General features: G+C 33.3%; 10 protein-coding genes across 14 annotated transcripts; 5 read left to right on the forward strand and 5 right to left on the reverse strand.

Moving 5' to 3' along the window:
• The first annotated feature begins 10385 nt into the window (after positions 1–10385).
• LOC133304761 (two-component response regulator ARR5-like) lies at positions 10386–11687 on the forward strand. Its single transcript, XM_061504819.1, has 5 exons — positions 10386–10520; positions 10629–10714; positions 10821–10898; positions 10991–11061; positions 11214–11687. Exons 1-5 carry the CDS (start codon positions 10388–10390, stop codon positions 11491–11493), a joined length of 648 nt encoding a protein of 215 aa, XP_061360803.1. The 5' UTR covers positions 10386–10387; the 3' UTR covers positions 11494–11687.
• A 12692-nt stretch (positions 11688–24379) lies between these two features.
• On the forward strand, positions 24380–27309 carry LOC133304764 (formin-like protein 8). Its single transcript, XM_061504822.1, has 2 exons — positions 24380–25704; positions 25794–27309. Exons 1-2 carry the CDS (start codon positions 24491–24493, stop codon positions 27016–27018), a joined length of 2439 nt encoding a protein of 812 aa, XP_061360806.1. The 5' UTR covers positions 24380–24490; the 3' UTR covers positions 27019–27309.
• Positions 27310–27976: 667 nt separating this feature from the next.
• On the reverse strand, positions 27977–32681 carry LOC133304765 (protein WVD2-like 7). 3 transcript variants are annotated; one of them, XM_061504824.1, is made up of 10 exons: positions 32344–32681; positions 32080–32190; positions 31834–31935; positions 30946–31608; positions 30401–30811; positions 30195–30259; positions 29314–29410; positions 29115–29186; positions 28768–28872; positions 27977–28346 (listed from the first exon to the last, which is right to left on the reverse strand). In XM_061504824.1, exons 4-10 carry the CDS (start codon positions 31606–31608, stop codon positions 28317–28319), a joined length of 1443 nt encoding a protein of 480 aa, XP_061360808.1. In that variant the 5' UTR covers positions 31834–31935; positions 32080–32190; positions 32344–32681; the 3' UTR covers positions 27977–28316. The 3 variants fall into 3 exon arrangements, with proteins under 3 accessions (XP_061360808.1, XP_061360807.1, XP_061360809.1); XM_061504823.1 differs by having other exon boundaries at positions 31834–32190; XM_061504825.1 differs by having other exon boundaries at positions 32106–32681.
• Positions 32682–33346: 665 nt separating this feature from the next.
• On the forward strand, positions 33347–37062 carry LOC133304775 (germin-like protein subfamily 1 member 1). The gene is made up of 2 exons (XM_061504838.1): positions 33347–34025; positions 37002–37062. The coding sequence occupies exon 1, from the start codon at positions 33347–33349 to the stop codon at positions 34004–34006; it is 660 nt and encodes a 219-aa protein (XP_061360822.1). The 3' UTR covers positions 34007–34025; positions 37002–37062.
• On the reverse strand, positions 34788–36811 carry LOC133304762 (probable galacturonosyltransferase-like 9). Its single transcript, XM_061504820.1, has one exon. It carries the CDS (start codon positions 36527–36529, stop codon positions 35381–35383), a length of 1149 nt encoding a protein of 382 aa, XP_061360804.1. The 5' UTR covers positions 36530–36811; the 3' UTR covers positions 34788–35380.
• A 13843-nt stretch (positions 37063–50905) lies between the features above and the next one.
• On the reverse strand, positions 50906–60757 carry LOC133304760 (pyruvate dehydrogenase E1 component subunit alpha, mitochondrial). The gene is made up of 8 exons (XM_061504818.1): positions 59875–60757; positions 59711–59790; positions 58630–58707; positions 52775–52870; positions 52619–52690; positions 52050–52103; positions 51853–51918; positions 50906–51400 (listed from the first exon to the last, which is right to left on the reverse strand). The coding sequence occupies exons 1-8, from the start codon at positions 60563–60565 to the stop codon at positions 51356–51358; spliced, it is 1182 nt and encodes a 393-aa protein (XP_061360802.1). The 5' UTR covers positions 60566–60757; the 3' UTR covers positions 50906–51355.
• Positions 60758–64193: 3436 nt separating this feature from the next.
• Positions 64194–79895, reverse strand: LOC133304755 (DExH-box ATP-dependent RNA helicase DExH15 chloroplastic). Its single transcript, XM_061504811.1, has 8 exons — positions 79437–79895; positions 79138–79313; positions 78901–79014; positions 78316–78424; positions 78146–78232; positions 71101–71219; positions 66743–66923; positions 64194–66558 (listed from the first exon to the last, which is right to left on the reverse strand). Exons 1-8 carry the CDS (start codon positions 79893–79895, stop codon positions 64306–64308), a joined length of 3498 nt encoding a protein of 1165 aa, XP_061360795.1. The 3' UTR covers positions 64194–64305.
• Positions 79896–81460: 1565 nt separating this feature from the next.
• Positions 81461–95488, reverse strand: LOC133304758 (paired amphipathic helix protein Sin3-like 4). Of its 3 annotated transcripts, XM_061504816.1 has the most exons (24): positions 95198–95488; positions 94594–94746; positions 94265–94451; positions 94065–94163; positions 93753–93917; positions 92914–93241; positions 92318–92454; positions 91491–91566; positions 91382–91414; positions 90977–91242; positions 90707–90861; positions 90384–90511; positions 90018–90272; positions 88893–89588; positions 88681–88751; positions 87995–88006; positions 86804–87436; positions 86101–86201; positions 85871–86009; positions 85635–85787; positions 85358–85521; positions 82623–82728; positions 82256–82431; positions 81461–81971 (listed from the first exon to the last, which is right to left on the reverse strand). In XM_061504816.1, exons 1-23 carry the CDS (start codon positions 95275–95277, stop codon positions 82276–82278), a joined length of 4293 nt encoding a protein of 1430 aa, XP_061360800.1. In that variant the 5' UTR covers positions 95278–95488; the 3' UTR covers positions 81461–81971; positions 82256–82275. The 3 variants fall into 3 exon arrangements, with proteins under 3 accessions (XP_061360800.1, XP_061360799.1, XP_061360798.1); XM_061504815.1 differs by lacking the exon at positions 87995–88006 and having other exon boundaries at positions 81461–81968; XM_061504814.1 differs by lacking the exon at positions 87995–88006.
• A 21030-nt stretch (positions 95489–116518) lies between these two features.
• Positions 116519–120805, forward strand: LOC133304774 (TORTIFOLIA1-like protein 4). Its single transcript, XM_061504837.1, has 5 exons — positions 116519–117385; positions 117532–117640; positions 118148–118722; positions 119268–119776; positions 120325–120805. Exons 1-5 carry the CDS (start codon positions 116549–116551, stop codon positions 120335–120337), a joined length of 2043 nt encoding a protein of 680 aa, XP_061360821.1. The 5' UTR covers positions 116519–116548; the 3' UTR covers positions 120338–120805.
• A 20383-nt stretch (positions 120806–141188) lies between these two features.
• LOC133304763 (glycosyltransferase family 92 protein RCOM_0530710) lies at positions 141189–143520 on the forward strand. The gene has a single exon (XM_061504821.1). It carries the CDS (start codon positions 141475–141477, stop codon positions 143296–143298), a length of 1824 nt encoding a protein of 607 aa, XP_061360805.1. The 5' UTR covers positions 141189–141474; the 3' UTR covers positions 143299–143520.
• Positions 143521–144179: the final 659 nt, after the last annotated feature.

The following is a 144179-nucleotide window of genomic DNA, read 5'->3' on the forward strand; positions in this document are numbered from 1 at the left end:
TACCAACCCCTCTAATCTTGGGATATACTAACTAAAATGTTACTGTTCACCAACTTTTTTACTTAAATACCACGCGAACAGTATTATTTTTCAAGCTGCCACGGGAGCAAGTTCGCTTCTGACACAAGCGACCTTGATTTGCTGACGCGTCACATTTTTAGTGAATAACAAGTATTAAATTTTCAAAAAAAAATTCAAAAAAAATGATGTAGGCGAACTTGATTAAAATATTGTTGGAACCGAGGTCACCTGTGTCAGAAACGAACTCTGACACCACCAGGAAGCTGACACATCAGCAAACCGAGGTCGTTTGTGTCAGAAGCGAACTTGCCCCGTGACAGATTGAAAAATAACACTGTTGGCGTGGCATTTAGATAAAAAAGTTGGTGAACAGTGACACAATAGTCACTGTTCCTCTAATCTTCTTCTCTCCCATTCACGTGTACCTCTGGTCTTTGTATTAAATTGCTCTCTCTATTTAAAAAAAAAAAAAAATACTGACCGAAAGTTCATTTATTTTTCACCCAACTCGTTAATCTGACACGATCATAGATTTAAATTATACTTCACATGAATATTCAGCTTTGTGAAAAATTGAAATGTGCTGTTGGTATCAATATTTAGTAAATTAATTATATTAGGTAGGTAACCTATTTACTTCAATTTTGTTTTTTCAATTTCATTCCAAAGATTTCAATAATGACATGACAAATTTGGAAAGATATTTCAACCGAGTAATACTACCAGTTGAAGGTATAGATATGTAAAATAGAAAAGTAATTAAAACGATGAAAATAAAATAGATTTCCTAAGGAATTAGCCCATTAAAAGAAAAGTCTTGCTAGATTCTTAATAAGTTAGAATATCAGATGATGTTTATTAATTTCTTGAACGCGGATCTGATTATATAGTTATACAATTCAAATGAAAAGACCCTTACACAATTCAAATGAAAAGACAAAAATTATCATTAATGCTACAATTATAACAATCATTAATGCTACAATCTTAATATTCATCCATACTACCATTTTAACTATTATCAATTCTACTATGGTAACCATCATCAATGCCATCATTGTAATCATCATCTTCAATACTGCAATGGTAACAACCATGGTAGTTAAAATCCCGATTTAAATCTGCGATTTTACGATTTTACTATTTTTTTTTAATCATAACGATTTCATCAAAATTCCAAATGCTTTTACGCTTTTATGATTTTTTACGATTTTTTTACGTTAAGATTTTACGATTTACGATTTTTTATCCTCCTTCCGATTTTAAGTAGAATCCCGATTTTAACTACCATGGTAACAATCATCAGTGCTATAATCGTAACATTCTCTTTCAAGTTGGAGTATAGACAGACAAGATACCCAACTTGTCAAGTAGAAAATGAAACCCATTTTGCCCTAATGCCTTGGTGAGGATGTTCACATGCTGCATTATAGAATGGATATACATAGTAGAGATGGTGTTGGCCATTAAACGATCTCGGATGAAGTGACAATTCAACTCTACATATTTCGCAAGCTCATGAAAGACAAGGTTACCAACAATATGTAATGATCCTTGTATGCAAAATATAGGCTTCATGTGAGAAATGCCAAAAGATTATAAGAAAGACTTTATCAATAGTAACTCGAAAGTGGTAGTCGCCATGGACCTGCACACCGCTTCGAGTGAGATATCGTGATATACTTATTGGCCTTCCATGAAATCGGAGACGAACTTAGAGTAATAAAATAATCAATACGAGAGTGATGAGTAATAAGATAACTTGACTAATCTGAATCACGATAAGTATATAATTGTAAGACAAAATCAAACCTTGATCGCGGTTTGGTTTTAAATAGCAAAAAACTCACATAATTGCATTAAAATGCTCCTATTTTGGTGCTTGCATAAACGGGGACAACGCGTGAACTGTGTAACACAATTCTGGTGTGTAATTGTCAAATACAAACAGTGACCAATGAGATGATGGTAGTAAGTAGATTCGTGAAAGTCATCCTCATTGGCAAGAGCTAACCGATGATGTTGTTCCATAGGAAAATCAGTTGGTTTACAACCCAACATGCCTAATTCATCAAGAATATCTAAAGTATATTTTCGCTGACAAAAAAACAAGCCCGCAGGACTGCATGCAATATTTATTCCAAGAATATATTTTAATGCTCCCAAGTCCTTGATCTGAAAATAAAAATTGAGATAGGCTTTTACCAAAGACGCACATGGAAGAATCCTTGATGAACACATTCCCCTGGGTAAAGTCGAACAAAGAGTAATATGCTCTGGATTGTATGAAATCAAAATGCAACAGAGAATTTTGCAGCTTAGCGAACCAATTATGTGGTGACTGACGAAGTCTGTATAGAGATTTTCGAAGTCAGCACACATGAGATGGAGAACCAATAAAGTATCCTAGTGGATGACTCGTGTACACCTCCTCAAGTAAGTCGCCATGGAGGAATGCAATATTAACATCTAACTGATGAAGCTCCCAGCGCTTAGCAACTACAATGGCCAAGAAAGTATGCATACTCATAATCTTAGCAACATGAGCAATGTCCCGGAAAAACCCTACCTTCAATTTGCTGGTTCCCATTTATTACCAGTCTTGCTTTAGAACATTGAATAGATCCATCAGAGTAATATTTTATCCAAAATACCCACTGACACATAATTGCTCGTTTTCCACTAGGCAGTTCTATGACATCCCAAGTGTGATTGGCTTCCAATGTTGTAATCTCTTTTTGCATGGCCTCTCACAAACGGGGATCAGACGTAGCATTCGTGAAATTGTGGCTTAACACTTGTGCTAATAGCATCCAAGAAAACCCTATTTTATGTGAAAATTTCGAGCAAGAAATAAAGAGAGGGTATAAACTACCTAAGGGCAGTGGCGGAGCCGGGCTTCAATTTGAGCTCGGGCCAAAAATTATATGCGCATTTATTTTTTTTAATTTTATTTAGTGTATATTATAATATATTTAAATTATGTTAAATACAAAGCACCTGAGCAGATAGCACTAAGAAAAATTATAATTTTATTAAATATATTTTAATTTCTTTTTATATAAGTGAGAATTGAACACATAATCTAATACAACTTAACCAAATCTCTTACTAAATAGATTTTAATTTTTAAATAGGGCGAAATACAAATTTTAGCCCGAGCCAAATTATAATTTGAACTCGGGCCAAATTATAATTAATTATATAATTATATATAATAAGTACAATTTATTAAAATTTAGCCTGAGCAGAGGTCACCCCCAACTACTAAGTGGCTCCGCCACTGCTTGAGGGGATGTTGGATTGGCGAATTAAAGAATAAGGGTGTGTATGATTATAATCAACATGATCATTGTAACACCCCGTATATATCCGGTAATGTTATCATACTATCGTATTAAGCTGCGCTTCATTAAAAATGCGGAATATCTTTTTCTTTTCAATTATGAAGTCATTATCATTACCAACTTGCTTATTAATCAATTAATAAAACAACGCCTGTATGCAATTGCAATAAAACAGCTAACTGAAATACCTCATTAATTAAAATAACATAAGTATGTCTCTAGTCACGGAGCTACAACACGTAGGCCGGACCAACTAGCAGTTTATACAAATCAACTCAAAAGTACTAATAACATGGTGGCATGGACAACTCTCATGCTCACCCCAAATAAGGCAACAAAGCCCAACATAAGTCTCAACTTAACAGCAAGATAAAGATAAAGGCGGAAAACATAAACAACATCCAATCCAGTCATGCCAGCATAATATGAACAGCACAAAACATCAACTAAGCTCTGGCCTCCTGCCACCAGAGACATCAGTCCCCATACTACCTGAACCTGAAATAAGCATTCCCCAAACGTGGGGTGAGATCTCTAAACAAGAAATCTCAGTAAGGCAATGGGTTCTCAAGGATCTTCCACCCCAAGCTCACTTACATGTGCAATATAAGTTCAAAAAGCAGTTTATCATCATCAGTTCTAAAATAGTGCAATGCAGCAGATAATAATGTCATGTGTGTCAATTCTATTCTACTGGCCAGAGAAATGCAGGATTTATATACGTCTAATACCCACACATAGTGCAAGACACCACTTACATCCACCCCGGATCACCGTCTTGTATGACGCCACATACTCAGGCTTACCGTCAAGATTGAACAACACATGCATATTAAAAGTCATTACACATAAAGCTTAACAGCATTTCAAATATTCAAAGCATGTAACACAGCATGCATATAACCATACCTCCATGGGACATGGTGGAACCACAACATGGCTAAACCGAGGACACAAAAGCTTACCTTGCAAGCTAACTATCCAAGCCAAGAGTCCGTACAAGCTCAGGACCCACAAACAACAATATCACAATCTGTTTATATGAGAAATATCATCAATAACCATACTTTAAAGGTTCGTTTCTTTATGACAACATTTCCTTATTCGATTACGTCTTTTCTAGATCATAATTATCAAGCACTAAGTCCCTTAATTATAGGTATCACCGTTTCCCAACAGTAACACGAACTTCCTAGGTCATCAAGCCCACATAGGAACTGTCCCACGCATAACAAACTGATTTCTGGTCATTTTCACAGATGGTAATCGATTACTGCACATGGTAATCGATTACCATTAGCTAGGTAATCGATTACCAAGGGCTGGTAATCGATTACTGCACATGGTAATCGATTACCACCAGCAAGGTAATCGATTACCACCAGCAAGGTAATCGATTACCACACATGGTAACCGATTACCAATCAAAAGTAATCGATTACCATGCAGGCAGAACAGCATTATGCAGATTTTTTCTGCATAATCCGAAGCCAAATTTCCACCCCATGACCCAAGGTCCGGTTTTGACCCAAAACAGAAGTTCAATACCACATTTTAGACTTAGATTAACAACCTTAAGCTTTAATGATTAAAGTTAACTCATTTCATAACCAAAAACAAGCCATTATCAAGGAAATTCGCAGGAAAGTTCAAGGTATACCAATGGAGGTTCAAACTCAGCAAAAAGAAGGTTCTTGGAGCTCTCCAACAAGGCTCAAAGATTCTGACTTTGCAATAGCACGAAAATAAAACACAAGGTTGGACCTTTCTCTTCAACGATGGCTCCTTGAAGCTCACAATGCCACTACAATGGCTCAACAACCCCCAACCTCCAAAGTCAGCAACAAACACTCCCCAAACAGAGGTCACAAACTCTCAGAATGATACTCTCCACACCCCTCCAAAGCCAACTCTCACAAGCTACAAGTGTTTAGGAGAAGAATTTGTGAAGGAAATGGCCCCAAAGGTCAAGAACAAGATGAAGAAGCCGTGGAATAATGTTTAAGAAAACTGGTCAGCCACCCTCCACGTAGAGAATTCTGAATGCCTAGGGTTTTGTGCCTTAACAAGCCTATATATGGTCAACCAATTAACACACAGATATAACATTAATTGCTATGCTTAGCATTTTAATCCCAAACTCAGGATTATTAACCTACTCAATTTTACAAGAATTATCATATTTTTCTTATATTTTTTGGAACATCTTTCCGGTACGCGCTTTTCATAGCCAATACCAGTTTCTGGCACCAGTTCTCATTGTTTTAACTTGAAACTCGTTTTACAAGTCCTACATGTTATTCTAGTAATTATCATGCACTTATTATAATTTTCCGGGATACTTTTTCGGTACGCATTTATACCGACTAGCAGAACCGGTATCTGCACTTTTCGTCAAAAAAGCGACTTTCAACATTATTACTCACTTACTATAATTATTAGAGCCTCATAATAATTATTATGGTCAATTATCTCATTAAACTCATAATTAACTGATTAATTTTCTTAATTAACGGTGCAGATTCTTACAATCATTCTTCTTAAGGGTATTCATACACGAAGTTTAATGTATTATATAGTGTTCTTAAAACAATTGAGGCATTTTCTTATTCACAAATTCAGCTCCATTATCAATTCATATTTGTTTCACTTAAGTGCCAAATTGTGTACGTACTATAGTGACAAACTTGCACAAAGCCAGCAGAGTCTCATTTTTTTTTTTGTCATGAAATAAATCCATATACTTTTACTGTGATTGTCATCATTGGTCAAGAAATAATGCACGTCACTAAAAGAGCACAAGGAATAAGGAGCCCCACAAACCAAAGATAACTACCCTTAAAAAAATGTTAAGAAATAACCTAAACAATTCAAATGTGACAAAAAAAGGGATAAAATACTTTCAATTCTTGGAGATCAAACCTGAGTCATGATAATTTATGCATTCAACTTTGACCGTTAGATCAACTTTCTATGTCTATAATAATAATTTTATATGTAATAATTAGAATTAATTAGTATTACTATCAATATTATTACCAATCAATTTTATCATTAGATCGATTATGTTGATTCAACAATTATAATTATTTCCATCTCTGTATGATTATGATTCTTTATATTTGATATTTTATATTTATTTTCACTTTTGTGTGGTTATGATTTTTCAAATTTAATGTTTTCACATTAAATATGGGAAATTATAATCATACAAAGATGGAAATAAATATAACTGATAGATCAACATAATCGATCCAACGGTGAAAGTGATTGGTAGTAACACTAATTGGTTGTTATAATATCCTACCCCGTTTTATATTTATTATATATTATTATGGGAAATTATTCTCTCATATAATAGGAGAGAGTTTGTAGATACATCGACAAACGTGTCTTTTATTTATTTATTTTTTATTTTTTAACACATGATGGGACCCATCATGTGTTGGATCTATGACATGAGAGGAGTATCTCCTACAACATGAGATTAAATGCTCCCCATTATTATATAAATTCAATTTAATCGATTCAACCTGTAATTAGGGGTGTTAACGGGCCGAGCTGAGCCGAGCTTTGGTCTTAAAAGGCTAAGCCTAAATGTGTCGGCCTTACTAAGCATGTTACCTGTTATGAATATAATTATCAGCCTGTGGCCTGCCTTATTTACAAAAAATAAAAGCTTGATTTAACCTGTTAAAAAAAAATAAGACAACAAAAATTTATCCAAACAGAATATACAATCAACAACACTAGTAATTCCATAAATATTCATAAATTCAATGTATATTCAAACAATATAATATAAAACAAAATCATTCAAAAAGTCTGTTTAACTAATAAAATAGGGATGAAATAGATTGAGAGGAGAGAGAAGGCTACTACAAATAGTATAAAAAATATAAATAAAAATAAAAATTAATATACTAGGTCAGTCTGAGAGGCTTCAAGGCCGAGCTTTTGAATTGGAGCCTGAGGCTTTTTTACTAAACGAGCTTTTATACAAGTCCAAGACTGGTTCTAATAACTAATATTAAGCATATAATCTCAGATCTTCACGAGCCGAGCTAAAGACCCCTGACTCGTTTATCATCCCTACCTGTAATATTCCAACTGAGTTGATTGGAGCAAACTTTATATTACTGTTAGTTAGTTATATATAGTCAAAATACAACTAAGGTCTCGAATTAGTTAATTAATGAATTACAAAATTAAAGTCCTTACTTAATTACCGCAGTAAAAATAAGGCCTTTCGGCAACACTTTTTTCTTCTATAATTGAGTATATATGTTGAATAAATATAAAAGGAATATATAAAACACTATAACAATTTATGATCCCAGCATTCCGTCAAGGAAATATTTCCTATTAGCATAATAGCATGTTTCCTAAAAATTCGAAAAGTGGCTCATCGTGAACCTGAAGCCAAATTGATTTCCCATATAGTATATAGGTGTGCACATGCAAGTTGGGATTAGATTAATTTAGGCAAGTTGGAATTTGCGTTATATTGATTTTTGATATTCTTTATGAAATTGAAATCATTCCATGTCCTCCGACCGTACAAGTTATGATCTTAATTTGCGTTATATATTGAGCTGGCAGTGTATCGAGTCTTGACCTATCTTCATCCATTATTCTCCATACAAGAAATCTATTTAAAGTATGAAAATGGATATTCTAACTATCAAAATTTTCTACTACTAATTTATTACCTATCTAATCACTATTAAATTAACATTTTTTCTCTCTTTAATTTTTTTTTTACATTCTCTTTCTTCAAAAAAATTTTTAACATTCTTTGTGATCCAATAATGATGTGATGAGTAGTAAGTTAGAAGTAAGAGTTTTTGGTAATTAAAATATCCTCACTCTTAAAATATTACCTCAATGGACATAGGCTTAAAATAAAAAATTAGGAACGAAGTACCATGCAAATCTCACTAGTCACTACCTTAATCTACTTTCCAGCACCAGAATATCTTCTACATTATAAACAGTAACCTTAACCACAAAAGACACATAAGCATAAACATCAAAACAAAAGAAGTAAAAAAAAGTACACGCATAAAAACACAAAACGAAAGCACAGGAGCTAGCACGTGAATGATATCGCTTCCAACAAGATTAGCATAGATACTCTACTCCCATAAAAATCTTTTATTACAACCTCACAGAATAAAGCTATGGACACACAATCTTTAGTATTTTACAAGTTCTTGCTTTTGACGAATTACCAAACAAGGAATAGTGGAAAAGGACGCCGTGAAAAAGTGGTTCTTTTTTATGCCACCGGTTCAGGGAGCCGACTCGGGGATTTGACGGCGCGGCACGGTTCAGCATTGACCCCAGTCAACCCTACCCGTTCTCTGACCAATGACGGTGAAACATCACTCACAAACTTCGAAGATTGAATAAAATCTCATGAACCACCCGCGAAATATCGTGCTTGGGGTATATCTCTAGTACTTTAATTAGTAACGTATTTTAGGGATCCGAAAAAGTCTTTTTTAAAGATTACACACCTAAGTGGATTTCAGAATCTCAGCGCCATCTCCAACACCATCTCGCAAAAATATAAATAAAAAAGAGAGAAGATTTTCGGATTTATTAGTGAGAGAAAGATTTGATTTTCCAAAAGAGACTTTATTGATTATTATGTTATCCTAAAAGAGAAAAAAAGAGAGAGTTCCTCTGTTACATCTTGTGAGGAAATTATAACTATATATAAAAAGAGTTCGTTTTTTGTGTGACATTAAACCCAAAATAATATTATTTTTGAGACAAAAATTATGGTATTTTTATAATTACAATTTATTTTAAATTTTTAATAATTTTTTATTATAATTTTTTAATTTTTCAATTCAAAATAATATTATTTTGAAAATAAATGTAAATAACTTATCAAATTCACCGTAGAAATATTAAAATCATATAAAAAATGTTTACCGAAAAAAATCATACAAAAAATGAATTAATGATAACAATTTTATGAATAAAGAATTTCTCCAGTTCACTATAAATAAATGATCTCAAAATTACGTCATTTTAAATTAACAAAGGTTATTTTTATAATTTTTTTTACCGGAACATGTTATTTTATCTATCTCACTTAATATCGTTGTATTACAATTTCATCTTATTCTTTTTCTCTGCTCTCAACCCCTTGAATGTCTCCACTTGAAACAAGTACTTGAGGAATATTGTCGAATACTTATCTACATCAGGCCAGATGACGAGCGCGCAAGAATCTTCTAACCATGAAATCATCTACATCCCACAAAGGGTCAACTCAAATTTCAACTACTTGCTTCCTAATCAGTGATGTGGTGAACAAACAATTTGGGCATCATAAATTTTGCATTTTAATCATAAGAGTTAAGAAAAGGTCAAATTTTGGGTATTGCATTATGTTTAATCCAATGATCTGTATCATGTTTCCCAAATCATCCCACCTTTATTTTATCCAACGATAATGATGGTGGTCGGAGCAGAGAGAAAGAATAGGAGGTGGTGGGAGAGAAAAAATGGTAGAAGGATTTGTTTTATTTTGTAAATTTTTATAATTGGATGAGATTGTAACTAACTGTTAAAAGAGCTAAGCAAAGTTAAGTAGGACAGGAAAAATAACATTCCTTTTTTATCATATGAATCTTATCGAAATATTTTTTATTAATTTGTTTAAAATTATAAAAACACTCCTTATTAATTCAAAATGATATAATTTCGAGGATAACCGGAGGGTGACGGATAAATACTTTGTCCTAATTTTATAATTTCCCTATACCAATATTTTTTTTTATCAGTATTAATTCACTTATAATTATTTCACATAATACGATGGTGTTAAATAACAGCTATGCATGTATATAGCAACAACACAATATGCCACATTACATTAACATGTTACAACGTATTTATTGCCTACTCACGTCAGGGAATCCCGCTTTCTCTTTCTCTCTTTATTATTTTTCCTTTTCTCTTTCCCTCTTTCTCTTTGGCTCTCCTTGGTCAAGCGAGTGATGGAGACGGATGGTGTCGTTTCTTTTAATATCTCACCGGAAGATTCCGAAGAGGTTCATGTTTTGGCTGTCGATGACAGCCTTGTTGATCGAAAGGTCATTGAACGCTTGCTCAAAATATCAGCTTGTAAAGGTGAGTGTGCTTTGATAAACAAAAATAAAAATGGGGTTCTTATTTTTTTTATTGGTGTTTGGAATTTGTTGGGGTTGAGGATTGTTTGTGGGCTTTGGAAAATTGCAGTTACTGCTGTGGATAGTGGAATCAGAGCCCTGCAATTCCTGGGGCTAGACGAGCAGAGAAGGAACTCTGAATCTGATGGTTTTATTGTATGTATCAGAGGAAATTTCATTTTCTAGGATTTTTTTTCTTTTCCATATGAGTTAGACCTTAATTTTCTGATTTGTGTTTTTTTCTTCTTCTTTTCCGTAACAGAGTTTAAAGGTGGATCTAATAATCACCGATTACTGCATGCCCGGAATGACTGGTTACGAGTTGCTCAAGAAAATCAAGGTTAAAAGTTAGAAACAAAAATCCTTCATTTTTTTTCTAGAAGTTATGGATAATGTTAGTGAAAACTGATTAAGATTGTTGATTTGAAACAGGAATCATCCACTTTCAGAGAAATTCCTGTAGTGATTATGTCTTCTGAAAACATTTTGCCCCGCATAGACAGGTATTATAATTATTACACTGCTACATTTTTAATATGAAGTTAATGAACATATATTAAAAACTTTCACGACATGAAAAATTCATAGGAACTATGATTTTTTTATTTATTTATTTAGAAAATTGAAATGATCTTGAAATTTTGAAAATATGTAGATGCTTGGAGGAAGGTGCAGAGGATTTCATAGTGAAGCCAGTGAAGTTATCTGATGTGAAAAGATTGAAGGATTATATGACGACGAGAGAGGTCAGAGGAGGTAACGGTGGTGTGGAGATCAATAATAAAAGGAAGCTGCAAGAAACCTCTGACCTGTCATCATCACCACCGTCCGTTTTCTCATCAACACTTTCACCATCACCATCACCATCTCCTTCGTCTTCACCCGGCGTGCCTGATTCTCCAATCAGACGGCTTAAATTGACCACCGTCGATTAACTTTTTCTTATATCATCCACATTTTCCTTCTCTCCAGTGGGCACTGCTGCAGTATCTTCATTTCTGTCTCTTTTCTTTATTTTAATTTTTTTTAAAAGATTTATTGCTTTCCTCTTTTGCGGGTTCAAACTGCAATTACCCGTTGTTTTTAACGGTTTTTGTTGCATTACCCTGTTCTTATAATTTGATAATTGTTTTTTGTTTGTTTGTTTGGATGAAGGTGGGTTAAAGTTGTTGAAGTATATTACTATTGATGTTTTCCTTTTTTCCTTTTTTATTTTTGAAGAAAAAGTAAAGATGAATTGAAAAGTTATGCACTTTTATATGAACGGGGTAATCAAGATCACGAAGAAGGAAATAAAATAATATATGGGCAAGAAGGGGTGTAGAGAAGGGGAATCACTGAAACAATGAATTTGGGTTTGGAAATGATGTGAAACAGATGGAATATAAGTTTTGCAAGATCTTGTCTGCTATAAAGAATAAGAAAAGATGGAGATGTGAATATTGGACATGTTTGAGGTGTCCCCCTGAGGAAGAGGGTGGGAAGGAGTGGTGGAGCCTTTGGAACAGATGTACTTGTGTAATTATCTCTAATGGAGGAGGTTGTGTTGAATATGGTTCCTATTTTTCATCTAGTTTTACCACTTAATGTGCCCGTGATGCAGATAAAAGCCGATAATGTAAGTTAGGTGAACAGAATAAATGAGGGTAAATAGTGTGTGCAACTTCTCTCTTCCTATTTTTTTTTTCAAGTTGTCATTGTATGTGTGTGATTGAATTGATCCTTACAAATTGGCTTCAATAAATCTTCTTTTGGATCATAAAACATTGCCTTATGTCAAATGGAAGTGGAACCTAGAATATTTGGTTGTTGCAACTGGACCAGAGTGATCTAAACAGAGTTTTTTCTTTTCTTTTTCTTTTTCCTTTTCCTTTTTCCTTTTTGTTTTAATACAATCTGTTGTAGGTTTGGTTGTTTTAATCTTTTTTAACTGCTCGGCCCTCTTCCGCAAAACATTGGAAAGCAGAAATGGATTATGTTATTTAATATCATTATATCATGTGAAAGTATTTTAACCATTAATAATAAAATTATCAATAATGATTTTGTAACTTCTTATTCTTATTTTTTTTTTTTCTATCTCCTCTATTCATATTTGTATGATTAAAATTCTTTTACATGACATATTCATGTTAATGAACACATGAGAGAATCTATTCCCTTCAAAAAGCACATGCTTCATTTTTATGTAAATTAGAGTAGAGGTAACCATACCAATCAAAATTGTAAAAATTCCAACTTTTTGCGCTAGAAAACATTCAAGCTAAAATAGAAGTTGCTGAACTAAATGTGGCACCGCATATAAACAGTTGTTAGTTTGACTGACTCAAACCACTTTTCCTTGTGTGTTGTAACGCGCAACAGGAGGCAACTCTTAAGTCAAGCTTCATATATCTACCGATTACTCTCGTGACATTCTCCAATCTTGATTATAATGATGGTACCCATCACTAATCCTCAACATCTAACGTGATGTTGCCCTAATGCAATATTAAAATTGATGAAGTTTGAGAAGTTTTTGCTTATACAAAATTCGCCACAACGAGATAGATGAAATGCTTTTGAATTTGGGCTAGTAGCTTTAGTAAGTAAGTACCCTATCCCAGCTTCGAAGAGTTTTCTCTTTGGATCTCCTTCACCGTGTTATATGGTAATAAATCATAATAAAAGATATGTAGAACAATTGGAAATCTTTTATTATATTAAAGAGTATCTTTAATATTTAAAAATCGTAATCTTGAAGGCTGTAAAATTATATTATAAAAATCATAACTTTTTTATTTATTATCTTTTTCCTTAATTAGAATTTTAAAACATCAAATGAAACATTAAGTTATGGGATTTTCTTTTGGTATAGAGATGAAGTATTTTTTTATGCTCTTTTTTAATTATTTATATAATAAAATTATATTTGAAATTTATGAAATGTTATAAGATGTAAATTCATCATAAAAGTACATATTTTAGTACCTAAAATAACAAAAATAAAGTAGTATTAAGTGATATGGAATTATTATATTTTTTAAAAATTAAGATGACCAATTTTTTAATTAAGGAACTATTCTAATTAACTAGTTAAGTAAGAGTCACAGACTCACAATGTAACATATTGTAATTTATACTCTTATTAAAGGAAAAAGATAGAGGGAGGAACATAGGAGGTGACTATAATCCATTTTAGGACATAGGTTGGGCCTATCTAACTAACAGTGGATGGTTATATTGGGGTCCCATAAAACCCAAATTGCAAGGCATAAGCAGACGAATTTTCTACTAGGCATCAATGTTGTATCTGCTAGCTGGCTCCATAATCCAGTGCCCTTTAAAATATCATGGTGCAAAGTTTGGTTTTAATTATGTCGCTAATGTTTGGCAAAATTGTGATACGTAAAATCTGCTTTGTTTTGTTTGATTCTGTCCCCATGTGATATCTTATATCTGGGCCTTATGATATTTGTTGTTATCATTGTAGACAAAAGTTCATTATGCATGACATATTGACTCATTTCCTAAAGCATTTCTTGTTGCCTAATTGAGCTAAATTTATATGCTAAAACAGGAATCATCATGAGCCAGTTGCCTAATAAAGAAATTCCATGATATGCACTCACTATTCACCAATTATTCAACATGACAAATAGATATTTCTGGTGGAATTATATTAGATAACTACGTCAAAAGTTGTCATAGATTTTATATTATTACAATTTTTTGAATTTATTCAAATTTAATTGATTTTTATATAAATATATATTTTAATGACTTTGCATAAACAACGTTTTTATTCGTATAATTTAATAATACCCTTTATCTATGCTTAAGGTTATTAAAACTATTTTTTTTTTTTTGATAACATATTAAAACTAATTTTAACCTGCAGTGTTTCAAGTAAAAAGTTAGTTTAAGTTTAAGCCTTTTCTGTCATATTTTTTGTTTATCATTTAGCTTTTTTTAATTAGGGTTTGTTTTTTCTGATGTTACTTTAGATAACTTTATCTAATGTTCATCAAAACGACGTCGTTTTGAGACGGAAATCATGGTATTTTTGTAATTTTAATTTATTTCAGGGTTATAATAGTCTTTATCACTCTAATTTTTTAATTCTTCAACCCCAAAACGACGTCGTTTCGATGAACATTAGATAAAGTTATCTAAAGTAACATCGGAAACATTTTTCCCTTTTAAATTATACACCCTTATATATTAAAGGGAAAACTTTATTTTTACCCATAGTGGTTTTGTGATTTATCATTTGACCCCTTGTGATTTCAAACTTATCACTTAGACCCATTGTGCTTAAAAAATTTATCATTTAACCTCTCGTGGTTTCAAACTTTCACTTAGATACCTTGTGGTTAGAAAAAATTTCACTTAAATTCCTTGTGGTTACGAAAATAAAAAATTTTAAAAATAAAATTTAAAATAAATATTTTTTTTTATTTTATATACTCACCTAATGCATTTAGGGTTTAAAAAATAGTTTTTTTTTTTAAAAAAAATCACTTATTTTTATCAAGAAAATAAATTCAAATCAAATATTATTTTATTTTATCTATTTTTTACCCGATATCGCTATAAAATTATCTAAAGAAAATAAATATCTTATTTTGATAATACACATATTTAATTTGTCTTAAATAATATTTTTGAATTTCAAAAATATTTTAAAAAATTAAGATAATTTATAAATTAATTTCAGAATAAATAACATGAAATATTTTTTAAACCACAAATGCATTCATTACATAAGGATATAAAATAAAAAAGGGAGAAAATTTATTTTAAATATTTATTTTTTAAAATATTTATATTTTAAACTACAAGGTGTCTAAGTGAAATTTTTTGTAATCAGAAGGGGTGTAAGTGAAAATTTGAAACCATACGGGGTTGAATGACAAAATATCTCAGCACAGTGAGTCTAATTGATAAGTTTAAAATCACAGGTGGTCAAATGATAAATCACAAAATCACATTAGGTGAAAATGAAGTTTTCCTTATATTAAATTAGGTTATATTTTCTTGAGATGGACTTAATTGTTTTATCTTTTTTAGTTGACGGACTTATTTTCTTACTTCATGACATATTCATTACTTTTTTTAATGTTAAATTCAAATAAATTTAAATTTATCATGCATGTATTTTTATAATTTTAAATATGTTTATCTTTTAATATATATTTTTATATTCTACTTAAATTAATCATACATACCTCATTCTTAATTTTAAACATTTTTTTGAATGTTCTTTAAATTTATATTTTTGAATTTGAAAATATTCAAGCAATACATAGGATCAGTGTTTTAAAACCCGGATCGACCCGGGACTCAGTAACTCGGTGGGTTCCCCGGTCCGAGCAGGTAGTTGGACCGCTTCTGCAGTCAACCCGGATTGAACCGGTTGACTCGGCCGAAACCCGACGACCGGTTGACCCGAGTTAGACCGGTTATTCCTTTTTTTATTTTTGGTAATTTTTTTTTGTTGATAAGAACTCTTGAATCAAATCATATTCATATTTTATGATGAATATGATTAAAAGTAAGGTGAAAATAATAAAGTATTTTAGATTAGTGCAGTTCGTTTATGTAATTTAGTTGCATCTTATAATGATCTCATGAAGTTAAGTGGTGATAAACACTGATGGTCTCATGATCTTATCTCAACGATGGACATTTTTTCTTAGTGTATATGTCATGCATACTATTTGTTATCATGATAACGATGACACTTTTTCTTAGTGTATATTTCATGCATACTATTTGTTAACACGATTTAATTTATCCGTATCATGTCAAGCACAAAAGGTGCATTTAACTTATATTGCAATTTTAATCCAATATTAAGATATGGTCTAGAGCTAGACGCTTAGAAGTACATAATATTTGCTATCATTAAAAATCAATTTATTTTTTGAAGCTCATTGATAGTTTTCTTATGTGAATTTTTATTAATATAAGTAATATTTTTATATTTTTAATATGTGAACAATAAATCCGGTTGAACTCGGTTGAACCAGTGACCCAGTACCTCAACCGGTTCGATGACCGGTCCGAGTTTTAAAACACTGCATGGGATATTTATAGTTATAGTGTTTTATTTGAAAATAGATATTCTCTTGTGTTATTAATTTGGGTTCATTTTTTCTACGGTCAATGTAGATAACTTATCTACATTGAGCCCAAAACGACGTCGTTTTAAGACGAAAATCAAGGTATTTTTGTAATAATAATTTATTTCAGGATTATAATAGTCTATTTTATTATATATATTTTTATTTTTCAACCCAAAACGATGTCGTTTTGGGAACGAATGTAGATAACTTATCTACATTCACTGTAGAAACATTAAAGCCTATTAATTTTGTGCGTGGATATATTCCAATCAGTTCATCTCTTCGTGATTAGTCCGATTCGAGACGGGTCCAAGATTAAGCCGTAAACCCCTTCCAAAGGTTGTATGGAGGAGGATCGAACACATGCTCTCATTTTCATCTGCTTAGCTTCCATGTGTCAACTGAGCTATCACCATTTGATTTATCTTATGTGTTATTTATTATAAACATAATTTTGATCATTAATGAACAAATTCAATGGTGATTTTTGTAAATTTCTATGCCAATATTTTTTCTCTCTTCCGTTTATTACAATTGATTTTGATTTGGATTATCTTATATGAAAATGTGGTCATGTGATCATGTTATTTTATCACAATCACTCATTGATGATGATATAAGAGAAAGAAAATTGTATGATTTTTAAATGAGTGGTTATGATCAAATAACATAATCACATAATCATCTTTGTATGATTAGGACCTTCCACATAGGATTCACTGTATATAGATCTATCGGATTTTTTCTTCCAGATTAGTGTTTTTTTTTTTTTTTTTTAAGTTTTTAAGGACTCGTGATTTTAATTTAATTTACCAAAATTGATTACAATTTGCTCATTTCCTAGGTTCTTTCAGACTAAGTCAATGGAATATAAGAGATGGTGCCGGGCCGAATTATCTGTCAACAAACTGCATGGAACTCGATTTGACTATAGCAATTTTTTTTAATATTGAATTGTATAATAATTTATTTATTTGTGTAATTTAAGATACTCAAATATTCTTCTTTTAATCAAGGATCTTTTAATTGTTTCATTTTGCATTCTGAGCCAATACCGCCTATGGGTTTTAATTTTTAATTTCTATATATTTATAAGAAAATCAAAGTCTTATTTGATGAAGTAAGTCTTCTTATATAGAATCTTTAAAATAAAATTAGAGCATATTAAGATGGATTGAAAAACAAAACAAAATTATGAATTACTGATATTTTTATTATTTTCTTGTGCTTTCCACTAGGGAGCATCAATATAGAATTATAGATCTCTTAAGTGGTATCAAATAGTGGACACAGCACAAATGTATAAGGAGTATGCAACTATTTAGTTAGTCTTTGGTGAAAATGAAGCTTAACCAGACCCTAACAAATCTGGAAGAAAATATCTTGGTAACGTGATTGAAAATCATGACAGAGAAAAATTAAAAATTATAAAAAAGAAAAAGGATGCATCAATGATCATGGCTATTAATTATGCACATGAATGTTTTGTAATTTAAAAAAATTAAAAACTATTTATTTTTCATTTAAAAATAAAATAAAATTCTGCCTTATATGAGTTTAAAATGCTAGTAATATTACATGTGATACAATACAACGCATACATAATTAAATAATAACTTTTTATTTAAGGTATAATTAATAATGAAATGTGGGAAAAGTTATATGTGCTTCAAGATTGACATTTGGAATAATATTGGTATATAAAATATAATTTAATTTTTATTTGAATTATAAATTTACTTGAAATAATATAGAATTTATTTGAATTAAAAAATATTCATCTATATCTGTGTATTAAATTAGCAATACTTTTTTTTTTTAAACAAATTGACTCTTTTTTCAAAAAAGTAACATCATATTCTTAACTTCATATTTTAAAAATTTTAAATTCAGAATTTTTTAAGTTAATTATTCATATCTTATAATTTTAAATATATTTATTAATTTTTATATTTTACTTAAATTAAATATATATTTTCCACACCAAAAAAAAAATTAAATACATATTTTTGTAATTTAAAAGTTTTCCTCTTAAGTATTTTTTATTAATTTATATTAAATGATTTTATCTAAATTAAAAAAACGCAAGTATTATATGAGATGCTTGTTAATTAATATTTAAAACACATAATTACTCATGTAGGGAGAATTTTTGGATATCAAATTAACATCTTTTGGTGGGAAATAAATGTCAAAAGTCAAACCTAGTTAAAATCTGCAATCAAAATATTTAAAAGTAAAAACCCTTAAATTATTCTACATCTAAAGTTGAGATCCTTTTGCAATTTTTTTCTATCAATGGTAATATACTGTATTAACTGGGTGAGTGGCAAGATTAACGGGTAGGCGAACAAAAAGGCGAAATTGACGCAAGTTTTGAGAAGGTCTTGATGATTAAATGAAATTGTATTCTATAATTGAAATTAGCTTCAATTATAGAATACAAATCCAACTTCAATTGATTTCTGGTCTAAACTTGAGAAATTGAACAAAAACTCATTTCAGTGTGTTAAATTACCAAACCCATTTTCTGACTACAGGAGATTTAGTTAGGCGTACCTTAACTTTCTTATTGTTTTGTCCAAACTTTTAGGTCACGTCCCAAAGTTAAATATTCATCATTTTAAGACATTCTTTTTTCCTCTTTCAAAGACCAAATAAAAGCTTTTTCAGGGTTGAACTTGAAGCTATGGCCATACATAATGAGGGAAGTTATTCTGCTTTTTCACCATTTTGGGTTTCCAATCTCTGGGAGACCTTGTCTGAATTTGGTCGCGGTCATACTTATGGGCCTCGTTATTTGAAGTTGTATTGCACTTTGACCCAACTACTCGATTTGTAGAAAAATAAATGATTTGTTGTAAATAGTAATCAATGCAAACCTAAAAGAGTGGTTGTGGGAAATCCAAATCCCCCCCCCCCCCCCCACATAACCTTATCAAAAAACGTCTTGCTTCATTCACAAGCCAAATGATACACATTGCTAAAAATTACGATTTGAGTGAAAATGAAGGTTTTGATTAATCTGATAACATTTGTTGAAAATTCCAACATAACCTTCATGTATGTTAACATTGAAACTTATTTATTTCTCCTAATATTATGTTATCAAATGAAGAATTATGATCAGTTATGAAGACATTTTTTTTTTAATCAAAATTTTCATTTTTAAAGCTAAAATACTTAAGATAATACTTTCAATTCATTATATTAGTAATTTATATATATATATATAGGTACAGGATATTCTTACACCAGTGTAAGAGTTAGAAGTCTTACACTCAATCTTGACCAATGATCCACTTGTATCCAATGGCTCACATTACTAAAATTAGAACCCTTAGATATAAGTGAGATCAACGGATAAGATTGAGAGTGTAACTTACACTGGTGTAAAATGATCCTAACCCATATATATATATATATATATAGGGAATGTTATATTTACAAACATTTTGTTTACAAACTCTTACAAACAACACTATGTCTGACCGATCATACTTCAATCGAGAGTGTATGACCGGTCATACTTAGTGTAATTTGTAAAAAAAGTTTGTAAACGGATCATTTCCCTATATATATATATATGGGTTAGGATCATTTGACACCGGTGTCAAATTTAAAGTTTGACACCTCAGAGCCGTTAGATCAAAAAAGATCAATGACGTCACATGCTTGCAAATTAGAGTCGTTGATCTTTTTTGATCTAATGACTCTCAGATAAAGTGTCAAATTTTAAATTTGACACTGGTGTCAAAGGATCCTAACTCTATATATATATATATATATATATATATTTAAATGTTAGACTTTGTAATTATTAGAAAATGACAAATAAAATATAAGTATTAAGTGGGAATGTTAAAAAAAGCACGTGGAACGCAAACTAATAAGGGGGGAAGAATTTGGAAGGTAATAAAGCACTATTAAATTTTCAAAAGATTAGTTTATATGTTTAAATAAAAAAAATTAGAATCTAAATTGTTCGTGAAAATGTTCTTTTTTTATTGGAAATAAGATAAAAAAGCGTGTGGAACGCAAACTAACTAACGAGCGCGAAAGGTCTTGGAAGGTACTGAAACATTAGATTGATACATTTGACCAAATTAATCCTTAGGGTATGTTTGGTACAAGAGAAAATTTTTGGTGACCGGGAATCATGATTAATGGGAATTCAGTAGAAATTGAGTTTACTTGGAATCTTACGAAAGATGTGTTTGGTTCGCCAAAATATTACTGGGAATATTGGGTAAAAATTACTTATTCCATATTTGGTTTAGAACGAAATATGACTTGGAATATGAGGTTATTTTACAAAAATAACCCCAAACAATTTTTATTTTTGTAATTGATAGATTGGGTCTAGATTTTTATGTGTATTGGAGTATTTTTGTCTCAAAATTTATTGTTGTGTTTTCCCTTTACTTGGTATTCTGATTGGTATTCCGAATTACCATATTATTTTTGGTAATCTGAATAGTGACTTTTCTTTATAAATCAAATTACCGATAATCCTTGGATATCCGGGAATCATAATTTATTCCTTCTACCAAACGTGGTAATTACATTTACCAAAGAAGGATTACTGGTAATCCTCTCCAAAAACTTGAACCAAACACCCCCTAAGGTCTTTGTTGTTTGTACACAAAAGACTAGAGTATATAAATAACGAAGAATGATAAGAAAGTATATAAATAACGAAGAACGATAACGAATATTCTAATAGAAAATCGAATTCCTCACATCATCAGACTTCACATTAATTTTAAAACTATAATTGTTACTAACTGAAGTTAAAAGAAATTAATCTAACTGAACTATAAATGATATAATTGGAAAAAAAAAAAAAATTATTTGTTTGACCACCAATTTCTTTGATCCATGATAGTATAATGTTCTCTTATTTATTTTATTATTTAATACTTGGAATAAATTTTGATACTAACCAAGAAAATGGATAATGGATAAATATAGATAACTCTATTAATAATGGATAAAAAATAGTTAAAGTAATAAACTAGTTTTTAGCATGCACCTAACATGTTAATTTTTTTTGTAGAGTTCGTAAACATAGTAATGAAACTTCAGTAATTTAGTTGTGCAAATTTCAATCTTCATTGCCTCATACTTCATATCTAATTCAAGTCAAGGTTTGAGTAAATTATTCTTTTCCTATGCTCCAAATCCAAAAGACTTTCATGTCAAAAGTTGTCATTGTTGAACTTACATGTAATAATTTAAATTTTTGTGAGGATTAATTGTTAAAAATATCACATAGTTGTGAATTAGACCAAAATAACAAATTTAGATATAATATTTTGGGACTTTGATATATTGTATACGTTAAGACATAATATGATGTTAATGCATAGATAGCACATTGATAGTAGCAAAAATAGTTTGCACAATTCAATGTATTTGTGGAATCTTGATTCTTAATTCTCCCTCATACGTCCACAGAATACAGCTAGTAAACATAAATAATTAAAAGCATTACCAGAAAAAGCTCAGATGGGGACCATGAAGGATACCACCATATTTACATTTTCCAACCTCTGCACCATAAAAATAATTTGGTGAGCCACTCTCTTAAATACTGAATACTGAATACTGAATCCTTCCTTGGGTTGGCACTAGCAAGACCATTAAGTCAACCAAATCCTTCAGCTAAAAGTTCTACAATGGAATTGGTTCCAATTCTTCTTATTTTAAGCCTCCAAAATCATTAGTTTAATAGGTTCTACTAGCTTCTCATTATCATAACTGTTGACCGAAACTAAGTCAGAATTTGGATAACTGTACGACAAGTTTTATGGCATTTGAAAAAGCCTTTGAGTCATGATAGTGTGCCTCTTCAAACCTTAACCTCAATTTATATGTTTGACATAGTACACCAGTCTCTTTCAACCAAGTTGCATGTCCATTTGGAATTTTCAACGAATGACCAAATCATATTATGAAAATACTATTGCATCCCTGATCCCTCCCTCAACTGCATAATTTACTCAATTCAAGGATAAGGGCCATGTTGGTCATTGCATCAGAATTTGGGAATGCACCGGGAATACTAACTGAAAGCACATCGAAAAAAAGAAAATTAGGATTTAATAAAAGAGTAATTCTAGTATTCTCAATTTTTAATTATTAATATAATAAAATTTAATTCTTAAAATAAAGGTAATAAGTATATTTTTTATAAACTAATTACAAATTGATTCAAAATTCAAAAATTTAAAATCCTAAAAATAAAGAAAATTCCTAACATAAATATAACAGTAATAACTTCTAAAAATAAATAAATAATTATAATTAAATAATTCAAAACACATATCAAATCTTAGATCTCGAATCATGTCAAATGTGTTTTCCTTTTCTTGTCAAACAAATCCTAATTATATCAGCTCTATTGAGATTTGAATTTGATCATAATTTGTTATATTTCAAATCATTACTTTTTTTAATAATCGGGCCATACTTATTGGGTCACAATTTTGATTCACTCCGATTTTTTTCTAAATATTCACCAATTGTAATTGCATCAAATATTTAATTGCATAATTTACTCAATTCAAGGATAAGGGTCATGTTGGTCATTGCATGAGAATTTGGGAATGCACCTGGAATGCTAACCGAAAGCACATCGAAAAAAAGAAAATTAGGATTTAATAAAAGAGTAATTCGAGTATTCTCAATTTTTAATTATTAAGATAACAAAATTTAATTCCTAAAATAAAGGTAATAAGTATCTTTTTTATAGACTAATTACAAATTGATTCAAAATTCAAAAATTTAAAATCCTAAAAATAAAGAAAATTCCTAACATAAATATAACAGTAATAACTTCTAAAAGTAAATAATTAATTATGATTAAATAATTCAAAACACATATCAAATCATAGATCTCGAATCATGTCAAATGTGTTTTTTCTTTTCTTGCCAAACAAATCATAATTATCTCTGCTCTATTGAGATTTGAATTTGATCGTAATTTGTTATATTTCAAATCATTGTTTTTTTTAATAATCGGGCCATACTTATTGGGTCACAATTTTGATTCACTCCGATTTTTTTCTAAATATTCACCAATTGTAATTGCATCAAATATTTAATTGCATAATTTACTCAATTCAAGGATAAGGGTCACGTTGGTCATTGCATGAGAATTTGGGAATGCACCTGGAATGCTAACCGAAAGCACATCGAAAAAAAGAAAATTAGGATTTAATAAAAGAGTAATTCTAGTATTCTCAATTTTTAATTATTAAGATAACAAAATTTAATTCCTAAAATAAAGGTAATAAGTATCTTTTTTATAGACTAATTACAAATTGATTCAAAATTCAAAAATTTAAAATCCTAAAAATAAAAAAAATTCCTAACATAAATATAACAGTAATAACTTCTAAAAATAATTAATTAATTATGATTAAATAATTCAAAACACATATCAAATCTTAGATCTCGAATAATGTCAAATGTGTTTTTTTTTTTCTTGCCAAACAAATCATAATTATATCTACTCTATTGAGATTTGAATTTGATCGTAATTTGCTATATTTTAAATCATTGCTTTTTTTAATAATTGGGCCATACTTATTGGGTTACAATTTTGATTCACTTCGATTTTTTTCTAAATATTCACCAATTGTAATTGCATCAAATATTTAATTGCATGCTTATTTTGAAACTGTCAGCTAGCAAAGCCAATAGCACAAGACAACTAAAGACAACAGCTGCAATGATCAACGAACAAAAAAAAGCACAATAGCATATCTGGTTTTAGAAACCTCGTTGTAATTGTAATCTTTGTTCCTCTACTTTCATGGCTTTGAAGGTGATGCTTCTTCTTACCCTTGTTCTTGTTTTGCACAGTTTTGTGATACCAACCTGCCATGGCCAGACTAGTTCTCCTCAGAATATTGAAACTTTCTATCCAATCGAATTTCCAGAACCAGTCCCCATAACACAACCTCCTACGCCACAAGCATCACCACCATCACCAGGGCTGAGACCAGTGGCAGCATCCACAACAAGCTCTTCATCAAACAGTAAGATAGTGCTGACTGTAGCTGCAACAGCAGCAAGTACTCTAGCTGTTTTTGGCTTGATTTTCTTTTTATTTCAAAGATGCTTCAGAGCAAAGAGGAGAAAGGAGATCCCCAACACTGTTGTGCCTCAGATAAACGTGTTTGAGAGAATGGAGGGAAACGTCAAGGGACTGATTGTTGATGAGGATGGTTTGGATGTGGTGTACTGGAGAAAGCTTGAATGCAAAACCTCAGACAAGGGTTTCCAAAAGGAGGTCTTGCCTAGTTCCAAAAACAAAGAAGAAGATGATCATGAAGGAAATCAAGGGAAAAGATATGGGCCCATTCAAGAAATTCCTCTGCTTAGAGGGAAATCTTCAACTTCCCATATGAGTATATTTCCAGAAGAGTCATATACAATTATGAGAATTCCACCTCCTTCTCCTCTTCATGTTTTTTCTGAATCAGTTGGAGTTGCTACCAAGGGTCTTCAGAAACCACCAGACTCTCCTACTCAAATATTTGCTCCACCCCCTCCCTTTTCATCACCCAAACCACCCTCCATCTCTTTATCATCAATTCCAAAAATGACAAGTCCTGCACCACCACCACCCCCTCCAACAATACTTGATAGAAAGAGTCAAGCACCACCACCACCACCTCCCCCTCCACCAATCCCAGATAGAAAGAGCCCAGCACCACCACCTCCGCCTCCACCAATCCCAAGTAGAAAGAGCCCAGCACCACCACCTCCTCCTCCACCAATCCCACATAGAAATACCCCTGCACCACCACCAATCCCTGCTAAAAAGAGTCCAGCACCACCTCCTCCTCCTCCATCAAAAGCAGGTGGCTTGAAGTCATCATCAAAACCACCACCTACCCCTATTGAAAAGTCAATTACCACAGGCAATGATCAAGTAAAACTGAAGCCTTTGCACTGGGACAAGGTGAATACTAATCTTGATCACTCTATGGTGTGGGACAAAATTGACCGTGGTTCTTTCAGGTAATCCTAATATACTAAATTTTCTGAACTTAACATGTAAAACTTGATCCCTCCATTTTAGTGTTCACTAATGATTTCTAAAATTTCAGGGTTGATGGTGATCTTATGGAAGCTCTTTTCGGGTACGCTGTCACCAACCGAAATAATAATACCCCAAAAGGAAATGACGCAACAAGTCCAAGCAGGGATGCCTCAGCTCCATCAACAAATGTTTTCCTTCTTGACCCCAGAAAATCACAAAACATTGCTATTGTTTTGAAATCTCTGGCAGTATCACGAAAAGAAATTATTGATGCACTCGCTGATGGTCAAGGTCTTAATACAGACGCCATTGAAAAGCTTGGCAGAATAGTCCCAACAGAAGAAGAGCAATCCCTTATACTTGAATATGAAGGACATCCAGCAAGACTTGCTGTTGCTGAATATTTCCTTTATCACATCCTCAAAGCTGTTCCTTCAGCATTTAAGCGCTTGAATGCAATGCTCTTCAGGTTGAACTATGACTCCGAGATTCTAGAAATCAAGGAGTTTCTACAGACCCTTGAGCTGGGGTGTAAGGAGCTTAGAAACCAAGGGGTATTTGTGAAGCTTCTTGAAGCAGTGCTCAAAGCTGGAAATCGTATGAATGCAGGTACTCAAAGAGGTAATGCTCAAGCTTTCAACTTGGCTTCTCTAAGAAAGCTCTCTGACGTAAAAAGCACTGATGGAAAAACCACATTGCTTCACTTTGTGGTTGAAGAAGTAGTTCGTTCTGAAGGAAAACGTGCTGTTCTTAACCGCAATCACAGTTTGAGTCGTAGTAACAGTAGGAGCAGCAGCAGCAGCAACAGCAGTGGACACTCTGAGAACTCTGATACTTCAAATGAGCAAAGACAAAGGGAATGTATAACGCTGGGGTTACCAATTGTAGGAGGGATCAGTTCTGAGTTTTCCAACGTCAAAAAAGCAGCGCTTATAGATTACAAAAGTTTTGTTGGTTCAATCTCAGCACTCGCAGCAAAAATAGTTGAAATTCGAGAACTTGTTCTCCAGTGTGGAAATGATGAAAGAGGAGGCTTTGTGAAAGAAATGAACCATTTTCTAGAAAATGCTAAGGTGGAATTGAAATTAGTGAGAGAAGAGCAGACAAGGGTAATGCAGCTTGTGAAGAGAACAACAGATTATTATCAAGGAGCTTCTTCAAAGGACAGTGCAGAACACCCTCTTCATCTATTTGTCATAGTCAAGGATTTTCTGGATATGGTTGATCAAACTTGTATTGAGATTGCACGTAACATGCAAAGGAGGAAGACAACTAGGGCAAATTTAGGGTAGTAGTCAGTAGAGACACCAGCATAAGGACTTCTGAGGTTTCAAACTGAATGTTGGCCAAACTGGTTCAACTTTTTTCTATTGGACCATTACATAAGGGAGCTGAAGCTGAAGTCCTAAAAGTCAAGAGTTCAGAATGATAGGATTGCGTTGTTTCATTGAGAGTGTGAATGAGACAGGTCCCAAATTATAGTGACTCGGAAGAGAGTAACTTAGAGGAGCGTGGACCCAACCTAGCGCAGCTGAATATTGGAGGTTATGAAATACTGTGAAAGCAGGGTATGCTTTTGCAAATTCAGAAGTTAAAACCATCCTTGTGATGTTGTCATTTTTCCACATTTCAACATCTAAATTAACATTTCACTTGTGTAGAGAACTGTTGTTCCTGAGCATTTTTTAAGTCTCACGTATATAGATGTTGGATTCTTTTTGCATCAACCAGAACGTGCTCCGTTTCTTCTCATTTTCTATTTAATTTGTAAGTTTGATAAATGGATTTTTATTTATTTATCAGATGAGACGCGATATAGCTGACTTCGCATACATAGCCCACAAAGGAAACAACTCTAATCAATTGAACTCATAGAACAGAGCTGACTGAATTGACAAAAGGAACTTATGTCATCAAAGATTTTAATTTTAAACTCACCATGACAATACATGAGATTCGCTTTTGCAAAATACACAGCAAATTTGACGTTCACATTACTATCTTAACTGCAATACTCTCAATTCTTGACACCAAACTTAATCTGCATTAGCCCACTTAACTAATCTTGGTTTTCCTGATTCTGAAAATTCTTCAATTATGTTTCCCAATGTGCAGTCTTGCATCATCGCATGTGAATGGGGGATTGATGAGTTGAATTCTATAGACCGACATGGTATATATCAACTTAGCTTCTTAGATATATATATGGTCTACAACAAGTTAGAAAATAGAAACCATATCAATCACCCCATGGAATGGATAGAGAAGAAGAACTAATGATGCAACCAATTACAAGAAATATATGCATTTTTTACATTACAGAAATTATACAATATTATTTTCTAACATATATATTGCCTAGGAGGGGTATGAGGAAGAAATTTATTATCCATAAATGATGCCTACTCCTCCCTCCTACTCCTCACAATGTTCATAAGCTCCTATATAACTAGAAGATTGCTCCCCTGTTACTAACTAAACGAGAATATCATAGCGTTGAGTTGTTTCCATAAACATTTCCCCTGAACATACAAATCTACCTGACACACTGGTGTATCCTCCTCTCGCTTTACCTTCACAACTTTTGGGGCTACCGAGGGTTCTCAGGCTTAGCATCACCCTGCATGAGTAGACACAACACAATGATGATTAAATATAGGAACTGGACATGGTTAGCAGCAATCCAAATTGATGAATAGCTTCTAAATCAAGGCTTCAATTGTGTAACAATCACCAGACTCCAGTTGTGTAACACAAGTTTTAGCTGACTTCAAGTAAAAGTTATATTTTATTATTTAAGTAATTTGCACGTGTCCCCAGAATGCAATCAGTAACATTTTTTTATCAGATTGCTTTGTAACATTAAGCATAAAGAAAAGAAATAGTCAGCCGTTACTCCAAAAAAAAAAGAAAATTAAATAAGGAAAGAATTAGTCAGCCAATAAATATTAACTGCAATTTATGTAGGGAAAGATCTGCTATACTCAGTCTTCACCCTGCTGTTGACATGGTAAAGATCAGATGAGGTGTATAACGCTTACCTTTTCAGGACGACTTTTTGATACTTTTTGACCACGGTAAAAAGCTGGTAGGGGCGTGGCCTTGAAATTATGTTTTAGTTTTTTCATCTCTGCCTCTTTTTCCTCCTGTTTTAGGAATACAGAGTTCAGACATGCCATGTATGCATATAATATAGATGAAAATAGCAATGTCCAACTTATAACCAAAGATCATCCATTCTATAAAATTAAGCATCATAGTGCCGGCTATCTTCTAAACAATTACTTCTGACACATTATAAATATATGCACACACTCTTAAGGCATGGGCAGGAATATAGGAAATGCCAGTCATTTCTAGAGAAACATTGTAGAACATGAAAGAGTACCTTCAACTTTGATTGAAGACGCATTCTCTCTACCTCTTTTGCATTAGATTTTTCCTCTATTTTTCTTGAAAACTGAATAAGAAACAAAAGGTAAAAGAGTATAATTTGATCAGTAGAAGCTAGAAAAAAGCAGTACTTTCAAAACCTAATATATCACATGCATGGAAATGTATAGGCAAACATTAAGAGCCAGTCCTACCTCTTTCCCTTTCTCTGCTCTAATGTCACTTTTTGGGCCCAGAGTAGTTGGTGCAGCATTTCCACTTCTTTTATCCATATTCTCAACCTTAGTTGACCTATTCAAATATAACTTCAAGAGGGTCATGTACAGAAAATTGAATTCCTTACACTTTCATCAAAATAGAGCTTATTAGATTTGTTTCATAGAAATTTTGTCAAGAAAAGCGGTTTGACCCATATTTTCTCTAAATTATCCACATTTTACTTCAATGCTATAAAGGTGAAAAGGCCTGTGGACTGCAACCGGGAAATCTAGAAGGTTTCTATGATTGGGGTAGAAATGGAAACCCTGTATGCAAATTAGATGCAGCTAATAATAAAAAATATATCTGGGTATAAGTTGACAGTTGATAGTTTTGGATACCTGAACAACCTTGGGTTAAAAATTGAGAAAGATAATGACAAGCAGAGGTAGGTTACATCAAATCCAAAACTAGCATGCAGTTCCAAATCAATACAGAACAACGGTGGTTTTCACAGTATTGCTTTAAGGAGTAAGTTTCAATAAAAGAAGAAATTTCAATTAAAATCGCAAGAGATATTGTTGGGCAAAATCAAGTTATTACTAAAACTACTTTGTATAACAATAACTTCCTATGCTTCCTCATTTATTCAGCATTTATCTACAGTTTCGTTGGTTGGAATTCTCCCAAAGAAAACCGCCAATAAAAACATGATGTCATCAGATGGCAGTCTTAATTGCGTAAACTAATTCACAATACTGGTGAGATGCATTAATAGTATGAAAGAGATAAACAAAAAAAAGGCTGTGCAAAACACATCAAGGAAATGAAACTTGTGCAAAAGAAAACACATTATCAGTGCTGATAAAAAATTTACCGTCCATTTTCTTTCCTCAAAGCTGTAGTTGTTGCAACCTTTGGCACTGTCCCCCTTGAAGGAACCTGCCCAAGAAATATTTAGAAAAACATTTTCAAATCAATGTGATCTTCTACAGGTAAATATTACCGTTTATATTGTAACAAAAAAAATATGACTGTGTATCAACAATAAACAACAGTTGTCCATAAAGATTTTCCAATTACCTGCTTTTTTACCAAAGATCTGTCTTCATCAGAAGTTTTTGGCTGGTTGAAATTGTTCTGGAATGTCTTAAATGCTCGTTTGACTATATCCTTATCCCCCATATTCTCCATAATGAAAGATTTCCTCATTGTAGCATGAGGAGCTGGATCAGGATTACATGGACCCAAGCTCAGGGACATATGCAAAGATTTGTTAACAACTTTTCTGCTCTCCCCACTGGAAATAATTTGCCTCCTAGATAAAGAGGGAGAATTTCCCTTTTTAGTTGAAGAGGCAGATGCAAATGTCTTGGTTGGAGTTGATGTAGGCTTTGAACTTCTTGGTGTGGAAATTTTGGATGCCTTAGATGTAGGTTGCATTGATTTCTTCTTTGTCTTAGCTGCATTGCTATCCCTATTCACGGAGGTAACCTATCCAAAATAGATGGTGAGAAATAGGAAAGAGGGTAGCCAAATAGCCATCCTTTAAGCTATAGAAATTATGATTTCACCAGTCCAATTTTCCAATGAACACAAATTTAAAGGATATATGAATTAAAGCAAACCTTAGATTCGTTTGGATGATCCAATTCGACATCTTTTGCTTCAACTTCTGAAGCCTTTCCTGTCTCCTTGTACACAACGTGTGAAATTTCCTTCACATCTTCAGCTTCAATTTTGAGACTTTCTTCTTGTTTTATGTAGACATCTTCTTCACGTTCATCTATCTGATGGGAACTATGTGATCTGCTTTCCAGTTCCGTGTTCTCTACCTCAACTGATGGACTTTGGTAATCTCTTGAAACTGCAACTTTCTCCTTAAAATTATCCACAGGGGTCTCACTGATCTCACCAACAGAACTTATTATTTCTTGCTTAACCCCTTCAATGGAACCTTGATTGTTGCTCATATCAAATTCTGCAGCAGTCCCACAAGTGCCACCACTCAGATCTATACCATTTTGATCTTCTGATCCGAAAGAATCTTTCTCCGTTTGCTTCTCTTGAGCCAGCAATTCAGCTTTTCGGGCAGCAACCCTCTTGTAATGAGCTTCAAAATAAGCTTTCTTCTGGGCTACTGATCCAGGTGTGGCACACTTCTCAACCTCTTCCAAGTACTTATTTGGAGAGAAGGAGGACCATCTCTCCCAAGACAAGGAGTCATTCTCAAATCTCCCAAACGAAACTGAAACTTGCAAAGCAGCATTGGAAGCAGCAGTCTCTCCCATCTGGTTAAATGGCAGGGAAAAAAACAAAAAAATTGTTTGCATAATTGCAAGAAACCAACACACGCAACTCACAAACAACACCAAAAAGCAGAGAATTTTAACAATCACAAAATGGGGATTCAACCTCCCAGAGACCCAGACAGATTTACAAGGAACAATAATTGTAATAATAATAAAAAGAATCAATATTTAATCTGAAACAACATTAATGACAAATGGGTTTACCTTATCTTCAAATATTATTGCATCAACAGCAAATTCACCCACAGAAGTAAGTTACCACTCAGCTACAACCCCAAAGACACACTAAGATATGCACAACATGGCCTGTAAACAAGCAATGGAGGAATAATCATTCATGGAGATCTGCCCGAAAAGACCAGGAGTGAGAAATGGTCACAATGGGACAAAAAGAGGGCTCTAATATAATTTGCAGCAAATGATGAGTAAAGGAAAGGCAGAGACACGTGCATGTGTATTGTGGAGTGAGAGAATACTCATTCTTTCTTCCAATTCAATTTCTCACTTCTCCTTTCTACAGTAACGACTTCCTTTGTCTGCTTGTGGTACTTCAGGAAACTCCTAAGAAGATGGAAAACCCAATCAACAAGGCAAAGCAATCCAATATTCCACAAAAGCAAGAAATGAAAGCAAAGTCACTCGAATGGTTCTAGATCACAACAGTGTATATTGTATTCCCTAAAAGATGATTTAACTTTTAATGGCAATGAGTACCACTGCTTTTTCCAGTGAGGGCCAAGGTTGAAGCAGTTTAGACTTTAGAGATCATAATGAGGACACAGAATTATGAAGGGATAACCCTGTCCCAGTTAAAAAGAGAACAAAAAGGTACAATTTTTAGTAAATAATTTATGTGGGTAAATGAGATTGGTTGTCCCAAACTATGGAGCTTCAACTAAAGAAAGGAGATCACAAGTCACAACCATACACCATGACAAACTTTCCTCCCATTAATGATACCAACGAATATCTCAAGACTCTTCTTCACAGAAAGAGACCCAATAACCCCAAGGCTGTGATGATTAGATTACGTTAGATTAGATCAGAATTCAGATCAGATCAACAAGGGAAGGAAGGAAAGAAGGCCCCACATGAACAAAAGCTGCACACTTGCGACGGTGTGTGTGAAAGGTTGCATGTGATGGGTCTCAAAATTTATTATATCACTCACTTGCGCCACATGTGGACCATGATTTAATTGGCCGAACTAAAATTTAGCATTATCATTTGTCATGCACTGGACATAAATTAATCTAATAAGAACAAAATAAAAAAATATGCCGTATTACCTTACCGGCTCAAACGATAGCGTTTCCTTTGTAGAGTGTCAGTCCTGGGCCCAAGCCCAATTAAATAATGAGGTTTGCAACGTTGGACTTAACTTGGAAATAGCAAGCATGATTAATCACAAGTCATTTTCAGTTGAATAGAACGTAAACATCATCCACTTTGTGTGGCCTATTCTAACTTGATCAAGTTTCCTTTTAGCTTGCCTTGTCTCTCCCTCATACTATGCTCTTAAGCTACTCAATCACCTCAACCCCACAATAATTTACATGTCAAGCTAAATTAACATCACCATCCACCACCTATTCTTTGTCTTTCTCTCTCGCTACATGTATATATATATAACTTGGCTTATGCTGTTAAAATCCATATTATAACATTTCTATCTTATTCTTGTTTGACTTGTTTCTTTCCTCCTATGATGGTTAAAATGAGAACACATTTTCACTCTCTTCCACTACTATTGTTCAGCTTTTCCCTTTTATTTGGCCAATCCAGACCCGACCCTGACCCACTTCAAGACTACTGCGTTGCTGATAACAAAAACGCTTTCTTCATCAATGGTGTGCCTTGCATCAACCCAAAACAAGTTTCGTCATCCCATTTTGTTACATCTGCTTTATCCAAGCCTGGCAACACTAGTAATAACTTCGGCTTCAGTGTCACCCCCACTAATACTGTTAACCTTCCCGGGCTTAACACCTTGGGCCTTGTATTGGTTCGGGTTGATATAGCGGGTAATGGGATTGTGCCGCCCCACTCACATCCACGGGCCTCAGAAGTTACCACTTGCCTCAAGGGCCGGTTGCTTGTGGGCTTTATTGATACATCAAACAGAGTCTTTACCCAGAACTTAAGGCCCGGTGAGTCATTTGTTTTCCCAAAGGGCCTGTTACATTTCCTGTTTAATATTGACACTAAGGAACCCGCACTAGCCTTGTCTGGTCTCAATAGCCAGAATCCAGGTGCACAAATAGCATCACTTGCATCATTTGCTAGCAAGCCTCCTATTCTTGATGAAATACTTGAGAAGGCTTTTCAAATTACCAAGCGAGAAGTGGAAACAATTCGCAGAAACCTTGGAGGATGAATTATGCTGCTTGATGAAGGTGATTCAATTATGATTACTACCAATATACTTCTTCATTTATTTATTGTCATATTTTAAAATGACAAGAAAGAGAGACATCCAAGTCATCGTGTTACATTTCATGTTTAATAATCGATAAGTAAAATCTGATGGTTGATTTGAGTCATCATGTATTGAATATTATTGTGGTTATTTCTTTGTTTATAATACTGCAATAAAACTTTAATTTTCGGTTCCCGAATCATTATTTTGTTGATCTCATTTTTGTCGTAGACATGCTGCAAATAACGCCATTGGCAGCATATTTTGTAGTCCGAATTTTTATAATTGGTCGATTTTTATCCATAGTTCAATTCCGTAAGCAAATGGGAAATTTCAAATGAAACAGACATTATAACGGTGCATCTCGTGTAGTCAACTTCGGTAAAATCGGAAAGCAAGCTATGACTTCATATTGGACACTTGCACACGAGTCCTACTATTGACCCACAGAGGATGGGGAAACAAAAGCCAAGTTTACCTTACTCTGTATATAAAACCGTTTATTATTATTTTATTATTATACGAATTACTAGTGATGCTTGCCTTGGATTCTTCATGAAATGACGCGTGTTAAGAAAATTGCAAGTCAAGATGAAATTGCAATGATTGAACCTTACGCGTAGAACTTTCCAATAAACATGAGCTGTTGGCTCTAAAGTAGTCGATGAATGAAAATTACGATACTGAGGATATGCGTTTCATTTTCCTGAAGGGAAAGGAAACTATTCTGAGTACTTATCAAGTTATTAACATTTGCAGATCGCACTGTATACTACTTTATAGCTCTTTTTCCACTTTTTTTACCTAGCCTTAAATCATGGTGAATCTATGATCAAATCTCAATCATAACTTGATAAGTAGCAGTGTGTCATCACAAGCACCCTTAAGCTATCATTTGCAGATAGCAATCTATACTCTCTCTTTTTTCCAGTAGAAATTAGAAAGGCACAAAAAAAAAAAAAAAAAAACGAGCCAACACATTCATCATTCAAATGGCTAGTAGGTAGAAAAGCAAACAAAAGATGACAGGAACTCAATGCTAATAAAACAAAGAACAACTGTCTGTTATTCTGCACTATGTTTGGCACATACAATCAATGGTCCCATACGAACAACTGAACCAAACCCACCAAAATTGTTCCAAGAGATGGAACCCCCCAGCAGATAAAGAATTGAAATTTCATATGTAAAGCACAAGAATTGAAATGGATTAAAAAAAAAAAAAAAAAAATTCTACAGAAAGAATGAACAAACGCCCCCCTTCCCCCAAACAAATCTGTACACTGCTCTACCAAAGAATCTCTGAACAACAAATGTACCACCAAAGAATCATCATAACAAATCATGAGCATATCCAACTAATATAGAAGAAGAGAAGCTCCAAGGTTGTTCCCTCGCCCTGTTCTGAAAGTGCCTTGGCTTAAACAAATCATAAGGCTCCCAAAGACGATCCAAGGGACAAGGTTGCTTAGCATCAAGCCTAACCCAAGGTTTCCCTTTCCCACTCCAATGCAACAAGCTAACAGGGCCAGGATGCAAAGACCTACAAACCCCATTCAAGTTATCCCCACCAAGACCATGTTGGTTCCACCTATGATCAATGGCCTCAACATTCCCACCAAACACAAGCAAGAAAGGAGGTAGAGAACCCAGCTCGTAAATCCTCTTCTTCTTTTGCAACTCCATCCAATTCTCAATCCTCTTCCTATAGTTCCCTTCCCTCCACCTCACCAAATCCATTATCATCACCCCAGTGTTGAAATAACAAGGCTTTCTAGAACCAAACACACGTGACAACAGAGGGTCCTGCCAAAACTCATCAGTGAAGTACTTTGTGAAGTTTGCGTGGCAATACTCCGGTGCGCCGATAACTCGTGACTCGGTGAGTTTCACGCTCCAGAGCTTGCGAACGTCATCAACAACAACAACGTCCGAGTCAAGGTATATGACTCGGTCCACGCACCGATCCAGCATGTCACCGAGGTAGTTCCTTGCGTAGTTCAACGGGTTTTCCAGTGCCGAACGAACCGAAGAGGAGATCAAGTTGATCACCGTGTCTTCCCTGAAAATGTGAACCTTGAAGTTCAGTGAAGGGAACGTCGATCGGACTAATTGGATCAGGACCCGGGGACTCGCCGGGTCGAACTCCGCCGCTATGAAATGAAAGAACACGTTTTCCGGGCACGTCGAGTGGCGGAGGACGGAGTGCACGGCGGCGATGGTGCCTCTCAGGTAACCGGAATCAAGGGTCATGGCTATGTGAACCAGAGAAGGGTCACATGACAATATCGAGTCACTGTTTCCGGATACAGGGCAACCCGCTCCGTTGCGATACTCCGGCGCCTCCGAGAACTGGAAAAGGGCGTCGCCGCCGACGGCGGCGACGGTGGTCGGAAAAGACCGAATACCAAGACAGAAGGGCAGAAAGAGACAGCACACAATGAGGGGCAAAACGACGGCGCTTAAGCGGAGGGGAAGCATTTGCGGAGGAGGGGAAGAAGAAAGAGAGGGTTTTGGTTTTTGGGTCGATGGAAAAATTGGTTCTTGATGGAAGAAAAAGAACGAGGTCTTTGAAGGGTTAGAATGGCACTGCAGGGAAAAGAAACATGAAACATCACAAAAAGGCAAAAAATATTGCCATTTTTCTTTCTTGCCTTTTTTTGTTTTTCTTTCTTTCTTTCTTTTCCTTTGTTGGTGCGTTTCAAAGAAAACACGATTTTGGGTTATCTCTGGAACCAGGAAACAAGAGAGTTCCAGAGAGGAAAGAGAGGGAGAAGCAGCTGGAATTGAAAGAGAATGAGAAATCTATGACCTACTTATATCAGATTCATTTTCATTCATTCATTCATCACTCTATCTGTCTATGTCTCTGTCTCTGACTCTGTATTTTCTTTTTCAATTTTCTTTATTCTCTCTTTCTCACTATTTTTTTTCTCTCTATCTCTTATTGCAGAAAAAAGGAAAGAGAACGTGTCTTGTTTTAACATACTAGCCGAAAACGCTGTTAAGCAAGGAATTTTCTTTTCTTTTTCTTTTACTTTATTTTATCTCTCTCTTTTTTTTGTCTTTTCCTTCGTCATCTTTTTTATTATTGTTGCATTTGTTTCTTTATAATGATTTGGAGAAATATATATATGGGTTGCTTTTTCTGCCGTCAATGTAGATAACTTATTTAAAGTGAACTCAAAATAACGTCGTTTTGGACGATAATTAAGATATTTTTGTAATTATAATTTATTTCAGGGATTATAATAATATTTTTTATTATAATTTTTTAATTTTTCATTTCAACACGATATCGTTTTGAAAGTAATATATATATATATATATATATATATATATATATATATATATATATAAATAAGACGTGTTTTTATTTCAATTGAATACGTAATTTGGCATTTATGAAGTTTGAATTCACACCTCAAAACGCTTTTACGCGGTGCTACTATTAATTAACGGAAAAAAGATCATACATGACCGTATAATTACGTAAATACGTTTTGACATTGATGTGTAATGGATGTGATGATAATATGATATGATTCGGCAACTAACGATAATTGGGAAAATATAAAGAGAGGGGGGGGTGAAGCTTTTGGTCATGTTGGGGCGAAGGGTTAGAACTTAAGAAGTTTCCATACATGAACGTACAACCAACCACACAAGACCACGAGGGACAGGTGGATGCGCAATGAGTCTTTTCTTGCCAAGTACTTTTGCTGTCGTAATCTATGTGAATTTATATTCAATTCAGCAGTTGAATTTCAAATATGTACAGAGATTTTGGTAGTATAACCCCATATGCTAAATATATTCTTCGAATTGTACCAAATAAAAAATTGGTGTACAAATTGATATTGTGTATATATAAGAAATTTTAAATGTGAAAGAAGAAATTAATAATTATAATGATTAGTTTTGATTGATATTATTAAAATTGATTTTGTTTGATTCCTAAAATTAAATTTTCTGATATATTTCTTAAAATAATTTCTGATTGAAAATAAATAAGGATTCGTCAACAATTACTTGTCATTTTTACTATTTATGTATCCAAAACTTATACGGTGTTGATTTGATAACAGAGAACTATTTTAAAGAGAGAAATGAAAAGTTCCCTTAAATTAAATAGAATTTATTGATACATATTAAAAATAATAATATCATTTATTTTTATTAATTTAAAATGTAAATATATGAAACATTTAATTTTTTACTTAATAGTTTTGATTTTCAATTATTAACCAACATTTTAAGAAATACATCAACATATATCCATCTATTAACGAGATCTAAATCAAAATAGTTTATGGTAGGTTTTTAATATTTTGACATAAATTGTAACATTATTGTGACAACTCGCCCACTTAGCCAAATTTCAGAGTTTTATGGTTCAAATTCTAAAAGTTCTTAATATGAGTGTAAATAGCAAAAGCATGTACCCATTGAAGGAGGAGCTAGGGTAATAGGAAATGGTGTTCGGTATAAACTGTAAACTGTAACACCTCCTTGTGAACATAAATTGTGTTTCACAACTTCAATGTAAAATTAAAGAAAGCCCTGTAGATCTGTTTTTATTAATTTATTTATTTTTCATTGTCATAACAAAGTCTTCACTTACACGATGTGTTTTCTTTTTTCAAATATTTGTTAGTTAAAGTTTTATATACTAATAACAGAAATAAATATGTTTTAATTTTTTAAAATATAATTATATTTAACTAAATGATCTTTTAATTTTTAAAATATGATCTTAATTTTTTCAATAAAAATAATATGAGATAAAGACAAAATTTTAAAATTATACCATTATTGTTATCAAAATTTTCTCAATTGCAGGAGATTGTGATGCCGAGAGTGAATAAAAAAAGTAGTTAAATAGAAAGTTGAGATTTTATACAAAAGAAACACAAGGTTCTCAATTTTTAATCATCAAAATAACAAAATTCAACTCCTCCAATAAGGGTCATAAACACCTTTTTACAGACTAATTACAGATTGATCCGAAATTCAAAAATCTAAAATACTAAAAAGAAGAAAATAAATTAAAATAAATATAACGGTAATTCACTTCTAAAAATAAATATATAATTACAATTGTTTACCATATATATATATAATTCAAAACACGTCTCAAATCTGTGATTTCAAATCGTGTCAAATGTGTTGCTTTTCTTTTTTTGCCAAGTAAATCATAATCATATTTTTTATTTTATTGAAACTTGAATTTAATCGTAATTTGTTATATTTCAAATCACTGTTTCTTTCAATAATTGGGTCATACTTATTGGACCACAACTCTGGTTAACTCTCAGTTTCTTGAATCAATGATTGAGTCATGTGCAATGGACAAACTGTAAATGCATCAAATTATTTTCAATAATAATTCCAAACTTCATGAAAATATAAAAAAGAAAGATTAAAGAGTGATAAGTAGAGAGCTTTCATCTTTTGACCTGTGAAGGCTGTGATAAATAAATAAAATTTAGGAAGAAAATTACTTTAGGAGCAAGGATAAATAATAAAATAATTAATCAAATTTTACTTTTCAAAAATCTTTAAAAGGTATAAAAGAGGTAGGATATTATATTATCATTTTCTTACTACCACTCTTATCATCATTTGATCAATTTTTTTAGTAAAAAGCGAGCTGAAAAGAGAGAAAAAAGTTGCTAAAAAATTTGATCTAATAATAACTAGATTGATAATGGATTCGTAATAAAAAAAGTTATAGTATGAATATTCTACTCATTATAGATTTAGAATACATGAGAAAAATTAAGAAATAAATTGTATAAATAGGCGTAATGTATTGCAAATAGACCCACCTATTATTACAATCCAAGAAAATCACCCACTCATATTATAAACAAATCTTGCTGAATTCTTATCATAATTATTTATAAATGTGTCAACTTTTTTAAGACACAGATTAAAAAAATTTAAAAAAATATTTAACAAGAAATAAAATATTGGATATACTAAATTTTTCTAAAAAATTAGAAACATTGATAAAAATTATTCTTTAAAGACATTTATTAGCAAGAATTTTTTCAATTAGTTAGTTTAAGTTCCAGACTCATTTTATAACCGGCCGGTAAAGCCTACCAAAACATTATTTAGAAATATAACTTACCTAAACATAATAGAATTTGATAATTAAAAGAAAAATAATTCAAAATCAAACACTCCCAACAACCACAGCGCACTAATGTAGAGTGAGGTATTATTCAATCTTGATGATGATGATGATGGGTAAGAGACCCTTTGTATACAGCAATTTCAGTGGCATGATTTACACCACCTACATAAAAGAATTCAGTGACGGGTCACATAATAATTTCACAAAAATGGAAATAAAATCCAAACACAAAGAGATAAATTAAATACTTATTACTAATTTTAGGGCAGCTAAGCAGCATGGAAATTGAGAGTAAATAAAAAATATATATATTCAAAAGAATAAGGATAATAATAATACATAATATTAAAAAAGGTAATATTCTTTGCGTCTAGTGATGGGAAGCCATTTGTAAAGAGTTGAAGATGCAGACATGGCTTAGCTGTCATAACCTGGCTGGCCAAATTGGTTCAGACCCACTCAATCATCCAATTGGCTACATATCCCATGTGAGATCACATGCATCCACCCATTCCATTCCACTATTACCATTTCCAAATTTCATTTCGAAACTTTCAGAAATAGATCGAATATGCTATTACTACTTTAACATTCAATTAGTTGTTTATATTATATTATATTATATTATTTACTCAAGTTTTTTTTAAAGTTATTCTCTAAGTCTTTATAATTTTATTCAATTTTGAAATGAATTAACTTAACATTAAAAAAAAAATTAAATTTCAAATCATGGATGGAAATGGAATATATATGCTAAAAAGTCTTTATAACTTTTTACTAAAATTTCTAAAGACTTTACAAATTCATTTTACTTTCTTTTTTCTCAACGATTATTTCCTTTAGTCCCTCTCCGTACGATTGCGTGTTACGTATTTCATTTCGATTATAATTTCTTAAATCATTTCAGTTGAAGACAAAGTTTGTGGAGGTTTCAAATCTTTTTTAAATCTGATTCTTCTCGCTATTTTTTTTTCTGAACGTTATAATTTAATAATTATAAATTGAATTGTTGATGTGTAACAACACCTACCTTGTTTGTGTTAGGTTATTGAATCGTGTTATAATTATCTACTATTCTTGTTTGCTGGCGAGTTTTTTTTTTTAGATTTCTTAATCTGTTAGACTTTGAAGCTTTCTTTGACAATAAATAAATAAATAAAATTACATCTCTCAACAAGTTTAATAATAAGAATTAGAATATAAATAAAGAGAGAGTAATTTAGACGTTGTTCACATGCAAGAATACTAATTTTTTTAGTTTGGTGAAGCAATGACACGAAACATCAACAATGATGGATGTCTAATGTCTCTACCATGGGTAAATTTACGCAAATTATTTTTTACATATAGAACATAGAAATTTAGTTGTTTCCAATTAATTAATTTATGGATAACTGTCAACGAGGTTTGTACATGTTTTGGGTCGGCAATACTGGTCTAATGGTTCGAACATTAAGACTTGTATAATATGTTATTTTTGGACATTCTTTGAGTGAGATTTCTAGACTCTTGATGTAAGGGATCTCACTCTTATGTACAAGCATAATTTACACATCACCATTCAGGTGGTTTGTTTGTCTTACGCACAATGGGGCCTATTAGACAAAATGGTTATTGCTTATTGTCTCACTTATCAATGGAAATTTTTCGTCGTATGAATATTTTTCTTCAGTCATTGAAAAAACACTTTCTGCGCACTAATTAAAAAGTTATTACTCTATTGAAATACATCCTCGGAGCCACTCATAGTATCTCTGCTCTCATCCTTCATCTCATACTATTTTCACATTAACTCTCCATTAAATTTCGGTCTATATATTTGCCTAATAGATTATCATTATTATTGTATTGAAATACCACATGTCCACATCCCATCCCATCAATACGAAAACAGGCATATAATCCCACCGCATAAATATTTCAATAAGGTTTTGTATTATAATGTAGAGAAAACCAATAGGTGCTACGAGATATTTTATCATATTGATGGATGTTGTAATAAGAATGAAGAGTAAGCAGGGATGAAGGTAACATAAAGGTATATACTTGATCAATTACATAATTGTTGTTGTGCCATTTTTGGTTGGTTTATTTTATCATATAAGGGAGATGAGGTAAAGAAATAAACTTCTTCATAAGGAATTCGCGAGCTGCAAAAAAAGAGTTGAATAAATTACAAAGTATAGAGCTAATTTTCCATTTTGTAGGTGTAATTACGGTTTAACAATTATTACGGTCACTAACTTTTTTTTGGTAAATTCTCTTTCATTATATTATTTGGTTGATTGGAAATTTGGGTATCAAAATTCATAGACGTGTCTTTCCCGTAAAGGATTTCTACTTCTTCTCCCCTTCTTTATGCAATGTATTTTTGCCATTATTTATGCCACTCTAACATCCAATTATTGGTATGGAATGTTGCTTTGCAATTTGCAAATGTACCTAAGAAAATAATCTCTTCCCTACAATGGTTGACGATCAATTTCAAAGTCTTGGGATGTCGCATTTTGAGTTTGCATCAAACTTTTCTTTTACGGGTCTAAAGCAACATAAAGTGCACAGTGAAGTGTAACTACGAAGAAAATTTTATTCCAATATTCTGTCCTTCAAACGAACGAATACTCAACTAACAAGCAAGGAAACCACCACATGGATCGATGGCTTTTGAATTCAATCACAATCATCAAATTTTTTATTTTTATTTTTTATTTTGGTGCATGAATCGCAATCATCTATAGTCTACTACAATATTGCTATGAAGTTTCTATTATAAGAAATGTCTTTCTTGTTTTGATCATATGAATAATATCTTTATTTTATTCAAATTTTTTATACCCACTTCTTATTTTAATCTTTTTTTCTTTAACTTAAAATTGTATTGCAGATGGCGTTGCTAATAACTAATAATTTTGAGGACTTTTTAGTTTCACTTTTGGGATAATATTAAATACGTTTTCTTTTTTATTTACATAATAAACCAAGAGTTATGTTAACGTGTGCCTCTAAGACATATGTTAAGGAATTAAAATGAATACAAATAAATGTATTTAATATCTCAAAATAGTTTTTTTTAAGTTATCAGTGAAGAGTAATAAATGCTAATCTTATTCCTTAAGAGCACACGTTAACAAACCCTATAAACTAATAATAAAACATGTGAAGTAAGTCATGTTATTGAACACTACCTCTATTTTATATAAAATTTTATATAAAATAGAAAAAAAATTCATCTAAAATGAGTTTTTCTTCAAATTGAACAAATATCCCACAAATTTTATAGTCAGTTAGTAGTTAAAACTAAGATGCACTTTAAATTGAATCAATGATAGATGCATCCTTACTTATTCACTTTAAAGACAAATTCACATTAATTAGAAGAATTTAATCTTGCAAAATGTTTGTCATTTAAGATGATAAATAATAATTAATAAAATTATTAAATTTTTTTACTTTAAATAAAATATATTTTCATTTAACTAAATTGTCCTTTAATAAAATAAAATAGTTAAAATATTCATTTTATTAATATTTTTTTCTCATTCTATTTAGTTAAGAAACTAGAAGATATTAATAAAAATGAAAATAAAATAATTACTACTTTTTAATTTTATTCTGTAGCACGACAGATAAATTAAAAAAAGAAACAATTTTTTTTCTTCATTACCGGACGTACTATTTTGATTGTCATACACACCAGGTCAATTATACTTATTTCTAGTTCTTGACAAAAAAAAAAGGTTTGTCATGGTATTTATGAAGTTTGAGGTTGGTTAGGCGACTTGAATTAAAGTGAATCTATCATATTATAAATTTCAAGTGTGACAAGACATTCGCCCTGACAGAGACTTGTTGAGATTTTGATTCGTGTATATATATATATCTTAATAAATAATGATTTTTTTGGTAATATTAATAAATAATGATTTTTTTTATGTTTAAAGACGACAGGATACAAAGGATTATGTAAAAATTTAAAAAATTCGATAAATCTATTTAGACTTATGAAACTTGGAAACAAAGGAATGTAGAAGATTAAGCAGAATTGCTTGGAAATCAAAGATGTCTGGCTATTTTATATATAGAACTAATATCATAGGTATATGATGTGAGACAAAGAAGAAACAGGTAACAATCGAGTTATTTTAGTTATTAGAAAGGATATAAATAGATTTTGAGTATGAATTAGGTTATATTAGATAATAATGATTTATTGTGAGGTGAACATGTTCATTTAACTTGCCAAATCAAGTTAAATTATTGGGTTTGTGTACTGATATCATGTTAAGTGATTTTCCTTGATGATCCTAAACCATCGGCTAGGATAAGTATCGTAAAAGTAGTCTTTGATGAATGATGATAATTGCACGTTAAGAAAATTAATAATTCACTGTCACAAATGAAAGCGGTTGGCATACATATATTCAATTGGCCTGTGACAGTTTCAAGTTTCAACGCACACCAAGTTGGAGTTAAAAATAGCATAAAATGAAAGTACAACTACTGTATAACTTTTTTTAATGAGGTTCGCTCAATTAGCTGTTTTTGAAAATATAGTTTATCCTCAACCAATATATTATGCTAGAAAATGGAAAGGACAAAGCTTATAATATGGATTGCGGTGAATAATTACTAGTTTCTAAATTCGGATTGGGTGGGGTTTGAGATCTGGAGACCAACCAAGTTGTCCTAAAATAATGTCACTAATGATTAAGATAAATTTAATCTCTCAATGCCTTGCTTGGCAATCACTGAATTGTACCTTATAATATAAGCCAAGGTCTTGTAAAGTTCGAACAGGGATGATCTTGTAGTTCAATTCAAGAAAATTGGATTCTCTTCCTTTCACAATTGGCTCTTACACAAACTGAAAATTTTGTCCCTCACCCACTCTGCAAACAAAATATATTTTATTGAAAGGGTTGAAAACTCTGGTCAATTTAACTTTTCTCGTGTGAGTTGAGATGGCAGGGAATACAACATGTTTACCATTTAAAGGATTGAGATTCATTTCTATCTTAGTATTTAACATTTAGGGTGTGTTTGGTACAAGAGAAATTTTTTGGTGACTGGGAATCATGATTAATGAGAATTCAGTAGAAATTGAGTTTACTTGAAATTTTACGAAAGAGGTGTTTGGTTCGCCAAAATATTACATGGAATATTGGGTAAAAATTACTGATTCCATATTTGGTTTAGAACGAAACATGACTTGGAATATGAGGTTATTTTACAAAAAATAACCCCAGACTATTTTTACTTTTGTAATTGATAGATTGAGTTTAGATTTTTATGTGTATTGGGGTATTTTTGTCTCAAAATTTATTGTTGTGCTTTCCCTTTACTTGGTATTCTGATTGGTATTCCGAATTACCATATAATTTTTGGTAATCTGAATAGTGACTTTTCTTTATAAATCAAATTACCGGTAATCCTTGGATATCCGGGAATCGTAATTTATTCCTTCTACCAAACGTGGTAATTACATTTACCAAAGAAGGATTACCGGTAATCATCTTCAAAAACTTGAAACAAACACCCCCTAGGGGGTGTTTGGTACCCGATTTCTTTTCTTTTCCCGGGATAGCTTGCTATCAAATAAATGAATCCCATGTTTGGTTCGTCTAAAATGAAAAAAAAAAAACCAGAGTTCAAATCTTTCCTGACAAATCCTATCATGTGTTATCTACAGTACAAAAATCAATTGTGAAAGTCCATTGAAAACTTGGAACTCTGTCGATCCCAGGGAAATATAACACGAGGCGCGCAAAATTTGACGTTTCTATTCTTAAAAAGTAATAGCAAGTATGAACCTCTTTATAAAGGCAAGTAAAAATTTGCTATGACTGCATAACATTTCCGCGGGAAGAAAGAGTCCACCATCGAAGCTCTGGGTTTCATCGGAAAGGAGTTCAGAAGGTATGGTGGTAGAGTGAAATCATTTTAATTTTTTTCTGACATAATTTTTTAATTTTTATATTATTTTGTTTCCTAAAAAAAAATTAGAGAACGAGGATCTAGAAAATTAATTTGAAGACAATTTCCATCCTCTTTCGTTCTTTACGGTAGGCAACTGTTAAGATTCAGGATAACGGATACCCTCCCAACATTTTGATTATTAATCTTGTGGCTTTGTTAAAAAAAAACGTTAACCATATATTTCACAATTAACCTGAGGTCAATTTCGTCAAATAACATCTCTTTCTCACTAATATTTCACAATTAACCAAACACGCATTCAGTAAATTAACTATATATTTCCAGGAAAATTTTACCATACCAAACACCTTTTACTAATATTCTGGAAAATTATTATTTCTCATTGTATTTCAGTAATAATTGTTTCCCGAATTTTAAAAAATTTCTCCTCTACCAAACGTCCCCTTAACATTTTTTATGTTATACTTATATAAAAAAATGTGTTTTTCTTTCTTTCTTTTTTTAAAAAAAATTGATGAGCCTCACTTTATTTGTCTCACACTATAAAATAATTTATCTCTTAGTATACGAGAGAAGTAAAATCCAAAAAAAAGGGAAAGGGCAAATTACGACAGATTTATTTCAGGGGAAATAACTTCTCATGTTGTTGGAGAAAGTATTTCTCATACCATACATATATCGATTTATGTTCTTTGATTTTATTTATTTTTTATTTTTTTATTTCTTAACGGTGGGACCTACTTTAAACATGTTTATGTAGAAAATTTTCTTTTCTCTCGTGTTAAAGAAGAAAAGCAAAGAAACCAAATACCCTTGACACGGATGGTAAGAAGCTTGAACCCCTTAATCAGAGGTCTTGAGTTCGAGCTCAGAATGAAAAAAGAATTTTAGAAAGCTGCCCCTTTTAATAGAATTTAGCAAGTGCTCGAATAAAATATAATCTGAAGGATGAACTGGTGGAAAACTAAAAAAAGAAAAAGAAAAAGAAAGCCTTTTATTCAATTATTTTCTCAAATTCAATATTAATTTTTTAAAGACTAATTTATTGTATTTAATAAAAATATTAATATTATGTTAATATATTTTAGAAGATTAATTAGACATTTACTCTAAAAGCATTAAATAATAAGTAAATACAAGTAGAAACCAGAAGCCGAGAGTGTTGGGGAAAGTGATCCAAGCGTGTGAACCAAGTACAAATACTGTGTAGTGTGTAATTGTTATGTGTGTAAAACAGTAAGTAAATAAAATATTATTATATGGTGTTTGATACTTGATAGTGCATTGGATACTCTGAGCATTGGTACACATAGTTTAATGGTGCGTCCAGACTCCAGAGTCATCTACGGTGGTTTTGTTCTTATCTGGCTTTGACATAAGATGCTGCCACGTGGGAATAAAAATATGCAAAAAATGTCATGGAACGTGGACCCCATCTCTGTTTCTTTCAGGGGTGGCCCATGTCACAGTGGTAATGGGACCCACCTAAGGAAAATAATCAGAAGATTCGAATGCAATGTACAACAGGCAACACAGTCATCAATCGCATCCGACGGCTACCACTCACTCGTGAAACCCAGCGGGCTTCATGGTTTGTCCACCTCTATGCATGTGATTCCATTTGATGATGACATAGGGCTCGTACCACCAACCACTTTAATTTTTCCATGTAAAGTAAGCAAATTTAGTTGATTGTTGATGTATATTAGCGTATATATATAAAGTACCACATTATAAAATATTTGATATAGATATTCTTTATATGTCTGACATAAATGTAACTATCTTTAAAGTTTACATCACTATTTTAAAATTTGGTTCGTATTGACCGGGTCGACTCGAGTCTTAGCAATGAATTTTTCAATCTAAGCAGTTATTTAAATCAGTTCTACAATTAACTCAGTTTAGAGCAGTTGACCCATCGAAACCCGACGACTCAGTGATTAGACCGGTTGACTCTTTTCTTTTCTTTTTTTGGTAATTTTTTTTGTTACTGAGAACTCTTGAATTAAATCATATTCATATTTTATGATAAATATGATTAAAAAGTAAAGTGAAATAAGAATGTAGTTTGGATGAGTACAGTTTGTTTATGTAATTTAGTTATATCTTATAATAATCTCAAGACATTAAGTGAGAATAAATACTGATGGTCTCATTTCAACGGTGGACATTTTTTCCTTAGTGTATATTTTATGCCTACTATTTATTATCATGATTTAGTTTATCTATGTTATGTCAAGACACAAAAGATACATTTAACTTATATTGTAATTTTAATCTAATGTTAGGATATGGTCTAGAGGTAGAAGTCTAGAAATATATAATATTTTCTATCATTGAAAATCAATTTATTTTTTGAAGCTCATTGATAATTTTTTATGTGAATTTTTTAATATAAATAATATGTTTATATTTTTTAATACGTGAACAGTAAATTCAACTGAATTCAATTAAATCAATGATTCAGTATCTCGACCGAATCGATAACCGATCCAAATTTTAAAACACTAGTTTACATACTTCATAGTTTATAAACAAATGTGCAAAATAGTGCTAACTAAAAAGAATGTGCGTTGCTTTTGTGATGGTTGACGGTGCAAAATATTATGAATGGCTACATTTTGTAATTGTCCGAGACTTCGAGTTTCCTACAATAAAAGCTGAACAACGTTCCCGGGAGGCTACAAAAGAAGGGAAAAAACGAGAGAGAAAAGAACAGAAGTAGTTATGTAATTCTCTTTATTCGAATTGTTGCCGACAAGTAAGAATTATTTGTTTTATTTTATTTAAAATATTTCAAAAAAACTAAAATTAATTATTTAACTAGATAAGTTAACAATCGAACTGTGATTGAATTAAATAATATTTAAATGAAAAACATAATCTGTTTATGGTTTAACCACTGCAATCGGCGACTTCATTTAATTTCGCAAATATTAATTTAAAAAATAAAAAAATAAATTATAATTAAATCGCAAAAAGTAAGGTTATTTACTCCCCCTTCCCTATGTCTTTCTAGCCTTCTAGGTGTTTAAGCTCATACAATGTTAAATGCTATCAACTATCGACACTTCAAAATTTATGACGTATCATTTTTGATACTTCTCAGCACTTCGATACTTCCTGACTCTTTGATACTTCTTGATACTCGTTGCAAAAACTCAATAAAGGTTTAAATGTTGCATTTTGAGTTCCAACTATTAGATTCGTTGAATTACAGTTACTATTTTATTGAGTTTAATATAAACATTTGGATATCTTATCTTTCATTGTAAAATTGATGGGTATTATAAGTTTAATTTTATTTTTTTGTTAAATTATTGAATATTAAATATAATATACACTACAAAAATTAAAAATATTATATAATATCAAAACGTGTCCTAAAGTATCAAAATTTAACATTTTTTTAAAAATAATGTGTCAGAATTTCATGTCGTATCATATTTCATGTTCCGTACCAGTGTCCGTGCAACATAGATTAAATGTATGACTGAAAAATTTTACGAAAATAGTAAGCCAAAGTCTAATGTCCTAAATAAAATGCGTATCTTTTTTTATACTAATAAGAACAAAATCGTAACTTTTTAAGATATTTCCAAAATTATCAAATTGATTTTTCAGTAACTAAATTTGTTATGGGTCTTTGAATTTTTATTTTTATTTTTACATGGATTTTGAATTTTTTACAGCGAATAAATTTTTTCGATGGGTTTTGCTAGTCTTAATGAAACACCTACCCAAAAGGAATAGTGATTCTGGGCAAGTATTATAAGGTTCAACCGCCCTATAACAACTCTTAACAACATAAAATCTAAAAAGTGCATGTATTATTGACTTATCGTTCTTCCTATTGAAACATTATTGTACTAACCAGGGATGTTTGGTAGAGGAAAATTTTTTTTTTATCCGGAAATCTCGATTTTCAGAAATATAATTTTTAGATTCAATTTACGGTAATATCCGAAAATTAAAAATATAAAAAAATTTAGTTTTCCGAAAATCCTGGAGAATATCACGTACCAAACGACCCTTAAAGGAAGTCCTGTTATAGAAATTTTGGAAAAGTGAGGTGGGTTGGTATGAAAAAATTGAAAATAATCTTAGAATATTTTTTTTTCTATCATTCCATTTTACATATCATATTCTTAAACGAATATCATATTCTCAAACGAAAATACAATCGAATACATAATATTTTTATTTTTCCATAGCGTCAATAAAATTAACTCAACATTTTTCAAAAAAATTTGAATCTACTAAACACTTTTTCGTAACTTACCCAAGAATTTTTTTTTCTTATTATATTTCTGAAAATCTTTTTTTTCCGATTAAAAAAAAATGTATTCTCTACGAAACATGGATTTATTAACTTTCAAGAATTAAATTCCTTCATGCTTAAATTGTTTTCAACTACTTTTCTCGCTTGTTATTAAATGGGTTTTAACGTTTATCAGGTTATCGGCAAATCAGCTACTTTTCTCAAACAAGTGATAACATAACCACATAAAAAAGCTAAAGAACTAGCATACCAATAAAAAAAGAAAAGCTAAAGAACCCGAAGTTATTTATTGGTTTAATGGCAATCGAATTAGATCCCCAAATATAACTTGCCAAAAACTAATAGATTCAATTCTTAAGTATCACAATTCCTAGGAAGAGCGAAGGGGTACAAATCAAAAATCGTATTAATCTAGTCCATTAAAACTTCAGACCATGATTGGTATCTATAGAAAACAGTTGAAAAGACAAAAACTAACATATTAGCTGCAAAAGGCATCCGTATCCATAATTTAATCCGTAAATTGCAAGCATGAAATTTTAGAAATACAACAAAAGAAAAGTGAATTCTTGGTAACCAAAAAATGGTTTCCATAAAACACAATCTGGAGAATTAACAATAAAACTAATGGCAAATACTTGCCAACAATTGAGGAAGACAAGTTCAGGGGAGTTGTGCAGAATGAATTCCTCAAATTTGCAGAACACCACCCAGTTGCATCAATCACAGTAATGCTATGGCCGTTAGCTCCTCCAAAATTACATGGCAAAAAAAGTATTAATTTCCGACCCATTGCCACTCAAGAATGAATTTACTATACACAAATGGAAAACTCAACCAATAGGCAGAGAGATGACCGGCCGTAGAACCTTTTATTCTTTCATTATTATGATCAGTCTGGTACCAAGGTAGTAAGATACTCAAAGGACTAAGTTCTCAATTATGGTAAAGTAGCTCTCACTTCTTTCCTATCAGCACCATATGCCTGCAATTCCGATGAAAACCAATCATAAGAGTTGAGTAATTTGAATAAAGCATACCATCTACCATGTCATGCTGATAAAAGGGAAGCCTAGTCAGGGGGCTCCCAACATTGTTGGGAGCTGGGGAGGGTTAGGTGCATGCACTGCCATTAATTATTAATTGCTTGAATGTTACTGCAGCTGCATCTCTTTTTCATGTTACTTTAACAACTAATGAGTAATGATCCTGTCATTTTCCCCCCAATTTGATATTTGAACTGTGTCTAAACACTGAATCAAACTAATCCACTACTTCCATTCTCCTAAAATTTTCGATGCCCATATAATCTCAAATATCAAAAACAATATTTTCCTCAATTTTAAAGTAAAAGGCTGTCAAATCTGTCATACATCATTTGATTTTCTTTTACTTCAAATTGATACAGTGAGTAATGAATAGGGATGAAATCAATACCTCAACCCCTAAGCCTTTAACATATACATTGGTAAATAGATCAGACGGGTCAGGCATTGGACTCTCCTGGAAATCACAAAAAAGAACACAAAGAACTTAAGATTGTAAACCATGTACAGGTAATACAGGATAGGCAAATATAAGGTATACGGTAAAGTATGAGCTAAGAGAATAAACAGCAAATATATGCTTTTCACCTTTGCTTTGGCAATGGCTTCGTCAACTTCTTTTCTGATTTCCTTTTCCATTTCCTAAAAGAAGGAAGTGAAATTCTTTAGCATTGCATCAAAATCAAATGTTTCATTATATATATAGCATGATAAGCTAGAAATAGGCCATTTGTGACTCGCTAAATAGGCCATTTCATCACACACATAGCAGAAACAGTTAATAGGCAGAATAAAACTAAACAGAAGAGTAACTACCACAACATAGGTCTACCAACTCATACTGTACCCTATTAGGACTCTAATTCCAGGACATTCACTAAACCATAGTCAACATATTTGGAAGCAAATGCCTATAGAAGCTAAGCTAAATTAAAAAAGCTGATCCATAAAAAACATTGTTTAAGCAGATGCCTTGCTTCATACGAAAGAAAATAGTTTCCATTCATGGATTATCTTCAGGAAAAAAAAAAAGCCAGATTGAATTTGGTAACATATATCAAGATGGAAGTCATAGTATGTTATGCATAAACAATTCGGAAAATATCACATTTCACATTCCATAGGATCAAGAAAGAATTTCAGTTTCATTCAATCACCTTTAGCTCTTTTTCAGCAGCAATCTCGTGAGACAACAACAGCTTTCTTACTCTCTCAATTGGATCCCTCTCCTATAGCAAAGAAAAAAAAAATGAAAATGAAATCCTCAAAATATTAAACTAATAGGACATTATATGCTGGGGAGCACGACAAACCTGTCTCACACCAGAAATTTCATCACGTGTGCGGTATGTGCTGCCAGGATCAGACATGGAGTGGCCATGGTATCTGTAAGTGTCCATTTCAAGAATCTGGACAGAAAAAATCAATAAGACAGATAAATCAATCAAAATCTAACAGAAAATAAACTTTCAATCGAAATTACACAAATGACAGCAATATTAAAATAAAGCTACAAATATAATAAACTGATGACTAGGACAAGTGGACCCAGGTCTAGCCATTAGGAGTTAGTTAGAAGAGAGAGAATGAGGAGGGCTAATGGTTAACAGGGAAGATTGAGAGTCCATATAATGTATGTGGGTGGGAAGGGGGAAATCATGCTGATTGTTAACAGGTTGTTACTGTGGAGAGGAGGATCCGTGGGTAACCTCTTGGAGTATTGTTGCAGCGTCTGTAAGTCCTTCACTTGGGTCATTTTCTTTTCTTTAATTTCAGTATTGAACAGTGTAAGGGCTATCTATGCCCATCGTTTTCCAATTCAATAAAAATCAGTTCCATCATAAACCAATCCCTTTCGACCATGCAATCAATCTTGCTGTACTATAAGATTAAAAAAAGGGGCCACATCTACTGGACCAAGTCGTACAGCCTTTACAAGGATGATAAACTCCTTTTACTTTCGGTATCTGATGTAATGGAAGGATAACCAATATATGGTAAAACCAAACAATATTTCAAAGAATGCAAACTAGCAAATAATAAGCCACAGCCTCAACTTATTTCAAACAAAATACGATAAAATAATTAAAAACAAAACACTCCCAAAGTGAACCAATACATTCCTTAGATCAATCACCAATAACATTCAACTACTTTCCAGTCAAATCATTCCTTACCAGGAAGGTTCAAATTGCAATTAATTAGTTAAGGAACAGAGACAAAATTTATCACTCCTCAATGGCTTCTCACTCAGATCATCATTTGTCAAACGACATAAACTATAATGAACCAATTCAACCCAAAAGCTTAAGCTGGTGGGTGAGGGCTTTTTAATGGTTTTATATATCTCAACACGCCCCCTTATACGAAAGCCCACTGGGCTTGAAGGGTGGCCAATGCACAGGCTGACCTACTTGTGCGAAGAAAGAAATTCCACTACAAAAAAAGTGGGGGACGGTAAGGATTGAACCCGGTACACCGAAGCTCTGATACCATGTAAATAACCAATTCAACCCAAAAGCTTCAGCTGTTGGGTGAGGCTACATTAATGATTTTATATATCTCAACATGCCCCCTCACACGAGAGCCCACTGGGCTTGAAGGGTGGACAATACACAAGCCCACCTACTTGTGCGAAGGAAGAAATTCCACTAGAAAGAAAGTGGGAGGCGGCGAGGATCGTACCCGGTACACCAAGACTCTGATACCATGTAAAGAACCATATCAACCCAAAAGCTCTCGATTCTGAAGGCTCTGCTTCCGCAAATCACTACCTCTAAAAACTAAACCCTTTTGCCTCTCGCCGCCACAAAGCGGCCGCCGAAAAAAAAATTCCGGGGACCTTTTGGACCGTGAGAACCCCTGTTTCACTTTGTTTTCTCAAATCTATCATTCTACGAAGGTTTCTTTTTCATCAGACGATCGGAACAGCTAAAGAAAAAAAAAAAAAACGTATTGTTCATCGCGCGCACTGTTCACCGGTACTGTTCACGTGACACTGTTCATCGCACACTGTTCACCGAAAAAAAAAGGAAAAATTTATTTTATTTTTCTGATCAACTATGTTTGGTAAGATCACACACCCTACATCTCTTCTTTCATCTTGCACTCATTTCAAAAATTCATGGATTATGGATTCTGGTGCAACTGATCATATGACCTATCTAGCTGATTCTTTTCTTTCACATCACCCTACTAGTGGTATCCGTACTATAGCTGTAGCTGATGGATCTCACAAATCAGTTGTGGGTTCTGATAACATTCAAATTCAACTTTCTTTATTTTTAAAGAATGTTCTTTATTTTCCTCAGCTCTCTACCAATCTTATCTCCACTTATAAGCTTACAACTGACATGAATTGTGTTGTCACCTTTTTTCCTACCCATTGTGTTATTCAGGATATCACCACGGGGAGGACGGTTGGAGTTGCTAAGGAGCAAGGTGGGTTGTACTATCTCATTCCAGAGCATGCTACAAGGGATACCGAGAATCAATTATTAATGAGTCATCACCCGTCTACTTCATTCTCACAGATTTGGCTTCATCACAAACGCCTGAGGCACCCGTCATTTGGCTTATTGAAGTCAATGTTTCCTTCTTTGTTTAAGGATCAGGCAATTGACTCCTTCCATTGTGATGTTTGTGAGCTTGCGAAACACCACCGTGTGCCCTTTCCTTCAAGTTCAATAAAGAGCATTGAGCCTTTTACTCTTGTCCATTCAGATGTTTGGGGCTAGTCTAAAGTACATAATATTTCAGGTGCTAGGTGGTTTGTTTCTTTTATTGATGATTGCACTCGGGTGACATAGATATTCTTGATGAAAGACAAGTCAGAAGTACCAGAATTGTTTATTCGATTTTATCAAATGATCGAGACACAGTTTGGTAAAAGTATCAAGAGATTAAGATCTGACAATGGTACGGAGTATGTCAACCAGCGTCTGTCACAATTCGTTTCAGATAAGGGTATAATTCATGAGCTCACATGCGTGGATACCCCTCAACAGAATGGGGTTGCTGAAAGAAAACATCGATATTTGCTTGAAGTCACAAAGCATTATTGTTTCAAGCATCTGTACCCAACTCTTACTGGGGAGAAGCCTTATTAACTGCAGCCTATTTGATCAACCGCTTGCCTTCCAGAGTCCTTGGCCATGTAAGTCTTGTTGATCTCATGACCTCTTTTTTTCCTTCTGTTCCAATTATGCAAAGTCTCCAGTCTCGTATCTTTGGATGTGTTGCCTTCGTCTATATCCATAAACAACATCGGAGTAAATTAGAGCCTAGAGCCTTTAAGTGTGTCTTCCTTGGTTATGCTCCCAACAAGAAAGGATACAAATGTTACCACCGTCCAAGTCGTAAATTCTTTGTCTCTATGGATGTTAGCTTCCATGAATCTGAGTCTTACTTTCTACACCCTCAGCTTCAGGGGGAGAATAGTGTAGAAGCTTCATCCATTTTCTTCGAGTCTGAGTCTCCCTTTCTGTTACCTACATCTTCTACTCCGGTAGTTACATGACAATGAGAAGGAAAACTTAATTGCTGAGGTTGAAAATTCATCTGATTCCTCATGTGACATGCCTCCTATTAATAGACAGAAAGTACGCAAAGCTAGGACACTTGAACTATTCTACCAAAGGAAGAAACAACCCACACTGCCCCATCAGCAACTGCAATCGCCTGAACCGCTGGTAAGTACTGAACACACTACTTTTATTCCTGAGCCTGATATTAATTCTGATGACTTACCCATTGCTGTAAGAAAAGGGAAAAGGTCTTGTACCCAACATCCTATTTCTCATTTTGTCTCCTCTAAAAATCTTTCTCTGCAGCATAGAAGTTTTATTACAGCACTTGACTCCATTTCAATCCCGAAATCAATACATGAAGCATTAAATGATGATAATTGGGTTCAAGCCATGCATGAGAAGATGAATGCATTGGAGAAGAATAATACATGGGAAGTTGGCAGGCCAAATGGAAAAAGGACAGTAGGGTGCAGATGGGTGTATACTCCGAAGTATAATTCTGATGGGACTCTTGAGAGGTATAAAGCTCGATTGGTAGCCAAGGAATACACACAAACCTATGGCATTGATTACGAAGAAACATTTGCTCCAGTGGCCAAAATGAACACTGTAAGAGTTCTATTGTCCCTCGCTGCTCATTTTAGCTGGGATTTGAACCAATTTGATATGAAAAATGCTTTCCTCAATGGTGAATTAGAAGAGGAGGTTTACATGGAGATTCCACCAGAATTTAACTCTACAAATGAAGATAATAAAGTTTGCAGGTTAAAGAAGGCGTTGTATGGTTTGAAGCAATCCCCGCGTGCTTGGTTTGGAAGATTTACCAAAGTCATGCTTTCATTGGGATACAAGCAAAGCCAAGGGGATCATACACTTTTCTTTAAACATTTTTAGGAAGGTAAGACCACTATCCTTCTAGTTTATGTTGATGACATTATTATAACAGGGGATGATATAGGTGAGAAATGTGCTCTGAAAAAAAGATTGACTACTGAATTTGAAGTTAAAGATCTTGTAAAACTGAGATATTTTCTTGGGATAGAAGTTACTCATTCAAAGCAAGGGATATTTATTTGTCAAAGGAAGTATGTTCTTGACCTCCTTAAAGAAGAAGGAAAACTTGGATGTAAACTTTCCAGTACTCCGATTGAGCAGAATCACAGACTAGGAAATGAAAATGAGATCTCTCCAGTTGACAAAGGACAATATCAACGAATAGTGGGCAGATTGATATATCTAGCTCATACTAGACCTGATCTAGCTTATGCAGTTAGTGTTGTTAGTCAATTTATGCATGATCCGAGGGAAAAACACTTGCGAGCTGTGGACAGAATTCTCCAATATCTGAAAGGCACACCAGGTAGAGGACTATTGTTCCAGAGAGGAGGAAACTTATCCTCAGAAGTTTATACAGACGCCGATTATGCTGGATCTGTGACTGACCGATGGTCTACTTCGGGCTATTGTATGTTTCTCTGTGGAAATCTTATAACATGGAGAAGTAACAAGCAAAATGTGGTTACTAGATCAAGTGCAGAAGCAGAATTTCGAACTATAGCTCAAGGTATTTGTGAGTTATTATGGCTGAAAATCATTCTAGATGATCTCAAGGTGAGATATGAAGAATCTATGAAGTTACTTTGTGATAACAAGTCAGCTATTTGTATAGCCCACAATCCAGTTCAACACGATCGAACCAAAGATATTGAGATTGATCGCCACTTCATTAAAGAGAAATTAGACAGTGGACTGATCACTACTCCATATATTCCTTCTGGTCGTCAATTGGCTGATATCTTAACCAAGGGTCTTCCTAATGATAGATTTCAAGAACTTACTACCAAGCTGGGAATGATAAATATCCATTCCTCAGCTTGAGGGGGAGTATTGTAAATAATAGAATTATTTTATTATTATTTTGTAATAGTTAGAATACTCTATAAGTGTATTTGGGCTTAGCCCATTAGGTTTTTTAGTCTCTTTAAATAGAGAACTCTTGTACAAATATTAAACAATTCAATGATATACAAATCTTCTTTTCTAGTTAAACTTTGTAGTATCAAGCGACTTTTTAAGAATAACAGGGATCAGGAAAAAGAATTTCCAAGCAAATTGTCAATTCCATAAATTTGAAAAACAAATTGTCTAGATACACAGCGGGCATAAAATCAAACCAAACAGCTTTAATGTGAGGACAAGACCATAGTGGATGAACTGCACTCATCTCATGTCCAAATCCAAGTCAAAAGGAATAGTAGCACTTGGCAAGAAAGCCAAAACAATCCAATCGTTTTTGGAACAATTGCGACAAGAAAGCCCAAACAATCACATGTTATGTGAACCGAGTATGTCTTGATTCAAAGATCTATACTTTCAACTAAGTCTTATGACTAGTAAAATTTTCATGGTTAATTCCACCACTTTTAAGGAGTTCCGTCAATTATTAGCAGATTAATGAATAAGTAGAACATCCTCTTCCTAAGGCTAAAACTAATCCAATTGTCACAGTTGATCCCTCCTAATCTCAGGAGTTAGGTTGAGCATTAGTAGATGAATAGTTAACTTATAATATCCAATTGCTAATAATTAATTTTAAGAGAGAAATTCAAGTATGCATAACAGCAAATAAATTTACTAACAAGGGGCCCATTCTTCAAAGCATGCTCCTTCGCAAATTTGCAAGCTTGTTTCACAGCAAGAACATCCATGCCATCTACCTGTACAAAGTATGAATATTCATTAAAAAAATTCAGAAAGATTGTTTAAAAAGAATACTACGTATATTCAATTAGCACGTGTATATGTGCAGACAGGTATGCATTTGTGCGAACCGCCCAGGCCTCACTCATAAAACAAAAATACACACTTAAACAATGATAGCATAGAACTTATATGTCCAACGAAAACAGAAACATGTAGCCGACATAGTCCTACATATTTAGAATCAAACAGGAATAGAGCCCCAGGAGGAGGCTAAAACAGGAGAGTCCATAGAAACATCAATATTCAACGCTATGTTCATCCCTCAACAATCGAAACAACATTCAGTCTTCAGACTCTTTGAAGATGTCTAGCAAGAATTAAAGATGCTACCTTAAAAAAAAAAAACAACATAAAAGAAGCAGTGGCCTTAAATCGGATTGAAATAAACAGAAAAAAATATATATAATGTTGCAGTCACCGTTTACCTACATTCTCAAAGAACTTATATCCAAGGCAAGCTAAATAAAGCAATAAGCATACAATGCACAATCTTGTAACAACATCGCGGTACATCATGTAAAGGTTGGCAACATCACATCTGAAGAAAGCTTTTTCCATAACAGTATATGTAATAAACCTACAAAATACTAAGCCTCATAAAACAGATACATAACAAAATTCAATACTTCTGTCAACATATAACAATCAATCATTAGGCTTTGAGAAACATATTGAATGAATAGAGCAAACCATTTCAATTGGAACACCAAATAAATCGTGTCCATAATCCATTCATTCACAAGTTCTCTAGAAGGCATTGCCATATACACATCCATCCTTCCCTTCACAACACATTATTATCAGATTAGAAGGACATTGCATAGCATTGCATTCCATTCCTCAACCAACAAAATCAATCATTTCAAAGACACTAATAAACCACTTGGACGAAGATGACATACCAAAACACCATCCAACCCAAACAAACCCAAAATCAGAATTCTCAAAGAAACTCACCTTCAATCCAGGAACATAATCCCCACGCTTGTAATAAGCAGGGCTCTTAGCAGCTCTCCACTCCGCAGTTCCCATCCCATCTATTCACCAAGCCAAACCAAATAAGAACATAACAACCAACCCAATTGAAAAAGCACCAAACTTTGACCAACAAACACACTCACAATGATTATTCTCGCAGACCAAGATAGCAGGGAGGTCCCAAAGTGCGGAAATATTAAGGGCCTCAAACAACTGTCCCTGATTAGCAGCACCATCACCATACAAAGCAAAGGTCACAGTCTCATCCTTTGAGTACTTCTGAGCAAAAGCCAAGCCACAACCAAGTGGAACCTGAGCCCCCACAATGCCATGGCCACCATAGAACCCAGCTTCCTTCTTATAAAAATGCATGGAACCACCCTTTCCTTTGGAGCACCCATCCCTACGACCCATGAGTTCAGCGAACACCTCAAGTAGGTTTCCGCCGCGACCCAAGAAGATGCAGTGGTCGCGGTACGCGGTGATGATGCAGTCCTTCTTGGTGATTGCGGCCTCCATGCCGACGGCGACGGCTTCCTGGCCGTCGTAGAGGTGGCAGAAGCCACGGATGAGCTTCGACTTGTAGAGCGAATCGGCGGCGATCTCCATGCGGCGCATGACGGCCATGTCATGGAAGAAGGAGAAAAGCTCCTTCGGAGTGGTGTCGACGGCGCGTGAGGGAGGGTCGCAGTTGTGCGCGGTGAATGGCACGGAGGTCTCGACGGTGATTGTGGTGGTATCCGATGAGATCGGACGGCGGAGAGATAAGGCGGCGGAGATGGGTTTCAAGAGATTCGATCCACAAGAAGAAGCAGCTAAACGTTGCAGAGCCATATCGATCTGTTACTACAAACACAAAAAAGAAAAAGAAAAGTTTTTTTTTTTTTTTTTAATTAAATGAAAATGGGGTTGTGAGAAAGCTTTAGAGCAAAGAGAATGGTACAAGGAAGATTGAATTTTGAAGGGTTAGGTGAGGTATGAGTATGAGCAGAGAGATTTTGCTTTGGGGTTGAAATTGTGTGATAAAAGTGCGTGACGAATGTGTACAAGTGATCGAGTGGAGTAATTGAATTTATTTGAGAGAGAAATAGAAAAGTGATTCTCTATTGCTCTAACGAATCACAGTGTTCTTCGTGTTACTGTGGGATTGGCTGCTTAACAAAAGTTAATTAAATGATAATTTAATATGGAAAAGGATAAAAATTATCATTAGACTGTAATAAATACATTTTGATTAATATTTTATTGGTTTCTTATTATAATTTATTGAAGTATTTTTGTTTTTTTTAATAATATTATTAGGAATCCACTTCTTTTAGGATCTAATCATTATTGACTATATATTGTCTGTTTTGTTTGGATTTATTGAGGTATTATAAAATTCTTTTAATAAATTTATTAGACACGAGGACAACAAGCCTGGATAAATTAACATGAAAAAGATATCGGCCAAGAAAACTATACATATATCTTTTTTTATTCTCAACAAATTTTATTATATTCTAGTTAGGGGTGTCAATATGGGTTGACACGACACGAATTTGACACGACACGAATTCGACACGACACGAATACATCAACACGAATTTTCATTCGTGTCAAAATCTTCAACACTGACACGACACGAATTTTTTGCGGGTTGACACGACACGACACGAATAACACGCAAAATAGGGGACAAAACGGTAATTGACAAAAAAAATTAAAAAAATAGATCGAAAATAAAAAAAAAAATAAAAAAAAATAATAATAATAATAAAATAATAATAATTAAAAATAATACGGGTCGACACGAACACGAATTTTTTGCGTGTCATTTTTTCCAACACGAACACGACACGAATTTTTTTACGGGTCAACTCGAACACGAATTTTCGTGTCGTGTCGCGGGTCGACCCGCGTGTCAAAACCCATATTGACACCCCTAATTGTAGTTAGTTTTCAACAAATAAAAATGTTATTCGTAGTCTTAAAAAATTTAAAATGTACTCATTTAGTTGAAATTGAAATGATGATCTCTCACAAATTCTAAAAAAATTCACATTAGACTAAAATTGGTCCACTTTGAATTTTTTAGAAATCACGAATAGCCTTTTTATTTGCTAAGGATTAAAGTGGGCATCGTAAAATTTGATGAGGACCGAAAATAGTATTTACTCTAAGGGCCTATTTGGCGTGACATATAAGGGATCATAGTGTAAGCTTATACTATACATTATGACATTTTTAGTTGTTTGGTGTGACCATTGTATAGTATAAGCTTATACAGCATAATTTCTTAATACATCAAAATGATGTATAACTTAATCCGGCCTAAGAGCCTGTTTGGTATGACGTATAAAGCATGATAGTATAAGCTTATACTATACGTTATGACATTTTCAGTTGTTTGGTGTGACAATCGTATAGTATAAGCTTATACAACATAATTCCTTCATACATCAAAACGATGTATAACTTAATCCGGCCTAAGGGTGAGGGATAAGGCCTGATAAGAAATTGATATATTAAAATAAAAATTAATTTTTCAATATATTAATTTTTTAAAATATTAAATATTTTTATTTTTATAAAATTTAATTTATATTTTGGACACACTGATCAATTAATTTTTGTAAAAGTTAATATCATATGACATTTTTTGAAGAATTATATAAATTCTTTATTAAAGGATATTTTTATTAAAAATATTTATTTTTATTATATATAGTATTATACAGTGCATTACCAAATACTAGATGATATTATCTTATATAATATATAATTTTATGCAATACCGTGCCAAACGCTAGATAGTATTAAAATTCAATCAGGCCTTATACTATCAGGTCTTATACTATCAGGCATCATCCTATACTATGTACCAAACATGCCTTAAGAGTGAGGGATAAGGCCTGATAAGAGATTGATGTATTAACATCGTTGACCAATGTAATTCTCAAAAATTAATATATTATTTTAATATTAATCTATTAAAATAAAAATTAATTTTTCAATATATTAATTTTTAAAATATTGAATATTTTTTATTTTATAAAATTTACTTTATATTTTGAACACACTGATCAATAAATTTTTATAAAAATTAATATTATATGACATTTTTTGAAGAATTATATAAATTCTTTATTAAAGAATATTTTTATTAAAAATATTTATTTTTATCATATATAGTATTATACAGTGCATTACCAAATATACTAGATGATATTATCTTATACAGTATACTATTTTATATAATACCGTGTCAAACGCTGAATAGTATTAAAATTCAATTAGGTCTTATACTATCAGATCTTATCCTATACTATGTACCAAACATGTCTTAAGAGTAATAGAAGTATCATGTAACAGGATATTTGTTGCATCATGGCGCACACACAATATTTGTGGGGTCCACCAATATATATTTTTTTTTTTGAAAAAAACAACTTAATAAAAAAATATGCATGTGTCTAACATGAATGGGGTCATGTAACACGACTATAGCAAAAACCTTACTCTAAATAATAATAATAAAAAAGTATAGTCTGTATACATAAAGAGATCCCCCACGCTTTACTGGATTATGGGAAACTAATATTCAATCAAAATATTCGTTATGTCGGAATGCATCCGTGCTACTTTTTCATAATTTCATCGGTTACTTTGAGTATATATACTTTTTTGTTGTGATCATGTTATCCTTTGTGACCTTGCTTGCGCATTACTGTAGTCTGCAGGAGAATAATGCACATTAATCATGTTATCTTCTAACAAATATGGTAGTTCAGTTGGGCATAAAAATTAAACAGGTGGGATTGAAAAAATATATTTTGTATTCTTTAATATCATTTTTGGGAAGGATGTAAATAATAAACATTAATGCACATTAATCATATTATTTTAGTGTCTGTTTAATTCTATTATTTTTAGTTTCTCTTCTTCTTATATGCAGAAACTTAATCAAACATAATTTTATAAATATTCTTATAAAAAAAGAGATTTTTTTCTTCTTGTTTAAGATGTATGTCAACTACTTGGAATTCTTATATTTAATTTTTGATTATATCCTTATTTTAAACTTTTATTTATAAATTTTATTATTTACTTTAATAACAAATCCTTTTATCTCAGTACTTTTAAAATCCCAAAAATAATTTTATATAACTATCAAACAGCTTTTAGCATTATTTTCTAAGTTTATTAATTATTTTAATAAACTTTCAATCTTTTAATATAATTTGACATTTGCTGTCGCATGCAAATATGAAAAAATTACAACTTCTGAACATAAAAAAAAAATATTTATTTCTTATCAAAAATCTAAAAACTAGTATAAAATGTGAAGAGTTTGTAGCTTATTTGATAAAAGTGTAAATAACTTGCAAATATGTTTTTATAGCAATGATATTATCATGCTACAAGCTAGAATTTTATTTTACACTAGAACGGAGCAGATTTCCACTACCCTAAACTTTCGTTCGTGAAAATAATAATAATAACAAATGATATCATAAATATCATTGTTGGAAATTAATCATTGAATCATACAATATTTACAATTGGATCACACAAACAGGGAGAGAGACTAACTATCCAGCAAGTTCACTTATGGGAGGCCGATCCATGATATCAGAAGCAGCCTTTGCATTGCGCTTCAACAATGGATCAATATCTGGCAATTTTGGAATCTGAGCTAAAAGATCAATGGTCCTTCGAAGGAGGCGAGCAAGATCACCATCATCCATTGCACAATCCATCATTATTTCTCTCCAAGTCAACCCAGAAGCCCAGGCCTCAACCATGCCACAAAACTGGCTATCCAAACAGCAAGATATTGTTACCCCATGTTTCTCCTGAATTGCCAACAGGGTGCTTCTTTGCTCATCCAATAACCTTATGAAATTGACTACTGTTGCAGATGGCTCATAAATATAACTGTTGTTTTTCCAGGGTCGGACTTTGATGCCCTCGGAAACCAAACTTGCACACACTGCAGCAAGTTGTGCGGGCTTAAGTTCTAGTAAAATTTTATTGCGAAGAACCATGGCAAGCCATAGTTCATTTTCTCCTCGAATTGCAGCTGCGGTTTGGCCAAGCGGAAATAAGATATGTGTATTAATATCTAAAGCTCTGGTTTCATGTATAACATTGCTAACCTGCATAAACTCCTTCCAACCTGAGGGTTCAATTTGTTCTATCCGATTAATCAAACGTTTAGATCTAGTCTTCAGGCGCTTGATTTTCTCCTCAGTAAACTTAACCGCGTCTATGATTTTATTATATTCTCTATAGCCTTCAGTACGAGCTATCTTTTTCTTCAAGCGTGAAACTTTATTTCTTTGATCTTTGTAATGTTCAATGGCATCTTTGTAGGCTTGAGACTTCAGTAGTAGCTCATCATTTTCAGAGAAGCTACTCAAAACAGGAACATTCAAACTCCAAGTCCATGTTTCTAGAGATCCTTCCATGAACCATAAACCACCATGTTCAGAGTGAGCAAGCTTATCCCACTTCATGTCCTCCTTATCAAGGAGAATACTCATAATTTCTCGAGGTCGAGTATCCCCTTCAGCCAATGGAACATTAGGAAAGCCAGTCCCATAAACTGTTTTAATCCACTTTTCTGTAAATAGGTACCAAGAATTATCTGAACCAAGAGCCACATGATATGACGGTTCAAGATCTTCCCTCAATTCAGAATCAGCAACACTTGGCTCTGCATCTGCTAAATTTAAGGCAAAAGAATCGACAGAAGAAATCATGTTCTCGAGTTTTGAAGCATTAAGGGAGTCAACCTTCCCTAAAAACACAGCAGGAATTGAATGTTTAACTCCTTCAGAATCTATATATTGCAAGCACAAAAATGGTAAATGTCCACTTTCGGGCTCTTCCAATAAAGGCTTCAGGGCAGATATTCTCTTTGCTTCCATCTGTTTCCGCAATTCAGTCCGAACCCGTTTTTCTGCCCTTAAATCTTCCTGTAATTCTGCAATCTCCTTATATTGTCGCTGTGATAAAGCTTTCTTGCTTTTTCTATCTATGGCTTCATCGGTGATTTCTGACATCAGCAACTCAATTTCTTTCTCAATTTTATTAAGTTCCTCTTTAGAAGCCAGCATAACATTGCTACTGACATAATTTCCAAAACTCTGCTCAACTAACTTCCTAGCTTCCTCAAAACTTTTCCCTGAGGAAGGTCTCATGTCAACTGATTCAGTTGACCTATGAATGGCTTTCGCACCAGCAATAAGATTTAAAACCATTCCATATGAAGCAGAAAACTGTGACACTAGAGGCTCAAGTCCAGCAAACAGTACCTTGCAGCACTCTTCAGCTCCTTCATTTGGAGTTTGGATGAGGACTACATGACCACTTTCATCGATGCCTCTGCGTCCAGCACGCCCAGCCATTTGAAGCAGTTCATTTGAGCTTAATTGGGCACGTCCATTATCACTTCTTTTGCTGAGGGATGAAATAACAGCTGTTCTAGCAGGCATATTGATTCCAGCAGCCAGGGTTTCCGTAGCAAAAACAACCTTAACAAGTCCTCTTTGAAACAATTCTTCTATGAATGCCTTCCACAAAGGTAGACATCCAGCATGATGTGCAGCAGCCCCTTGCAGAAGTCCTCTCACAGCTGTTTCTCTGACAGCATCAGGATACTGAATGCGGAACCTCTTCAAGGCCAGTTCAACCTCACTTGTTTCACACTCATCTAAAAGTTTGCAATCTTCAAGATATTGCACAGCCGCATCACAACCCTTCCTGCTAAAAATAAACCAAATAGCTGGCAGCATATCCCTAGACTGAAGGTGCCATAACGTATCTATTACTTGAGGAACCTGAAAAAAATTTAAGTGGTACTCCATATCAGAAGTGTATGGTCATCATTATAAACATGAGTGTCCTTTTATTTTTTTAACAAACATGAGTGTGCTTTTACCGAAGTGTGTTTCACAACCTAAACTACATATATTCATTCATAAAGTGCAAAGCATGGTAAGAAAATTGATTAGTAGGCCCTACTTGTGAACGACGAATTGCATTGATGTTATTCTTTGAAAGAGAACGTTGTTCAAACATGCTACTATCATTATCATAACTCATGTAAGTTCCTCGTTTTCGTGAATTCCTTCTTCTAGGCCAATCATCCTTGTAAGGTTTAGCTCCCGCAGCTTGAAGTTGTAAATAATTGAGTGACAGCTGCCTGCTTTAAATAAAGAAAGAAACTAAGTCTCCATTTTGATTTGATTCAGTAAGAAAATAATGATAATATTCAATATTTATTGGATTAAAGTTGTTAAATAATAAATCATCCATAGTAGTTTATTACTACATATATTGAATCAGAATAACAATATGATAAGAACCTAGGGATGCACTATCCCAAAAGCTAGCTCAAAGGATGGGAATGCCCAAGACCTTATAAACCCCACATTAGTTGTATACTAATGTGGGACTCCAAGTCCCATACCTTGCAAATGGGTCCTAACACAATGCCATCACATTTTCTTTTGGAAAAACACTTGGTACTACTTAATTACTTATACATTCACTACGACCGACCTATTCATCAATTGACAATTACATAGAAAATCTTGCAATTATCATTATATTTTGAGCTTATTCTCATTAATTAACAAAAATAAGCAAATAAAAATCACAATCAATATCATCACCACCACCAACACTATAATAACCCGAACCTGTAAATTGAGAAATTAGGATTTAGCCATGGTTAAAAGAATTAATTAAATAAGAAATCTAATTATTATAGTAGGTGTTCCCATAGTGGGAACAACGTTCGCAGAGGATGAACGGCGTTCCTGGGTTGGGAACGTGATAAAGCAAGTTGTACCCATAATGGGAACGACGTTCCTAGGATGGGAGCGTCATAAGAGGAGGAACAACGTTCCCGGGTTGGGAACGTCATAAGACACTTTTTGGAGAAAAGTGCAATTATAGAGAATTTTCGGAAAAAATGCAGAATTTCAGAAATTACCGGAAAATTTAGAACGAGTTAGTGAAAAACTATCTCATGAGTTTAGTTAATGTCAGAATCCATGTTAGATGATCTAATAATGGTGTATAAATTAAATTACACATTTAAATGTTTAAGTTATGGCTTGTAGGAAGTTATTTAAATGAAACAAAGGATATATAGGTAACTTACCAAGTAACAAGTTGTTGACCAAGTCAACTAAGTTAAAGTCACTTAAGTAATGTGACCAAGACATAAAAACACAACCCAAGACCCTTCTTCTCAAACCCGCAGCCACCATTGAAGGAAGAGAGAAAAGCTTCAAAAATCCATAACTTGAGTTATACTCCACGAAATCAGGTGATTCCCAAGCATAAGTTGTGTAAAATTTTTAGAGGAACCTATTTTTATCCTTATTTTCAAGTGGGGTGGAGTGTGTAGAGAGATCTGTTCTCCTCAAGGTTTTGAGATTCATGAAGATTTTGGGGTTTTGAGTGGTTTGGAGCTCATGGGAGCTTGAAGGACCTTCCTTTTTCCATCCTTGGATGATTGGTGGTAAGTAAATCTAACTTCTTTCAAGTTTTCATGGAGAAATGAAAAATCTAGATTTTGGATGAATAGTAACAGCGTGAATAGTAATTTTAGATGCTTTGTGATGGTTGTTGTTCCATTTTTCATGTTGTAGGGTTGCTTCAAGTGAGATGCTGGTTGAGGAAACGCCAATGGAAATTCCATCGGTCCAAGATTGAGATTCTTAAAAATTTACCTAAGAGGGTAAGTTTGAAGGTTGAGTATTCATGAGAAATTCTAGTCATTGAATTAATGTCTGTGTGTTTTATGAGTTGTTGATCACTTGTTCACCATAATGCAATAGGTTTTGCTTGATTGGCATTGGTGATTGAGTTGCTCGAAGAAGAAAAGAGCTAAGAAAGAAGTTTCCAAAAGGGTAAACTCTTGGACTTTGGGGTTTTTTCCCCTTTGTTGTTCCACTATACTCCATGAGGAGTAATGGTTTGTATGACATGGTGGCATTGGTGTTGGAATTGGGTGTCAATGCTTGATCTATGAAATGATGAATATGTTATGCATTAACTGCATGATTCGATAGATCCCTGGCCAAGTGGATGTGAAATGTGGACTTCACTTAGTGCCCAAGTCATGTGGAACGACACTAAGTGGTTAAAACCCGATAGATGTGAGTCCCTTGTGTGCATTATCTTGGAAGTGCCATATGAGAGATGTGAATTCCTCGTGTGTATTCTCTCGGGTGTGCAATAAGTATAAGTTACGTATATGAATGGATGAAAGATGTGAATCCCTTGTGTGTATTCTCTCAGGTGTGCTATAAGTATAAGTTATGTATATGAATGGATGAGAGATGTGAATCCCTTGTGTGTATTCTCTCGAATGTGCTTGATGCTATTTTAATGCCTGTATATCATGGAAGTAAGCTTAAGGGTTGGAGAAGTCTTCAAAGACCTTGAGTTTACTGATATTGTATCTCACCCCATATGAGGATTATTTTTCAGTTATCACGAGTGGCACAGGCAGGAGGCCCGAATAGGGAATATTAGCATTCATGTTTGGATTTTACACCCCTTTGACATGAGAGCATGCTAGGATTATATGTTGAGTATGCGTGGCCTTTTGTAAGATTGAACACCATGCCATATGTAAGGAAATGAATTTATGTACAATGGTTATATTGTTGCAAGCATGTTGTAGTATATTGATGGGTTGAAGCCTAAGAATCATTCATGAAGAAAAGGTATTGGTAATGGCTTGATGCTAATAATATTGTGAGTTTTGTAAACTTTTGGTTATGTAATGTAAATGGACATTTAGGGATGCATGGGAGTGTCAATCAGGTGTCATATAAGTATGGGAAGGTTCCCTACATTGCAAGCGCAGCCAAGTGCTATCAATTTTAGTGCTGTCAAGTATGGTCATCTTGGATTATTCATAACTTGCTCAATTCTTAACCAAACGAGCATATTCTATGTCATTTTAAAGCCCCAGATGTCTAGTTTCTTGTCCCCAAATTTCAGAATTTTCTGGGTAGCGAAACGTTCCTCGTTCAGTCTGGAATCGAGTCTGTCCGAACCCTATTTTGCTTGCTGTCAAGGTTGTTCCGCGAGCTGGGGACGGGAATGACTTTCCCAGAGAGGGGGAACAGCCTTCCCAGAGTGGGAACGACCTTCCCTAGCTGTGAACGACAATCGTTCCAGAATTAAAAAGAAAGAGTTTCACACCATGTTAGCTTATGGGAGCTACATGGTAGATGATATTAAGCCAACATGATTAGTTCTGCATAAAAAAAGAGTTATAATGAAGTATTTGGGTTATGTGAATACAGAAGTAATGTTTTTTTTAAGTAGAAAAGAGAAGGAAATTTTTTCTCTGTAATTAAATTCAATTAACGTGATATAACTGTGCTTAATATCATATGCAATGTTAACAAACTGGTTCTAGAACGGGGTGTTACAAGCACCAATTTTACCACCAGGACTGTTTTTGCTGCCATAGCCCCCACCACCACAACCATTGGTATAATTTCTTTCTGATACAGTTCTATAAGGAGTACGGATGACACCTATGCTACAACCATCACTACCAGTCATAAAACATTGATTGATCAATCATTAGTTAACAAAGCTGGCACTAACTTAAATTGGACCTTTTGGTAGCCATTTATGAAAATGAGCCAATGGATATCATCCCATGTCTTATTGAAGAACAACATGCACTGTAACAGTGCACTTCAGAGCAGCCAGATACGGATAATCAAAACCCTCTTATCATTCTTCATTGCTGCAAGTACTAAAAATGGTAACTGTCACCCCCATCTATTGCCTATTAGTGTCAATATGATCCAGGAAACGTGGTGTTACAAAGAAAAGTCATCCATTTTGAACAACCTTTCACATATCATACGATCAGCACCCATAATTCAATTCTCCAAATTTCAGTGTTGAATATTTAGTTTTATCACACAGCCAGATATTTTCTGCCCTTCCACACATTAGGGAGTAGTAAATTGCTAAGACGCAAAATAAAGAATAAAAAAAAAAAAACCCAAAGTAAGGATGCTATCAAACTTCATGCTACTTGATGACAAAATGTCACTGTTTGCTGCCAACATCATTTTCCTAGTAACAACCAATACAAACACTACCATATCCACACCAGAAAATATGGAAAAGAAAAAAATATATATAACTGCCAGATATGGAGATACCACCTTCAAACAAGTGACTATTAACAATTTTAAATTTTCATGAAATTAACGTGGGTGTGAAGTGAAAGCACATAGACAACTCTTTAACAATATACAAGGCTTTACTGATACAGATATGTAAGAAAAACTAGACAGAATAAATGTAACAAAGATCCTAGATAGTACCTGTTCATGCGTGTTCCTTTCTCATCAAGAAGGGGTAATAAGGAATTCTTCAAAGAGAAATACCAAGTTAGCGGAACTGGGCGTTTTGATGATGTGACCAACTCTGTTTTACCATGAATCTGAAAGCCAAAAACATTTTGAAGAGGTTACAAAGAGAATGTAGCCTAGGTAGATGACCATAAAAAGAAAAGAAAGAAGACCGTATGTAATTTATTATTTGAATTCTGTCACCAGACACAATTCCATCAGTCAATTCAGTGAAGATTCAATGATACTGAAACCAGTAATGGTCTACTTCACACAAAATGAAACTAGAGTCACAGAAGTTCATTATCAAGGAAGGTAATTTTAAATAAAATGAGGTTACTTATTTGTCTATTTCTTTCTCCGCAAATATACATCAACATCAACATCAACAACACCTTTATCCCAAATTAATTGGGGTCGGTGGTAGATGAACCCACATGAAAGATACAAAACGGTTGAAAAAAAGTAAAAAAAGTAAAAAATAAATAAATAAATAAATAAATAAAAATACACAAATAAAATAATAAAATAAAATAAAAATATATGTATATATAAATAAATAAAAGTAAAAAAGAAAGGGACAAGAAGAAGTGGGGGAAATGAAGGGGAAAAGGACTAAAAAAGGACCATCTGGAACATAGGAATAACAGCGAGTCTAACCCTCCACCATACTTATAGCTTTTCTCCATTCCTTTCTAAGACATACTGTCCGCCAATCTATATCTCACTCCATTAAATCTTGTTTTACTACTTTCCCCCAAGTAAGCTTCGGCCTACCTCTGCCTCTTTTTGTGTTTAGCTCTTGGTAACAAACTTCTGTTCTTACAGGAGCATCCATGGGTCTTCTCATCACGTGCCCAAACCACCTCAATCTATGTTCTCTCATCTTCTCGGCTACCGGTACTACTCCGACCTTTCGTCGAATATCTTCATTTCTTATCTTATCCATCCTTGTGTACCCACACATCCACCTTAACATCCTCATCTCTGCTACTCCCATCTTATGCTCATGTTGCCTATGTGCTGGCCAGCATTCCGCTCCATATAGCATTGCCGGTCGTACTGCCGTTTTATAGAATTTTCCTTTTAACTTCAGGGGAATTTTGCGGTCACACAAAAATGCAGATGCACTACGCCATTTCATCCACCCTGCTCTGATTCTGTGATTTACATCCTCATCAATCTCTCCACCATTTTGTAAAATGGAGCCCAAGTATTTAAAAGCATTTTTTTTGGGTACCTCTTGACCATTTAGATGCACAGGTTCTTGGTCCTCATCTTGTACCAGAGAAAACTCACTTCAGATACTCAGTCTTGCTTCGACTTAATGTGAATCCTCTGGATTCCAATGTGCTTCTCCACAATTCAAGTTTTCTATTAACACCCTCCTTGCTCTCATCAATAAGCACAATATCGTCTGCAAAAAGCATACACCATGGCACTTCCTCTTGAATATCTTTTGTTAGTTCATCCATAACTAAGGCAAATAGGTAAGGACTTAGAGCCGACCCTTGGTGTACACCTACCGTGATAGGAAAATAACTTGATGATCCGTTACAAGCTTTTACACATGTAGTAGCCCCATCATACATATCCTTGATTGCCTTTACATACTTTAATGGAACCTTTTTCTTCTCCAGGACCCACCATAAAACTTTCCTTGGAACCCTATCGTATGCTTTCTCAAGGTCTATGAACACCATATGCAAGTCCTTCTTCTTTTCTCGGTATCTTTCCATTAGTTGTCGCATCAAGAAAATGGCTTCCATGGTACATCTTCCTGGCATAAATCCAAATTGATTTACAGAAACCTTGGTATCTCTCCTCAAGCGATGTTCAATAACCCTCTCCCACAGCTTCATAGTATGACTCATTAGCTTAATGCCTCTATAGTTTGAACAATTCTGTATATCTCCCTTGTTTTTGTAGATAGGCACAATCATACTTTTCCTCCATACATCAGGCATCTTATTCGTCTGGAGAATCTTATTAAAAAGATTGGTCAACCATTTTATTGCCACATCCCCCAGGCCTCTCCACACTTCAATAGGGACACCATCAGGCCTTCTCCGCAAATATAACATGCAAAATTTCTGATAACTAAATGCTGAATGCCAAGCATCCCATAAATTGGAGAACACCGGATCCTGTATTTGAACAATGGATGAAATACTAGCAATTTCAAGCATCCTTGGAAACAGCATTAAGTTGAGGAAATTTTCAAATGATTTATTTACGCTACTATTTTTAGAAATTTCCAGTTAGAGTTGCAAAGAATCTTTCATGCCTTTGAACAAGGGAAAAAAAAGGGTCTCCCGTGGTTACATGATCTTTATATAATGACTGAAGTCAAGTGCTTGATACTTTAACAAATTTCAGCAAGTTTACTTGAAAAATGGTAATCAGAAAAATATTATTAAATTGTGTATTGTTCTAATACAAAGAGTTACATTATATAGAGACCCTAATAGGCTTAAGTGAGAAGCCCAGAATATTTACAGATAGGAAGTAATCTATTCAAATCTAATCATATCTATTAGATATTTATCATATTTACAACACTCCCCCTCAAGCTGAGCAATAGATATTTATCATTCTCAGCTTGCTAGTAAGTTCTTGAAATCTGTCTGAAGGAAGTCCCTTTGTCAATAGATCAGCTAATTGACGCCCAGTGGGAATGTATGGAGTGGTAATCAACCCGCTATCAAGTTTCTCTTTGATGAAATGGCGGTCGACCTCAATATGTTTAGTCCGATCATGTTGAACCGGATTATGAGCTATACAAATAGCGGACTTATTGTCACATAGCAGCTTCATAGGTCCCTCACATTTTATTTTGAGATCATCAAGTACAATTTTCAGCCATAGTAACTCACAAATGCCTTGAGCCATAGCTCGAAATTCAGCTTCTGCACTTGACCTGACAACCACATCTTGTTTCTTACTTCTCCATGTCACTAAGTTACCGCAAAGAAACATGCAATAACCAGTGGTAGATCAACGGTCAGTCACGGATCCAGCATAATCAACATCAGTGTAGACTTCTAAAGAGAGATTGCCATCATGTCGGAATAACAATCCTTTACCAGGAGTAGCTTTAAGATACTGAAGAATTCTCTCTTCTACCTGCATGTGTTTCTCCTTTGGATCGTGCATAAACTGACTGACAACACTAACAACATAAGCTAGGTTTGGTCTAGTATGAGCTAGATATATCAATTTTCCAACTAGCCGTTGATATTGTCCTTTATCAACTGGAGGACTCTCCTCTTCATAGCCTATCTTGTGATTCTGTTCAATAGGAGTATTAGAGGGTTTACACCCGAGCTTTCCTGCATCTTTGAGAAGATGAAGAACATATTTCCTCTGGCTGATAAAAATTCCTTTGCTTGAATGAGCTACTTCTATCCCTAGGAAATATCTCAGTTTCCCAAGGTTTTTGACTTCAAACTCAAAGGCAAGCCGTGTTTGCAGAATCTATCTCTCCACAAAATCATCACCTGTGATAATAATATCATCAACATATACAAGGAGCACAGTAAGCTTCCCATTTTGGGAGTGCTTGAAGAAAAGAGTGTGATCTCCTTGACTCTGTCTGTATCCTAAGGTCATCATAACCTTAGTAAACCTTCCAAACCAGGCACGAGGTGACTGCTTCAATCCATACAAGGCCTTTTTTAATCTACAAACTTTATTTTCTCCCTTCACAGAATCAAAACCAGGCGGGATTTCCATGTAGACTTCTTCTTCTAACTCACCATTCAGGAAAGCATTTTTCACATCAAATTGATTTATATCCCAATTGTAATGGGCATCAAGGAAGACACATTTAATAGCCCTAGGGTCCAACTTACTGTGATGATGTTTATGAACATGAACAAAAGCAACACACCCAAACACCCGTGGAGGAAGACTCAGAGTTGGAATAGAAGGAAAAAAAGAAGTGATAGAGTGAATAGGACTTACATGGTCAAGTACCCGAGTGGGTAAACGGTTGATCAAGAATGCTGCAGTGAGAATAACATCTCCCCAATAGTGTTTGGGTACATGTGTTTGAAACATTAATGCACGAGCCACTTCAAGAAGGTGACGATTTTTTCTTTCAGCAACCCCATTCTGTTGAGGGGTGTCAACACAAGTAAGTTCATGAATCATACCATTATTTCGTATAAATTGGGAAAAACTTTGATTAACATATTCAGTACCATTATCTGTCTTTAGTCTCTTGATTTTTTTACCAAATTGGGTTTCAACCATTTTATAAAATTGAAAGAACAGTTGTGGTACCTCAGATTTTTCACACATTAAGTAAACCCAAGTTACACGAGTGCAATCATCAATAAAAGAAACAAACCATTTATTTCAAGAAGAATGAGGGACCTTAGAAGAACCCCAAACATCAGAATGAATAATATCAAAAGGTTCAACACTCTTAGTAATACTAGAAGGAAAAGTCACACGATGATGCTTAGCAAACTCACAAACATCACAATGAAATGACTCAACAGACTTAGACAAAAACAATGACGGAAATAAAGACTTGAGTAAACTAAATGGAGGATGTCCCAAGCGCTTATGATGAAGCCAAATCAAAGAATCAGCAGTTGATTGACCATGAGATAGCAAGATGTGATCTGTGACTTTATTTGCGGGAGATTGTAACACTAGATAGTACAACCCACCTTGCTCTTTAGCACTACCAATCCTCTTCCCCGTGACGAGATCCTGAAAAACACAATGGGTAGGGAAGAAGGTTACAGTACAATTCAAATCTTTTGTAATTTTATGAATAGAAAGAAGATTCGTGGAGAGTTTAGGAACATGAAGAACATCTTTAAGATGTAAGGACTGCTGTAAGTTGATGTTACCAGAACCCGCAACTGATGTATGTGAGCCATCAGCTACGACTATGGTATGAGTTCCAATGGGAGGATTATAAGAAGTAAAGGGGTCAGTACAACAAGCCATATGATCAGTAGCACCAGAATCAACAACCCAAGAATGTTCAAAATCAGTACATGAAGACAGAGAAGAATAAGTTTTGGAGCTCATACCAGTCATAGCCAAAGTATTAGTATCAGAAGGCTTACTCAGAGAATCAAGGATGGTGTGAAGCCGTTCCAACTCTTCTTGACGGAACGCATGTTGGCTCTCATTAGGTGCAGGAGCTATTTCAGAGGAAGTAAAATGTGTTTGACCACGCATCCTTGCCATCTTGTCTAAGACCGTTTGCTTTCCATGGAGGCGAAAACATAGATCCTTGATATGACCCGTTCTTTTACAATAAGAACACAAGCGATCATCTTTCTTCGGTCTAGAAGATGCACCATCAGAAAATTTTCCAAAGGAGTTCCTTTGAGAAGAACCATCCCTTTTTGTTGAAATCATAGCAGACCCATCAGTGGGATTAGAGTCAGAAGGAGTTGAAGTAGTAACTTTAGATGAGAGCATAATGGACACTTTGGTATCCATCATGATAGCCCTGCGACTTTCTTCACCCCTGACAACATGAAAAACTTCAGAAAGAGAAGGTAATTTTTCCTTACCAAGAATTTGAACTCGAATGAGGTCATATTCTGAGTTGAGACCACAAAGAAAATCGTAGATCCTATGGCGTTCAATGGAGGCGGTCAAAGTGGCTGCATCCTTGCTACATTCCATCTTCAAGTTCTCGTACTGATCAAGCTCAGTCCATAATTTATTCATAATACCATAGTATTCAGTTATAGAGAGAGAACCTTGCTTGGTAGAAAAGACCTGATTCCTCATATCATAACAAGTGGCAGCATCTTACTTCATTGAATAGGTCTGCTTAAGAACGCTCCAGATCTCAAGAGCAGTAGGTAAAAACATGCAGTGTTGACTAACCTCAGGAGTCACAGAGTTCCATAGCCACGTCATAATAAGTGAGTCTTCATCATCCCAATCAGCAAATGTTGGATCTGTTTTTGCAGGAACAGGTCCTTCAATATGAGAAACTTTACGACGTCCTTTGAGAATGGTACGAACGACCTGGGACCATTGTAAATAATTCTTGCCATTCAGGCGATAATTCTGATGAAGAGCAGGAAGATCATTATGACCAAGAGGGGTCACCACAGACTGTGTAGGAGTTTTTGTAGTTGTGTTTGCAAGAGTTGATTCAGTTTCAGCATCGGAGGCCATACTGTGTACGATGGAAAGGGACTGTGTACAGTGGTTCTATGAAGGGGCTGTGTACGGTGGTTCTATGGCTACTGTGTACGTTTCTGCTTTTTCTTTTTTCTTTTTTTTTTTTGTTATGGAGACAAGAAAATTGCCGGAACAGTGGAAAGATAAGAAAAAAAGAAAAGAAAGAGGAACGGTGAAATAATCGTCTTCTCGGTCCAAGAGGTCCCCGGAAAAAAATTTCTGGTGGCGGCTAATGACAGCGAGAGACGAAAAAAAAAGAATAAAAAGTTTCGTAAGCGCAGAAGCAAAGCCCTCAGGATAGCTCTGATACCAACTTGAAAAAGGGTAATCAGAAAAATATTATTAAATTGTGTATTGTTCTAATACAAAGAGTTACATTATATAGAGACCCTAATAGGCTTAAGTGAGAAGCCCAAAATATTTACAGATAGGAAGTAATTTATTCAAATCTAATCAAATCTAATCTAATCAAATCTAATCTAATCTAATCATATCTATTAGATATTTATCATATTTACAACAAGTTTTCAATCCTCACTTGAAAGTTAGAATTTTATTAAATACAATAACAATCCAGAGTCTAGATGCTTCAGCAAATTAACAATTCCTTTACCTTTATTGTGGGAAACTGGTATATTCCTCGTAGGTTTCGGCTCATAAGTTTTTTAATGGGGAATTCCTTGGTCAATTATGCAAAGAAACTGGTTTCTCTTTTGAACTATTGTTTGTCTTTCTTTTACATATGTTTTTCAATTTTTCTTCTTTATTCTGTTTCATTTACAGGTGCAGAGAGCAAGCACAGTGCATTCTGCAACTGTAATAGACATCACCAGCACAATCTGAATACCTGACCAATCCAACCAGCCAACTCATCTGGATTTGCAACAGTTGCTGACAGACAAATAAGTAGAACTTCTTTTGGGCAATAAATAACCTGCAGTATTTGACCACATAAGCATAAATAAATAAGAGAAGTTGAGCGAGATAAGTATTACACAGACAATAAATCATGCTTACAATCTCTTCCCAAACTGTACCGCGAGATATGTCACTAAGGTAATGAACTTCATCCAAAACAATCACATCAACATGGAGAAGTCCACTTCCAGAAGAAACATTACCAACACTGCATGAAAAGATGCAGTTAATTAGCATTCCTGCTTGCAATAGTCAGCTTAAATGACCAAATAGCAATCGAGAGGAGAAACTTTATAATCTGCCACAACTTTTAGACAAGGAATCCACTGTGAGATAAAGGAGATAAGATTTAATAATATATTTATTAATAATACAACTTCAGGTGAGAACAATGATGATGAGTTGTCATAATCAAATTATAAAAAACATGATTAAAAGAATAATCACTGGAACTGGCAACTAAATTTCTCCTAGCTCAAGACAACATATACCCCAATTATTTGTTTAATAACGTTGTGTGCTTAATTACACATGCAACTACACCTTCCCAAGTTCATACCCACTGACTGACCCCTGGACTCAATCTAGAGCTATTAATGGTAGAGCTATTAATGGTAATACAAGACATCACATACCCAATAGCAAAGACTGGTGTACCTTCCTCAAGTTTTTAATATAATGTACCTCTGATACAACATGTTGCGTAATATCTCCGTGGTCATAATCAAAACCTGAGCATCCTTGTTGACGGCGGAATCACCAGTAAGAAGGCCAACATTACTATCGCCAAAAGTCTCCCTGAAAATCCACAAGAAACCAGCAATAATTTCAAAATGACAGTCGCGCTATAAAAATGCAAAAGCAAAAACAAATCAAACACATATTCTACGATTGGCATAATCTCATTCAATTGTTGCACACCGGAATTCGCGAAACTTCTGATTGGACAACGCCTTGAGTGGAGTCGTGTAGAATATTCGCCGTCCCCTAGCTACCGTGGCCACCGCAGCGGCTTCCGCAATCAAAGTCTTCCCGCTACTCGTCGGAGCAGAAACCACCACCGACGAACTTCTCAGAAAAGCTTCTATCGCAAGCCGCTGCCGAAAACAAAAGCAAAAACCAACAACACATGCTTGAACCTTGAGGATCACTTCTGAAATTCTCTAAACAATTAGGAAATGAAAAATGAGAAAAAGAAAAAGAAAAGAGAAACACAGAACCTGAAACTTGTCGATCCGGAAATCGTAAACGGAGGCGAGCTCGTCGGCGTCGATGATTTCGGCGCCGAACTCCCTGACTTCGTTGCAGAGCTTCTCGACTCTATGCCACTTGAATCCGTCGTGACGAACCAATGCATCGACCTGGAAAGTCTCACCTTCGTCGGAAACGTCGCCGGATACTTCGTCATATTCATCTGCGGCAACGTCTTCGTCTTCATAATCATCATCATCTTCTTCTTCTTCATCATCGTCTTCTTCGTCGTCTTCCTCGGCATCGGAGAAGGCATGGAGAGTTGAGGTTGGGGACTTGAAGGAGGAGAGTCGGAATTTGAGGGAATAAGAAAGAGATCGATAACGAAAGAGAGAGAATGGGAGAGTGGTAGAAACAAATGCGAAAGAAGAGTATCGAGGTTGAATAGGGAGTGAGGGGATAACTTGAGTGTTCGTCGCGATAACCATGGCGGGAGAGGACAGCTTTTGCTTTCCCTGCGATTTTTCTTTCTTGAAATATCTAATCGTATACGGATCAGGCCCAATTAATTAAAAGAAAATAATGTTTGGGCTTGGCTTGGCATATTTTATTTTTTTAATATCAACCAAATGATAGTAGTAGAAGTTGGGTTAAGATGCATATATGCTCGATAGATACTCTTCATTGTTATTGTAAAAGCTATTTAAAACTTTAATTCTCGTATCCGTTCAGAATTAGATTAGTGGCAAAATGATTGAAATATCTTTACACACAAAAAACTTAATGTCAAAATTACATTCACCAACTCATAAAATGTCAGAACAAAGCTTTTGCATCTGTACTGATTGTAATATTTTATACTTTTATTTCAAATTCTTTTAGTTTGTGGTATTATTACCATGATATACTGTGGCTTTAATATTTCTATAGTTAATGTAGATAATTTATCTATATTTATTCTCAAAACGATGTTGTTTTGAATTAAAATATTAAAAATTATAATGAGAAAGACTATTATAACCCTGAAATAAATTATAAATTACAAAAATACTTTGATTTTCACCCCAAAACGACGTCGTTTTGGTCTTAATGTAAATAAATTATCTACATTGAAGGTAGAAAAAATGAACTCATACACTATACATATTATAAATGTGTTTTTCATTTGTCATGTTGCATGACAAATACAAAATTTCCTACACATACATTGATATTTGTGCTACATTTTTTTTCTTTTCTTTTTATTTTAAACATAATGGACCCCACACTTATTGTCTCTGTAACGTGACAAGAGAATTGCAACATGATACTTGTTTTTCCCAATATAATAACAGACATGAATTAAAACAATTATCCATTTAAAATATTCCTTATCATTTATTAACTTGCGATATTAGTTCAATATACTTCTTGTTCATTCATGTTATTTAAAATTTATATTTGAAAATTCGTTTCACATCCAATTCTGATTTTGCTACTTCGTCATACTCGGGAAACAAGTTTCCAGGTTCCTGGTTTGTGAAATGCTTTGTTAAACTAGCTTTTCCCTGTAACCGCAGCTAATGAGGTTACCCATTTGAACATATTTCTATTTGAACATATTTGTTCTAATGGGATCAGAGGAAGGATAGAACGAAAAATGAGAGGAAAGATGCGTCCAGTTTTTGTCAGTCATAGCATTTTCTTTTCTGCTTTTAAAAATTTTAAATTGATGTAATTCTGCGAGAATAATGCAAACATACAGCAGTGAGTGAGATGTGACAAAATCCTTTGCGTTTTGAAATGTAAATAGTGAATATCACAAAATGAAGTTTTATTTATTTATCAGAAAAATATTTCTGTAATTACTGCAGATAAATTATCAGCATTTACTCTCGAAACGACGTTGTTTTAGAATTAAAAGATTAAAAAATTGTAATTATAAAGACTGACTTAAGATTATGAGTAAGTACAATAATAACACTAATATTAAACTCTAATCACAAATGTCTTGAAGCCAATACAGCCATCCGCCGAAGATCATCAAAGTGCCCTCCAGAAATTTGAACACCGTTCTGATTAGTGGTTGTTGGCTTCTCAACCTTTTTAATCTTCTCGTTTTAGATTGTGAGTCCAATGTGCATCATAGCGCACAGCATTCCATGTTAAATTCAACCCATAAAGAAAAAAAAACAACCAAAGGGGAACGGGAGATTCTCAATATGCGCTTCGTATTTGAAACTGAAGGCCAATTGCAGCCACGGAATGTTCCATAATCAATTGGGGGGGGGGGGGGGGGGGGGGCTAAATAACAAAAATATGGATGAATGGAATGAGAAAAGTCCCTAGTTACATCGCAAATTACCTCTATTTACATTATTTTGTTACATCATCAGCCATAAAATTACAATATACAACAATCTCCCTTCCACGCCGCGCCTCAACCTCTGTACGCTTTATTAGGTTGCTCATAGAAAGTGCGGAAAAATAATTTCGGAAAAACGTCCTTTAATTTAATCAACTTCTTGATAGGATGTCGTTTTTATCCTGCGCCTCCGCCAATGAAGGAGCTTGAAAAAAAACTACTGAAAAGGACAATCAAACAACAAGTATTAATTAGATTATTTATTTACTAAAAATTCATATCAACTTGAAAAACCAAGGGACAAAAACTTCTATATGCATTTCTATTTAATATTATATAGCAATAAGAGAAAATCAATTATAACAGTAGATCTTTTTATTTTTTGGTAGATAACAATAGATGTTTTGATTGAAAGTAAGTATGCGTTGTCCATCTGTTTGAAAGCACGATGGCAAGCCCAAAATAACCCACACTTAGCAATATAAAGAATTTCGCACACCATACCCAGCTCAAAATGGACACCATCATGTAATGGAAAACAATTTGCGGAACCGATTTACTCTGCCAGAAAAAATGTCTGAAGACTTTGCCTGTTCATGGCATGAATTCTGTGGATACAAGGCTCTTCTTTTCCTTCTCATCCGAAACAAGAAGTCTTCCGTATCTAAAACATATGATACCTAACAAAATGCAATAAGTACCAAGAAAAAATATGTAAGAGTGGCAATTCAGAAACACAATCCAACAGACATCATACACTGATCAACGCAGCATCAGTAAAATGTGCAAAATCAGAACTATTACAAGGCTTGAGGGAAGAATGACATATATTGACTAAATACGCAGAAGTAAATCTTATGATACTACATACCTTAGATGAACAGCAAGCTATCTTACACTCCAGGCCATTAATAACTTGTAGTCCTTCAATAGTCTTGCTAGAAAATTCATCTCCACAGACATATCTACGTTTATTCCTGGCAAAATGAATAAACTAAAATAAATATTTATAAAAATAATACCTACGTTGAAATTGCAGGGATTTATGTATAAAGCATGGAAAATGAAGACTTAGAATAATCAAATTATAGTGTCAACGAGATGAGGATTCATGGAGACAAGATGGAGGATGTCACCTCTAACACTAAAATTCAATTTTGTTGTTTGTGCCACTAAAGAAGCCAAAGACATTGAAGAACTTTCACTTGATGAATTGCATAGTCCTTTACTTGTTCAATAACAGAAGTTGCAATAGAAAAAGATGGAGGAGGTAGCAGTGAAGGCCTAAACCAAGGCATTCTTCGTCTTCTTCAAAAGCAACTCGAGGAAGAGGCACAGGAAGAAGAAATAATAAATGCAACAACTTCGATCAGAAGTTTACTAGTCATTCTCATCCAAATCCAAGAAGTGGAAGAGGACAAGGACACTCAAAAACTCAGAGACCAAAGTCAACAAACAAATCAGATGTTGAATGTTGTGTCACAAGTATGGCCATTATGCATCAGAATGTCGAATTAATTTAAATAAACTGTAAAGAATCACTTCAACCCAAAACTTTAATGGTTTATATTATTCTCTAACACACACCCCTCACGCAAGAACCCTTTGGGCTTAAAACGTGGATATTGCACAGACCCAATTTTTTTGGTTTTACCTTATGTTTATTTAATTCCACAAGTGGGGGGCGGTGAGATCGAACTCGTGACTTTATGGTCACTGAAGCTCTGATACCATGTAAAGAACCATTTCAATCCAAAACCTTAAAGTTTTGGGTGATGGCTTTTCTAATGGTTTATATTATTCTCTAACATAAACAAAGTGTGGAAAGAACTAATTTTGCAAAAGAAGATATCAAAGGAGAACGTCCGTCTATTTTAATGGTTTGTTACGAGGAGGAAGAAGAAAAAACAAACATGAGGTGACTTGATATTGGTTGTAGCAACTGATGTGCGGAGACAAAAATATATTTTCTGACTTGGAAGATACTTTTAGCAAGAAGTGAAATTTAAATACAATTCAGAGGTGTCACGGGGGAACGGGTAATGATAGGGTGTTCGCAGTCTGGATTGGATTGGTTTTGAAGCAAAAATCATCTGATCTAATACCTTCGGTTTTATCATTTAATCATCCATTTGATTTGGATTTTTTTTTTTAAATCCAATCTAATTTTATTCACTTTGAATTGGAATGGTTTTCGGTATTTTGAAAAGCCAAAATTTTAAACCCCTACAAATCACTAGCTATATCAAAATAAAGCCATACAAAGTTACAAACTATTCGAAAATTGGATGTTGTTGACCAATCCGATACAGCAATATCCGTATCGGAAGCGTATCGGTACAGGACGTGTGTCCGATACGTTGGGAAAAAAAAATTCTGCTTATCGGTGCTTCATAATCATAATGAATTATTTGATCAAAGGAAGTATATTTTAAGGATGAAAAGTAGCGTGTTCAAGCGAATAGTTATGAACAAGTCTTGGAGCACGGTGAAGAGTCAAGTATACGCAACACCAACATCAACAATACTTTGAGCATTCTTACTCCATTCAGATGCAAATAGAAAGAATGTGCGGAGAAAAACGAACGAACATCATCGAAGGCATTCAAGGGCTTTTTTAATCAAAGACCAAGGAAGTAGTATTGACTCTTTGGTGACTAAAAGAAGCTTTGTCAAGACAAGGAGTCTTCCTCCATGAACTCTAATATAGATCCTTGAACTCTTCATGATCTTTTACTATATATAGATTCTCTAGTTTTATGAAAGTCATCCAAGTTCAACCAATCTTGTGAATAACTGCATAATCAATTAGATTATGAAAGAAAAAGAGATAATGTTAAGAATGAATTGTCAGCGCAAGTGCGCATTAGCATTTAGAAACTTATTGTATAATTGATATTTTTTATAATTGCATTATAATGACTTTTTGAGTTAAAATTATTTTTCATCAGGGTTATGAATTAGTTATATTTTTAATTTTTTTAGTTATTATAAAAAGAATTTTCACAAAATTTCTCTTATTAAATAATGTCAAGGTCTCGATAAATAAAAAATCATAATGGCAATTTAATTGTAATATGCATCCAAGCGTAAAATACTTTTGGCTTTTAAAAAAGTCATTTTAAAAACAATGCATAAAAAATTATTTTTCTAAAGCCTATCTAAACAGGTTCATAATCATGACATGATAAGATATTTTCTAGATATTCTAACAACCTACAAGCCTTAATGTGCACTTAACACCAACAACATATTTATCCCAAATTAGTTAGAGTCGGTCCCAAAAAAAAAATACGAGGAAATTGAGAGAAAACTGATAAAAATAAAATTAAAAAAATAAATAATAATAGAAATTAAAAATAACAATAAATAATTAAAAATAAAAATAAATTAAAATAAAATAAAATGAAAATAAAGATAAAAAAGAGAAAAAATATATAAGAAAAAAAAAAGTAAAAATAAAAATAAAGAAATAAGAGGAAAAAAAATTAATTAATAAGAGAAATAAATAAATAAAATTAAAAATATATATATAAGAGAAAAGGACTAAAAAGCACCAGCCTTAGCATGCAATAGCACTAACAATTCTTCTCACTTATCAAATACCTCTTCAAGAAAATTCCAGACTTCTCCTTATTGTCAGGCACAATAGAGAGGAAGTCATTGTGCAAATAGGCTGAGAAATTAGGGTCCACCGACACAGCAGTCACTTCAGGCTTATCATGTCCACAGTCCATCAGTTGAATAGTCAGATTCATTTGTCCAGGTGACTGCAACGAAATAAACTAGGTTACAGAATATATAACACTTTAAAATTTCATTCAAGAGCAGATCTAAGTAGACAAGAAGGTAAAACAAATAAAAACTTACAATAAAAACTTACATATTCAATACGATATATGTTCTCATCATGAAGAAGAACACGGGCATTTTCATGATAAACTATATCCATAAATCTTCCAGGTTTTCTTGATTTCTCATATGCATATAGTTGGAGAAGCTTGTTATCCATCTCATCAGAGGCAACAGCTTGAAGCTGAAATACAAGAGGACATATTTTCAGGATCAGAAAGATAGAATGGTACGCAAAAGATAGATAGAGGAATTTATTCATCTGACCTGTTTAACAAGTTTATATATCAACTTGTCCAACGTGAATAAGACATATGATTGAGTTCCAATAATAGCTCGACAATCATCCTCAAATTTTGTATTATCAGAAGAACCGTCCAGTAAATTGTAAAGGGCATTCATGAACCTGTAGCATGAAGGAGATCTTCAGTCTTGCATGGATATTCACATATATCTTCAAATTTGTATTAAAATCGAACATTTCCAAGGCATATCACCTGTCGTATTGATCAGTAGAACTTGTATCACTTGAAGCCCTCCATTTCCTTTCAGCAGATGATGAGTTAAACTTTGCTGATTGTATCCTCTCATACAATGTCTGTCAGGATTAGCAAAAGAAAATATAATACGATGAATATATAATAAGTTCTGAAATATCTATTTAGTGATTTTAGTCTACGACTACATATATTCGCTCACACCCAAAACATTGACACCCCTCCAGCTTTTGAAAACCTAGATAAAAGGTCCCTCGCTACCTCATGCATTACATTTTACTAACTAAATTTCGTCACTAGAATAGCTTAAGAGAATTGTATGATCATATGCTCTTCACTAAGATTTTAATGTGAGCTATTCCACAAATATAAAGTGATTCTACCAAGAAGACACAACAAAGGAATAATCTGGTCAACTCAATCATCTTGAGACTCTAGTGGTAACATATACCCAATCACTTAGCAGTAAAAAAATACGAAAGTAAAAACCAAGTGCGAAGGGTAGTTTAGACATTATATTTTTGATAAATCATTCTTAAGTTGTTCTTTTTTTCAACAACAGAATAACAGAGGGTAATGCTAAATGAAAAATAAACTGTGAAAAGTTGATTGTACAATTTGAAACTACCAGGGAGCATCAACGTAAGTTTTGAAAACCTTTCAAGAGGGGGGTGTATGTCTGTGTAAATAGATACTTTTGTACCTGATGAAGTCTAAGCAGCACGTAAAAGGAGTCATTTCCATAAAAAACTCGAGAATTCCTTTCTTTCTCATGTAACAGCGGGGGAACATGCTTTGCCAAAGGCTTTACAGTTAGTAGAAAGCGTTCAGAAAATGGCAATGATGTTCCATCTCCTTCAACATCAAGGGCATCAACCATTCCTTCAGCTTCACCTTCACTCTCAGCCTTGTTATCATGTTCCCCATCCTCATGCTCTTCTCGAGAACACTCATCACCATCAGCAGACTCACTTCCAGAAACATCAACATTCTCAGAAGCATTTTCACTGTCCTCTGATGACCTGTGAGGACTTTCTTCACCTTCATCATCAGCATCAACGTCATTTTCTCCTCTGGCTTCACCACAAACTTCTTCTCCATGTCTATTTTGGTATTGCCGATTCACACCACCATCCTTTCCTTCATGAACTGCGCCCAAACCAGTATCTCCATAAACTGCAAAGTTATCCTCTTCAAAGTCTCCAGTTGGAGATAACTCACCCTCTTCTCTTTCACTTTTGAAGTGCCGAACCGATTCCTCTTGGTATTTGTGAACTTCGATGCCACCAGTGATAGCCCCAATTGTGGATGTACCAGGTATAACACAATTGCCACCCTAAGCCATGGTCATGATTAAAAAACAATTCAGTACATTACTCGTAATGACACCAGAGAATTACTAGTCTTAAAAGGACATAAGCTTATTAACATTTAGTCAACAATTTTGATTAGGTTAGAATGCTGAAAAATGTGTGGAGAATGACGATTACTAAGAACTTCACAAGCATGGTGATCACTTATAGTCCCATAAACACAAGTACAAAGGCAACGGTGCTCTTTATGCTCTGTTTTGAAAAGCTTACAGATTATGCCTCAGCATTTAAGTCTTAGTAATTAAAACAAGAGGATCAATTTCATTGGAGAAATAATATCAACCATACACATGCTATGAGATCCACTAATCATGCTGAGTCGAATGGTCACCTCACTTTCTTGATCGGAGGTCAGTAGACTAGGTTTCTGTGTTGGACAGATTCAAGGAGGTGTTTAGGAGGTGTTTGTCGCCGATGGCAGTTTTTCCCAGATTGCGGGACACGGAACATTAATGGCTTTATATATCTCAACACGCCCCCTCACACGAGAGCCCACTGGGCTTGAAGGGTGGACAATGCACAGGCCCACCTACCTGTGCGAACAAAGAAATTCCACTTCAAAGAAAGTGGGGGGCAGTGAGGATCGAACCCGGGACTCGAGGCTCTGATATCATGTAAAGAACCAATTCAATCCAAAAGCTTAAGCTATTGGGTGAGGCTACATTAATGGCTTTATATATCTCAACACATGCCAACATACTTCTACGGGAATCAACTTGACCAAATTCAAGGAGAGGAAATGTTACATGAAAGTAAAATTATGGTTTACAAAACAATGGCTCTAGATTTCTAAATCAATCGACATTGAATATTAAGTACTCAAAGCAAGCTAATTATGTACGGGGAAAAGTGTCAATTGTAACAATGCTTACAACAACGAAAACAGAACCTCGTCCATAAAAAGCCATCACATGCCATTTCAAATCCACATGATATATGCTTTATTCTACCACATGCTATCATTTTATTTGGAGCTAAAGACATGATATCGGTAAACACGAAAGTGTCACATCATTGGAGTAGTTAAGGTGTTTCACTTGCAGTAGAATTATTTAATCATCCCTTCAGTAGGTGTGCAACAACTGGTTCACTGAAGTGCAAAAATCTTCATACTGACAGCAAATTAAAATTTATCCTTAAAATGAGTCTACAACAAGTGCACTTTAACTTGAGACTGACATAAGCTGCACAAGGAGTTAAGCCATACCTCAGATGAAGGTAAATCAAGTCCTCCCTCGACAGAAACCATATCAGGTCTGGATGGAGCAGCAGTAAGTCCTTGAAGGAAAAAGAGGTATATTAGTTATATTCATTATCAGAAAGTAACAATTGAAGATGAATGGAGAAATTAAGGAAGTATTGTAGATAAATGGTGGGTAAGCATCAAGAAGTGTCATCATTCCTGAAGTAATGGCTAACCTGATGCATTATCTGTGTTTGTTCTTCCATTACTTTGCTCCGTTTGAGATGCTGGTGAGACATTAGCATTCACTAACCGTTTACTGGAGTGATCTTGCTTATTGACTCGTGATAGTTCATCAGGTGTGAATGCAATAATATTCATATTACCGTGTAATGTATTACAGCCTGATGTTTCAGTTTTACACACAGTACGGTCTGAATCAAGACACTTGTCTTCTCTAACCCCACTATCACCATTTGATTGCCATGCTTTGCTAGAAGTTGATTGATCTACTGGCATACGCTCATCCCCATTTCTAGAAGTATTTATATGCTTCGGATTCATTATGGTAGCACCAACACCAGGACTACCATCACTTTCCACAACACTTGCAGTGCAACTTTTGACATAATTATTTTTAGCCTTGACAACATCTTCAGTATCCTCGGTAGCCTGGGGCCGAGAAGGAACACAAAGCATGGGTTCTAAAAATGTTGTCCAAATCTTCATAACTTTATCCAACTGTTCAGTTGTGCAAACTTCTCCACAGGAATATTTTATGAGATGATACAAGTCTTCATGAATATCTGGATCAGGATACTTAAACTCCAAGTTTGGAAGAATAGACCGTCTATTTCCAGCAGCAATCACAAGTTGGACGTCATCTTCTTTGCGTTTCTTCTCACTAATTTCTTTGATTTCTGCCAGTAAGGCTGTAAAAGGTTTCATAAAAGAAAGGAGTCAGGGGAAAGAAGGAATTATTCTATCATCATTACCACATATATTCAAAGTTGCATTGCATTGCATTCGAAGAATAGCATACCACTCTTTTTTTTTTTGCACTGTGTCTAGACTCTAGAGAAACCATGGTGTGTTGAGATCAATATAAATAAGTTTAAAAAAAAACTAAATGCATGTTATGGTAAATATTACGTGCTTAAGATTTATTTAAGGGAAAACACAAGTGTCAAAGAAAAGAGAAGACATCAACCACAGAAAATTTATAGATGAGTTACTGGAGAACACACGTTTAGGTATATCAAAAAATTGATGACGATATCTTGCATGATTAAAAGTTTTGCAGCCTTAAAAAATACTCTTGATTTTTTTAAACATCCCATGTTATTGAAGTTATCTATTACCTTTGGCGCTCAAGGTTTTTGAATCCTGTTGCTTAAAGTAGAAACTACGATGATCAAGAGATTTGTGATAGTTCTTAGCATATATTTCAGCCCAAACTTTACTAAAATCAGCACGACACCTCGCCCACTCATCCTGTTTCTGCTTCAAGCGTGTTAATATCACTGGCAAAGCTAGAGGTGCATTCTTCCTTAACACCTCCATCACATCAAGCCCATGGTCACCATATAATCGTTCAATACACCTAAGATTTAGAGCTAAAAGAACATAAACAGAAAACCACATCAGAATATGGAAACTTGAAGAAATTACTTCATACAGCATATCTGCTTTCAAAAATTCCATTGATCAATTGAAAATATTACAACCTGTTAAGTGCTCCTCAATACGAATTGGGCTGTCTCCTTTAATTGTATTATTATTGATCTTTTCTAACAGCTCTTCCACTCGTTTGGTTGTTACATTTACAGACTCTAACAACATGTCAAGTTCAAACCTGCCAGCACAGATTAACATAATATCAGCAAGTGCCAGTGACAGATAACTAATGGAGATCACATCTCTTAATCAACACAGTGATGTCAAAAACTAAAAGGCAGATTAATATTGTACCTATGATGGCAACCAATAAAAAATAAATCAATAAAATAGGTATTTTAAAGGTAAATAAACATCCCTAGCAAGCTCTGACCTGTCATCTTCACATCTAAACAAGCTCTCTTCATATTGATTTTTACGCATATGTTTAAAGGAATAATCCTCACTTCCTGAAGTGACAGACACCCAGTGATCATTCAACACTTCTGCACCAAGTTCTGTTTTCTGGCTAGCCAAAGGTATTAGGTACTGCATAAGCACAGGTAATACGCATGAAGAACACTATCAGCAAGAGAATCTCAGAGATTCCATTAGAATAAGATAAAATACAAAGAGAAAACTCAAAGAAGTAAAACAGGTATACATTTTTTGGTAGGAGACGGTAACTGGGAGTGCATTGGTCACAGTTAGAAAGGTCCAGCTCATTTATAGGTTTTGAGCAATACTTATCCTTGCTAAGATATAGAGACATCTTAGGACCCGAAACATCCTTGTTGGCAATCACAGTAGATTTATCCCTTTCTCGGCATTCCCGATCCCTCTCTTTCATCCCATCATCCCTATAACGGTCTCTATCTCGGTCTTCAACCTTCATTGCTTTCAGTCCATGTCCTTCACTCCATAAAGACTCTGATAAACACAAAAATGTCAGAAGTTTTGGAGCAGAAGATAAAGCTGAAAATGTTCACATGAGCACAGATAAAATTAAATAATTAAAAGGGGGTGCATCTGTCAGAAAATAACAGTATAAAGTAAATATTTTACATACTTTTATTCATGACACCAGCAAGGAATCCACCATCTGTATTACAGGACCTAATTAGAAATAACTCAAAATTTAGATTTCATAGAAAGTAATAAATTAGTTCGAATTTTACCCTTCTTTTCAGATTGTACCAAAAATTCATTAAACCCCTCCATAAGATCTGGATATTTTCCCAGTAAATCTCCAACCTGGAAGAATAAGGGACCAAGAGTTATCTATCATATTTCATTGCATGTCTTGTTAAAAGGGTATACTCCAAAGGAAATATAAGTTGTACTAATAAAAAAAATTAAAGCAGGTTGATCTGAACCTAGATTGATCAGAAAAAAAAATTCAGCTATCTTCAAGGACAGACCGACAGACAAGTTACTGTGCAAAATTACTAATTAGTTCCCACACTACATTCAATGATTATGGTGCAAGTGTAATGAGGAAGGCCTTTGGGGCATACAAAGCAAACTAGTTTGCCTAAATAGTCTGCCATTTTTTCATTGACATTGCATATTTCTCCAAATCTATTGAAATCCTTTACTTATTAGCTGCTCCAACATTCCATAGAAATTGATCTTCCTTCAATTTATTGCCTTCATAGTCCACAAATTTATTGCATGGAATCTGTTCTTTCCTTCAATTTACTGAATGTCCTCAGGACTCTCTCAATCCTTGAAATTTATTTGTCAGCAGGACCGTAGCCCCGCTAGAGCTATGCTGGCCCAAACCAAATTTTACCCGACAAGCCTTTAGTCTCTAAATTGACAGTTCACAACACACCACTCCTTTCATGCAAATAAACTATGCTTTATTCAACAATATAGCCTAATTCGTCTTTCTTCCATACTTTATCAACATAGCAAGACTAATTAAAGTTACCCATATTGACAGAATCTGACATTAAAAAAAATAAAGCAACTAATAAAAAAAATAATATACAGACCGTACCAATGACTGCAATTCTTGTCGGGTAATTATTTCATTGCTGTAAATATGTATACACTTCAAAAATTCCTGATAGTCATCAGGATTTCGTAATTTCTCTTTGACTTTTTCACAGAAAGCAAGCTCTTGGCTATACATACCTGAGATGACGAAATTTAAGATAAATAACAAACCATAAAAACAAAGGAGGAGGAAAAATTATTAACCAACAAAGAATAGAACACTAAAACACAAGTGGAAAAAAATTATTTTTATTTGTATGCAAAACAAGGGAAATACTCACATAGCCTCAGATCATAAATATAAAATTCATAGCATTTCTTGATTATGGATAATCGTATCAACAAAAGAAATTATTTTTTAAGAGTTTTAGGATTATAAGTGGCAGAGAAGTGATGACAAATTTTTTGCATTAGTTAATGAAGTTTCAAGTGCGATACATTTTTAGTATTTTTCCAATTATTTCTTTCTCGATTGAACATGAAAGTGTATGTTTCCACAATCAAAACACTGTACATCATAGCATTAGATAGGGAAGCTAAAAGTATACATAAATAAGTCTGTAGATTCAAAATCGAAAGTATTTATGACATACTCACTTTTCAGAGAAATTTTATCATCACAAGTGGATGACATAGGGCGTATACCAAAATTTTCATCTGCATCAAGCAATGGTTCAGCTCCAGAGTCTTCAGCCTTACGATCAGATTTCCGTTTGTGGGAGAACCGCTCCCTTTCTCGACCCACGTCATGCTCATAATCTCTATCCTCCCTTTCTCTCCTGTCTCTATCTTCTCGACGGTCCTTTTCCTTCTCCACACGTCTCCTCTTCTCCTTTTCCGTCCTCAACAAACCTCTGTCATGATCTGGGTCAGGGCGGTCAACACTGAGATCACGTTCACCATGTGAAGCCATGGTCCTTTCTCTCTGGCATGCAGTTAAGCAGAATGTTAGCTTGATGACCAACTATGAAATTCAATGGGACAAAGCCACCAAGGTAGTCAAAGAAGAAAGGTGATCAATTTAAGAAATTCTAGGGGGTTTTAATGCTTTGGGCCTGAAGTCGTCAAAGACTGAAAACTACTCACACATTACATTCTAACAAAAATAAACAATGAAGATGATCAATTTAAGAAACCCTAGTCAACTAACCGGTAAGAGTCCCAAAGACCGACAACTAGGTTTTTAACATTATAACTATTTACCCAATTTAGTCCTGGTTAGCAAGTTCGATGGCTGCCCTTTCAGGTTTTTTTATGGTTAAAAGTGATGTGCGAAAGGGATGCCTCGCCTGAACCATAAATGCACTAGAGGCAAGCACCTCACTGAAGGGGCAGCACCTCAACCAGCAAGAGGTGTTGACCCCTTCTGGCACCTCACCTCGGCTCCCCAGGTATGCCTTTGACTACTGAGAGGAAAAGAGGAATTGGAGATAAACCTTCTCAACATGCATTTGCCTCATTGTTGGCATTACAGAGCTCCTATCACGAAGCATAGAATTCCGAGCAGAAGCATAATAAGTAGAGGGTGCTGCGGAAGTGTCTGGAAGAAAATGAGTGAACTCATCCAGAAGATCAGGGTTGTCTTGGAAAAGTGCAGCGACCTGAAGAAGTCCAATATATGATTGAAATGAGTGTCAAAAGAAAAATTAAGACTACCAGAGGAAATAGAGAAGAAAAAAAACGAAAAAGACCAACATTACAAATTTGCCTGACTATAACATAAAAACATAGGCACAGATAACACAGACCTCCTGGTAAACCTCAGTGATAGACTTGTTTTCCTTCCTGTACATATTCAATATGTCTAGAAACGACTTATAAACATGATCATCACCTTGAAACCGAGTCTGCATGAAAAGAACCCATCAGACTCGAAAAAAAATTGTCCAATCTGTGATGAAAACAAGCCTGCATGAAAAGAAGCCCTCAGACTCAACAACAATTTTACCTTTATCTTGTTCACAAAATTTATAGCTTCTTCAAATTCAACAGGTTTCTTTTGGGGAGGTTGTTCATCCTCCAGTGGAAGTGTGATTTCATATCCCTTTGGCAAGAAGGTGTTAAATCCCAATATTAGATCTCTATGCCCCTTAAAAAGGTCCTTCACTCTTGCTATGACACCTGCAGTATCAATTCTACAAATGCACCAAAAGGAGACAAATCAATTTCCACTTAACAAAACCAAGATCCCCTCTCCCAATATAATACAAAAAATAAATTAATTAATTAAACAAAATTGGGGGGATGGAGGAAGAATGTGATACAACATGATCAAACCTTTGGGCCTTGAAATCTTTCATGACCTCCAAAAAGTCATCATACTTATCCCTCTTGTCTTGAAATATATCCTTCACTGCCTTAAGATATGATAAGGCATCATTAGTAGTCAGTTTCTGAGCACCTCCATTCATCATCTGGGGTTGCCCCGATCTTCATTCCAAAATTTTCATAAAATATTTAGACCATTGAAGAAATTGACGACCATAGAATTTATCACATTATCACACACATGATAATCAAAAGTTGAGAATGATTCAAACGCAATTGCTGATAAGAAACATCTGATCTCATCTTACGAAGTCAAACATTCCACAAGAATATATATATATATATAAATAATTAAAAAAAAACACTAAATGCTATATACTAAAATCTACGTATCCTTGTTATCAAAAAAAAAAAAAAATCTACGTATCCTCCCTCGATTTCACCCGAGGGCATGAAAATTCAATTTCACCACAGCAAAAACTTGAAAAGCTTCATCACTCGGTTGAAGATGCAAATGTTTGATCAAGCACAACAATTAAGAAAAACGAAACACAAGCAGAGTATCATAAACAAGAAATTGAAGACAACAAAGAACAAAAACACTCCAACTTACGCTTCTCCTCGGGAAGACGCGATGGGCGGCCGTTTGAGTTGAGAAGAACTCATGAAAACATCATCTCTGGACCTCTTCATCGCTAACAACAAACCATAAAAAAACACAAAAAGATAGAAACAACACTCTCTACCACCCTCTCCCTCTTTCCCTATTCAACAACAAATCATGTTACCAAACTCCGATAGAATTCAAAATCCTCCAACCTCAAGCTGCTCATTCCCACGACAGTAACGAGCGGACTTCAGATCTAACCGGGAGGAAACAACGATACGCAAGAATCCTAACCCCAACCTCCGCGAAGAGATCACCTCGGAGGAGCCAAATCCTGAAAATTAAAAAAAGAAAGAATCGTAAGCGAAATTCGCATTACTTCAATGTAAAGCAACCTGAGGATGAATTCGAACGAAGGAAACCTAAATTTACAGAGTGATCGTGGAGTCTCTGAACTGCAGAGTCACGATAAACATATAAAAATTGAAAAGGGAAAAAATAGATAGATAGAGAAAATGCCTTGTTTAACAGTTTTTCTCAAGCCTTTGTGATTCTTCTGAAAGCATCAACGTGGTAGTGCTGAAGAGAACACAAAGGTTTTTTTCTAGAATTTTTTTTTCTTCTAAGTTTGAATTTCAAAAGAGAATTATTTTCTCTTTTGATTTCCTGGGCAAACAAACAGAACAGAGAGAAAGAAGAGGCGATAAAAGACACACTCACAATGTTATATAGAGAACGAGAAAAATAAGGGTGGTGTGGCGGTAGTAAAATTTGACCTTCTTTTCCCGGTCACCGTCACAGTATTTACCGCTTATAAGCGGTTAATCCTTTCACTTAAATTCGTTTTGTGAAATTGAATTAGGGCTAATCGAGATTATATCGTGAGGGTATAATTGCTATTTAGCAAGGCTAATTTGAAAATTATGCAGTGGCGTTTAGGGCATTTTGGTGACGATGCTTTTGTTTGGGAATTGCGTGATAGATTTGAGACTTTTTAAGGCGATTATGGTTTGGCTTTTGATCTTTCTTTTGTTTGGTACGAGTTCGTGATTAGTTGTTGTTGGTGAATAGAATGCAAGACTCGTTCTAAGGTATGGATGATGATGAAATTAGGTCTAACAGTGAGAGAATGAGTAAAACTTCTAATGAAGTGTCTATCCTCTTTTTCTTAAGTGAGACTTTGCATCATCTTTATGGCGTTAATGTACTTGTTTACCTAGGGGGCGTTTGGTACAGGAGAAATTTTTATTTGTCCGGAAATCTCAATTTTCAAAAATATGATTTTTACATTCAGTTTACGATAATATTCGAAAATTTAAAATTTAGAAAAATTCAATTTTCCAGAAATTCGGCCAAATAGCACGTACCAAACGCCCCCTTATTGTTTGGATTAGATAATTTAGATTTATTAATGATTCGAGATCTAGGTTATGGGCCTAGGAATTGTGGTGTGATTGTTAAGGGAGTTGGAGTAGCTAGTGGAATATGGCTTTTTAGCTCGGGAAGAAAAGTGAGTAATAAGTTAATTGATATATTGAGATCAGGATTTGGATCCTCACCTTAAAAAAAAAAAACAATGTGACAAATCATAATCATATAAAGGTAAATTAGTGATTATGATTTTATAATTACTTATTTTAATAATTTTTCTCTCTCTTTCTTTATCACCATTGATTTACTTTTGTATAATTATGATTCCTCACATGATCATATCATATATTTTTTAACATGAGAGGATCCAAATCCATTGAAATCATGTGTTAGGTCTATTGAATTAAAATTTTAAACTTTTAAATTCTGAAAATTTAAAAGTGATTAAAAAAAATTATAATGAAAATTTTATATGAATAGATTTTAAATAATTTATTATTAAAATTTATAAAATTTGAAAGAATAATATAAATTTATAATATTTTATAAATTATATAAATTTTTAGTAAATATTCAAATTTATAAAAGTCAATAAAAATAACAAAGAAATATAATAATATTAATAAAAAAAGTAAAACATAATATAATCTTTTCAATTTTATAAGAATTCGATGTAACTTCGTGTCCTTTTAAGTAGTACTTCTCCACTTATCAAAAATTATGTTACCTCTCCACACGCATTAATATTTTCTCATTCCTGCCTCGAGTGTGAATAATAGATTTATAAATATCTTCTTCATTAACTAGTGATATTGAAGATAAAAGGATTTAGAAAACTTACATGAAAAAACTACCAAGAAGAGAGTATACAAGCTTAGACAAACCATTTCATAGGTTGGTTTCTTTTAATCTTTGAGACAAAATTCCTAAAAAGTGGGGAGAAGTATAACAACTACAATTTTCTTTATTTAAAAATTAATTTTAAACAAATATTATTCATAATAAATAATACTTACGGTAACTTTCTTTATTTTCTTTACTATAGTGGGCAAGAGAATTAAGGAAATATTTTTCAATTTCTACTTCTCCACGTCGAGGCAAATACCTATGATTATTACTGAGAACTTTGAAAATGTTCATTTTAATTGTGCTATTATCTTCTATATGAAAAATAGTATCTTATAGAGGAAGATGGAATAAGTAATTTTGAATCGAACTAAGAATTACATTATTCTTTAAGAAAATGTGTTAGAGAATAATATAAATTATTAAAAAGTCTCTCATCCAGCATTTTAAAATTTTGGATTGAATTAATTTTTTATATGGTATCAGAGCTTCAGTGATCATAAGATCATGAGTTTAATCATCATCTCCCTCCACTCGTGAATAAAAATAAGGTAAACCAAAAAGAAAAAAGTTGGGCCTATGTAATATCCATGTTTCAAGCCCAAAGGACTCTTGCGTAATGAGATATGTCAAAGAATAATTAAAATCATTAAAAAATCTTTCATCCAATATCCTAAAATTTTCTCGATTCTTTACAAAATGTTTGAATGGCAAAATATTTCTAGAATAACTTTGAATTATAAGAGAATTTTAGTCAATAATGTAGAACAATCTAAGTCCGATTTGGTCATTCATTTTGGTGACTATTTTGTGTATTTGATTTAAATGCTTTTAATTTTACCAAATCATTTTTTAAAATGAGTTTGAATTAAGTGAATTATGTTAAATTACGTTTATCTATTTTTCAAAATAAATAATATCTTAATAATTTCATCAAAAATATATTTGAATATTTATAATCTGTCTCAGCCATGTAATGCAAAAGTCATAAAAAAGTTAATTAGACTTAAATTTAAAAATAAAACCATAATAGACACATTATATGGTTGTTTGACCATTCTTTGGTCATTAGACCTAAACAAAACTCAGTTTGCAGTGTTCTAAAAACTATTTTTTATTAGACATATTCAATGATCTCCTCTCCTCCATATACTCTTTTATTTTATTTTATTTCTCCTCTAACATAAAAAAAGGGATTGGTGGAGCGAATTGTGCCATGCAGTGTTATAAACTTGGGAACCGAAATCCAGTAAACCGATCATTTGATTAATTCGAGTTAAGTATTAGACCGGTCATGTATCAGATCCGATGAAAACAGGTTCAAACAGGTCAAGTTTTATCAAAACTGATGACTCAGTCAAGTCATCAAAATTGACGAGTCATGCATTTTTTATTAAAAACAAAAACAAAAACAGAAGTTGTCTCATCTTGTCTTGTCTTAAAAAAGTGTGGAACTCCTTTTAAAAAAAATTAGTTTTATTGGCTAGTAGTATATTCTCCAATAGTAACATAAATTTCAGCTTCAAAATTGAAGCAATTTGCGAAACCGTAGATTAAGAGAATGTGATATATTAATTACTTACAAATCCATTTTTATTTTTTTTGGTACATTGCCATGAGATATCCCCATTCAACCTTCTCCGGGCACCATGCCCTCGGGATACGGCTCGTTTGGGCTAGCCCCTCATTGTAACAGTGGGTGCACTAAGCTTCGCAATCGGAAAAAGGACGAGACTAATCCCTCTTCCGAAGATTTTTTGGCTTATCCTCTGGCCCCCAAAGATTTTCCAAGAAACTGCTTGAGGCAGAGTTTGATCCTTGCACCAAGCAATCCCTTGGGAGCTCACCTGCCAACTGAGCTACCCTCGGGGGTTACAAATCCATTTTTATGGGAAGAGTTGTTGGTAAATACCTTATGATTATTAAACATGTTTTGTTGAGGACATTTGGTAGAGGAATTGTGTGTGGTTACCTGATACTTGAATTTTCTTTTTTCTTTGTTTATTTCTCTTACAATATACGATATGTGGTTACCAGATATAACTTTCTTTTATCCCTACAAAAACTATATATGTTTACACACTACAAAATAAATTTTTACATGTATTTGAGTATTTTTATGCATTTTTATATATAAAATATGGGAAAAATATTTATCCTTTTAAAGGACATATAGTTTGTGTCATTTTAAGTGAGTGAAAGACACAACCTAATATTTTTTATTTAAAATTTAAATTAAAAAAATTACTTATTTTCTCTCACATGATTTCCACTGCTTGTGTGTTTCTCTCACTTAAAATGACATAACTATATATCCTTTAAAAGGACAAATACTAAACCCATAAAATATAGGTTTTCATGTACTAACTCAGGTCATGTGGTTCAACTGATCTGTTGAACCAATGACCTAATACTCCGACCAGGTCAATGACGGGATTAAGTCTGATAACATTGGTGCCATGTGAGACAATTTGGTTAATGTTCCCCTTCTTTTATCTAAATTTTTTTTCATTTTCATTTTTTTTTATAAAATACTCATATTCCTTCATTCCCTAATTTCAAATATTAAATACTTAAAATTATTGATTAATACATACTTATATTTATTAATTATTATATTAATAATTGTCCATCAATACTATTATCAATAATTAATCATTAAAAATATCATAAGTAAATTCATCAATTGATTATAATTTATCTCTGAATATGTATTCTTATAATTAATTAATTGATGAAAATTTTGTGTAAATTAATTATAATCAATTAATGGATTTACACAAAATTTATATACATTAATTAATTTACACAAAATATTATAAAATTATGAATTAATAAATTATAATTGATAAATGATAAATTATAATTTATCTATGAATATGTATTCTTATAATTAATTAATTGATGAAAAGTTTGTGTTAATTAATTATAATCAATTAATGGATTTACACAAAATTTATATCCATTAATTAATTTACAGAAAATATTATAAAATTATGAATTAATAAATTATAATTGGTAAATGATAAATGAAATTTTTTATGACAAATGTCCTATAGCAATTTTATTATTATTTTTTAAAATATTATATGAAACTAACAAAGAGTAACAACGTAAGATTTTTTGTTCTAAAGTCATTAAGTATCATTTGTTCCAAAATCAATTATATTTTTTTTTTAAAACTCCATCCATCAATTAGTCATAAGAATAAACATTTAAAGATCAATTATAATCAATTAAAGAATTTATACAAAATTTCAAATAACGATTAATTATTTACATGAGCATTGATTGACACTTATTAGGATAAAAATTAATAAATTTGAGGGTGGTATTGCGGGTGCTTCGTCCTTCCTCTAGCCCGCCATTAAGTAGGTTTACTCACCCTGTCTCATTTTTGAAAGTAAGTTAAATATCTCAACCACCCCATTTTATAGCGGGTTGATTGAGTGACCCGACTGTAATAAAAAAAAGAAGAGAAAGAAAGAACAAAAATAGGGAGATTGAGTGAGATATTTTAGAAGAAATGTAAGATGTTTTACTCAAGTTAATCAATAAAAAAGTTTAAAAAAAATATTAACCTATCGAGGACCCGCTCCACCCTTAAGGCTTTGTTTGAGAGTTTGGAAGGAAAGGGAAAGAAGGGGATCCAAAGGAGAGGGAGGGGAAGGAAGGGAAGAAAATTAAAGGATATTCCTTTTCCTTGTTTGGGAGTTAAAAAAATGATAAAAGAAAAAAACTGAGAGTTAATGAGATATTTTTATCATTTTACCCTTTTTTAAAGTAATATAATTATTATATTTTATAAATTAAATTAAATTTAAAATTTCTAACAAAATTATTTATGTACTTTTCACAACACTAAAAAAGATCATATTTTCGAAGAAATTTATACTTGCAAACGATGAAAATTTCATCACAAAATTATTTTTTTCGTAGGAATACTTTTCGTCGAAAAGCGACGGTATTTTTTAACCGATGAAAATTTTTATAAAAATAAATTTTCTATCGAAATTTTCGACGAAATTTAGTTTCTATCAAAAGTTTTGACAAAAATTATTTATAAGTCTAGAAAAAATAATTCTGTGAACAAAATTATTATCATGCTCAACCAAACCAAAAACACAGTACCCCCACAAAAAGGTAAGCTCCATCTTGGTGACTGCTCCAGCTGCATATGGGTATTATTTCTCCCAACTAAATACAATTATCCAGTCGTAATAATTATATATTTAAGTTCTCATATTTCAATTTAATTAGTATAGTTAAACTCTATTCCAAAAAAAACTTGTAATCAATTATAAAGTTAAATAGAAACACTTATACAATTGTGAATAATGAGTATAATCATTTGAAAGTTGTTTTACTCTAATAATAACCTAGAAATTCATGTCATGTTGTCATGTCAATACAATTGTGAATAATTATAAGCATCAAGCGTTCTGTAACTCTGAAAGCTATATTACCTAATAACTTTAAAATACATGTCCTAATGTCATGTCAATCTAAAAAATTATTTGAAAATGAAGAAAAATCCAATTTTTTTGGTAGTAAACACCAAAGTCTGCTAGACAATCTTTATGGTACCAAATAAATAGATGTCTGTATGACTAGAATATAAAAGGCAGCGTTTACTGCTCTATAACCCAATATGAACACAGGAATTTGGATCAGGTTCACACTATTGGGTTAGCGAATGTTTTTGCTTCCAGGCCTTATATGCTAACTTGAAAGAAATATTATATCTTTGTTTGGTCCCATAAATACTTCGGAGTTAGGTTTTTTGGTCTAGCGAATCTCTTACTGAGAGAACAAAATAAGACTTTACACGTGAATGCTTCTCGAAGGATTTCTTGCATCCATCAAAGAGGAACCCATTGTGGTATGGTATCAAACCAAAGTAAGTCTTTCTCTTTCATCTCAATGTGGTTGAAGTTGCAAATTTGGCTTGTCCACGACTAGAGAAAATAATTTCAATGCTAACTTTTGAAAGCTTCAGTTTAAAAGGGCTTCGATAAATTCATCATTATCAACTAAAATATATATATATAAAAATCAAGATCATAAAAATCTGTACATACTTGCATGTGTTCGGAATCAGTTGCCTTGGACTAGTTTTAAGGATTTAAGTGATGGAGTACTCATATACGCTTCTCAATCATTCTTGAGTTCTATCTAGAAGTAATGTGTCTAGCGGTGATTAAGAATCTCTTTCAATGTTCTTTCCTTTTGGGATTAAACTAGCCACCGTACAATATACTTAGAGGCTTCACAAGAATTTTTCTTTACTTCGTCTTCGCCTCCTCCTCAATTATCAACTGGGATGAGACGTGTAGTGTCGGCTTCATCTTTCTTATTCTGACAAAGTATTATATAGTTACTCCCCATGTTATTCATCTATTTATTTATTCATCCAGGATCATATAGTTTATTAGACTGATCGAACAAGCTGATATTATTAAAATTAATCCAAGTCTCTACTATTAGTTGTATTTGTTACTAGCTTGAGCAGCACTTCATCGCTTAAAAACTAACTCTATTTGCCCTTTTTGAGTAAAGCAGGTACTCCGGATATTCCAAAACTCACATAATATGAATATAATATTGAATCAAGCAATGTGATAATCATTCCACTGTAATCCCAAATATCATTTTCAAAATTCAAACCCTTATTCTTTTGGCCATTCGTCATCCTCAACTTCATATTATCACTTGAGAGTCAACCCTCTTATAACTATTTTAACACTCTAGCTATTTTTACCCAATTTAACATCCTAGTTTTCATTGGATGAAGTTTGGTCTTTTTGGGCCCAAGGGTCAATAAACTAAAGGCAGTCCAACAATAAATGGGCTATGCGATCCTACATTTCTAACATTTTCTACGTTCTATACAGATCTCAATTCTCAACAGAGTCCAAAGATTAAGGAGTTGTTTTTGAAATAACCAAGTCATGCTAAATTAATATGTTGGTACCCTTATGTCAGATGTTATTTCAGTCTCCAGATACAGCCCAATGAGACGGTTGTTAAAGTAAGCGGGGGTAAGTCTTATTTCATATTCCACCAAAAAAGTAATATAAATTTTTTTGGAAAAATAATTCCCTCCTTTAAAATTGTTAGAATGTTTGATTACTCTTTTAAAAAAAATAAAAATAATTTTCAGAAGAAAAAAAAAACATGTTTTATAAGGCCTGTTTTGTAAAAATACTTCTAAAAAATATAACTATTTTTTAGTTTTTAAAATTAATTTTAGAGAACATATCTGAGTTATTTTTGTTTTGTATTTTGATTGTGAAAATACTCCATAATAATAAAACAAAAAGAGATTCATACCCAAAATCTTAAATGGAATTGACGAAAAATCTTTTCTAACTACAATTTTGGCTCATTACATGAAATTCTATTTCTTATATCTTACAAAAATATTTTCATATTTTACAAATGTATTACATTCAAATTTCTTCTATTACAGTAAAAATTTCAAAAAGTACACAAAATTTAAAATAACACTATAACAAACACAAGACAAGTAAACACCAAAATAAGTTATAATTTCATAACTCTAAAACAAAGAGAAGTACTTTAAAATGGTCACAATGAAAACTCAATAAAAACTTAATCACATGAATTTTTATAATCTATACTATATTATAACTCAGATTCATTTTGTGAAAAGTTTTGTCACGTGTAATTTATACAATGATTTAAATTCTTTTGAAAAGTGTAAAGTTTCCATCTTAAGCAAGCTATTAAAAAAAGTTAAATTACATGCGTCATGGGTCAAGTGAGACTATATTCATGGTGCAACTTAATTGATTTAAATGTTAAATTAATAAAATTAATTTGAATTCTAATTTCAAATTTTGAATTTAAATATAGTCATGAAATTAGATTTGATGACAATAGAGAAAATTAAGGAAATCAATTAATTAGATTGATTGACTCAAATTAAGGAAATTAATCAATTAAATTAATTGACTAAAATTAGGGAAACCAATCAATTTAATTGATTGGATAAAAAATAAGAAAATTATCCAATATGAGTGGGAAGTGAAGGTGCGCTAATCAAGGGGTAGATTTGCCATCATATTTAGTTTTCCTTTTTCTTATTTTGCTCCATCTAAAACCCTAGCCAAAAATTACTCCATTATTTGAAAGATTTGCTGGTGCGTAACTGCATTTTTTTTGTTTGACAATTGACTTTTGTGCACATATTTCTTCAGTTCTATATCTCTTTTTCTTTTACTTATTCTTCTTCTCAAGTTGTTCTTCTACATTTTGTATTCCAAATATGATTTTATAAATGATCTTAATCCTACCAAGGAAGAATGGAGGATTGAAGTTAGGGTGGTTAGGACTTGGAAGATTCCTAATTTATATCGAAAAGATTTTGATGATAATATGAAGATGGTTCTATTGGATGAACATGTAATACTTTTGGTTTCTATTTGGCATAACTGTTGTGAAATGATATAATTTGGTTTTCATTATTTTATTAATGTGTGCTTTTTGTAAGTTGGAAGGATCCATGTTAATGTGAAAGGTTCATTCCAAGTCAAGAATAAAAATCATGAAAAAGATATTTTATCATAAATTTTGGAGTCGATTTAAATAGTGACAATTTCAGACCAACTAGGCATGATTATCGTATGTCTTTTAACTTGAAGACAAATGTAAAATCGATTGTTTATGCTACTTTTCCTGTCAATGGATTTGATTTTGTTGATTTTGACATTATTGAGAAAAACATCTTATTATCCTTATTTAGTAGGTAATATGTTTTGTCTCTCATATTACTCACTTATTTGTATGTCCAATTTCTTTGTTTTGTAGACGTCATTGGTTTACATCAGAAATTGAGGAAGTTCGTGAGCATGTTGTCTCCGTATAAAAACGAAAATGGTTGTGTTAGAGCTTCACAACCTAAGGTATTTATGTTTATTGTATGTTTATATAGATTTCTTCTTGGTTAAATGTGTTTAATATATAACATGATTTTTTACAACACTGCGAAATAAGGGACACAAGCTTGAAAGTACGTTGTGGGAGCAGTACATAAATCAAGTACAACTTTTTTTGGCAAATAATAAATCTCCTCAAAATATGATCATTGTAACACCCCGTATATATCCGGTAATGTTATCATACTATCGTATTAAGCTGCGCTTAATTAAAAATTACGGAATATCTTTTTCTTTTCAATTATGATGTCATTATCATTACCAACTTGCTTATTAATCAATTAATAAAACATCTCCTGTATGCAATTGCAATAAAACAGCTAACTGAAATACCTTAAGCAAGGCCACCAACACCCTCCCAATGCTCACTCTCACTCACCCCAAGGTGTTTACAAGGAGAAATTGTAAGAAAATGGCCTCAAATCTTCAAGAAATGGTGAAAGCAAGAGAAGGAGACACCAAGTCAGCAAGGAGACCACACTCAGTAGCCACTCACGCACAAAAACTGATGCATCAACCTAGGGTTGTGTGCATAAGTCCTATATATAGTCACTTAACCAATTAACACACAGTATTAACTTTAATTTCTACGCTTAGCATTTTAATCCCAAACTTTGGATTCTTAACCTACTCAATTTTACAAGAATTATCATATTTTTCTTATAATTTTTGGAGCATCTTTTCTGTACGCGCTTTTCATAGCCAGTACCAGTTTCTGGCACCAGTTATCATTATTTTAACTTGAAATTCGTTTTACAAGTCCTACATGTTATTCTAGTAATTATCATGCACTTATTATAATTTTCCGAGATACTTTTTTGGTACGCATTTATACCGACTAGCAGAACCGGTATCTGCACTTTTCTTCCGAAAAGCGACTTTCAGCATTCTTACTCACTTACTATAATTATTAGAGCCTCATAATAATTATTAGGGTTAATTATGGAGTTATTTCCTAATTTCGCATAATTAATTAATTAACTTCCTTAATTAACGGTGCGGGTTCTTACAATCATAGTCCAGTTTGCAAGAATAAAGGATTTTAGGGGTATTTTTACTGATAGTTCTTTCTCATTTTATGTTTTTGTTTGAGTATATATTATTCAATTTATTTGTTATACTGTGTTTTTTCTCTTAGTCTTACTATATTTGTTTTTTTGAATGTATAGGTAAAATGGAAATAACAAATACAAAATATAACACAGATTCTTATTCCAATGTACCAGAGATTATGGACTTCAAAAAAAGGTATCATATATACTTTTAAGAACATATAATTTAATATAGCTGGATATGTCTTTCCAAAAGCATTCATTCTCGTATATGCACTGATTCTATTCTATGTTATATAATTACGTTTTAGGCTTTCGTCTGATTCGATGGAAAACAGTCTGGGGGTTGACTTAGTTGTCCACCCAATCCTCATATTCTTTTGAAAATGAGATTCTAAAAGATACCGAAAGAAAGTGTATCAGAGATATTAAGAATTGTAGGTAGGTATATTTTCACAACTGATGAATGTTTTCCCATATCTTTATTGGTTTGTGCTTTTGGGTTCTTATGTTTTTATTATTCACATATCAGGTTACGACGTGCATTACTTTTGGAACCATAAAGTCGATTGAATCGAAATACAACTGGCGGTACAAGTCCTGTAAGAAACATCTGTATTCCGTTTGTTCTGATCTTGAAAAATAGTATTGTAAGAACTGTCAGAAACATTGGGATGATTATCATCAAAAGTAAGTTATTGTCTTAAACGTGTTTTTAATCTTAATGTTTCAATGATAAAGTACTGCGCATTTCACTTATTCCTTTGTGATGCGTAACTAAACAACCAGTGTTAATGTTTGGCAAATTTAGTATTCAAGTGAGGGTTGTGGATAACACAAATTATGCATCTTTTCTTCTTTTCGATAATGCTTGTGACACTGATGTTATATCAGCAGATCCGAAAAGAGCTACGGTATCTTTAAATTAAAATCAGATTTTATCAATTAAATATTTTATGCGTTGTTTGTATAACGTTTCATAATTTTATACAATTTTAATGTCTTACCATGATGATGAGAGTCAAACATGTGATAGTGCCAATGTTACTGATGTTTCTTTCACTTTGTTGTCACCGTTCGTTATAAAGTCCGATGCCGTCAAGGAAGAAGATTTTAATTGTTTAGTTACTGTCCTAACAAAAAGATTAAGATAGAGAAAGAGTTAAGTACTTACCATTATTTGTGTGTTTATAATTTTTTACTACATATTATTTTTATACTCTATATATCATTAATACAGTATAGTGACCCCAACAATTTTTTTTTTATAATTAGTTATATTACTGAATTCGGAGACACCTTGCCGGAGAAATGAAAGTTGTGTATGGACAAAGCTGCTGGGAAAGAAGTTATGTAGCATCAACATTGTTCTCGGTGTTGTTGAATTATATATTTGAGAATTATTAAACAATTAGGAAATATACAACGTCTTAATATTTATTTCATGTTTGATTGAATAATTGTAGATGATTGTATAATGTTTAACATGAGGTTAAACATTAATTATTTGACGTTGTGATATTTAATATAATCTAAAAAAGTTTGTGTTTGTTTTTCTTCTTCGTATTTTGAAGTTAATCTTCTGCTGCAATAATTAACATACAATGATTCGCTTATTACTTGAAATTTGGAAATATTTATTCCTTTGTTTGATTACTAAAAGAAAAGTTTAATAAAATATATTTATGGTAAACCTTCTTCACCTAAAAAACGAAGAGACACATTCTGCATCGTAAAACAATGCGTCTTTAAATTTTTTATTATTCATGTGCCTACACTTCATTCGACTTCTTTTGATTTATATGTAGTAGGAATTTTTTATTTTTTTTTATAATCTACATGTTAGTCTCTTAATACTGATTATTTTCTGAAACCTTCTAATATTCCTTTTTTTGTTGCCCCTGAGCCTTTTTTAGTGGCTGATTCTTCATCTTCTGCAAAACGGGGAGCAATTGAGAAATAGAGACAAATGCCCCTGAAATATCTTCCAAGGGATTTATTATTGCAAATTTTTGGAATCACTAATGTAACATTCTTAGAGTTTATTATAGACATCATTCAATATTAAGTTGTAAATTCTTTATCTATTTTATCTTTTAATTATTTCTTTAATAATTGTGTCCTAGAAAATTGTATTTATAAAATTTATTTAAAATTTGTGTTAACTTTTATGAAACACGCAAACCGACTTTTTTTTTCTTCGAGCATCACACGATAATAAACTAATGGAAAATGTGTTTATCATTTTAAATGACACAACTTGTGTCATTTTACTCTCGCAAAGAGGTGAGACCCACATCTTTATTTTTTTTGGTCCACTCTCTCTCCTCCTTTATCTATCTCTTTCTTTTAAGTCTTTCTCTCACTTAAAATGACACAACTTTACATCATTTAAAATCACACAAGTTTTTTTCTTAAACTAATATACCAATAACATGGACCAAAACTAATAGGATTAATTTCTAGTGAATTAAATGACAAAACAAATTTGATTTTAAGAAATTTATGCTTCGTTCTTTCTCAACAAACTTTATATTTCTTTGCATCATTTAATTCTTGAAAATTGATGCTAGTAAATTAGTTTAGATCCATTTATTTACAAGTAACATCAATTAATGTGATAAAGTTACTATTGCAACAATTTTAAAGTACTTTTTTGTTTTATTTTAAAGATATTAACTTATAACTTGCTTTATTGTTTATTCTATTTAAAATATTTATAATCTAGGTATTTAACAATTTTAAATTTTTACTATAACAGAGAAAATTCAACTAGAAAACATTTATATACGAGAAGATTTGTGTAAGATTTAAAAATTAGAAAGATTTTTGTGTAATCAGAAAAAACCTAAATTAGTAAGAATATTTTTGTCAAATTTATAAAAAATAATAGTTAATGATTGATTAAAAAATTTATAGAACATATCATTACAAATTAAATTTCAGTGCAGTATCTTTATGAAATATGATGTAGTTTTAATTAGAAATAGAAAAAACTGTATAATAAATGCAAAATAAAAGAGAGATTAAAATAAGGGGTTTGATTTTCTCATGTTAAATGAGAATTCAATTCTCATGTTGTAGAGATAAAAAGCATGTGGGACCCAGGTGTTAGAAAAAATTATATGTAGGACCCATGTCAGCACGGAAATCGAAGGGTGTGTAGGAAAATTTAAAATCTCATGTGAAATGAGAATTATAAAACCCTTAAAATAATGTACTGTTATTTAAAACATAAGACTTATTAAATATAATTATTTTTTCCATGTAACGATTAAAACAATAATGCAATAAATCTAGTTGCTGCTTGCTGGCCAGTGGCCATCACATCGAAATTGATTTTTAGCTCGTCTTCCTCATCACATACAGCTTTCCAAATATAATTAAAATGACAGAGAAAACTTCTAATAATATTTGATATTTTTTCAATCTGATTAAAAACTTTTTCCAGATTAAAGATGAAGACAAAAACCAGCATATGATTGTTTTGCAGCTTCCATGTGGAATTATGAAGGTTAGCTGATATATAATATAACGTAATATATAAAATACTAACGAATTATTCAGTACCATGTTTCTTGGCAAAATAAAGACACAGCTAACACCTAAGTAAGATAGACTTGTCTACCCAAAAATAAAAATAAAAATAGTAAGATAGACCAAGGACCACCATTACTGAGTTCAAGTTCCAACGACATATGTAATACACAAATTTCAGTATTTTCTTTTTATATTAATTTGTTGCACTTGCAATGATTCTGAATTGATAATATTCCTCACATAATTATTTAAACGTATAACTGTCTAACTTAAAAAAATTCACAGTGCATTATTAGGGGAAAAATAAGCTTATCATAGTGAGGATTTTAATTCATTTTTTAGGCCTATGTTCAGAACTTATTTGGTCAATATATCAAAATCCAACCAAAAGTCACGTTTTCTCGTTGAAAACAAGCTTAGCTGTGGCTGTGGCTGTGGCCTCCACCTTGCATGACTTGTTAAGCATCCTGAACCTCTCTTCCTAAATAAGGTTTTGTATTTTTCCTCTGTTATTATATGAAAATGATTTATGATACCCATACCCCATAAGGAGTTTTTTGGATTATAGTGGGAATGAGAATAACTAAGAGTAAACCCCACAAAGAACATAGGCAAAACGTATTACCATTTATCACAACAATAATGCTGATTATACACTTACTGATGTTTCATTTTGATATATTTTTTAAAATAGTGAAATGTGAGTGAAAAATTAAGGTAAAACGTACATATTCTTTTTTTTATGTAGATAGCGTTATTGATATGGACTCATTATCCAATATTATTGGGCACATGCCAAGTGTCACGTGGCGAAAGGCCATTGTGGAAGGAAGGGAATGTTTTCAGGGACATGCTCCCTCCTCACTAAAATTTCTATCTTCCCAAATAATAATCAAATAATGGACCATCACCCCATGACGGTGTTAAATTTTCTTCTTACACGGAGCAGAGTTTGCATGTGGAGGTGTCGTCTGAGTAGGAAAACACAGACGAAGCATTCACATTGATATGGCAAAATGTTCGATGGTTTTGGTCTACATATTGGCCTTACCCCATGTGAACTCAAGGGCCTTCACAATCAAAGGACAAGTTCAATAGATGGAGTCTTGCCTCTCAGTCAAACAACATTGACATGGACAAATACAATGATCCTAATAAACACACTCATCAAACCCCTACAACTTACATCACAGTTACTGTTTATCCACCTCCTCTTGTTGCCCATATCCTTATCATCCCTTGAAATAGTCATCTTGTCCTAGCCATATCTACCATTGCTCTTTTCAAATTTTGAACTGAAGGGACAACAAAAAGGAAAGAAGAGAAAGGTGGAGAACATCAAGAATAAACTTTAATACTTACACATTTGATGCAAAACATTATTTAACTATAAAAATCTAGTGAGTGAGTGTATTAATTTATTATCCTCCAACCCTTCAAAATTTATGTAAACATTCACACGTGTATATACATTTGTATTCTTTTGAGCTCAAATTCATACAAATTTACCCTTCATCAATATTTTTCAACATCTTCGGAAAGTTTTTTTTTTTGTTTTGTTTAATTAATCGTATTAATCCCATGGGTTTTTCACCTTTCATATAGTGGAAGACAAAGAATTAAATATACTGTGGTTAATAAAATGTTACCTTGTATGTGCCCATGCCATTTTTTAATTAATTTGATGCTGTGTTTAAAAAGAAAAAAAAAAGACAAAGAAGAATGGACTATAATTAAAATTAAGTTAGGGTATCTTGATGGTAATAGCTTTAAGTAAAAAATTAAACTTAGTATTAAAGTTGTTCCATATGTCTAAAGAGAATTCACTGACCTCGTACAACAATTCCTGGACTTTTATTTAAACTAATGGCGGGGGGCATAAGATTTCATTCTTCAAAGCTTTCATTATATTTTTTCTTTGAATCTCGATGCAAAAGTGATTTGTTTAATTTAACCCCCTTTCTATGCCAAAAAAAAAAAAAAAGAAGCAAAAGTTTATTCCAACACAATGCTATGACTGAAATTAAATACTGAGTTACATTGATTTTCAAATATGAGATTCAAATATAGATTCGAAAAATACTACAATCGATTTATAAGAATTTGAACATCTGTTCTTTACCAAACTCCAATCATATCAGTTGATTAAATCCAACTGATAGCACAGAAAAATGTTGGTGATAATAAACAACTACTGCTATGGATAGATTCTTCTATATAAACAAATGGTTCGTTCAATTATCCGAATAGGGTTGGCCGCAATGTGATTACTGCAGCACAAGGCCAAGAACTGCCAAGTCATTGTCACGAAAATGAATGGTCACATGGATTCATCAACTTATTCTTTGTCCTTTTCTTATTCCCTGAATTAAGGGGTATATGAAATGTATGCTTCCTTGTTAAATAACGAGAGACTCTTCTAGGTCTCATAGATACCAATCGAGTTCTCTTTGGTCACTCTTCATGTTTTAAATCATTATTGCATCTTAACTTTAATCACGGAGAAGCAGATAACATAACCTCTTTAGTCTTTTTCCACTACAAGTAGCTAGGATGGTAATTAGAATGATAACACTTTTTGGCCATTTTGTTTTTGCCTTCTTGATTCCTACACTTTTTTACTAATTTTCTTGTGCATCCTCTGTTAGATTAGTCTTTTTACCTCTTTACTAGTATTCTCTTTCATCACTCTGGCTTAATTTTTGGGTAGTTAGATTAGTCACCAGCTCCATAATTCATGGGTTGGGTCCTTGCTCATTAAAGATAATGGTTTAGTTGGTGAATATTACGCATAAGGAATCTATTAAGCAGAGACAAAGAAAAAGGCTTTTTTATCTAATTGTGGAGCAGCAACAAAGTTATATGCAACTAATTGGAAAGAAAAGAACAATTCCTCCATAACCAATCCAAATGTTTTGCTTTTTTTACAAGAAAATAAATTGGGTACAATTAAGTGAATCCCCCCATATTCAAGGGTCACGTGACTACAATCCAACCTGAATCCTTTGTGCTCTTGTGAAGTTTTAACGGTATATATATGATAACATTACATTTCCTCCTTTATCTCATTCACATGCTCCACATATTTAGGCTTTGTCAAATAGATTTACTATATACTTTTCTGATTATAATATAAGAAAATGTTATGAAAAAAGAATGGATATTATTATTTTTATTTCATTTCGCTGTCAAATAGTTTTCAGCTCTCACATGAAGCAACATGCTTTTCTGCAATGACTTGCATTACATGTGGCTTGATCATGTGCTGCTATTCTCTTAAACATGCTGACCATTGTTAGTTATCTGATTATAAAATAAATTAAGAGGTAAATGGTCAATCTCTCTTCATGTTGGGGAACTAGCTATCAAAATTAAGATTGAACACGGAAGTTCATATGACCCTCCTGCTAATTATTCCACTTTTATTCTATTGCTACTCCTACGTGGCATTTGATGCATGTGACTATCTGACCGCGAGCAGCAACTAATGTAGACATGCAGTGATAGTGAGATATATATAAGGGTTTAACTTTTCTTATGTCGTAGGATTGTAGGAGATAAAAAAAGTAGAGAGAAGTTAAATGTGGGTCCCATATTTTATATTAAAAAAGAAAAGAAAAATTAATTGGCACGGAAAACGAATTTGTGTAGGAAAATGGGAGTATCTCATGTGGCATGAGAGTATTATTTCCCTATATATAATTACTCATCTATTGTTTTATATGATCCTGTTATGTGAAAGATTATAATTATTTTTTATATACAATTTTAATGAAGAAGTTCACAATATTGATGAAAAAATATTTAAAAAGATATTTTATAATATAATGGTAAGTCAAGTTACACTATTTTAAAATTTCAGTGTACATTATATAATTTTGACAGAATTGAAATTGGATTAGTCAATCTTTCTAAAAAAGAAAATAAATGTACCAAAATAATAATAATAATTCTTTAATAATAATAATTCTTTAATAATAATCCCTCAAGCATAATTTGCAAAAATCACAGTTTTTAACATTGTAAAGTGTAATGTTCTACTTACTTTTTCTAATTATATTTTGAAATAAAGTAAAGCTCATGATCTCAGTGAAAATGGTACTATTTTTGTAATACACGAGGCCCCTATTCCGAGCAAGCGAGGAATAGAATAGGGCCTCTACCGAACTACATATTAAATTTAGGGTTTAATAAGAGTTATGTTGTAGGAAAAGTGATTGTGTTATGTTATAGAGATTCGTTTTGCGTGCCAGAGTTTTTTTTTTTTTTTTTTTTTTGGTTTCAAAAATTGTGGGTCCCACAAAATATTATGTGTGTAGGAAAATTGTTGTGGTCATGTTAAATTATAGATACAAAACCCTTAAACTTATTAGCTTTTAATATAAAGAGTAAAAAGAATAAAAATTAAATAATATTGTACATTAACGTGTTATCGTATGAAACAAAAAGATACCATATTAATAAGAATCTCAAAATAAAGAAACAAATTATGAAATACAAGAAAAATAGAAAGTTAATCTTAAAAGATCCTTTATAATAATACTTTAAATTATTTTAAGATTTAATTTTAATATCTTGTGAATGTTCTTATATTTTTTAACCTAATTCAATCCCATATATATATATATATATAGGGTCAGGATCATTTTACACCAGTGTAAGTTACACTCTCAATCTTATTTGTTGATTCCATTTTTATCTAATGGTTCAAATTTTTTAGTAATGTGAGCCATTAGATGCAAGTAGTTCAATGATTAAGATTGAGTGTAAGACTTCTAATTCTTACACCGGTGTAAGAATATCCTGCCCCATATATATATATATATATATATATATATATATATATATATATATATATATATATATACACACACTCATTATTTTATGTTTAAATTAAGGGAAAAAAATGTGTCATTTTAAATGACACATTTTGTGTCCTTTCACTTTCATAAAGAGATGAGATCCACACCTTTTTCACTCTACCTCTCTCTGCCATGATCTATTTCTTTCTCTCACTTCAAAATTAAAATGATACAACTTTATGTCTTTTAAAATAATACACATTTTTTCTTTAAATTAAACTTAAAATTAGTGATCTGTCTCGAGAAATATCCAACAAGTAATGTTTACTAAAAGAGTTTCACTCAAATCGACATATATTATATGGAAAAAGTGTGTGTCCTTTATACTTATATCATTTTAAGAGAGACAAAAGAATAAAACATGGGGAGAGAGAATGGAGGGAAAAGTTTTTAATTTAAAAATACATTACTTTGATCTAAAAGGACTATCCAGAGGACGTGCATCTCTTCTCGAAGAAGGGATTAGTCTTATCCTTTCTCCGGAAACGAAGCTCAATGTAGCCACTGCTCCAATGAGGAGGGTAGCCTTCGGCCGTACTCCAAGGACAAGGTGATCGAAGGAGGTTGAATGAGGATACCCTATAGGTTATACAAAATAAAAGACTATCTTTTTGAATGATACACATTTTTTTCCATATTATATTCAATAATTTTTTTGATCTATTTTTATATTATGTTAAAAACATAGTTATTAGCATCTTGCGATACACGATACGATTCACAAGCTCAGCGATACGTATCGCGTAGGACTGGAGGTGTATCAGGAAGGGATTGTATCAAACGATATGATATTGTATCTTACTATATGATACAATACGTATATCATACGATATATAAATTAAATCAAAATATGTAATTTTTATTCTAAAAAAAATAAATAAAGATTTGATTTGCGATTTAATTTAAAAAAAAATCTTTAAAGATATTTTTTGAAAGAGGATGATGGATTAATTACGCTACTGATAGATGTTGATAGTGATAGTAGTAATAATATTAGTCTTAATTCTTAATGATTGATGAGTAAGAGAATGAGTGATTTTCACTCTAAAATAACTTTATTTTTTTTTATTGGATCTTTTTTGGAATTTGGATTTATATGATATTAATTATATTATATATTTTTATATTATTTTTTAGAGGAATGCTATTTTTACAATCAAAAAGTTTTATAATCTCTTACAACATATTTTTCACCATAAATTTTTGCCAACCATTATAATTTATTGGAAATTAATAATTAATAATAAATTTTACCCAAAAAATCATAATCATTGAATTGACGGAAATCAACAGTGAAAAATAAGTTGAAGAGATTGTAAAACTTTTAGATTTCAAGTATAACGCTCATCTATTTTTTATATTATATTTTTGTATCTTATGATTCAATAAGATGGATACCAAAAACCAATCAAACGATACACGATTCATATTACGATTTAATAATGTTGGTTAAAATTTTTATTTTCCATTTATAAAGAAAATAAAATAAAATAAAAAAATATTAATCCAATACGCATCCATGCCATGCGCTCGGCACAGCTTGTTCTGAAATGATATAAAATCCCAACGATAACCAAACTCCTTTTACGACGCCAAGCAACTCTGAACTCTTCCAAACTCTGCCGCCAAAATCACTCTCAACGCTGCAACGCACTGTTTCGGCGGCTACTGCATCTTCCACCTATTCTCGAATGCCGAGTCACTGACTCACCCAAAAAAACCGCAATGTCACTTCCCTCTTCCAGGCGCCATTCACTCAGTAACTCGCCCCAATCCGCCGGGTCGACTCAGGATCTCCGGCAGCGAGTCATCACCTGCCTCAACAAACTCTCCGACCGTGACACTCTTTCCGTCGCCGCCGCGGAGCTCGAGTCCATCGCGCGAACCCTAAGCCAGGACTCCTTCTCCCCTTTCCTCTCCTGCATTCACAACACCGATTCCTCTTCCAAATCGCCTGTTCGTAAACAATGCGTTCACCTGTTGAACCTTCTCTCGCGCTTCCACGGCGACGCCCTCTCTCCTTTTGTTTCTAAGATGATTGCCACAGTCCTCCGCCGCCTGCGCGACCCCGACTCCGCTGTCCGATCCGCCTGTGTAGACGCCGTCGCCGCCATGTCGTCGCGGATAACCCGGCCGCCGTTCTCCGCCGCGTTCATGAGGCCGCTCATGGACTGCCTGACGCAGGAGCAGGACGCCAACTCGCAGATCGGTGCTGCACTGTGCCTTGCGGCGGCGATCGAGGCGGCGCCGGACCCGGACGTGGAGTCTATCCGGAGGAGCGCGCTTCCGAGGCTGGGGAAACTAGTGAAGAGCGACGCGTGCAAGTCTAAGGCGGCATTGCTGGTGCTGATCGGGAGCGTGGTCGGCGTCGGCGGCGCGTCGAGCAGCGGAGCGGTGAACTGGTTGGTTCCGTGCCTCGTTGAGTTCCTGAGTAGTGATGATTGGACGGTGAGAAAAGCTTCGGCGGAAACGCTGGGGAAGGTGGCTTTAATGGGGAAAGATTTGACGTCGCAGCATAAGGTTCTGTGCTTGGATGCATTGCAGAATCGCAGGTTCGATAAGGTAAATTGAACTTCTTCTTTTGAATAGTTGGTTGTTTCTTGTTAGATTATCTACTTCGGAAGATAGTGAAATTGAAAAGAAGAAAAACAAAATTGAAAATGACAATGCTGAATACTGATATGATAGAAGTGGTACTGTTGTTACAGGTCAAAGTAGTTCGGGAGACTATGAATGGTGCGTTAGAGAAGTGGAAGGAGGTAACTGATGTATCTGAGGATGTTCCTACTCCGGCTACGTCCGTACGTGCTTCAGTTGGTAAGGCTTTTTTTTTTCTTTTTTCTTTTTTCAAATTGTCTTTAAGTTTGGAAGTTACATTGCAAACAGTGATATTTGTAATTCATTAGTAGTGCTTCATGAAGATTTGGTCTGGTAAACTAATGCATCCTTTTGCTGATGTGAATCTTCATGTTGGATTCTGTTAGTTTCAGTTTGGCTGAACTGAGTTCAAGAGTATGAATGATATGGGAGTTATTATAGTTGTCAGTCAGTTTGATATCCCCTTAAAGTTGGTGGTGAAAAATTTAGGGATGGGTTTTTCATAAAAATTTTGGTATAAAACTTATCCATGAATTTTTCACCTCGTTAAAAAACGAGGTGAACACCAAGCTGAGGGTAAATGGTAAACATTTAAGAATTTGAAGTTAAGATTCCATCTAATTGTTTCTATATTTTCTTTATATTTTAACCATTGAAGGAATGAAGCTCTCACAACTGCTGGTGAAGTAATCTCCTCATTTTTATGTTGTTGGCTTTTTCTCATAGGCCCAGATGATGGTAAAGGTCAGTTTGTCACTAAAAGTTCCCCCAATGTTGGCTCTAAATCTACTCAATCAAAGAAAACAGTCCCTGCCAATAGGTCCCCTCCATCTGCAGTTTCAGTTGTATCCTCAATCAAAAGAGAGAATCCTCTAAAGAGTAATGACAAGGATTCGAGAATGGGGACATTGCATCGGCAGGATCACGGGGAATTCTCAGAGGAGAAACTTGATACTCCAGTATCAAATTCCTGCCCCTCAAACATGTCTAGGGAAGATGGTATTAAAACATGTGATTTCAAAGTTTCTAAGCCAGCACCAGAACAAAATGGGATAAATTCAAGGGCTGAGATAAAGCGTGTTCTCTTTGGCAAGAATTCTGATGAGAAATTGCGGAGATTTGGTGGTTCGAAATCTCGGGTGGTTCCATGTTATGATGATGGCAATCTTGACCCTGATGTTACAGTCAACAATGTAAATGAAGTTTGTGAGAGCCCACAAGATGTTGAGGATTTGTCTTTGATCCGTGAACAACTTTTTCAAATTGAAAACCAGCAATCAAATCTGTTAGACCTTCTCCAGGTATATTATTGTGCCTTGATATACCTTTTACTCTGCTTTGGCTTAGTAAATAACCACATCCTTTTTAGCTTATATTCTTTTCCTTTGATTGGCTGAAATTCTATTATTGACTATAATCCCTTTTTGGTCTTTTGCTGTATCTGACTTTCATCCTCCCTTCTGAAACTTGTATAATGAATAAGGCATGGTTAATTATCTGGAGCTATGATTATGAATTGATTGGGAATGAAAAATTTCATCTCTTATTTTCTCTCCCAATGGGCCTTTACTATTGCCATGTATGTTCGTCCATCTTTATCTGTGTGGTCATCTCATGTAGTCCACTCTCACCTTTTCATTTCCCCCCTTTATTTGTGTGTTTGGATGAACGCTGTACTTCTACCACATGATTAGAATTTGGAAGTACCTTCTTCCTTGTATTTAAGCCGTCCTTAGTAGTAGTAAATAGTAATACCCAATGGCCTTTCTTAAAAGCTTACCTGACTCGTAAAATCGAGGAATTATATATATTTCTGACTCATGTCCTCGTCTTTATTCGAATATAGAGATTTATCGGAAGCTCCCAAAGCGGGCTGAATTCTTTGGAGACACGTGTACATGGCCTAGAGGTGGCCCTGGATGAAATATCATATGATTTGGCAGTATCAAGTGGCAGGATTTCCAATACTGATGCCACAGAAGACACGTGTTGCAAGCTACCTGGTACTGATTTTTTGAGTTCTAAATTCTGGAAGAAGACAGAAGGTCGGTATTCCCAATCAAGGTTCTCTTTAGGAAGCATAGCGTCTACAAATGCTGTGCATAATGCAACTGATAAAGATGGAAGCAAAGAAATATTATCTGCAAAGAACAAAAGATTTCAGCATGGTAGGGGTGGATTTTTTATGAACCCATTGGCAGAAGTTCAAAGCGATTTCAAGGGGCATTTTGGGCAACATTCATACATAAGGCCTGAAAACATGGTTCAAGACACTGATAGAGCACAAAGTAACAATGCCAGCAGATTTGTTGGCATTTTACCAACTAGTGAGGCACTGAGGAACCGGAATATCAGGTAACTATATTTGTGATTTTAATTGTTGTTATCTTAAAACACTATTGTACACAATTATAATATTTTGTTGCTCCTTTTGTTTCAATTTTGTAATTGAATTATGTGTGGGCTGTGGCTTGTTGACTTTGGTGCAAGTCATTATAAGTACCAAGTGGGAACTGGTAAATCATTCGTTCTGTAATTTCAAAATGGTAATCGTGGATTTGAAAAGTTACAGTTTGTATTGCTTTGGTAATTATTACATATACATCAACACTGATAAGCCAGCTATGTATAAGTTAGTTGCGGCCATTTTAGTTGGGCTCGTTAATGGTCTTTTTATGACACACTAGAAAGTCACCATCGTGGTTTTATTAGCCTAGTTTGTAATAGTATATGGGTAAACTGGGTTGTTTGTATTCATTTTTGTTTTGATAGTCATTGACCACTATCTGCATCCTTTTTCCATCCCCTCACTTGGCCAGAAGTTTGAAGTTCTGTTAATTGCATGTGTAAGAGATAACTTATGAATGGATTTATTTATTTATTTTTTCCTTGTAATTTATCAGGTCATCGGTGTAGTGAAGACAAAATGTCTCAATGGGTATTTTATTGCAGCAAGCATCATACTCACAGATCACTAATTTGTAGATGAACCACGAAAGTCAATCTTCCTACTTGTTGATCCAGGTTGCTGTGAAGGAGAGTTGTTAACTTGAAGCAATTATTGGTAAATTATTATTTAGAAAAGGCTATTTTCCACAAAATTGTCCATACTGAGGCAGAGTCAGCAGCGTGTGGATTTGGAAGTAATGCAGGGCGGAGTTTTCTTGATGTGTAGCTTAAATGAAGAAATGTGATACGGGCGTAGGTGTTTTTTTGATATTTATCATAATTATATTTGTCTTTGCTATCATCTGTAGAAAAAAAATTATGTTGTGCTGTTCAGAAGAATTCCGAGCCTTCATCTTAATTAAAGTAGAGAAAGGAGTGTGCGCATTAAAAACAATCATTTTAAATGGGAGTGGATAATTATTGCCACAAAATATTTGATGGAGCAAAGGGAGATGCAATTATGTAAATATTAGTTTATTTAATGCTTATATAATATATTGACATCTAGGGTGTCCATAACAATCTTTTTAGAATTATTTTTTTTTAATTTTTATTTTCGAGAACAGATATGGGTAGAAAATTTGTTTCGTAAAATTAGTTTATTTTTTTGTTCATGGGATGAATCGGTTTAATTTTTGTGCTGGGAAATAATTTTTTTTTTGTTTTGTTTTCGGACACAAAATGATAAACAAGTCTCTCTTAATCACTCTTTACCATCACTATCATCTCGACACGATCACCGCCACTATCGTCGTACCACTAGTGTCGTTATCACCACCGCTACTACCATGATGCCACAACCACCATCATCGCCACTATCACTATCACCGCTACCACTACTATCATTACTGTCACCGCCATCTCCACCAACCACTACCATATCGTCGCAGCTACTGCTATCACTATCGTCATCGCCACCACCATCATTAACAACGACACCAACCACCACTATCATCGTCGCAGTCACTGCCATCACCACTATCACCGCTACTACCACCACCATCACCGTCACCAATCACCACTGCCACCACCATCATTGTAGATACTGCCGTGAGCACCCCTACCGCCATCACTACTATTACCAACACCACACCATATTGAAAGGAAACTTATGATTCGGAAAAAAATTATACTTAATAGATTTTATTTTTTATTATATTATTTGTTGTGTTATTAAACACAATTCTCATTCTTGGAATAAAAATAGAATATGTTATCAAACATATTTTTTTTCTCAAAAATTGTTTCAAGATATAGAAATATAAAATAATTGTTTCTTTTCAGAAATAGTGTCATGGAATAAAATGGTTGTCTAACACACCTTTAGTCTAATTTGTAGGAGATGTTTGTTTGCGCAAGGGCTTATGAGTTCAAATATCTCGAATATCATTGGAATGAGTTCTCTCATGTAAAAAATTACTCATGTGGTCATGTTATTCGATTACAATCACTTATTAATGATGAAATAATAGAGAGAAGAGTGTATAATTTTAAATGAGTGATTATGATTAAATAACATAATTACATGATCACTTTTTTCCGTGTGAGAGAATTTAAATCTCCGACGTAAATTGAAACCTGTGATTTTTGTGTTTGTGCGTGTTTTTATCTTCATTTATCTCAGACACGGCGGACTGTCCATTTAACCTCGTTATTTACATACTTTTAAACTATGAAACACCGACACTTCAAAATTCCCGACGTGATCCGACAATTCCCGACACTCGTCGACACTCACCGACACTCCGACACTCCAATACTTGTTGCAAAAACTCAAAAAATGTTCAAAGGTTATATTGCGTCGCATTTTGAGTTCCAACTATTAGATTCGTTGGATCACGGTTACTATTTTATTGAGTTTAATATAAACATTTGGGATATCTTATGTTTCTTTGCAAATTGATGAGAATTATAAGTTTAGCTTGAATATTAAATACAATATATATTATATAAATTAAAAATATCATATAATATCAAACTGTGTTTTAGTATGTTGAAATTTAACATTTTTTTTCAAAATTAACGTATCGTATCTTATCGTGTCTCGTGTCTCGTGTCGGTACAACACATGAATGTCTTAAGCAGGGTGTTATGGGAAACGCAGCCGAAAATACATGAGGTTTAAGCACCTCGTGATTAAACTTGAGAAGATCTTAATCCCTGAAAATTACAGGGTTTTGGACTGTTAGTTCCCTATTAAAACAATGAAGAGAAGTCGTTTCTCCATCACTTCAAAATTTCCGTAACCGAAACGCAGAACTCGTGTTGGCACTGCTTGTTCTTTCATTTAGTAAAATCCTACTTATTTCTTGAATACTAAAGTCGAATGCAAATTACTAATTTAGTGCCATTACATATTATTATTTTTATAAATTAGTATTTCTTGTTATAAGAAATAATACTATATTTATATATATAAAAAAGTGTGTGAGGTTATTTTTTTTTATCTCTTATATACACTTTTATATTTGAGTTTGTTTTTTCTACTAGATAATTTATCTGCATTGAGCCCCAAACTATATCATTTTGAGGCAAAAATTAAGATATTTTTGTAATTATAATTTATTTCAAGGTTATAATAGTCTTTTTTATTAAAATTTTTTAATTTATCAACTCAAAATGACGTCGTTTTGAGAATAAATATAGATAACTAATCTATAATTATTGTAGAAACATTAAAGTCTTAATATATATAGACATATTCTATAATATTAAAAATATTATTATTATTTGTTAGAGTAAACACCCTTTTTAATCCCTGACAATATCTACAAAATTCTTTTTAGTCTCTGGCAATAAAAAATGATCAAATTGGTCCCTAACAGTATGTAAAAAGGGTCACGTTAGTTACAGAGGAGTTGACATAAGACTAACATGGCCCTTTTTTCATAATTTTAGGGATCAATTTGATCCTTTTTTATTGCCAATAACTAAAAAAAATTGCGTAAATATTACTAGGGACCAAAAAAGTTGTTTAGTCTATTTTTTATTTATCGGATCCAAAAGCAAAAAATTTATAAACTGAAGCGTGGTAAACCAAAAGGTGTACAAGAAAAGGTGGCGCATCCTAAGCCAAACACTTGGACCGATATTTCTAGATTAACTGGCAACAGGTCTGAGCCAGAAATTAAATATCGGGGATGTCATATTAAATATATGGAATATCATATTCAACCTATTTTTTTTATTACTTATATTATTTACTTATTTTTAATATTGTTAGATTGCAATTTTAATTTACTTTCATTCTTTGGATATTAAATATGAATAGATAAAGTAAATATGAAAAAAAGATAGACATAGTATCCTATGTCAAAATTAGAGCTGGCAAAACGGGTTCGGCTCGGTGGGCCGATCCGCCCAACCCGCTAAACGGGGTAGGGCGGGTTGAGTTTTTCAACCATCTCAAAAGCGGGGCGGAGAGGGGCGGGCTCATTTTTTGACAGGATGATGGCGGGCATAGACGAGTCGAGGCGAGTCAGTGTAAAATAGGCTCGGGTTGGTGGGCCATCTCGCCCAACCCGTCAAATGGAGCGGGGCGGGCTGACTCATTTTTTAGCATGTTGATGACAGGGTAGGGCGGGGTGCGGCGGGACGGTCCACCCACTTTGTCACCTCTACCCAAAATATACATAACACTAAAATTTCTAAGCTTATTTCCTTTTCTTTTAATTTATTTGGCAAATCTCATATGATAGCAAAGATGATTTCATTAATTTGTACAAAACTTTTCAATAACTAAAACAGTTATATGTTTTTTTTGGTAAACCCTATGTGAAAATTTGATTATTTTATGAGGGCCACAACTAAATATATAAAAGAAAATATGAAAATATTACAAAGTTGGGGAGATTATTATATATTTATTTCTCTCTTTCTGCGCCTCTAGATGGTGGAAAAATTTAATATGTTTCAGGTTCATTACTTATTCAATGGCTCTTCTTTATAAATAACAAATTTTGTTTTATTCCTATTCTTTCCTTTTTAGTTCTCTCTCAGTTCTTCTCCTTTTTCTATTTTGGGAAGAGATTATCATGCTCCATGCCCATAAAAAAATATCTCCCGTTGGCAATGTATTTGTCATTTCTATTATATATGCAAAACAAAAGCCAACTTCATTATTTATTGGTTTGGCTGTGATTTAACTGTGCTCTGGAATTAAATATTTTAGATATATATCTTTAATATTACATAACATATTAAGAAGTAAACTAACATAAAATCATATGAACTAAATTGCGTAAAATTTTAAATTAGCATAAAAAATTATATTATATAATTTTTAAAATAAAAAACTAATAATAGAGGTTAAACAATATTCATCCACCATATATTTCATGAAATAAAGCAAAATAAAAATAAAAATAAATATTTTATTGCTTAATGTTTCAAAAATTCACATTGGACAGTAAGTGAAACATATAAATATATCACATGCATAAAAGTTTAGAAGATACTATACTTATAGATTACATATATGATAGTGGGTTCTTACACCCTTGGATGTGTGTAAAGAGATATGAAATTATTAATGTAGTCTCACTAATGTCTTAAGATTTTAGGTTGAAGTCGCACTTCTCAGAGTCAACGTGACTAAGTGGTTATGAATGCGATCCTCACAGTCTTAATTCTATAAATAAAAAAATTAAATATTGTGAAGTTTCTTAGCACAGATAGACTTGCCCTAATGCATATATATCATCCACCTTTCAAGCTTAATGTGCTTTCATTTTAGTCTCACCCAACAACTTAAATTTGTGGATTAAATTGATTTTTTACATGATATTAGAGCTTCAGGGACCACAAGGTAACAAGTTTGGACATGTGTAATATCTACGTTTCAAAATCAAAGAGCTTTTGCGTGAGGGGTATCTTAAAGAATAATATAAATTTTTTAAAAGGCCTTCACCTAACAACTTAAGTTTTTGGATTAAAATAATTCTTTACATAGTATTAGAGTTGGAGTGACTAAGTTGCCACGAGTTCAATTTTCACTATTGTCCACTTTGTGTTAAAATTAAATAAACACAAGGAAAATCAAAAAATGGATCCGTACAACAAAAGATAGACAAAAATAAAATAAAATTGGGTTAGCGCAATTCTGAATTAATTTCTGTTTTAAATCAATTCAAAGCGGTTCACCACTAATTGTGATTGATTTTATTACTTTTGGATCAGCTTGGTCAGTTTTTTGCTCAATCAATTTTGTGAGCTAAATGGAGTTGACACCTCACTAGTTTTTGGGTCAAATTGGCCAGTCTATGATTTTTTATCATTGATAAAAATCACTTGATACACACACACATATAGCGTACAGATTAATTTTATTATTTTGATCTTTTAAAGTTTAAGTCATATTTTAATTTCTCCAGTCCATACACCATTCACCTTCATTATATTGATGGTATATAAAATATTAAAATATAAACTTTCATAGACTAAATTGATTAAAGGTTATATCTTTCTGAAACTAGAATGGGTACCAGCCCAACTTGAATTTGGCCTTGGGTACCAGCCCATAGTAATTTTACTAACTTTATTGATAACGATCCGATATAGTCTAAAGAGGCCATTACAACTAATGGGTCAGCAATGATGCAATAGATAAAATACACTGAGTGGCCATCTGAAATCCCCCAAAAAAGGGAGATTATTTATTATGCTCCGGACCACAATTTTTTTAGGTGATCTCTTAATATAAATAGGAAGGTAAAAATAAAAAGGGGAGAAAATAGCATGAATAAAAAAGGAAAGAAAAAATTGGTTATGAGAGAGAGCACCAAATTATTAGATAATTTGGGGAAAAATCTAATATATTATGGGAGTAGGTACATCTGTCAAATAGAAACGTACCATAGCTGAAATTTCCTAGAGAAAAAACGAGAAGTAATTTTTATACTTTACACTATCTACTACTGGTAGTACATAATGTAAAGTATATAGTCACACCCAATTTTTGTACTACACTTGTATCAAAGATGCGCCGGTGATTTTGAATCATACAAAATATAGAAAAGATGTTCACTCATCATACGTTTTCTTGACATTTTTTTGAGACACTCGAAATCTCATCTATCTAACCTATTTGGTAAAAAACAAATTTTTGTAGAAGTTTAATTGGTTTGTTAGTTACCGTAATTCAATCCAAATTTTAAATTAGAATTATACATATATATATATATATATATATATTGTTAAATAACAAGAAGAGAGAGGAAATTTTTTATAAAACTGTGTGTATTGATATGAATAGGAATGTACAATTTATAGACATACTAATAGGCTAAGCTCAAACCTAATACAATCAGACCTAATACAAAACCCTAATGAAATAAGGAAAATACTAATTACAATATATTTCGAACACTCCCCCTAAAGCTGGAGCATATAGGTCATATGCACCAAGCTTGTTACATATAAACTCTATTCGAGGACCCCTCAAAGATTTTGTAAACACATCTGCTAATTACTCATTAGAGGGTACAAAACTAGTTTTAATTTCACCAGCAAGAACCTTTTCTCGAACAAAGTGACAATCTATTTTATATGCTTGGTTCTTTCATGAAACACTGGATTTGATGAAATGTGCAGAGCTGCTTGATTATCACAAATGAGAGTTGCCTGTCCAGTGTCTCCAAACTTAAGCTCTCTGAGAAGCTGTTTAAGCCAGATGAGCTCGCAAGTAGTAGTCGCCATGGAGCGGTATTCTGCTTCAGCACTTGATCTGGCAACTACACTTTGTTTCTTACTTTTTCAGCAAATCAGGTTGCCTCCAACAAAGGCACAATACCCAGAAGTAGATCTCCTATCAGCTCGACAACCAGCCCAATCAGCATCACAGTACCCAACAACTTTATCTTGACCTTTATCTTCATATTCAAGGCCTTTTCCTGGAGATTCCTTGATATACTTAAGAATGCGAATGACTACATTCCAATGTTCTTGACATGGAGAATTAGGAAATTGACTGACAACACTAATTGCAAATGAAATATCAGGCCGAGTGACTGTGAGGTAGTTCAATATTCCAACCAATCTTCTATACTGCTCAGGATCTGGAAAGGACTCCCCCTGATTTGGTAGAAGCTTGATACTCGGATCCATAGGAGTATCAATAGACTTTGAATTTAACAGAGCAGTTTCTTCAAGAATATCCATAGCATATTTCATCTGAGATATCACAACGCCAGCTTTAGATTGGGCCACGTCGATTCCCAAGAAGTATATAAGTTTTCCAAGATCCTTAGTCTGAAAATGATGACATAAATGTTGTTTCAATTGAGTGATCCCATGTCGATCACTACCTGTGATGACAATATCATCCACATATACCACCAGATAAATAGATCCAGAAGCGGAATGACGATAAAAAAGAGAATGATCAGCTTCACTCCGAGTCATGCCAAATTATTGAACAACACTGTTAATTTTACCAAACCAAGCTCTTAGAGATTGTTTGAGGCTATAGAGAGACTTACGAAGACGACAAACAAGACCTGACTCCCCCTGAGCAACAAATCCAGGAGGTTACTCCATATAAATTTCCTCCTCAAGATCACCATGGAGAAAAGCATTCTTAATATTAAGTTGGTAGAGAGGCCAATGACGAATAGCAGCCATGTCAATAAAGAGGCGAACAGTAGACATTTTCGCCACAGGAGAAAAAGTATCAATAAAATCCAATCCAAACACTTGAGTGAAACCCTTCACCACCAAGCGAGCTTTAAGACGATCCACTTGACCATCAGGTCCAACCTTAACAGCATAATTCCATCTGCAACCAACCACAGATTTTCCAGAAGGAAGAGGAACTAGATCCCATGTGCCATTATGATGAAGAGAACTCATTTAATCAAGCATAGCTTGTCTCCATCCCGAATGTGAAAGTGCATCACCTGTAGTCTTAGGAACAGATATAGAGGACAAAGAGGAAAGGCATGCAAAATATGATGGAGAAAGACGATAGCAACTAATATTGACTGTATACCTGGTCGGAGGGCGAGTATCCCGAGTACCCTTACGAAGAGCAATGGGGAGGTCACTATCCGAAAGTGGGACCGAAGCCGCGGGAGGAGATGCAGTTGAATGTGAGTCCACAGATACATCTGACGAACTATGTTCGATCTCATCAGGAGGGGAGGTGATAGAAGGAGAGTCAGAAACATGGACTGGTAAAGACGGAAGGTATTCAAAAGAGTCGACTAGAAAAGATAACTGTACAGAATCAGTGTCCACAGGAGTAGTAGAAGATCCAAAAAAGGGAACTGATTCAAAAAAGGAAACATCTGCCGAGATAAAGTATCGACGTAAAGTTGGAGAGTAGCAACGGTAACCCTTTTGAGACCGAGGATAACCCAGAAAGACGCATTTATGAGACTTGGGAGCTAATTTATCCAAACCTGGACCAAGATGATGAACAAAACACGTAGAACCAAACACATGTGGAGTCAAAGGATATAAAACTTGATGGGGAAATAAAATAGAGTGAGGTACCTTATGATTGAGAACAGGTGATGGCATACGATTAATGAGATAGCATGCAGTAAGTATAGCATCACCCCAGAATGTGTATGGAACATTGCCATCAATTAACAAAGCACGAGTGGTTTCAACCAGATGGCGATTTTTGCGCTCGGCTACACCATTTTGTTGGGGTGTATGAGGGCAAGATGTTTGATGAAGAATGCCATGAGATGAAAAGAATTGTTGAAATTGATGAGATAAGTACTCACATGCATTATCACTACGAAAAGTATGAATAGGAATACCAAATTGAGTTTTTATTTCATTATAGAGTAACTGAAAAATAGAAAATAACTCAGACCGATTTTTCATTAAAAGTAACCAAGTACATCTGGAATAATCATCAATAAAAGTAACAAAATACTTAAATCCTAAATTAGAGGAATGACGACTTGGTCCCCAAATATCAGAGTTGACCACAGAAAAAGGAGAAATAGCTTGACGACTAAGACGACTTGGGAACGTACTACGAGTATGTTTCCCAAACTGACAAGACTCACAATTTAAATTGGAAAGAGACGATAAATGTGGAACCATCTTCTGAAGCTTTGCAAGACTAAGATGGCCTAGACGAGCATGTATAGTAAGAGGAGAATTCACAGTGGAGCAGGTTGAAGAAGAGAGAAATTGTTGATAGAGGCCCTGAGACTCACATCCTTTGGTAATATCCTTCCTCGAACACTGATCCTAAAAGATGGCAGAGGTTTTAGTAAAAGAAACAACACAGTCAATGAATTTTGTCAAATGACTAACAGAAAGTATGTTAAAAGGAGAATCTGGAACATAGAGAACATGATCCAGAGATAAATTAGGTAAAAGAAGAACTGCGCCAATTCCCCGTGATTGGACCAAAGACCCATTGGCCATAGTAATAGTGGGAAAAGAACCAGTAGTACAAAGGGAAGTGAATAAGGACTTATTACCAGAAATGTGATCAGAAGCCCCAGAATAAAGAGTCCAAGGGCCTATAGAGTGCAACTGAGAGATTCCAACAAAAGAATTACCAGTGGGAGCAATGGATGCAGTAGGACCTGATGTTTGCTTCTCAGACCACTAAGTCACAAATTCGTTAAGAAGAGCAGCTGGAGGTTGTGCACCTGAAGGTAACCCTGGAGCAGAGGTACTAGAGAAAGCCTGAGCAACATGAGCATTCCGAGGAGGTGGAGGTAACCTGCCATGAAGCTTCCAACAGCAGTCAACAGTATGATTGGTCTGATGACAATAAGTGCATAATAGATTTCCTTTAGAGAATTTACGTCCACGACCATAACCTTAAGCAGCAAGAGCGGAAGAGTCAAAAGAATCCACTGGAGGTGTATGCATCATAGAAGGTGCTGGTGACGTAGAAGGCTTAGATGGAATTCTAAGCAAGGTAGACATCACGGAATCCAGTGTAGGAACTGTAGCAGATCCCAAAATTTGATCCCGATTGACAGATAAATGGTCAGGAAAACCATATAAAATGAACAACATAAAAAGTGTATTACGATGTTCCTGTTCCTTAGTAAAATCACCAGTGAGAGGCAGAAGTTCGTTAAGATCATGAAGTAAACTCTTAGCTTTTCCCAAATAATCAAGATAAAAAAATCAGAAAGACAGATCACACAACTAACCGGTAGAAGAGGGATCTGTGTGTCAACGCAAAAAGATGTCGAAACCCAAAAACAGGACCTGATCTAGAACCGTATCAGCAAGACGAAGAGAACGCAACCAGCCGCGGTCGGAAATGAGGCTCCACGCGCCGCCGGTTGGAAGAGGGTGTTGAAGCTTGCACGCGCGCGAGACGTCTTCTGAAGGGGCGGCCGGTGCCGTTGGAACCGCGTTGTCAAGACGAGCACGACGGTAGGCCGGTTGCCGAAAAAATCCACCGAACGGTGGTGGTCAACGGTACAGAAGGGTGAATGCGGAAGAAAAACGGCCGAAAATTAACAACGAGACAGTTCTGGAAAAAAAATTGTAATTGACGATGAATAGTGGGTTCACTGGGAGAGAGAAGAAAAAAATTTCAAAGTTCCTTAGGCTCTTGATACCATGTTAAATAACAAGAAGAGAGAAGAACATTGAAATAAAACTGTGTGTATTGATATGAATAGGAATGTACAATATATAGACACACTAATAGGCTAAGCCCAAATCTAATACAATCAGACCTAATACAAAATCCTAATGAAATAAGGAAATACAATCAGACCTAATACAAAACCTAATGAAATAAGGAAAATACTAATTACAAAAAATATATATATATATATATATATATATATATATATATATATTTTTTGTAAACTAATTACAATATATTTCTAATATATATATATATATATATATATATATATATATATATATATATATATATATAAAATTGAGCCATTGGAAATTTAGAATTATCGAAATTTACGGATTATATTATAAAAAGATATTACTAGGCTTCAAGGAGCAAAAAATTAAAATGCTATGATACATCACCGCATGATTTTATAAGGAGAACTTGATTTTAAATTACATTCTTAATAAATTTTATAATTCATATTAAATTTAATTTATTTTTATGCCTTTGGATCTATTAGCAATTTATGGATCCAAAGTACAGACAACACAATCTTTTATTAAGAGTAAAGCAAAAGGATTCACATCCAAAAGGGGTTAAAATTACGAAGAATGAAAACAGATATGTATTATGCGTAGGACTTGGAAAGCAATACTCACCAAGAACAAAGTTTATCTGTTATCCTAAGTTCCTAACTCGTAACATTGAAGCAAGAAAATATTTTTATTATCCCATAATATTGACGTATTTGATTTGAAAGCGGACTTGATGGCCACCATCCACTTTGCAAATTGCAATTGATTTTTTCATTACAAAGATGTTTGGCCAATTCTACTTTGATTTTCAGCACGTCCCAATTAGGAGATGAACGGTGCAAATCAAATCCTCCTCAAGTAGTTCATTGATTCTTTCAAGTACATAGTTTCAACTGAGACTCGGAGGAGCAATTAAATGGTCATACCATGCCAATAAAAAATACTAAAATAGTCATTACACGATAGAAGTGGAAGATTTCCACGTTTTTCATTGGTCGTATAGTGTTTGAAAATAGGAGCACTGAAATGTTGTTTTTGAGCTTATTATTGATATTCTTAAATTATAAGAAATTTTTAGTTTTGTGACTTTGTCAATGCTTTTTACTTCGAAATACGAGAAATATGAGAAAAGGAAAATATATGTTCCGTTGCTTAATTGCAAAAGAAGTTGAACTCTAAAGGGTTGATTCAAGTGATATATGCTTCATTCTGTTTAAGTAAAATTTTGGATTCAAGTCATTATGAATATAAAAAAATCTTTTTTGGGAGAATTAACTCGATCATAATGTAGATATTCTCAACTCAAATATGATTCGCCTAGTGATTTATCTAAAAAAAAAGGGGTTGAACTCTCAGTTAAAATTTACAAATATATGTTCCAATCAATCAAGTGAGTTACGCGGGTAATTTCATTAAAGTTTAACTTCATACAATTCGATGTTATATAGATTTAAATTTTTGAGAAAGTAAGATAGGAAAGGAATCATTTCATCATACAAGCCAACATCTCCAAGAAATTTGTACTAGTAAGTATTTAAGAAAACTATCAAGCCCTTAAAATTTTGAAATGTATACTGAAGACGCAAACAAGCCTTGTGTGCTTATAACAAGTACTGTAGAAGTGACTTCTCAACAAAGAGAGAGAGAGAAAAAAAGAGAATAAATCTAATAAATTAGTCCCATATTCAATTGTATTAAGTGATATAATACTATTCATCCCATGATAGATAAATAAACAGTGAACCAAACTATCCGTTGCTCAATTCTATCTTTAATCAATTTATGTTTATTGGATGCTGGCCACTGCTTGCGTTTGACAAGTTTGAATATTAGTTGCTGTACTGAAAAATATTCCAAATACGTTGAAGAATTTGGTTTATTATTGTTTTTATTATCGTCACTATTATCGTTATCTTCTTTCTCTTGATAATGACTCATACGAATGTATATCTGTCATTATCTATGGAGATATATAGTTACCGTCTGTGAATACATAAATAATAGAGAATCTGGGGTCACTGTCCCATGCTCCGTTTATTAATCTTCTAGAGTTAAGTGTCTTAATTGAGGGGACTTTTTCCTTTTCATGAATCTCTTTTTTCTTTTTTCTTGGAGACCATGATAAGTTTATAACAATATTTGGAAATTATGCAATATGTTTTTTTTTATTACTTCCCAGCATTGCACGTATCTCTTTCTCAACCGCACTAAAAAAATTTGGTTGCTGAAACCAACAAAGCATAAAGCAAAAGCCTAACTCTGGAAAACAAAAGCAAAGGTGTTTACGTAAAGCAAGTTCAATTACAGCAGATCACACTGAAAATTTGCCACGACCAAACTCCAAGTGGCCCCACTTTTCATTCGGGAGTTTCTTCCACTTTCATGATAATGATATTGTATTTATCATCTCTATTTGCGATTTTGATTCTTAACTCCCTCCCACCTCAACCCCTCTTTTCTTTTCCTATCTATTATCTGTCGATCGATATTTCTTAGCCTCTTCGTTTAGGTGAAAAAATAGCAATCATAATAAATCATCCTCTTCTCCCCCTAAAACTACTGTTAGTTGTTACGCGGGCATTTAATAATTAACATATGACAAATGTTATTATAGCAAGATATTTTTATATATATTTATTAATTTTTGTTGTTGTAACTTGTAAGCAATTGAGTTTGTCAGAAAATTATTTTACGATATTTTTGTTTGTAACACTCTGCCTATTATTACAAACTTATATGCATTTGCGTCTAAAACTAGGAAAGAATAGGAGATATTTTTATTAGAAAAAACCGGAGAGATTTTATTTTTAAAGGAAAAAATTAGCGTGAGTGCTGGCCACGAGGACCACGTCTAGCTCATTTAGAAAATAGGAAAATTACTAGGCAACACTAAGGAAGAAAATATTTTTATTTTTGGTTTTTAGTATTTAGATGGGTACGTGGCACCAAATACAAACTATTCCTTTTTAATACTGTACATCTTTAAATACAAACTATTTTAAGGGTAAAAAAAGACACAGAAAATTGTAAACTTTTGTCATCCGGATTGCCTTGAACACAGAATAATTAGATTATCTTTTTACTTTTTTAAAATTATATATTGACTAATAACCAACAACCCAGTAATCATTTTAATAATTGGTTAAACAAAAAAATCATTGAAGAAAAACCAGTAATCTCTTGGGGATTTTTAAGATCACAGCAACATTAAAATCTACAAATTAACTCTAATTCCATTTAATTAGTAATACCATTGCCAATTGCCTCACTAATCACTATATTTCTTGATTACGGAAAGGTTTATACTGAGGGAGGCACTGCAGACAGACTACGTATAAATGTATATATATAAATATAGAGACAGAGCACGTGGCCGCAAAGTGCATTTTTCGTATTAACAAAACAGAAGCTGCCAAAAGACATTCCCCATTTTCTTTTATTTTCCCATTGAAAAAGTAGACAACCGAATGCAAAACCCTTTGCTTGGTCATAATAATGCTAATTAATCATACATTCTAATGTAGTCCAACTCACTTATTCGGACATTGCATGTTTCTGCACGGTAGGCACACATATATTAAATCATTTAATTTCAATGTAACTTGTTTTCATAAAAGTAGAATAATATTTGGTCCAATTTATTTCTGTACATTATTGTTCTCAAAGTCATTATTTTATATACCTAATAATAATAGCACATTAACTCACTTATAGGTGGAAAATAACTCCTTACCGGAAGAGGAGAATTACCACCAAGTATAAAATAGTGTTTTACTGATATTTTAACTAGAAATTGAGATTGATTGCTCGTGTTTTTGGGAGAAAAAGATATTACCATTGCTTCAGAACAAGGAAAAGAATTTTATCAGAGGCTTTATCCATTTCTGAGATCAATCTGCATACAACTCAGGCAGAGGAAATATAAAACATACCTAGCAAGGAAACTACAAAGGAAGAAGCAAAACATAAAGAAACTCTGTCTCTATCGTGTTGTCATTTTAATTTTGTTGTATACTTGCAAGTGGCATTATCAATAGCAAATAGCGTTTTTGTGGGTGGAATAGGAAAAAGACAATTATCACGTCGTTTATATACTGCTCTAATAAGTGATAATTGGGTGGAAAGGACATAAACCACTCGTTTTAAACAAGTTGGCCATACTTTGAATATGCTAACAATATATTATTTGATAAATTCTTTAATATATATTTTATTATTAAATCGCTTTTATGAAAATAGAAAATAAGCTCAAAACACATATAGGATGCAATATCATAAACTCAAGAGCGAGACTTTAAAGCCAAATCCTGATAAAATCAAGTGCAGAGTCATTATCTAGTTGAAGTCCAATGCGTTGAATTGGAACAATGTTGAAGAGTTCTAAGAGAGAATCAACAACTTTGTCAATAATTATGGAGAAATAATTGAGTATGTTATCATAAATGATGTTTGAATGAATTAAATGATTATCTCGTATGATTTATTTAATATATTCTCGAAAATAAATGTTATAATGAAATGATATCCAAAATTTTATCTATGAGCTTGTATTACCTTGTCAATGATTATACGAGGGTGAATACATCATCAATAAAAACTACATTAAAAACAAACTTTTGAAAGAGTCTTGTATAGTTTCCCAATTGATGAAAAAAAGTGCGCATCTAATTATAGGGGAATGTTATATTTATAAATTTTTTGTTTACAAACTATATTATATCTGACCAATAAGACACTCTTGAGTGAAGTATGACCGGTCAGAAATAGTGTAATTTATAAATTTATAAATTTGTTTTTATCAATATAACCCTTCTCCTAATTATAACATCAAACTTCTTGAATAAAGACTCTGCCCATGTTGAAAAAAAAAAAAAAAACTACAAACGAGTGTCCTTTGTTAATATTATTCTCGTGGATTGCTCATTCACTTAACTATCTTTAAAAATCTGTCCATTTTCTCTTATGGGGTGTTTGGTAGAAGGAAAAATAATTTGGCCAAATTTGATAGGAGGAAGAGCAAAAAAATAGTTGAATTTTTTTTTTTGCCCGGTTGCAGTTTTGCACATGATTTCTTAATCAAAGATTGCCATAGAAGGCATGGTAAAAAAGTTTTCCCACACGGTGGGAAGGGAAACACAATTTTGTAAGATAAAAATACCCAATGGTGTCAACAAAACAGAAGTGCCGTGATCCACAACTGACTGAAACAATAGTTTGCTCTTTGTTACTGATGGTGTCATGGTTTTGTCAGTGAGCAAACATATTGCATAAATGATACAATATATTAAGAGAGGTATTGAGCTGACGGGGCAGACAATGTATAAGCAATTATCTGCAGCAGTATAAAGATGTCCAGCCATGACAATGCATCTTGGAAGTTGCAAGCATACTTGCTGCTATAAATCCATACCTCAAACCTACCTGAACATGGCAAAAATGATCTTTGTTGTTTCAGATGTATATTTATCACGTCATTTGGGAAAACATTGGAGAGACATGGAAGAGAGGTGAAGTATTACGCAGAGAAAGAAACGAATATGGAGAGAGAGAGACAAGGCAGGGAAAAAATAACTTTTTTATGATAGAGTTTCAATTTTCAAAATGTGGGGTAATTTGATAATTTTGTTCACTTTTCTATCAATATTTTACATTCATCCAAATATAATATTAGTAAAATTCACACAACTTTCACACAAAAAATTTTCTTTACCAAACATTTTCGTAACTTACCTGAAAATAAATAAATTCACACCATATTCTAGAAAATCTTTTTTTTTCCGGTAAAAAAAATATCTCTTATGTCAAATGCCCCTTGGCGTTCATACAAATTTGGCTTAATAAATAAATGAAAAAATTGCACTTCAAATGGGTTTTTCCTCTAAGTGCCCGTTTGGATCATTTTTTTTAAGCTAGAAGCTACTTATAAGTAGAAACTAGGTCAAATAGATTTTGAGAAAAACTCTTATAATAAAAAAACTCTTTTTTTATAATGAAGAAAAAAGTTAAAAGCCAAAAGCTCCGATAAGGAGATTTTTTTAAGCTCTTATCAACAATTATTGAATTGTGTGCTTTTTTTTAAATGAAGAGTTATAAAGATAGAGTTTTCTTGAAATATGTGCATTTAAGCTAAGAAATTTATGTAATCACCAAACAGTTTTTAACTTTTTTTCTAAGCTCTTTTTTTAGCTTTAACTTGTAAATAATTTCTAATTTAAAAAAGAGAGAATCCAAACAGAATCTAAAAATGATGGCTTAACTCGTAAAATTTAAAATAAATGTTTGAATTGCGTCATAAATTGCTTCAATAAGTGAGAGACTAATCAGCGAAGATAAAGACTCCTCATAAGTCACAACTGTATATTTTTTTAAATGTAAATTTTAAAATCGAATTCAAGATTATATGCTTTAAGGAATGTAATCCTCTTGTTGTGAGAAAAATAGTTAGTTGCCCTTGAATGACTAATTTGAGTGCTTGTAACAAAATATGGCATTGATTACTTATTATTATGATGGAAATTATATTTATCATATTACATGAGATAATTTTGTTTAATGTCCGTACAAAAAGTGAGAGACCCATTTTTTTTTCTCTTCTTATTAATGGATCTCACTCATTTTTGTGTGTGTTGCATGATAGAAAATTATCTCATTCAACATGATAAACATATTATCCTATTATTATTATTATTGATTTGGTATATATATTTTCTTAACCCATCAACTTTGTATTTTACTTTTCAAAATGAAAATTAAAGGGTGAGGAACCATTACATAAAAACATTTCATTTATTCTCTATCTCTCTATATAATTTGTCAAAATCTTTGTTTTTAAACCCTGAGGGGGCAAGCCGATCATCCATTGCACAGATTCCTTGGATTTGTTTTTCTGAAGGGCGCTTATGAATTGGTCTTATAAAAGTACTCTCTTGTTTGTATTTCGCAACATTTAGACGCAACTAATTTTTATTAGAGTAAACATCATTTTTGGTCTCTAACAAAAAATACGGTCTCCACTTTAGTCCTTACAAAAATAAATTAGTCAGTTAGTCCCTAACAAATTTAAAGTGGACCCATTTTGGTCCTTTTGAAGGACTAATATGGGTCTTTTTTGAATTTGTGAGGGACCACGATTTTAACTAAACGAGTTCACTTTGAATTTGTTAGGGGCTAACTGACTAATTTTTTTTTGTAAGGGACTAAAGTGGGGACCGTGTTTTTTGTTAGGGACCAAAAAGAGTATTTACGCCTTTTTTTTTTTTGATAACAGTATTTACGCTTTTTATTATAAGCAAAATTGTCATAGTTTTGTGTCAGGAAAAAAGAAGCATCCTTTTGACGACACAAGCTTGTTTCATTTTAGGTGTTTTACACAAAGTATGATCGATCGTACTTTGTGTAAAACTGAAAAATTGCTTTTTTTTTTCTCTTCCCAGTCACATAACTGATATGTATGTGTAAAATGAAAAAAAAAAGTAAGTTTTCAGAATTACACAGAGTACGACCGGTCGTACTAAATCACTAAAAAGACACAACTTGTGTTTTTTTGAATGACACACACTAAACCTTTTGTGTCAACAAGCAGTTAACATTATTGTCCATGATGACCATTAAAATGTTAATGCAAACGATAAAACAACATTTCACTGATTAATAAATTATTTATTCTCTCTTGTTAAAACCCTAGCCGTTATATTCTGCTTTACAAAATCGTGGGTTTCTCTAATTTGAGAACGAAACTGATTTTAGAACAGTCAAATTCGTTTGGGAAATTTGGGTTTGATCTCCAACGATGAATTTTGACCCTTTTGTGACATTGGAATTTTTTTTCAAAACTTCAACAAACGTTAGTTTTGTAAAATCAGCTCACACTTTCAAAAATTATTGACAATCAATCGAATATAGAGGATCAAGAAACTTGAGCTAATATTCTTGGGAATATTTGGGTCTATCAAATAATTTTTTAATAACATTTTTTAAAAATTCACTTTCCCAAAATATTTTCAGGAACAAATTTTTTTTTCTCTACCAATTGCTCCTTGAAATTTCATTTTTTTTTTTTGTAAATGTAATATTTTACTGTACCACCTATATGCTTGGTCAAACACATGATTAATGAGTGTTTCCTTTGTTCTTTGTTCTTTATTTTCTATATATGTATTTTTTCCTTAATAATTATAAATGTAATATTTTATTTTCAATATACTTATTATTTTTTAAAATTTTAATAAAGAAATGTAATTTTTTATTGTCATCATTTCTTTTCCAAAATGTTGAATAAAAGCAAGTTAATATTTTTTTAGCTAATATCTTCATAAAAACACTTATCAAGCAATTAATAATAACAAATATCGAATAAAAGATAGATTTTTTAAACTCCCACTGTATTAAGTGCATATTTCAGGAAGATTTTTTTTTCTCTAAAACAGACTTTTTTCTGAATAAAATTTGTTTTGAGTAAATTATTGAATGTTTAGGAAAAATATATAAAATTAACTTTAAAAAAAAGATTATTTACATCAACAGAAAAAATGACTTATTTTAAAAAGCTTCTTTTTTATAATCTAAAAAAGCTTCTTTGATAATTATTAGTTTAATTATTTTGCAGATGTGGTTTCTTTACCAAATTTGTCCTTTCGCATTTCTTACTTCTTCGTATATAATCTAAACAAATTATTTCATACCCTTTCTAAAGTAATTTACTATGTAGGAGTGGATTTTTATAAAAAAAAATTTAAACAAAACATATCATCTCAAAATCATTTTTGGCCAACATATTAAAATATAAAATTAATTTAGTCATAATTGATTTAAAAATCAATTATATGTAGAATTAATTATAAAAATGTTATGGAATATATAAGTAATGTTAGCATTATATTGGTTATTTACTAATTTTAACTCTTGGCGGAGGATATCATTATCATATTAATTATAACAGACGATGTAAGAAGCTGAAAAGTATCGCATTCACTTCACGCGCTATAATGAGCGTAATTAGTGAAAGTAAACACTAACAATAACACAATCGAAGCTTTTCAAACCTCAGTACAGTCCACCCGACTGCAGCCAGTCAGATTCTCTGATTTAGTTGGCATATCTTGACATATACCATAAATACTTTATTTTTTTTAGTATTTTTTAAATTAACATTTTTTTTTTCAATTCCCTAAGAAATATCATTATAACATAAGGTGGATTATGTTTATAATTTTTTTTTTATAAACTATATTATTTACTAGAGATAGTAAATTGTGTGTTGGAATATACTACTTCTGGTATATAGTATAATTTATAAATAAAAAATTTATAAATATAATTTTTTTATTACATATATTAATAGAATTTTATCAAACCTAACCATAGTTACCAGTATCTTACGAGATATGATATGATACGATTCACAAGCTCAATTATATGTATTGTGAGGTGTATCAAAAAAGGATTTGTATTTTTCGATACGATATGAAACAAAAATTAAATCAAAATTTATAAATTTTTAATATAAAACAATTAATAAATATTTGATTTGCGATTTAAATTAAAAGAATCTTTTTCGGAAGAGGATTATGGATTAATTATACAACTGATAGATGTTGATAATGATAAAATTAGTCTTAATGATTGATAAATAAAAATAACTGATTTGTATTTTAATTACTTATGTATTTTTTTATTGGATCATTTTATAAACTTGAATTTATATGATATTAATTATATTATATATTTTTAAATTATTTTTTATTATATTTTTATATTTTATGATTCGATACGATTCACCGTAAAAAAAAAAATCAGTCATACAATAATACACTATACATAATACAATTCAATAACCTTAAACCCAACTAATTAAATTAAAAAACACTTTACTCGAAAGTAGCTTAATTTGTGTATTATACGCTCAAAACCAGTAAGACCTCCAATCAAATGATTGTTTCACGCACGCACCAAGGCTACCCTCATCCCCAAATCTCTTTTCATTATTCTCTCTGTTGTTTCCTTTGAAATGCTTTTTTAATCTTAGGTAGAAATATATCATATTAATTTATACAGAATATAATAAAGGAACAGAAAGTATCACATTTATTTCGAGCGCAGCGCTAAATGAGCGAAATTGATGACAGTAAACAAAAAAATTAACAGTAATCAATGCAAGTTTTTCTCACCTCACTCAGACCATCCAGCCAGAATCTCTAGTTTAGTTTTGGACACTCAATTCTCACAATCTTATTTATTCTATAGGGGAAGAGAGAGAGAGATAGAGAGAGGAAGCATCTTCTTTCTTTTTCTTTCTCCTTTGGCAACTCAACCAATACGCGTCCAGTTTCCAATTCCAAGCCCCCCATTCCCTCTATTCTTCACATTCTTTCTTCGTCTTTAATATCAACTCAATCATCTTCTTCTTATTACCCCCCTCGATTCTTTCTTCATCTTCAATACCAACTCCATCATCTTATTATTCTTATTTCTTCTACCAATTCAGAGAGAGAAAAAACAAGATGGAAGCAGAGCAAAGGAGGAAGAGAAAGCGTGTGCTGGGGAGGCACCTTCATATATCATCAAGATCATTTTTTCTTTGCTTTTCCTTCTTCATCTTCCTCTTCTTCTTGTCCTCTCACCATCGCTTCACCATCTTCTTCACCCCCTCCACCTTACGCCTCCCTCTTAAAGCCTCATCCTTATCCCTCTACTCCACCGCAAGCCACTCAATTCTTGACCCTCTTCACCACACCACCACCACCACCTCCTTCACCCTCCAACACCGCATCCTCTTCCCCGATCACCTCCTCCTCCTCATCCTCACCAACCAACAAAAAACCCAACCCCACGAACTAGAGTGCGTCTACTACACCCTCCTCACCAACGGTTCGGCTTCCGGTTCACCTGAACCGGTCCTTGATGTTCGGGTTCAACCGGTCCTGTCCACGGACCGGTACGACGAATCTCGATCTATCGCCAGGTGCCCATTTCCCGGGGCGAACTACTCCGGCGCTGGAGCCGCCAAAGCCGTCGACTTGCGGCGGCGCGGCGAGGTTGGTCGCCGGGGTTTGGGTTTTTCGATGAACCAAACGGTTGAATCTTGGGACAGGGTGGCGTACGAGGCGACCCTGGATGGCGACACCGTGGTGGTGTTCGTGAAAGGACTGAACCTCCGACCCCACAAGATCTCGGATCCGAGCCGTTTCCGATGCCATTTCGGGCTGAAGAGTTTCAATAACGAAAGTGCCTTTTTGCTCACGACAAGAGTGGTTTCGGTGGCTCAAGAAGTTGTGAGGTGCGGGTTGCCGCAGAGCATCAGGAACAACCCGTATAAGGCTCGAGGGATTCGGGTAACTGTGAGCTATTTGGGTGGCAACGTGAGGCACCCGGTTCGTGCCCTTGTGCCTTCTGTGGCTAGAGTTGGGATACCTGGTGGTGGAGGTGGTCCTAGAGATCAGAGGAGGAATAGAGTGAAGCATGAACTGTGCGTGTGTACCATGGTGTGGAACCAAGCTTCTGCGCTCAGGGAATGGATCATGTACCATGCCTGGCTTGGAGTTGAGCGTTGGTTTATCTATGATAACAACAGTGATGATGATATTGAAAAGGTGATTCAGGATCTTGACCTTGAAGGTTATAATGTTAGTAGACAGGCCTGGCCTTGGATTAAGACTCAAGAAGCAGGGTTTTCCCACTGTGCTTTGAGGGCTAGAGAGGAGTGCAAATGGGTTGGGTTCTTTGATGTTGACGAGTTCTTCTACTTCCCAAATGAATTTCATCACATGTTGGGGCAGAGTGTTCCTGGTGAGAATTCTCTGAGATCAATGGTTGCAAATTTCTCATCTTCAGCATCCATTGCGGAGATAAGAACAGCTTGTCATAGCTTTGGGCCTTCTGGGTTGAACTCACACCCTAAAAAAGGGGTTACTATAGGGTACACATGCAGGCTTCAGAGTCCTGAGCGGCACAAATCCATTGTGCGGCCAGATTTGCTTGATATCAGTCTTCTGAATGTGGTGCACCATTTTCAGCTGAGGGAGGGGTTCAAGTACCACAACATGCCTGAAGGTTCTGCTATAATTAACCACTACAAGTACCAGGTATGGGAGACCTTCAAAGCCAAGTTCTTCAGAAGGGTTGCTACCTATGTTGTCGACTGGCAGGAGGACCAAAACAAAGGATCAAAGGATAGAGCACCGGGACTGGGAACCGAAGCCGTTCAGCCACCTAACTGGCGGCTACAGTTTTGTGAGGTTTGGGATACTGGCCTGAAGAACTTCCTTCTGTCTTATTTTGCTGATCCTGCAACAGGTTTGATGCCCTGGGAAAGGTCTTTTCTGTAATGGATACTAATCAGGGTGCTAACGTCTTGGTAGCTGGTACCCCATGTATAGTATGATAGTCATACTTGTTAGGCATTCATTCTTTTCATTTTTTGGGGGGCTTTCTGTTCTGTTATCGAATTTTTGTTTTTGTTTTTTTTTTAAATGATTTTATAGATATGAAACAAACACACAGCTTATACAGATGTATATTTGCAGCAATATGAATGAATTTCCCTTCTGTTAACCTCGCTCTTGTGAAATATATAAAGCACATAATAATCATGTTGACAAAGCATAGATACATCAAATAACCTGTTTGCTACCCCTCTTTCAAATAACCTGTTTGCTCCTAAGTTTGAACTTCTTTCCTGCATAGTTTCTTGCACATTGAAGTTGCTGCCTTGGTGCCCTCTTGGTAAAATTTACTTGTCCAAGAAAAGCTGGTGTTTAAGTGATAAACCCCAGCTTTTCTTTAATTAAGTGATAAACTATTAAACCTATCTAAACACAAGTCTCAGCAATGGTAAACTGCTGGTCAATACCAAATTGTTTATTCTTTTACTGCAACTTGCAACTGCAAGCTGAAATTAGAAAAAAAAACAACTGAAAACATATGAAAAGGTTTTTAACTAAATTGGTTTTGTTGAAAGGCCACAACATAATTAATTAGGTGTTTCTGTGGGAAGGACTGGGGGAGTACGTGACCGTCGGCTTTGTTTTTTATGCCGGTTCTAAGAAACAATTAATTGGGATATTTTATTTTATTTTTGGGTAAAAATGGAAATATTAGAATTTGAAACCAAAGTCAATCACTGGAAGTAGTCCAACAAAAATGTGCTGATGTGTACAGTAAGTTACAATTACTCGCTTTGAATTAGTCTGAATGGTAATCTATTTGA

The sequence above is a fragment of the Gastrolobium bilobum genome, unplaced genomic scaffold, assembly GCF_033153095.1.
Source record: "Gastrolobium bilobum isolate Gb01-03AN ecotype WA unplaced genomic scaffold, APGP_CSIRO_Gbil_v1 utg4323, whole genome shotgun sequence".
In the NCBI taxonomy this organism is placed as follows: domain Eukaryota; kingdom Viridiplantae; phylum Streptophyta; class Magnoliopsida; order Fabales; family Fabaceae; genus Gastrolobium; species Gastrolobium bilobum.

Excerpts from the sequence above, each read along its gene's own strand:
- LOC133304761 (XM_061504819.1), top strand. The coding sequence starts at position 10,388 with ATGGAGACGGATGGTGTCGTTTCTTTTAATATCTCACCGGAAGATTCC. Across the intron at positions 10,521-10,628 it reads CAAAATATCAGCTTGTAAAG|TTACTGCTGTGGATAGTGGA; the intron begins GTGAGTGTGCTT and ends GGAAAATTGCAG. Across the intron at positions 10,715-10,820 it reads CTGAATCTGATGGTTTTATT|AGTTTAAAGGTGGATCTAAT; the intron begins GTATGTATCAGA and ends TTTCCGTAACAG.
- LOC133304758 (XM_061504816.1), bottom strand. The coding sequence starts at position 95,277 with ATGAAGAGGTCCAGAGATGATGTTTTCATGAGTTCTTCTCAACTCAAA. Across the intron at positions 91,567-92,317 it reads GACAAGAATTGCAGTCATTG|GTTGGAGATTTACTGGGAAA; the intron begins GTACGGTCTGTA and ends TTATTCTTCCAG. Across the intron at positions 88,752-88,892 it reads AAACACAGATAATGCATCAG|GACTTACTGCTGCTCCATCC; the intron begins GTTAGCCATTAC and ends TTTTCCTTCAAG.
- LOC133304762 (XM_061504820.1), bottom strand. The coding sequence starts at position 36,529 with ATGCTTCCCCTCCGCTTAAGCGCCGTCGTTTTGCCCCTCATTGTGTGC.
- LOC133304764 (XM_061504822.1), top strand. The coding sequence starts at position 24,491 with ATGGCTTTGAAGGTGATGCTTCTTCTTACCCTTGTTCTTGTTTTGCAC. Across the intron at positions 25,705-25,793 it reads ATTGACCGTGGTTCTTTCAG|GGTTGATGGTGATCTTATGG; the intron begins GTAATCCTAATA and ends CTAAAATTTCAG.
- LOC133304755 (XM_061504811.1), bottom strand. The coding sequence starts at position 79,895 with ATGGTTATCGCGACGAACACTCAAGTTATCCCCTCACTCCCTATTCAA. Across the intron at positions 79,314-79,436 it reads TCCGGATCGACAAGTTTCAG|CGGCTTGCGATAGAAGCTTT; the intron begins GTTCTGTGTTTC and ends TGTTTTCGGCAG. Across the intron at positions 66,924-71,100 it reads AAAGGAACACGCATGAACAG|GCAGCTGTCACTCAATTATT; the intron begins GTACTATCTAGG and ends TATTTAAAGCAG.
- LOC133304763 (XM_061504821.1), top strand. The coding sequence starts at position 141,475 with ATGGAAGCAGAGCAAAGGAGGAAGAGAAAGCGTGTGCTGGGGAGGCAC.
- LOC133304760 (XM_061504818.1), bottom strand. The coding sequence starts at position 60,565 with ATGGCTCTGCAACGTTTAGCTGCTTCTTCTTGTGGATCGAATCTCTTG. Across the intron at positions 52,871-58,629 it reads CTTTGAAGAATGGGCCCCTT|ATTCTTGAAATGGACACTTA; the intron begins GTTAGTAAATTT and ends TTTTCTGTCCAG. Across the intron at positions 51,919-52,049 it reads AAGCCATTGCCAAAGCAAAG|GAGAGTCCAATGCCTGACCC; the intron begins GTGAAAAGCATA and ends TGTGATTTCCAG.
- LOC133304775 (XM_061504838.1), top strand. The coding sequence starts at position 33,347 with ATGAGAACACATTTTCACTCTCTTCCACTACTATTGTTCAGCTTTTCC.
- LOC133304774 (XM_061504837.1), top strand. The coding sequence starts at position 116,549 with ATGTCACTTCCCTCTTCCAGGCGCCATTCACTCAGTAACTCGCCCCAA. Across the intron at positions 117,386-117,531 it reads AGAATCGCAGGTTCGATAAG|GTCAAAGTAGTTCGGGAGAC; the intron begins GTAAATTGAACT and ends CTGTTGTTACAG. Across the intron at positions 117,641-118,147 it reads GTCCGTACGTGCTTCAGTTG|GCCCAGATGATGGTAAAGGT; the intron begins GTAAGGCTTTTT and ends TTTTTCTCATAG.
- LOC133304765 (XM_061504824.1), bottom strand. The coding sequence starts at position 31,608 with ATGGGAGAGACTGCTGCTTCCAATGCTGCTTTGCAAGTTTCAGTTTCG. Across the intron at positions 30,812-30,945 it reads ATCATCCAAACGAATCTAAG|GTTACCTCCGTGAATAGGGA; the intron begins GTTTGCTTTAAT and ends TATTTTGGATAG. Across the intron at positions 30,260-30,400 it reads GATCTTTGGTAAAAAAGCAG|GTTCCTTCAAGGGGGACAGT; the intron begins GTAATTGGAAAA and ends TTTCTTGGGCAG.